At 48.8% G+C, this 108,598-nt stretch overlaps 4 protein-coding genes across 16 annotated transcripts; 3 read left to right on the forward strand and 1 right to left on the reverse strand.

The window, feature by feature from the left end:
• Nucleotides 1-663: 663 nt before the first annotated feature.
• Nucleotides 664-31,090, forward strand: CFAP65 (cilia and flagella associated protein 65). 6 transcript variants are annotated; one of them, XM_084778457.1, is made up of 33 exons: nucleotides 665-1,523; nucleotides 3,113-3,303; nucleotides 4,540-4,724; nucleotides 6,202-6,304; nucleotides 7,081-7,250; nucleotides 7,367-7,569; nucleotides 7,839-7,984; nucleotides 8,345-8,567; nucleotides 8,920-9,185; nucleotides 10,076-10,276; nucleotides 10,540-10,914; nucleotides 12,555-12,692; nucleotides 13,935-14,180; nucleotides 15,274-15,501; nucleotides 16,372-16,533; nucleotides 16,727-16,877; nucleotides 17,241-17,369; nucleotides 18,402-18,657; nucleotides 18,934-19,062; nucleotides 21,185-21,361; nucleotides 21,603-21,669; nucleotides 21,831-21,941; nucleotides 24,422-24,613; nucleotides 24,720-24,878; nucleotides 25,760-25,903; nucleotides 26,142-26,255; nucleotides 26,399-26,506; nucleotides 27,952-27,996; nucleotides 28,199-28,401; nucleotides 28,797-28,925; nucleotides 29,684-30,151; nucleotides 30,720-30,857; nucleotides 30,937-31,090. In XM_084778457.1, exons 2-33 carry the CDS (start codon nucleotides 3,244-3,246, stop codon nucleotides 31,037-31,039), a joined length of 5,529 nt encoding a protein of 1,842 aa, XP_084634583.1. In that variant the 5' UTR covers nucleotides 665-1,523; nucleotides 3,113-3,243; the 3' UTR covers nucleotides 31,040-31,090. The 6 variants fall into 6 exon arrangements, 5 of the variants coding, with proteins under 5 accessions (XP_084634583.1, XP_084634580.1, XP_084634582.1 ...); XM_084778454.1 differs by having other exon boundaries at nucleotides 666-1,523; nucleotides 17,238-17,369; XM_084778456.1 differs by having other exon boundaries at nucleotides 666-865; nucleotides 17,238-17,369.
• A 1,429-nt stretch (nucleotides 31,091-32,519) lies between these two features.
• On the forward strand, nucleotides 32,520-43,710 carry CRYBA2 (crystallin beta A2). 8 transcript variants are annotated; one of them, XM_084778550.1, is made up of 12 exons: nucleotides 32,520-34,483; nucleotides 35,127-35,441; nucleotides 35,726-35,814; nucleotides 36,375-36,524; nucleotides 36,829-36,928; nucleotides 38,011-38,256; nucleotides 39,864-40,121; nucleotides 40,262-40,454; nucleotides 40,644-40,808; nucleotides 41,439-41,580; nucleotides 42,997-43,139; nucleotides 43,526-43,710. In XM_084778550.1, the coding sequence occupies exons 9-12, from the start codon at nucleotides 40,648-40,650 to the stop codon at nucleotides 43,671-43,673; spliced, it is 594 nt and encodes a 197-aa protein (XP_084634676.1). In that variant the 5' UTR covers nucleotides 32,520-34,483; nucleotides 35,127-35,441; nucleotides 35,726-35,814; nucleotides 36,375-36,524; nucleotides 36,829-36,928; nucleotides 38,011-38,256; nucleotides 39,864-40,121; nucleotides 40,262-40,454; nucleotides 40,644-40,647; the 3' UTR covers nucleotides 43,674-43,710. The 8 variants fall into 8 exon arrangements, with proteins under 8 accessions (XP_084634676.1, XP_084634673.1, XP_084634674.1 ...); XM_084778547.1 differs by lacking the exon at nucleotides 32,520-34,483 and adding an exon at nucleotides 37,860-37,909 and having other exon boundaries at nucleotides 34,592-35,441; XM_084778548.1 differs by lacking the exon at nucleotides 32,520-34,483 and adding an exon at nucleotides 37,865-37,909 and having other exon boundaries at nucleotides 34,592-35,441.
• Nucleotides 43,711-47,695: 3,985 nt separating this feature from the next.
• Nucleotides 47,696-51,326, forward strand: FEV (FEV transcription factor, ETS family member). The gene is made up of 3 exons (XM_084778546.1): nucleotides 47,696-47,774; nucleotides 48,446-48,520; nucleotides 50,295-51,326. The coding sequence occupies exons 1-3, from the start codon at nucleotides 47,723-47,725 to the stop codon at nucleotides 50,873-50,875; spliced, it is 708 nt and encodes a 235-aa protein (XP_084634672.1). The 5' UTR covers nucleotides 47,696-47,722; the 3' UTR covers nucleotides 50,876-51,326.
• A 20,586-nt stretch (nucleotides 51,327-71,912) lies between these two features.
• On the reverse strand, nucleotides 71,913-73,266 carry CDK5R2 (cyclin dependent kinase 5 regulatory subunit 2). Its single transcript, XM_084778526.1, has one exon. It carries the CDS (start codon nucleotides 73,090-73,092, stop codon nucleotides 71,986-71,988), a length of 1,107 nt encoding a protein of 368 aa, XP_084634652.1. The 5' UTR covers nucleotides 73,093-73,266; the 3' UTR covers nucleotides 71,913-71,985.
• Between the last annotated feature and the right edge of the window lie 35,332 nt (nucleotides 73,267-108,598).

Below are 108,598 nucleotides of genomic sequence, written 5' to 3' on the forward strand. Positions count from 1 at the left end.
CAGACAATTGAGCTTCCCCCCCCCAAAAAATCCCTATTATATGTAAGAATTTCCTCATAGATTAACTTTTGTCTCTCTTCAAATGAGTTAATTTACCCTGGTCTTGGACCAGAAGACACCTGGAAGAAAATGCCAAAGATACCTTTCACCGGCAGAAGGAACTCATGTGTAAATCCTGTGCATTAAGAAATAGCCAGGGGCTGTTTTCAACGGGACCGCTGTGATCATTGAGAATGGGCCCTGAGGCCAGATCAGTGTCTACCCCAAGAGATCAGGAACGACTCCCAATCACATATTGAACCCAACAGTAGTCTATGAATATAGTTGTCAGCTAACGTAATGGCTGCCAGGACACCCTGAAAATTGGGGGAGCTGTGTTTATCTTGTCCGGATTGGAAGAAGACCACCGTTGCTACAGCAGCAGGGAAAGTCTTGGAGTCAAGACTGAACAGCAGGGAGATTAAACTTGGCCAGCACTGGCTGGGGGTGGGGTGGGGGGGAGGGGACGCGCGGGGGGCGGGGCGGGGCGTCTAACTTCCCGATGCTCAAAGCCTTAATTAATGTTCAGCACCAAAAAAACAGAAAAGAAAAGAAAAAAAAGAGGAGAAAAATAAAAGGAAAGAGGAGAGAAGAGAAAAGAGAAAATAAAGGAAAAGGAAAAATGAAATGAAAAGGAAAGAAAACAAAAGAAAAAAAAAAAAGGACTCATTTGCTTTCTCTGAACTTTGGCTCTTTGAGGTTGCCGTCGTCGTTGCCCTGGGACATCAAGAGACGCTGTGTCCCACGCGTCGTCCCGTATCTATGGAGACGTCTGCATGGCGGCTGTGTGGGCTCCAACGTTCGGAACTCACAACTGTTAAGGAAGGTATCTGAACTGCGACCCCTTCCCCCAGGAAGTCGCGGCGGGCCTTTCGTCCTGTGCAAGATTACTTAGACGCGGGAGCCGGGAGACACGGACAAGCCTCCTAAGTATATTTGTTCCCTTCGTTTTACCTGTTTCTTCCTCAACTCTACTTGGCAACAACCCAACCACCACCACAACCCCCGGTTTTCCACCTGTCATTTTGGAAAACTTTAAGATCGGAAGTTGGGCAAATAAAAGAAGCTGGTGAAATCTTCTCTTCCCCTTGAAACTAGAAAATTGGCTTAAACATAACCAAAAAGCAAACCAACAAAAACCCCACAACCGCACCGGCTTTTCACAGAGAAATGTTGGAAATGACCTCATTTGTCCCCGAATAGGCTGCGTGCTCACCACCGTAAGCCCAGGCTGGACCACTTTTCTGCCCTATTTCATTTCTTCTCTGGCCTTTCAGAGATAGATTGGTGTGTGGAGTGGGAACTTTTTCAGAGCGGTGCGGCAGGAACTGTCTGTTTAATACAGGAACTGTGTGTTCAATCCCCTGTATCAGGGATTGGGGGCCAGGACTGCAAAGCTATCCAACAAAAAAGTAGCAGCTCTCCTCTCCATCCCCAACTTGAATTCCTTGAGTTTCGTCTGATCGCTCACTTTACATTTGGAGGTAGGAACCTTACTCGTTTTGTCCCGTGTGTAGCTGTGTAACGCTCAATACACAGAGTGCCTGCGTGTAGTGGGTGTTCAGAAATGCTCTGTGAGTGAACGGATGAGATGGAGGCAGAAGTCCGAGCTGGTTCCCTCCAGTGGTTGGAGAGCCCTCTAGGAAGAAATGAGTCCACAGAGGATTGCTGGAGACTCTGGTTGCTGGAGAGACACTGAGACTCTCGGCAGGACAGTGTAAACGCTGGAAGGTGATCATGAGGTTGTTACATAGAACTTGAGGAGCTCAAACCACCAACTTGAAAAGGGACATTTTTAGGTTAAATAAAAGGCAAGTCACAGCCAGGCAGCGGTGGGCAGACCTTTAATCCCAGCACTAAGGAGACAGAGGCGGGTGGATCTCTGAGTCCTGGTATACAGAACTAGTTCCAGGACAGCCAGGGTTACACAGAGAAACCTTGAGTGAGGGGTGGGGGTGGGGAAGGTTGGGTGGTGGTGGGAGGCAAGTCACAGGTCATAAACAGTTGTAGGGATTAAAATACCTGTTGAACCCCTTTCAGTACTGTCTGGCACCTCAGTTCTCTGTAGATGGCCAGACCAAACAGATACTATTTTAGATATTGATAATGTCATTTAAAGAAGCGAAAAGGGTACTAAACACCATGAAATATAGAAAGATGTTCAAATTAAGTATTCCAGCTTTGCTGTCCAGTGTGGTAGCCGCTAGCTGAGTGTAACTACTGAGCAATTGAAATTTGGGCAGTCTGAATTGAGATAAACTGTGAGTCTGAGATGTGCTGGGCTGGAGAGATGGTTCAGTTGTTAAGAGTTCCGTTCTCAACACACGTAATGGCTCACAACTGCCTGTAGCACAAGACCCAAGAGATTAGATACCCGCTTCTGCCTTCTGGTTTCTACCAGTAAGTACCCACATGCATGTCACACACACACACACACACACACACACACACACACACACACACACACCTTACAAAATAAGATACACTGCTGGGTTGGTGGTGCCCTCTTTTAACCATAGCACTTGGAAGGCAGAGGCAGGTGGATCTCTTGAGAGTTCAAATCCAGCCTGGTCTACATAACAAATTCCTGGCTAGCCAGAGCTACATAGTGAGACTATGTATAAACAAACAAACAAACAAAATAGCAAGCTAAGCAAACCATGGAGAGCAAGCTAGTAAGTGTTCCTCTACTGTTCCTGCCTCCAGGTTCCTGCCTTGATTTCCTGCCCTGACTTTCCTGAGAGTTTTAAGATAAGAGGAACCCTTTGCTCTTCCAAGTTGCTTTTGGTCATGGTGTCTAATTGCAGCAATAGAAAGCAAACCAAAACACTGGGTTATGTCATGTGTGGCCATGGAAAAGCATGGCTGCACAAGCCTTGTTCTAAAACCGTTTCTCTTGTGGTTCCTTGAATGGTACTTTAGGATGCTGAGAAAAGCTCCAGACCTTGTATTCAGTCTCATTTTTAATGGTACCACCTCACAGCACTTGTCAAAATAAAGAGCGTACCTCCTCTCCACCTCAGCTACGGTAAGTCTCCTCCATCAACTCTCTCTCTCTCTCTCTCTTTTTCAGTCCTCCTCTGCTCCTCTCCCAGCTCAGATTCACATGTGCATCTGGTAGGAATTTCTGGCTAGATACTCACCCAAGCAAGCCCAGGCCACCCTCTGAGGGCCAGGGACAGTGGAAACTACGCTGTGAGTACCATGAATGATGGGTCATGCCCGAGTGCCAGCACACCAGCAAGTAGCAGCGTCACTACCCGGGTGAGCATCTGAGGGTCTGGCTTTCCTACATACACCCCAGCATTCACCCACCCCCCAAATGGAGACTTGGGAAGACTTGAGTGCAGGTGGGTTCTGGGGACTGACTCGGCCCTCTGCATGAGCAGCAAGGCCTATTAACTCTTGAGCTTTCTCTCCAATGCTGCTGAGCATTTCTTTTTTTGTTTTTTTGTTTTTGTTTTTGTTTTTGTTTTGTTTTGTTTTCTCTGCATCGCCTTGGCTGTCCTGGACTCACTTTGTAGACCAGGCTGTCCTCAATCTCACAGCAATCTACCTGCCTCTGCCTCCCGAGTGCTGGGATTAAAGGCATGCACCACCACCGCCCGACCTCTGACCATTTCTTAATGTTGATAACCTGTGGTTGTTTCACTGTCCTTGATGGTGTATTGTACTAGGTGTGTGTGTGTGTACTTGTCTATATGGGCATGTGTAGAAGCCAGCAGAGGTTGATGTTACGTGTCTTTCCCTCTCGGTCTCCACTTTATATTTTGAGAGACTCTCACTGAACCAGGGCTTGTCATTTATGCTAGCCTGGCTGTCTAGAAAGCCCCTGCATTCTGCCTGTCTCCAACTCCCCAGCCTGCCAGGGTTAGCTGCACATGCCTCTGCAACCAATGTTTACAGGGGTACTGGAGATGTGAACTCGAGTCCTCATGTTCACCCAGTAAGCACCCCACCTACTGAATTTGAACCCCCTGCCCCCTCCCAACTGAGCACTAGGATGCCTTTTTATTTCCTGTAGATCCTGACTGATGCACCAACTGATTTTGATAATTGATTAACTCCCCTATTTGTGCCACTTTTCATCCATGGGCAATCAGGGAAAGAAAATAGCATGTTGGCCACCCAATGCTCTTAGTAAATATTGAAACTGAGGGTGTAATCACCAGAGAGAAGGGATTTGTATGTCTTTTTCACCATGATAGCCCAAGCATCTCACATGGTGCCTGGCACATGGTAGTCAACAAATATTTGCTGAGTGGATGACTGCATCTTGTGTTATATAACAGACAAGCAATAATTGGTCAGAGATAAAACAGCAATGATTTGAGTGTTCATGGCAATAGCCATGGCAGGATGAAGTGTCCAGTTTATCCTTCCTTCACCATCCCTCAAGTGCTAGATGCGGATGGAGATGGCAGAGCACCATGTTTTCTGAGTCTCAGCCTCCTATTCCTGCCAACTGGTCTTCTTCCCTCTTTCCTGCTACCAAAACAGCCCATAGATCCCCTGAACAGGAAGATTTGCATCACGAGGAAGCAGAATGACATGAAGAAGAGGGTGATCTCGGGCATCGAGTTCACTGAGGAGTTGCAGTGGAAAGTCTGGGATCTGGGGAAGGAGACCACAAAGAACTTGGTTCTGAAAAATCTCTCCTTGAAAACCCAGAAGATAAAGTACAGGTACCAGAACGAGGGAGCAGGGACTTGATGCCTGAGCCCCTAAGCTCCCAAAGTGGGTTCTCCTCAAATAGAAAACAAAACGACCTTTGAAAGGTCACCAAGTCAGAGGAACATTCAAAACATGTGCATTATGAAGAATCCTAGAAATAATGACTGGCTGATGTCCACATTATGGGACCTGCCTACTTTGCTGCCTCTGGTTCTAAGGACTTCCTTGCTTTTCCCAAACGGATTTGCCATGTGTGTTGGCATCCTTTTTTTTAAATTAAGATTTATTTATTTACTTAGTGTATATGAGTGCTTTATCTGCAGAAGAGGGCATCAGATCACATCATAGGTGGTTGTGAGGCACCATGTGGTTGCTGGGAATTGAACTCAGGACCTCTGGAAGAGCAGGTGGTGCTCTTAACCACTGAGCCATCTCTCCAGCCTGTGTTGGCATCCTTAAATGATATAGTTTCATTTACATTATGAACTCTTAATCCTTAAAAAAAAATAAACAAACAAAACCTCAATTTGTCTTTCTGTATATACTCTGGGTCATGAAGGTGGCCCCCTGCTTTTTTGTTTGTTTGTTTTTGTTTTTTCGAGACAGGGTTTCTCTGTGTATCCTTGACTGTCCTGGACTCACTGTGTAGACCAGACTGTCCTCGAACTCACTGAGATTCGCCTGCCTCTGCCTTCCTGAGTGCTGGGATTGCAAGTGTGCACCACCTACTTTTCTAAAGAGATTTCTTAATTGTTCTCTTACGTATGTGGAGTTGCCTTTTGTGAACGGCTTGATGGTGTATTTCCTCAACTGAATGTACAGTTTTCTCAGTGCCCCCATTTATTGAAGCTGATGCACTCCAGCTGATGGTCTGCCAACCACTGACAAATTCTGGCTGTCAAACAGTGTAAATCTATGGATGGAGTCTGCTCTGTGCATCTGTTCTACTAGTGTAATCATGGGCTTGCTTAGTAGAATTTATAGTAACCTTGATATCTGGTCATGTAAACCCTCCATCTTCTCAGGATTACCTGATGTTCTTGTCCCTTTGAGCTTTCATAAAAACTTAAAATCAGCTCAATACACATATACCCGTGTGTGTGTGTGTGTGTGTGTGTGTGTGTGTGTGTGTGTGTGTGTGTGTACAGGAGTGGAGTATGTATGAGGAATAGCCTATTTGGTAGACTGCCTACCATGTACAAAGCCTGGATTTGATCTCTAACACTGCAGAAACTGGATATGGTGGAACATGCCTGTCACTCCAGCACTCAGGAGGTAGATACAGATCCGAAAACAAAGGTCACCTTTGGCTAAATATCAAGACCAGCCTGGGCTACATGAGACCAGGTCTCAATAAATAAATAAAATGAAGAGAAGCAGGAAGGGCATAGGTCCCCTTGCAGTCTGGCCTCTCATTGAGATTCCTTAGTCTTCCAGCTTCCTCTGAGCCCACCTCTGATATGTTCCTCACCCGGCTCTTCTCCACAGGCCTCCCAAGACCAAGTTCTTCTTCACTATCACCCCACAGCCCATCTTCCTGAGCCCAGGCATAATGTTCACACTCCCCATCACATTCCGACCCCTAGAGGAGGTAAGGTGTGTCAGAGAGCAATACGGTGTGGGGAAGGGCTGGAGGACAGAGACCTCGGGATAAGGGGATTGTCTGAGCAGCAGGGCTTTCTACACACACACCTGTACCTTCTGCATTTGGGGAGCAGAGGAGGTGGATCTCTCTGAGTTTAAGGCCATCCTGGTCTACGTAGTAAATTCAAGCCAGGCAGTGCTACAAAGTGAGATCCTGTCTATTAAAAAAAAAAAAAGTCAACCAACCAAATGAACAAACAAACAAATCTACAGCTTGAGAAGAGGCCAAAAGGGGCTCAGACCTTGATCTTGTTCAATAGAGAGGGTGTTCCCTATTGGGTATGAAGTCAGAAAGGCTGTAATTATCACCAGAAAATTCTAGATTTATTAGGCACTTACTCCCTGCAAGCTTCCTCAGAATGTTTTGTGAAACCTTTTGTCTTGAGGCTCATTATGTTGAGCCATAGTCTCACTATGTTGCCCAGATGATCCTGGAACCTCTAGGCTCAAGCAATCCTCCTGCCTCAGCTTCCTGAATAGCTGCAGTTACTGGGGTATGCTATTGCATCTGAATTCCTTGTTTCTCCAAAAAGGTGGCCCTCTTCTCAGAGGCCAAGAAAATATAAGTGTTGAGGAAGTGCTGACATGGTGGGCCACATCCCAACCCACCTGCCAGGGACTTATTCAAGGGATGGCTTGGCAGGGGTGGGGTGTATGCTCCCCGAGTATTATCTGGGTACCACTTGCTAGTAACTGCCTCTTCCTCTACCTCTTGTCCTGCAGAAGGAATACACGGACAAGCTGTGTTTTGAGAGTGAAGAGAAGGTGTTCCATGTGCCCTTGAAGGCCACTGTGCCTTGCCACAAGCTAGTCTGCCACCCATCATCCTTGCAAATGCCTATGTGTGCCATTGGGGACACAATGGAGACTTGGTTCTGTCTGAACAATGTTGGGTAAGAAGGCCCTCCAATGGAAATAGCAGCCCCTGGGAAGAGAGCTGTAGGGAGTAGGGGGAGACAGGTTTGTGCCAGCAGAACCCCAGGACCTGACCTTACCACCTCACTCTTAGGGACCTGCCCACCTTCTTCACCTGGGAAGTCTCAAACCCATTCCAGATACTTCCCACTACGGGGTTTCTGGAGCCAGGCATGGGTTGTAAGATCAAAGTGACCTTTGAGACCCTCACACCCCACGTCATCCATGAAGTGGAGGCACTGTGCTGGTACGGGAAGGGCAGCAAGCAGAAGAAGAGCATCCAGATACTGGCTATAGGTAGGCCCGCCTTCCTGCCTGCCCACCAGAGGCCCTTGGCAGCCCTCCCTCCGTTTTAAACCTCAGTGTGCCCCCACAGGTCCCAACCAGCCTCTTGGCCTTCTACCTGCCTTAGGCTTTATCTTCTATTAAGTCTCAGACTATCCCTCCGGGGCGGGGGGGGGGGGCGCAGTGGGGGACACATGACACATCATTTGTAGGGGCTGTTCAGCTGGGGCTATAGAGGCCCTGATAGGCTCTCCTCAAGACATCCCTTATTTCTGTCCCAGCTATAAGTGCAGAGCTGCAGGTCAGCATAAAGCACAAGCAGCCAGAGGATCAGGATCTGAAGAACTTCCAGAAGGTGTTACACTTCGGCTCCGTCTCCGTGGGCTGCACCGCAGAGCGGCAAATCAGGCTGTATAACCCATCTGTGGTGTGCAAGCACTGGGAAGGGATCGCGGCAAGAGGGAAGAGGCGGGGCTCAGGGACCCCCGAGACTAGCTATGCTTACAGCCTACCCTCCTTCCTCTCCACCCCCAGACCCAAAGCCTCGGCATGCTAGTGTCTCTTGATACAAGCACAGGGCACACATGTGTCAATAGCTGAGTGACAGGATCTGCCTTGAGATGGGACACACAGCTTGGGCCCTTTCCCCTAGTGTTACCTGACATTCACACTGGCCAGACTGGATACCCTGATCCTCACCATGTAGCTTCCTGGGTGTGATGCACAGACCACCCAAATCTAGCACCAAGACTAGCACCTTTCTTTCCCTGGATCCCTGGCCCTACAGGTTAACATCCCCTTTAAGATTGAATTGTCTGGACACATGCTGAACAAAGACCATGCCTTCTCGTGCTCCGTGAGCCAAGGTACCGTGTCCCCAGGAGAGAAGAAATGCCTCTCAGTGTTCTTCCACCCCAAGACCTTGGATAGCAGAGTCATAGACTACTTCTCCATCGTGTCTTCTGGTTGCACCTCCCAAACTCTGCTCCAAGTCATTGGCTTCTGTAGAGGTAATGGTCCTCCCGGGAGGCCGCACTCCACAGAACGCTAAGAGTCATTCCCTTGAGTTCTGGAGTCAGCTCCAGAGAAAACTTCCTGGTCCCTGGGCCTGGGTGTCTGCTGTCCCCTGGTGGCCGTGTGGGGAAGCATTGTAGATACCTAGCCATCCCATCTTTCCATACAGCAATGATAAAACTCTTGAGAACTTTGCAGGGTCCCTGGGCCTTATCCATCCTAGCCGTCTGCCTCTAGGGAGCACTCCATCCAAGCAGTGGGACCTCATATGAGATATTTTTTTGAAGCCGGCACCCAGCCCACCCACAGGGCAGGGCCCTCTCACAAGGACCCATCTCCTCTTCCTAGGTCCTGAGGTAGTCCTGCAGCACTCCTGCATCGACTTCAGCTGGGTCAAGCTCGGGGAACACCCAGAACAGACTCTGTGGATTGAGAACAAGTCGGACTGCATGGCTCACTTCCAGTTTGACATTGACTGCCAGGAGAGTGTCTTCAGCATCCAGCCTGCCTTTGGAACCCTGGCAGGCAAGGCCCGTATGACCCTGCACTGTGCCTACCAGCCCACTCACCCTATCATCTGCTTCCGGAGGGTGGCTTGTCTCGTCCATCACCAGGTGAGGGATGGAGAAGGGACCAGGGTTGAGGGGGGCGGGGCATGTTCTCATTCCGGTGAGAGGCCATGAGACTCAGAGATGAAGGTAAGACCTATTGGGCACTCCCCTCTTTTCAGAACACCTAAGGCTATCTGGTTGGGTCATCTCCCCCTTTAGAACCTCTACCATGGCTCTAGAGGCAGAGCATGACCAGGGGTGCATGAAAGCTCACTGGTCCAGGTGGGTGTGCCAAGTTCATTCACCTTGACTACTCTCGAGCCAGGCCATGGGCTCTACTGCTTCTGCTGTTGCTGCTGCCATTACTGTCCGTGGGCTGGGAAGGGGGAGCTTTAGGCATCACCTGACAAAGCGTGGGTGGGGGTGGGGTGGAGGGAAGACCTCTGAAGCTGGAACCCAAACCCAGCCCTGGACATGATGACAAAGTTGAGGCTGAAATGTACCCCTAGGATCCCTCATGCACTGGGCTCTGGGTTTAGCCCCTGTACCTGGATAAGGGGTTCCTTGCCCAATTCTCACAAGTGCGGCATGAGCTCTGGGAGGCCTTGGAGTGAAAGGACAGAACAAACGTGGTTTCTGCCTTTCCACCCGTGGGTAGAGCTAAATGCTGATAGGCTCCTGATTGGCACTGACCATCAGGACAATGCCCAGGAGCCATGGCAAGTGGGGGAAGGGCAGGTAATAGCTGAGCAGCCTATCTCCAAGCCTGGCCTGTTCTCCTCTTGACTTGCCCAGGAATCCCACTATCTCCTCAACTAGCAGGCAGCTCTCAGGATGCTCCCCCAACCTGCCACCCTTCAGCCTCTGTCCCCTGCTATCCTCTGCCCAACCCCCAAGTCCCCTTGCCCCACCACCTACCCCGTGATCTGTCTCGCAACGGACAAATGTCACAGGACCCACTGTTTCTGGACCTGATTGGGACTTGCCACTCAGACAACACCAAGCCAGCCATCCTGAGGCCTCAGCACCTTGCCTGGTACCGAACACACCTGGCTCGGGGCTTGACACTCTACCCTCCTGACATCCTGGCTGCCATGCTGGAGGAGAAAAAGCTAGAAAGGGATAAGGATGGGGCCCTAATGTTGCCCGTTGAGGTATGTGGGATGCCAGACATTCCAGCCCCCCCCCCCCGAAATCCCCATATCCCCCACCCCCCATCCCCCCACCCCCTGCCGACAGAGGCAGGTCTGCCCTCTCCAGGTTCCCAGTCCCTCCCCTAGCACTCATTGAATAGGCCTCTGTCCTACACCACTGGAGCTGGGGATGGCCCTACATGGAGCACTTGCTGTCTTTTTTGGAAAGGAGGGAGCAGGAGAAAGTCAGAAGCAAGAGGAATGACATTTGAACCCTGTCCCAGTCTCTCCCTCTGCAGAATCTGGAGAACTTGCCAGCCCCAAAGTACCCCTATGTCCCCCCCATGGCGGAGTACTTTTGTGATGGCACTAGGGACCTGGCCATCTTTCCCCCGCCCGTCAGTGTAGAGCCTATTGATGTGGACTTTGGTGCTTGTCCTGGGCCTGAGGCCCCCAACCCTCTTCCCTTGTGCCTGAGGAACCACACCAAGGGCAAGATCACCGTGATCTGGACTCGAAGATCTGGCTGCCCTTTCTGGGTGACCCCAGACACTAGTGACGTGCCCCCACTCAAGTCCATCGCCCTGCGCCTGCACTTCCAGCCACCCTCTCCCAATTGCCTCTATGCTGTGGAGCTCGAAGCCTTCGCGTCTTATAAGGTGTGTGCATACAACCCAAACAAGTGGGGGAACTAGGTCCCTCCCTGGAACCCGAAGGGTAGAGTCTGGTCACAAGGGAGACCTGTGGCTACAGGGCCCATGCGCTCCAGGCAGACGGCTCCTGTTTGTCCTTGGCTGGACAGTGCCCTCTACTGGTTTGATTCTCCCAGGGCCTGACTTGGCTTTCCTGAATCACTTCTGTGTGGGTCTCCCTTCCTTCCCCTCCCTCCAGGAAAGAACCCAGCTGATATCATGGATTTTGGAAGGACTTAGTGCCTAGGGAGGAGATCTCTTGGGGTCTCAGATGGGGTCCCTGGATTCTAGTCTTTGAAGGAGGTATTCCAAAGCAAAAAGCATTGCTTTTATTTTGTGGTTTTTACTTTATGTTGTTGTTTTTTTGTTTGTTTTTTGTTTTGGGGGTGTTTTTTTAAAGACAGGATTTCTGTATAACCAGGACAGGCCTCAACTCCTTGCAATCTTTCTGCCCCAGCCTCTCAATTTTGGGCTTACAGATGTAGACTCACAACTTGCTCAGAGCATGATTTTGGAGTGGTTTTGTTTTGTTTTCTTTTGTTTTGTTTGTAGAGAAGATCTTGTCTAGTGCAGGCTGGCCTTGAATTTGCTGTATAGCCAAGGACAACCTTGAATGCCTGGTCTTCATGCCTGAAATTGCAGATATGAGCTAGCTGCCACACTCAGTTAAATTGTTGTTTGGGACCAAACCTAGGCCTTGATACACGCTAGGCAAGCACTCTACCAACCAAACTACATCCTCAGCGTCTTTTCCTTTCTTGTTCCTTCCTTTCCTTTCCTTTCTGTCTGTCTCTTTTTCTGAGACAAGGTCTCACTGTGTAGGTTCAGCTGGTCTGGAACTCCCTGTGTTGATCAAGGCGTGTGCCGTTATGCCTGACCCTCAAAGCAGGGTCTTTACCTTTATGATAACGTTCCTACTATCATATATCAGCAGGGGTATGGGAGGCAGGAAGGACTATGATGCTAACTCCTGGCTGGCCAGTTCTGAGCACATCAGATTACAGGCTCTAAGACCTGTGATGTTCCGTTAGGCAGGCAGGCACCAGGCAGTCATCCGTGACCACCAAATTTCTGGAATAGGGTGGCCCAAGGAGAGAAAATGTTCTGCGACTATAAAATATGCCCAGATTTCAAAGATTGAATATGAAAAGCATGTAAAAACGTCTCATTAACAGCTTTTATAATGATTGCATGGCATAAATGATTGGAGTTTGGAACTATTGAGTTAAATAAAGTATATTATTGAAATTAACTCATATTTTTTTTAAATGTGCCAATCGAAACATTTAAAATCGCATTTTCAGTCAGAATCTGTAGCTTATGTTATATTTCCATTGGCCAGCATTGTCCCGAGCTCATTCCTATGGAATGAATGCTGTTTTCACATCTCACCCCATCCTCCTCCCTGCAGAGGGCGCAGGGTGAGTGCCAGGTAGAGGCTCCGGTGGGAGGGGCTGTGCGTGGCCGTCCTTGGCAGTCTCCCTCAAACCTTCCTTTCTTATGCCCAATATAGGACGCCTATAACACAGGACCAGGGAGGGGCAAGGGGACTGTCTTCTAGGGTCAGACTGTGAACTCTGACTTTTCTTGTGGGCTGGGCCCCTCAGGTCCTTCAGAGATACAGCAATATTGAAGAGGACTGCACAGTGGTCCCATCCTGGTGTCTGAGGGTTCGGGCTCGAGGTCACAGCTATCACCCTGCCTTAGAGCACCACATCCCCCAATATTCCCTGGATGCACCCGAGGTATGCATGGCCCCAACAACAGTGGGAGCAGGACAAGGGACCTGAGCCTGCACATCCCTGTTCCTCTTTCTAAGAGCCTCAACAATATGTCCCCATGTCCTTCCTGGCCACCCTAGGGATCTGGACCAGTGAATAGCTTGTCCTTAGACCATGGTCCCAGCATAAGAACAGTCTACAGATTGAACACCAGCCCCTTCCCACTACATCGGAAGTCTTTAGCTGGTCCTCCACACTCTCCCAACCCCTTCATTGCCCCACCCACTGAATGCCTGCTGGCTCCCAAGCCCTAGGTTTGACCCTAGGCCTGAGCCAGCCCAAAGCATAAGCCAAGTCACTTCTGAGGGCCAGAATTCCCGGATCTCTTACATAGGTCCTTGGAGGTCTTGTCTGTCCTGGGACGTAGGACGACAGAGCTGAAAAGTGTGTGGCCTGGGCCTAAGTCCCCAGAATCCAATTCTGCTTTTCCTTCCCAGCGTCTATCTTTACGGTCAATTTTTTACTAGTCATTTTGTTATTGGGAAGGTGCCACTTTGAGACAAAGGCTTGGGGCCATCCTGCCTTTTCCACCAGTGGCACTTGTGTTCTGCAAGCCTTTGCTGCCTTGACACACATCTCAAGGCTATCCCTTCCTGAAGGAAAGCTCTTCTGATGCTTAGGTGTCTGCATTGATGCCCTCAGCCCCTTGGCAGCTCCTCCCAGCATGACGCGATGCCTTTCTACAGCTTAGTGGCAGCCTGTGTTGCTTCTCTATTAACTCACATGAACTGCTGGTGCAACCGGGCGGGACCTCAGGCCAGTGATTACAGGCCTTGTGCTGTGTAGCCTGTTTAGCTTTTAGCTTACTTCTGGCCCTATCCAAGATGGCCATGAAGTGTTTAGGAGCTGGGACTATTGGGGCTGACTCCCTTCTGATACCTAAGTGAGAATCGTCCAGAACTAATGACCCTAGGCTTCTGAACCAAGACAACCAAAAGTAATTCTCTGAAGAGTAACTAAAAGACACGGCTAACAAACCAACTCCACGTCTGACCTTGAGAACAGGCCTTAGAGGTCTGACTTTCCCTGGGGCCTGGGATTGCCATAACCCTATGTCCAAGGAACTCTCGGCTGGCTGGGCTTTGTTCAGAGATCTTGGGTCTCCTTGGAGACAGCTTCGTCCAAACGTTAGTAGCCCCGAGTATAGGCCTAAGGATGAAGATCTGAGGAAGGGTCCCTTTCCTTCTTATTCTCCTCAACTCCCAGATGTTCCCAGCGGTGTCCTCTGGAAAGCCTACCTATGGGAGCCTACTTCTGGTCAACAAAGGCTCCATGCTGTTGATCTTCAGCCTGGCCCCCAACAGCAGCTCAGACATCACCCTGAAGCCCTCCTGTGGCCTCGTCGCTCCTGGGGCCCACCAGGTCCTCCTTATCAGCACATACCCCAAGGGCACCTCATGGAGGCAGCACATTTTCTACCTGCAATTCAACTTTTACCCTCAGTATCTCAAGGTAGGAGGCAGTGATAGAGGACCTGGCTCCTTAGGCCATAATCTGGCACTTGTTTCTTCAAAACCATTATTTTTAGGGTCCCTGCCAGAGTAGATGGTGAGATGGCGATGGGGACATTCCTCTAGAACAAGGAATGGTAGAGGGGAAGCTCTGGGCTTCACCATGGAGACAAAGTGGCAGAGTCATACCTACAGGCAGCAGCAGGGCATTTGTAGCCAGCCCAGGGTCATGGATGAATGGTAGACCCATATCTGCCCCCACGAAAAACTGACACATTCTCTTGGTTTGTTTGCATTTTAAAGACAATGTATCACAAGGCAGTGGGTCGGTAGTGGCACATTCAGAAGGCAGAGGCAGGAAGATCTCTGTGAGTTCAAGGCCAGCCTGGTCTTCAGAGCAAGTTTTGGGACAGTCAGAGCTACACAGAGAAACCCTGCATTGGAAAAACAACAACAACAAAAAGACGCTGCATCACTATATGTAGACCACACTGGTCTTAAACGCAAGGCATCCTCCTGTCTCACATACTTTAGTGCTGAGGTTTCCACCACACCTAGCTCTGGATTCTTGTTTGTTTGTTTTTTCATACAGGGTTTCTCTTGTAGTCCTGGCTGTCCTGGAACTCTCTTTGTAGACCAGGCTGGCCTCAAACTCACAGCGATCTTCTTGCCTCTGCCTCCTGAGTGCTGGGATTAAAGGCATGCACTACCATGCCCAGCTCCTGGGTTCTTTTTAAAGATTTATTTATTATTATGTATACAGTGTTCTGCCTGCATGCACACCCGCAGGCCAGAAGAGGGAATCACATCACATGACAGATGGTCGTAAACCACCATGTGGTTGCTGGGAGTTGAACTCAGGACCTCTGGAAGAGCAAGTGGTGCTCTTAAACCACTGAGCCATCTCTCCAGCCCCCTCTAGGTTCTTTTTAATCTGCTTTCGAGAGAGAAGCTGTAATGTCCAGCCTGGAAGACAGCATTGGCTGTCTTCCCCCAAACCCCAGGGGTGAAAATTTGCACAGCCCTGCTTCCTAGACATGTAGGGAAAGCCAAAGGACCACGGCTTTGTCCTTCCCTTCCTTCCTCTGGCTCAGGAAGTGAGCATTCAGAGCAGAGAGGAGCCATTGCAGCTGAAGTTGGACACCTTCAAAAGCATCTTCTTCAAGCCTACCTGTGTGGGATGTTCCAGCACCAGCAACTTTACCTTTCACAACCCCTCACGGCTACCCCTGGAGTTTGAGTGGAGAGTCTCCGAACAGCACCAAAAGATGCTAACTGTCTACCCCTCCAAGGGGGGCATCATTCATCCTAATGAGAACATTGTGAGTGTCTGAGCCCCATTGCCAAGGGTAGATCAGAGGGTACCTGACACTTTCGCTTTTTCAATCTCTTACCTGTGGTTCTCATGGCCTATGATGTACACCTACCTAAGCAATCTGTAGTCACCTCCTCTAGACTGTGAGTAGGTTTTGGTAACACCTTCCTCACCCTCAGTATACAGGAAATTGAGGCTTGGGGGAGGGGGAGTGTTTAAAAGACTGACAAGACTAAGAGTGCAGAATTGGGACTGAATACAGCATTAGTGATACCAGGGCCTGGGGCATGTCTAAACGTAAGCATTCGTGATACCCAAGCAGCAAGATTCCTGGCAGGTAGTTTGAATCAGCTGAGTAAGGGTCAAACGGCTAACTCTCTTAGGAAGGGGTGAGAAAGGAGACACCCAGAGGTTCCAGATCAATGCAAAAGGGGGACCCAAAATTATCACTTAAAACAACCAGCTTTGTCCCTATTCTGAGGTAGGTCAGACTCAGAGCAGCAACTACCAATGTGTGGTACCCATAAATACCCACGGATGGGAAATTCACACAGATGTAGAAACCCACTTGAGTTCCTGCCCCAGTGGCCTGTCACCAGGTTTCTGACCTTGGTCCAGTGACTCCACTTCTCTGAGGCTCCAGTTTCCACCAAAATGAGTCTGGAAAATATCACCACTGCCCTGTCATGGGGATATAGAATTGAGAAGCTTCTGGAGACAAGATAGTATGATGGGTGTGAAAGTGCTCAGCATGTGAAAAAACAGGCAGATGGGAAGTGGTGCCAAGCTTTGGTAATGGGACCTCCCCAAGCCAGGAGCACGGGAGGGGGTGTCCTGGACACATGCATGCAAGAATGAATCATCTCTGTGACCCCAGACGGTGACGTGGATCTTCAGCCCTTTGGAGGAGACCAAGTACCTGTTCCGAGTAGGGATGTGGGTCTGGGAAGCCAGAAAGGAGCCACAAAAGACCAAGCCCAAAGCCACCATACACTACAGGATCCGCCTGGTGGGCATGGGAGTTTCTGGATGCCTCTATGTGAGTCGAAGCCCTGTTGCGGGGTGGGGCCAAGACCCAGGTGGGAGGGAAAGGCCCAGGTACCCAGCCCTAAGAAGACAGAGGACAATGTATGGATCCTTGCACACAGCCTCAGATCCGCCTTTCCCTGGGGGATGTTCTGAAGACTAAGGGTTGGGGGCACCCCCCAGCAGCTAGCTGGCTGTGATCTCAGGCCAAGCCAAAGGAGATGGACTTTGGGAACATACTGGTGAACAGCCAGGAAGTCAAGTCTTTGGAACTCCTGAATGACGGCAACTGCACCCTCTATTATCGACTAGTCCTGGAGCAGCACAGGCCCACGGGCCTCAACAATGATCCCTGTGGTACTGAGGCCTGGGCTGGGTTTGGAGCAAGGGAGGGGTGTGTGTGTGTGTGTGTGTGTGTGTGTGTGTGTGTGTCTGTCTGTCTGTCTGTCTGTCTGTCTGTCTGTCTGTCTGTGTATGCTTAGGAGAGTTGACCCGTACATGGTATGGGTCTGGCAAGACAGCTGAAAACCTAGCATTTCCACTTTTTAACTGTGGCAAACGCCCATGGCCTCAAGATGCATGGTTCTTTTTGCCCTGGGCTTCTCTGCTATCAGGGAGTGTTGTGGTGACCCAGGGGAAGAGTATCTGGGGATGGACATGAGAGGCCGGGACACCTCTGTCCAGATGTCCACTGATGACCCCTGCACCATCCCACAGAAGCTCTAGAGCTCAGCTGCTCAGAGGGGACCATGCCGCCTCATTCCCAGGATACCATCTATCTGACTGCCTGTCCTAAAATCCATTCCGAGCATTCCTGGACCATTAGCTACTGTCTCCTATCCAACAAAGGTACCTTGGCACTTAGTAGAGACTCAGGGCCAGGGAGGGGAAAAAGGAAGAGGTAAATTGTGAGCTACAGAGCTGGAAGCATGCTAAGTTCAAGACAAGCTAGCACAGTGAGTTGAGGGCAGGGTAGACTGTGCCTTCGGGACCTGATGTGTGCAACTGTGTCTGTCCGCGTGGTATCTATACATGTGTCCCTGAGCTGTGGACACAGGAGAGTTAGCAAATGTGCTGCCTTGTGTTGGAATCCAAGGCAAGTCCTCAACCAAGCTTCAGGTCTCTCTTTCATGAGATGGAGATGTTGCTCTTCCCTGTGCCAGCTGAAAGTTCCTGGAGCAGGCATCAGAAGAGTATTCCCTCAGGGAGATTGGATTCTGACTCTCACACACTCAGTGGCAGTGGGGTGCTAGCTAGTTGTCTCACTTAAATATGCCTCAGCTTCCCCATCAGTAAAAAGGAGATGATCACAGACTATAGGCCACAAAAAAAAAAAAAAAAAAAAAGAATAAAGTATTAACATATGCCACCATATCGATGGGCATAGAAAGCATGACGCTAAGTAAAAGAAGCCAGAAAAGGCCAAGCACTGAATGATTCTATGCTTGAAACACTCAGAATAGATTTAAATACATACACACACACACACACACACACACACACACAAACACAAACACAAACACACAGAGTTGGAGAATAGACTAGTGGGGGAAGAGCAGGTAGGGAATGCTGACTGGTTGGTACTGAGTTCGGGGGTGGGGAACAATAGAAACGTTCTAAAATTAGTGGTGGTAGTTGCATTTCTCTGTGAATATATAAGACCTATTGTATTGTGTGTGTTAAAGAGTAGTTTTTATAGCCTATGAGCTATGCTGCATTGAAATGAGTTTGAAAATAAATAGTGGTGCATTTGTTTTAAAATGCCAGAATGTGTGTAAAAACAGGACCGTGGCCAGCACATAGAAAGTCTTAGACAAGGCCTGGCTGCCAAGACTGAAGTTCAGCCACTGTTTCTGACCAGAGTTCTGTGCCTACCCACAGGGGAGCTGAACGCTCAGCTCTCCCCCACACCCATGCTCCCAGAGAGCAGGGCTGGAGAGCCGAAGGAACTGTGCCGCGTCTCCCTGGTGGCTGTGTACCCTTTACTCTCCATCCTGGATGCCTGCTCCATGGGCAGTGCGGAAGGCATCACCCGCAAGCACCTGTGGCACCTCTTCTCCCTGGACACCCTCAACAGTTACTTGGCACGTGACCCAACCCTCAGAGAGCTCACCTACAAGGTGCCCACCCGGCACAGGTAAGCTAGACTTGGGGTAGGCAGGACATAGGGAACGTTCACAGACTGCCTACCAACACCCCCAACACGAAGCCTTTGCCGAGAAGCTGAGTGTGAGGGGACCCCAAATCTTTACCTCTTCCTAGAGGAAGGCAGTGATTGACTTGAGCGCTACAGAGCTATCTCACTGTTACTGGGTTCTCAATTGCTCACTTTGTCCCTGGGGACAGACACCCAAGGCGAGAGCCCTGAGTTGTCTCCGACTCCCTCACTGAGCCGTTTCTCCACTTCTCACAGCATGAGCCATACCCCTCCTGTCTTCACTCCTCTGAAGCTGGACTTCAATTTTGGAGCAGCGCCGCTCAATGCCCTACCCTCAGTGGTGGTCCTCATCCTGAGGAACAGTGGACTGGTGCCCTTGGACTGGTATGCCTGGGCAGAAAGGGGGATGCTGCAAGGGGTCTGGGGACAGAGCCCCAGAGGCCAGGAGTAGGAAATAGCCATTTCCTGAGCCTTCCTTGGATATGCACCTGAGGTCTGAGACTAGGTTTCCCACGGACAGGGTAAGGGGGAGACTGATTGCCACTGGCTGCAACTAGGCTCTGGGAAGTGTGCAATTCAAACCGGTCACGACTGTATCAGCAACTGAATTAATGCTGCAGACTAGGCACTGTGTTTCCCCCCCCCCCCCCCCCCCGCCTTCAATCCTTGATCTTTACAGTGGTCCTGTGAGAAAGACAGAAAATGAGGGTCAGGGGACTAAGGACTCAGTCAAATCCACACAGCTCTTAGAGGCAGAACCAAGTTCAAATCCAGATAAGTGCCTGCCCACACCAGTTAGTCAGTAAGAAGGCTTCAAGTTGTTTCCGTTCATGAGGACTGTCTAGGCACCACACTGCCTGGCCGATTGCGGTTTGGGGACCCGAGGCCAAACGGAAGCAAGTCTAGGTTACCATGGAGGCAGGCATCTGCTGCCACATAGAAGCTTACCACCGGAGGGCGCTATTGAGCAAAGCTGCTGCGCCGCACGGACCGGGAGAGGAAGCTGGCCACAAACCAGAGTCATCTCGCAGGCGCAGGCGGGCTTAAGGACCTGAGCCTGCCAAGCCTGTCCATTCTCCCGTTCTTCTGCCTTCTCATTAGGGCCTAGAACGCATGCCCAGCAAGCCACCTGTCTCCATGCCAGGCTTGTTCACGCTCCTGGTATGAATGTACTTAGATTTCTTAGTAAATGACTATAAACAGACTTTCAGTTCTGGTTGACTAATGAGAAGTGTAAAAGAAGGGTCCTTATCTGGGTCAGGCCGAGAGCGAGTCCGGGCCTAGCCTAGGGGTGGATTGTGGGAAGGTGCGTGAAGTGAGAGTGTGCAAGCGAGCAGGTGCATCTGTGGTCAGAACCTGCTGGCTGAGCAGAAGACATCTTGGGAGTGTAGCGTGAAAAAAGGGGCTCTGCACTGACGGACATACAATGGTCACCCCTATACTCTGACTGTCCCGAGCCTTCACGGTGGTAAGAGAGGCTGGCTCATTATGCAGCAACTGAGAGGAAAGGGTAAGACTTTGAGTAACTAGAAATCCTGACAGGGCTGCTGGCCTGGTTGGGGGAGCCCAGGGTCCACCACCTTGAGCTGGCCTAAGCTGGCTGGGGGCCAGTGTCTTTAGAACTCAGGGCATTGGCCTGTGTCCTATACATGGGGCATGCATGTATAGGAACAGCCCAGCCCACACTGGAGAGGGTCCGAGGGGTTGGTAGCCAGGGTAGAACAGACTGAAGTAGAGAGCTCACAGGACCGGATCCTGCCAGCAGGGATCACTTAAAAGTGCAGGAAGCCTGGCGATGCCTCCTCCAGAGCTCAAGTGGCCCGACTTTCCTGTGCTATGATTCATTTCAATTTCTTAGATGAATTTTTGCAAACCTAGCATTTCTTTGCTGAGCTCATGAAGAATAGAGGGGTGGGGCTTGGGGGGAGCAGATGGGCATGATGCTGGAGGAGCAGCTAAGAACTCACATCCTGACCTGCAGGCAGCAGGCAGGGAAAGAGTGACACTTGGCTTGGCACGGGCATTTGAAACCTCAAAGCCCACAGCCAGTGACACACCTCCTCCAAGCCACCAATGTGGCCATAACTCCTTCAATATGGCCACATCTCTTAATCCTTCCCAAACAGTTCCGTTACCTGGGGATCAATCACTCAACCATTTGAAGGGCCCGTTCTCCCTCAAATCACCACACACGCTCTCATTGTTTAATCCTAGGTTAGTCTGGAACTCACTATGCAGCCCAAGTTGACCTTGACTTTCAACAACCCTTCTGCCCAGTCACCCAGCTACTATGACAAGTGTGAGCCATCACGCTGGCTATTCCTAGGTTTGGAGGACATTTATGAAAAGAGACTCCACCCTGCTACAATTGCTCACCAGAGCATGGGTCAGCTTATGAAACAGGGATGCAAAGCACAAGCGGTGTGGTGAAAGCTCCTCTTTCTGCCTGTCTTTCCAACTGGCCTTTGCTTTGCCTGGCTTCACTCCTCCCATTTGCCGTCTCCAGGGCCTTCCTCTTTCCAAGCGACCAGCAGCTGGACCTGGATGTGTGGGTAGAGCAAGCCGAGCTTAACTGTACCGAGCTCCACCAAATGCGTGTAGAGGAAAACTGCCTCTTCACCATCAACCCAAAGACTGGAAGCCTGAGCCCTGGCCAGGAGCAGATGGTGGAGCTCAAATACAGGTGCTCCTGCACCCCCCTACCGTGCCCTTCCTTCCAAGAGATCTCTAGCCCTGCCTTTTCTCTGTATGACTCCAGGGGACCCGAGAAAATTCCCCCTGGGAGGCCATCCCCTGCAAGGGATGTCTATGTCATACCTGCCTCATCCCAGCCCAGAGGTGGTTGTCTGGCTCAAAGCTACATTTGTCTTCCCACTCAAAGAAGACCCCAGAATTCATGGTCCAACTTGTCTCCTCCCATCCAGCCACCTGTTTATCGGCACTGATCACCTCTCCGTGCTCTTCAAGGTGTCCCATGGTCGGGAGATCCTGGTGAGACCTCCCACCCTGGTCCTGCTGGGGACTGCCTGCAGGAGCTCTTTGAGAGGAGCTGGGAGTGGTGGCCCCTGGGGAACTGGGAACCGTATCTCTGCTGGGTACGCCCATTTTTTTTTTGCAGGGCAGCATGCCATCCACGGGCTCTTTCTTTCTAGCTACATTTCATAGGTGTGACGGTAAGGCCAGAGCAGAAGTACGTGCACTTCACGTCCACCACTCACCAGTTCATCCCTGTTCCCATCGGTGACACGCTGCCTCCACGCCAGGTCAGTGGTCTGTGCGATCCTGTCACTAAGAGGTCTGAGGATTGGTCTCTGTCTCTGTGTCTATATCAGTTCTTTCAGGATGATGGACACTGCCCCACATGAAACAGATGGCCAAAACCTTCTGGCACTAAAGCCAGGCTCCATTCCCATGCAGAAGTATTTTTTCCCCATTAGCTCAAGGATCTTCCATCTTCTTGATCATGGACTACACAAATGATATATTTTATCATCATACATGGCTCAAATAATGTCTTTTAAATTTTATCCTGTCTTATTTTATTTTAAATGCCAACTACCCCACTCAGTTTATCCAGACCTGTTGGCTAAGAGGCCTCAGCCACAGTTTGGAAACCATTGCACATCTTTCCAGAGAGCAGAGGATAGGACTATGAATCTTTAGAAGTTGCAAACCTAACTTTTGTGTATATGTCTATGTGTGTGTATATGTGTATGTACAGGTTTGTATGTGTCTATGTACATGTATAGTTACATGTATGTGCATGTGTGTATACATGTTAGTGTGTATGTGTGTGTGTGTGTGTGTGTGTGTGTGTGTGTGTGTGTGTGTGTGTGTAGTCCAGAGATGGACATCATTTTTTTTTCTTTTTCAAGACAGAGTTTCTCTGTGTAGCCTTGGCTGTCCTGGAATCTCTTTGTAGACTAGACTGGCCTTGAACTCACAGATATCTGCCTGCCTCTGCCTCCCTGAGTGCTGGGATTAAAGATGTGCACCACCACACCTAGCCTCTTTTTTTTTTTTAATAACCCACTAAGTCTAATATCTGTTGCATGTATTGTCATGGGTGTAGAGCCTTCCACTGGAGCTCAGCCAGCCATCAGTAGCTCCTCAGTTGGGTAGGGATGGGGCGCTACGAACCCCTCCTTCCCTTCATGATGGAAGGTCAACTGGCTTGGTCTTATGCAGGTAATCACAGGTGCTGTGAATTCCTCAGTGCATCCATCTTGTCCTGTCCAAAAGATGCTGTTTTACTTCAGTCCCAGTCCTACCCATCTCTGGCTCTTACAATCTTTCTGCCTGTCTTCTGCAACAGTCCCCAAGCCTTGAAAGAGGTTATGACACAGATGGCCCATTTGTAGCTGAGCACTACATCGACAACTTATTTCCTGCTTATTTTCTGCTCTCTGATCAGTTGTGAATTTCTGTGTGAACCATCCACTGCATAAAGAAAATTCTCTGATGAGGTTTAAGAACTGCACTAAGTAAGGGTGTATCAATACAAAGTTAAGGGGCAGTTTGATGTCATTTAGAAGAAATAATAGTAGCAAGTTTACCTCTGGGGCCTGTAAGAGATGTCCCACCATGGGTTCTAAACCATGCACAACATTTAAACCATGTCAATTGAAACCATACATTTCCTCCTGTAGAGAGGGGCCTTAAATCTAATCAGAAAGTCCCTGGTTTCCCCAGAATGCTCATGTCATTATTGCACCCCGGGCATATCTTTGCCATGCTGGTCATTATTGTAGTTTGCAGATTCACAATTAAGACTGTTGATGATTTTCCCTGCTGGCAGCCCACATTGCAACTCCCCATGCTATGAGAGCTAGCCAGCAACGAGGATGTGGGCTGTCAGTACCAACTTGAGTTTTGCAGTGAGGATTAGTTTTCAGCCTATGCACTTGGGTAAAGAGTGGACACAGACATCCAGCCTATAGCACCATAATTGGACATCAGTGAGATGTGCCAGGCTAAGAAAGAGAAGAAAAGTCCAGGGACAAACCTGGGTAAATTTTTTTTATTCCTCTCTGGCTTTAGTATTCTTAGCTCTAAAAAGAAGCATTGGACCAGAATAGCTCTGTTGTTGGGTTTTTTTCCCCCAAGACATCCTTTGAAGGCAGTCTTCAGTTTTTCAGAACCCTTCCCTACTCTCTTTAAACAAGACTTCCTCTAATAACAGGCACGGAAAGTGACAGTCTTCTCTTTTTAAAAACTATTTAATTTTAACTTATGTGGATTGGTGTGAGGGTGTTATATCTCCTGGAACTGGAGTTACAGACAGTTGTGAGCTGCCATGTGGGTGCTGGGAATTGAACCAGGTCCTTTGGAAGAGTAGGCAGTGCTCTTAACCACTGCACCATCTTTCCAGCCCCCGAAAGCGACAGTCTTCGTGGTGGACTAGATTGAAAGTCTTAGAAGATAAAGGGTCTGGATGAGGCATAAGTATGTGGACATTTTCCCCAAACCCAAATGCCAAGGACATACACACTAGGGTCTTTTATAAACTTGGCAAGTGTAAACTGAGGGCAAATGAAGGAAGTAAACTGCTGCTTTACAAGTATAATTTCTGATTATCCTATAGTGTTACAGACTAAATATCCAGGTATTGAGCCATAAGGGCTCTGAGACCTTCAGCGTCACTGTGGGGATACCCTGCCCTCCCCAGAGTGGAAAGTATCCTAGGCCATCTGTTCTACAGGCTAACTATCTCCCCTCCCCTCCCCCATTCCTGCCCTTGCAGATTTATGAGCTATATAATGGCGGCTCAGTACCTGTGACATACGATGTCCAGACCAGCGTTCTGACACAGGTTCAAGAAAAAAATTTTGATCATCCTATTTTTTGCTGCCTAAACCCCAAAGGGGAGATCCAGCCAGCAACTACTGCTCGGATCCTGTGGATCTTCTCACCCATCGAGGCCAAGACCTACACAGTGAGCAGTGGCCTGGCTAATATTGGGGTGGTTGTGGTTGGAGCTGTGACTTCCTCACTGTGTCTTGGTTTCACCAGCTGCCTTCCCCATCTCTGTAATCTCCCAGGTGGATGTACCCATACACATTCTTGGATGGAATTCAGCTGTCATCCGATTCCAAGGAGTGGGATACGACCCCCATGTCATGGGTGACACTGCTCCTTTCCACAACATCTCCTCGTGGGATAGTAGCTCCGTATACTCTAGGCTGATGGTTCCTGGGCAGGTGGGAGAAAGGGAGCTGGGAAAGCCTGAGGCAACAGAGGGCCTTCAAGTCAAGGGTGGCCAGTACTGAAGGCTAGAGAGGCTGGGGAGATAAAGGAGATAGGTTAAGGAGGGGTAGAGGGGCGAGACCTGGAGTTAGCCTGGCTCCAGCCTCAAAGACAGCACCAGCTGTGTAAGAGGCTTACACTGTTGGCCCATGTCTGGTATCCCTGCTTGGGACACTCCACCTGTTTCAGGACCCTGATCCCATCCTTTTCTGTGAGCACAGGGCTGAGGGGTACTGCAAGATTCATAAGGAAATCCTCTTAGTTTAGGTACCATCTTCAGATAGAACAGTCCCTTTCCTGGGTTCAGATGCTCAAGATGTCAGTGGTCACTAGTACTGCCTCTGGTCCACATGCTGCTTACGGTTGGGAGGCCTGACCCACCATCCAGCCACCCATCTATTCACTGCCCACAGATGTACTTTTCCATCTACCCATTGACTCGTATACCATTAACTCATCCATGTATCTATCTATATACAACCATCTATCCACGGATCCCCTACACTACACATTTTTCCATTAAGAGCTCCATTAGACCCCTAATTCAGGATCAACACTGGAGGTCCCACGACCCAATAGGCTTTGGGGTGAGGTTCTTGGGAGTTATCCTAGCTCTGCATGTGAGAAGAATTTGGAAAAGTTACCTGTGCCCCCTGGAGTTTAGCAACACACCCAACTCAAGAGAACAACTGTGCCTTCACCACACTGTGAGGGTCAGATGCACAGAAAACTCCTAACAGTAACCGGCCAGTTGGAAATGCTTAGGAACTGGTAATGTTTCTATGGGTTCTTCTTCACGCTCCCAAAGTTGACACGATGTTCTCTTCAACAACAGAATATCTTCCTGTCCCAGTCTCACATCTCCCTGGGAAACATCCCTGCGCAAAGCAAGTGTAGCCGCTTGCTCTTTCTCAACAACATCACCAATAATGAGACAATTGTCTTCACCTGGCAGCCAAGGACCTTAGACTTTGGAGAGGTGAGGCTCCATTTGCTCCTGGAGCCATCACTTAGGGCAAAGCTGCAGACTCATTCTGTACTGCCCCATCTCACCTCACCACATCCCACCTTGTCCTTGTCCTATCTCCATCCCATCCCGTCCTTCCTGTACCATCCCATCATCCTGTTCCGTCCCATCCTATCTTGTGCCACCTTGCCTCAACCTATCCTCTGCCATCCTTCCTCCAAACCCACAGCCTCTTTTCCTAAATCCACAGGTATCTGTGAGTCCCGCGGAAGGAGAGGTGGCCCCCGAAGAGGCAGCCCCGATCTTAGTGACCCTGAAGGCCTCGGTTCATGCCAGCTTCTACAGTGTGGACCTGATATGCAAGGTGGGGAAGCAGCAACAGAGAAACACATAGGGGTTGAGACACAGCTCCCAGGTATGGGATGCAGGAGGATGCTGAGGAGCCAAGGTAAGCTCTAGACGAGACCCTCCAGACCTAGGCCTTCTCTCGCCTTGTGCTGGGCCCAGGTGTACCGGCAAGAACTCATGAGGCAGTATCACAAGGAACTACAAGAGTGGAATGAAGAAAAGGCGCGGCAGGAGGTGGAGTTCACCATCACAGATAGGAAGGTCAAGGTGAGGAGGGTGGAGCGGGCCTCCCATCCCTGGATCCCACCAGGGGAGATAGCGGTGCTGGTGACCGGCTGAGGTAGGCCTCCGTGGGAAGCTGGCCAGCCTGCTTTAGGAGCTTACATTCTGCTCACTAGGCTGGGCTTAGCAGCTCCCCCAGCTGTCCTGACCTACCGAGTGTGAGGAAAGCTGGCAGGCAATTCCCTGCTCCACACAGAAGGATTTTTTTTTTTGTGCGTGCCTGTTGAGTGCTGGGAACACACAGGGCTCACCTTCTGATGGAGAACACTGTGGCCTAGTGGCTTCAGGTGCAGGCTCTAGAGAGAGCCTTAGGTTTGATTCTTGGCTTTAGCCTTTGCTAATTATGTGACCCTGACTAAGTTATGTAACCTCTCAGTCCCTCGACTATAAAATGAAAATAACATAAATTAGAGATTTCCTTCAAGGTAATCCATAGGTGAGAGACAGATGAGATAAGATTGGCCACAAGTTGCTAATAGTTAGAGCTGAGTGAACAATGAGATTCTTTGTAGCATTTGCTCCTCTTTCCTATACAAAATATGGGGCATTGGCATTCAATTTTGTTTGGTTTGGTTTGTTTGGTTGGTTTGGTTTGTTTGGTTGGTTTGGTTGGTTGGTTTGGTTTTCAAGACAGGGTTTCGTTGTATAACAGAGCTCTGGCTGTCCTGGACTCACTTCGTAGACCACGTTGGTCTTGAACTCACAGAGATCTGCCTGCCTCCGCCTCCCAAGTGCTGCGATTAAAGGCATCCAACACTTCCCGTCTCAGCCTCTTTAAGTGCCCAGGTTACAGGCATGAGGCACCACACCCAGTCAACAATAGATGTTCTTAGAATATGCTGTAATGCTAGTGAAATAGCCACTTAGGAGCCCCTGCTGTGAGTGTTAATCTGTAGCTATGCCCAGTAATCAGAGACCATTTCCAAAACACAAGCTACTATATAGCTGCGGGGAGACAAAGAGTAAATGTAAAACATCTTGGTTCCCCCTCGTTTTACTGCCTGCCTACACTCATGTCTTTACCCCTCGTTCTTCTCTGTAACCAGCACATAGAACTCTCAGAGAACTTCCCCTGGAAGCATGGGCCCTCCATGACTACACAGCATACATGGAAGTGGGGCTGCATTCTTCAGAACGCAGGCTGTTTCCTTGTCTCTCTGAGTTCCAAAGACCCAGGGTACCAAGGGCAAACACCTTTGGGGCCAGCCTCCCTACGTTTCAATCACATTTCCTTCTCTACCCTTCACTTGGCTGAGCAGCTCTTCCTTGTCCATCCCCAGGCAGGAGACACTTACCCAGAGGTGGCTCTACAAGAGGGTAGCACTGGGAGGTGGGCAAAAACCAAGCGGGGTGCAAGGTCTGGTTATCCAGAGAGGTGGAAGTGGACATGGCTGGCGCTGTCACATCCTAAGCTGGCTTCTCTCTTACAGAACACAGCATATTATAAAGCCCATGAACCTCCAAAGAAATACAAGGTGAGCCGGAAATCCCCAGGCCAATGTTGGGGTAACTAAAAAGAGTTCTTGCTTGTCTTCAGAGACAAGCCCTAAGCCAGCCTCCTAGACAGAAGGGAGGAAAGTAGCAGGCGGGTCCACAGCTCTAGGGAGCTATGCCAGGGGACCCCATTGACAGTGGGATTATAGTTGCCCTGTGGCCCATGCCTGCCTCTTCCCAAAGACGCTGCCTCCCATCACAAACCAACCATCTCCCAGCCGCCCTGCCAGCTGGAACCTGAAGGTGTCAAAGGAGAAGACAATATGGCCGTGTCCTCAACCACCTGTGCCAGGCCTGCTCTGTCTAGGCCTCACTGCGAGGGCCCATGCTACTGACTACTACCTGACCAACTTCTTCTCTGAGTTTCCCTGCTACTTCTTATACCGGTGAGCTCCTGGGGAAGCATGGGCCACCTGCCTTCCTCTAGTCTTAATCCTCTCCCGCACTGTAGAACAGTGATGTCCACACACAGCCTTTAGGAAGGGCTGAAGCTAGAACAGGGGGGATGACAGTCATCGGGCACTACGGGCCCAAACTATCACCACTGCTGCCTAGGTCCCTTTGAGGACAGTAACGAAGTCCCTGAGGAATCCACCAAGGCTCCCACTCTGTCCTTTTGCCAACTTGGAGCCTCCTCGATCCTGCTCTATCATAACGGCTGGGCGTGGCTCTACAAGTACACTAACTACATTTTGTTAAGACCGGGAGTGTGCCTGGCATATTTATAGCCTTATGACTGGACAGTTGCCAAGTCCACTCAGGATATCATGGTCTACTCCAGGGAGCTGCCAAAGAAGAAACCCTCCGGGGAAGAGCCAAAACCTTTTGAGGACAAGCCCCCTGACAAAGGGTACTCTATCTCAGGGCAGAAGAAGCAGATTGTGGTTGACTGCCTCGCCACCATCATCAGGTACTCACAGCTCTGTGCACCTTCATTCTCACCTTTACATCTCTCCAGCTGAGTCAGCCAAAGTTTCTGGAGCCAGGCTGGAGAGACGGCTCAGTGGTTAAGAGCACTGACTGCTCCTCCAGAGGTCATGAGTTCAATTCCCAGCAACCACATGGTGGCTCACAACCATCTATAATGTGATCTGATGCCCTCCTCTGGCCTGTAGATGTACATGCAGGCAGAGCACTGTATACATAATAAATAAATAAATAAATAAATAAACATAATAAATAAATAATCTTAAAAAAAAAAAAAAGATTCTGGAGCCCAGGAACTTCTCTCACCGAGAAAAAGAGAATTCCTTTGCAAGATCCCTCTACTGGGGGACCATTGGGATAGACCCGGTCTCATAGAGCTGGTTAGCTTGAGCTTCAGGGCTGAGTCCTGATTCTCTCCCTTTCTGTGGATAGTCTGATGATGTCTAGAGGCAGTTTCCTAGGACTTCAGGAGACCTGCCCTCTATCTGTGTAACTCTGACTTGCTAGCTCTGCCTACACACACCCTGTTCACCTCTAAGACACCACAGGGCTCAAAGATGCCTTGCTCCAAGGGCTCTCCTCCATGCCCTAGCATTTGATAGTAAAAACAAAACAAAGAAAAACAAAATAAATAAATAAATAAAAACCAGTAGCCAGAACTGTCCCTTGGGCAACAGAGAAGCCAAAATTGCCTTTCATTAGATTCCATCTCTCTCTCTCTCCCCCCTCCCCCCTGCCCAGAGGCCTGTTGGAAGACAAGAATTTCCATGAAGCTGTGGACCAAAGCCTGGTTGAGCAGGTGCCTTACTTCTGCCAGTTCTGGAATGAGCAGTCAGCCAAATTTCTGGCCCAAAAGAGCAGCTTGTACTTAATGCCAATCTTGTCCCTGCCCTCGAGCGGCTATGAGGGTGAGAAAGGCAAAGAGCAGGGGGAGAACATCTTTGAGAAGTTAGGAGAGGAAGAAGATGAGGAAGAAAAGGAAGAGGAAGAAGAGGAGGAGGCAAAGGAGGAGGAAGAAGAGGAGGAGGAGTTGAGCAAGAAAGAAATGGAAGAGGACATAGAGAAGGGTATAAAATTGACCTGGTCGGAGATTAAGGCCACCACACAGCCATCTGGGTCCCAGCAGTCCCTTCAGTGGCAATGGCATCAGAATCTGAGAGTCATCATGAAGGAGGAGCAAGAAAATGATGAGAAAGAAGGCATTAGAAGGTGAGCAGTGGGGACCAGGCGAGGACTGGGAAAACCTTACACTGAGGCTGGCCCCAACTTGCCTGTGACTCTCTTAACACAGGTTCTACTGACAACCTCTTGGTAAGCGTAAGATTTAGGTGTGAGGCAGTTCAAAAGAGCAGAGCCCAGCTTTGCGTACGGTGTGATACCTGATTGGTAGCATTTACCAGGCATGGGGCGGTCATCTTCAAAGTCTCTTCAATGCACAGTTAGGATCAGAGAGCGAGCACCACTTCTTCGGATACCACTTTCTCCTGGGGCCTTTTGTGGAGGCATATTCTGTCCCTTTGGGATTCCTTAGCCCCACACAGCCTCTTCTGCACCCTTTCATCACTACGGTGCTCCAAACCTGGCTCTGGGACAACAACGGCATTGCCTAGGTTTGAATCTTAGCCACACAGCTAGCATCTGTGAGACTGTAACAGGATGCCCCATGGTATTGCTGTTGGGGGTAGCGGGTCTCAGTGGGTGTCTGTGCAGACCCCACTGCACAGTCCACTCGTGCAGGCCTGTAACTGTAATAACAAGAGCGACACCCTCCTCCCAGGCTACCAGCTTTTGCCAACCTGCAGGAAGCAATACTAGAGAACATGATCCAGAACATACTGGTGGAGGCGAGCCGTGGAGAGGTGGTACTCACCTCGAGGCCCCGCATCATTGCCCTGCCACCCGCCAGCCTGCAGAGGTGAGGGCTTGGCTGGAGGGGTTCAGATGCCATTGAAAGCCTCACCCTCATTTCCCACCTGTGGCTTTCTCTTTTGCAGGACAGATACCCAGCAACAAAGGGAGGCGCTTAGCTCTGGGATGCAGCACTCTACTGATGGTTTCCTGGTGACAGCATCCAGCCCCTCTCATCTGCCTACCTAAACTGCCCCTGGTCCCTTCTTTACCATCCTACAAGTAAAGCACTTAGTGCCTCTCCCATCTACCTGGATTTTATTTCCTCCTGCCTAGAGAAAGAAATATGTTGAGATGTGTGGAACTTGAGAACTGTCGGTGTGGACTACAGACATCCACTCGGCCTTTAGAAATAGGAGGATGCAGTTCCCCTTGACTGGCAGGTGTTCCTGATACTCGCAGTGGGGTGCCGGACTTAGTCTGGCCAGTGGAGGGCGCTTTGGGAGGGGCATAGCTCATCTTGGCTACAGTGTATCCTGGTAGATAAGAATGGAGCACTAGGCTTGGTGGGCTAAACAGGTGGCCGTGGAGGCCAGATGCACACTCCTTTCCACATTTGTTCACCAGGACCTCCGGGGCCAACCTGGTTCCCTGAAATCCGTTAAGAGGTTAAGAAGAAACTGGGTGGTGGTGGCACATGCATGACTTTAATCCCAGCACTTGGGAGGCAGAGGCAGGTGGATCTCTGTGAGTCTGAGGCCAACCTGGTCTACAGAAATAGTTCTAGGACAGTCAGGGATACACAGAGAAACCTTGTCTAAAACAAACAAACAAACAAAAATCAAAAGAAACAAATTTAAGAAGGAGGGGAAACTGAAGTAGACAGTAGCCGACCAGAGTTAGGATCTTGGCAGCATTTAAAGCCATGGCTTAGCCGGCAACACACGTTTACTAAGCGACCTCCATTACAAACCAATCCTCACACCCTGAGATGTCCTGCCTTCACTAGGACGTCTGCCTCTGTTTTCTCCCTAAGACCCGCCAGGCAACCTCAGTCCTCTGCTCCTCCCTGAGCTTAGAGCCAGGTGAGTGGAAAAGTGACATCTGGTGTTGTTCCAGAGGCGCTCAGGTCGCCAGCACCCTCCCCTAAACCCCCGTTTCCCCGCTACCCCCTTACTTCCCCCCCCCCCTCGCCTGCCCCCTCGCCGCCGGTGCCGCTGCCGCTGCCAAGGCCTCTGCAGAGGCTCGGTCTCTGAGCTCCGCCTCCATGAGTCAATATTTGCCCCAAGCAAACGGCGCCCGGACAGGTGTGTGTGTGTGTGTGTGTGTGTGTGTGTAGGGGCGGGGACTGAACTGGCAGTATAAGAGTGCACTGAGCCCTAGCTCGGGCACAAGCTCCGGGGTGTGGGCTGGGGACGAAGCCAAGCCTGGCTGGTTTGGGCGGAGGGGCAGAAGAACTGGAGGGTGGCCCGGGAGGGAGGGGCGAGCCAGGTGTGCACCTGTTGCGTCCGCAGCAGCAGCCGACGTGTCAGCTACAGCGGCGCACAGGTGAGACCTGTAGGGCGGCTAGCGGAGCGCTGTAGGGCGCTGCACTCGAAGATCATCAACCAGACTCGCCGAGGATTGCCGCCTGGCCCCGGGTCCTCCGCTCCGGCCCCGCGACGAGCCCCTCGCACAAACCGGACCTGAGCGTTTTGTTCGTTCGGCTCGCGTGAGGCAGGGGCGGCTTCTCAGCTTCAGCCCCGGGGCCGGCCAGATCGCCACGCAAGCATCTACCTGCTGCCGCCACCATACGGGTCTCAGAGACTGCGCACCGTGCCCCGGGGACATCCGGCTCCCCCTAGGCCCCGCCTGCCCTGCCCGCAGACTCTAAGCTGTTAGGCACAGCTCGCTGCAGGGTAATGCGGGCTGAGCAGGTTCCAGAGGGGTGGCCGGATAGGCTGAGGTCCAGAACAGATCCCCTCTTGAAGGTGGAAATTGGGAGTCTAGCTTCGCTCTGCCCTGGCGAGTTCTGTGGCGTTGGGCAAGTGTTTTCCCAGCCTCTTGGATCTCCTGTTTGCAAAATGAGGCGGTCAGCCTTGTTTCTCACAAAAATGAGGCCTTCCACTAACCTCTTTATCCTGGTTCCTGGGCTCTTAGCCATTCTGTTGAGTCCGTTTAACCTGGCCCTCTAAGAGTCAGTGCCAGAACTGTGAGGTGTGGTAAACCTGCGTGTGGTGAGCCGAGGACTTCTGTGCAGACTTAAATCTCTTCCATGCTGATGCTGCCGCCCCAAAAATTCACTTCTGTCACTTCCCGAGTCTCTCTTTCAGTCTTTTCAGTTCGATCCTATCTGAGATCAGCAAACACCAGAAGGGGAGGAACACAGGGTCTTCAGAAACAGAAAGGAGCTCACCACCTTTCTCAAAACCCATAATTTTGTATTCTGTGCAGCCCAGTCAGACGGGCTAGACTGGGTCTAGGCAGCAGCGCACAGCTCAGCCAGAGTCCGGCCATGGATCATTAGCCACAACCCAGATCTGGAGCGGGCCACCCCCATTTCGGTTACTTAAAATGCTGTGACCTGGCCTGCAAGAAGGGGATTGTCTTACACTCTGGCAGAGAAGCCAAAACCCAAAAGCTCTGCACCAAGGCCTGGGGGGGGGGGGCGAGGAAGAGGCTAGGCCAGCCAGGAATGAGCGAGTCTGTCCTGTGATTCCAGGTGCCTTCCATTCCCCTCTGCCTCCTGAGAATGTATGGTGACAAAGACCAGCTGTAGGTTAAGGGGAGACAGAGGCTCCTCCTCATTCGGCCCAGCAAGGAGCCCCTGGCTGGTTTCCCACTAGGGTCAAGAGGCAATGGTGGAGAGTGGCAACCTAAACACTAAGGCAGAAAGTACCAGGAGGATGGGAAGGAGGATCCTAAATCAGTCTTTCCTAGAGCTGCTTTCTTGTTCCATCTGCCACCATGAACTCTAACTGCCCAAACCCTAGCTATCCAGAGGCCCCACAGGAACGGCTAAGTCCCCGAGGGAGGCTGTAGAGTGTCTCCGATGAGGAGAGGAAGGGCTCCTGACTGAAAGAGCCCCCAAGACCAAGCTAGATCCAGGTGTCCTCAGATGGGTATTTTAACCCCCAGGCTGGCATCCACGGCCAGGTTCTTCCCTTGGCACGGTCTTTCCTCCTTGTTCTTGCTGGCACTGAGCGATCTACCTGTTGGCAGCCTAGATCACCTTTCCCTGTGTCTTTGGTGGCACATCCCTCCCCTCCCCCAACCATGGCATGGAACAAACACTCCTTGGGGGATGGTGTCCAGATCCTGAGACTGCACAACTGAGGCCTGTCCTTGGAATGGTCCCAGAGCATACAAAAAACAGTCCTTGGAAGTAGGGTGGCAAAAGAGAGAGCATGCAGTGGGCTGAGGATCTGGCCTGGAGACAGATGCCACAGCCTCTTCCTTAAGCTTCCTTCCCCCATATGCCCCCCCACACCCATTTCCATGATTCACTTTTCCAGGCCATCACGGGGCATCTGGCCTCTCCTCTGGGTTCCTCCTCCCCCCTGTCAGACTGAGGTGGAGTCTGTAGGCGCCTGGCAAGCCTGCAGGTGCTAGGACAGAAAAGGGGGGGTACTCAGCAGCTGGTGTGCGGGCTGCCCCTCCCCCTTCCTGCTCCAAGCCAGAGCCTGCTTCCTGTCTTCCCTGTCAGCACTCCTGGTAAGGGGAGGGAACAGGTAGGGGGAAGAGGAAAGGGACTGATCAGCTGAATTGCTGCCCTCTGGGAGGCGGGGGAGATTGGGGAGTGGGGGTGGGGAGGCTGGGGAACCAGCAGTGGAGAAATGGCCAGGGGGAAGGCAGAGAGAGAGAGAAAAAGAGAGGAGAGAGTCCTGAGAACAAGAGCAAAAGGCAGATAAGAGAGTGCAGCTCAGAGCCAAGTCAGGTCCAACCAAAGGAGAGCCCGTTGGCAGGCCAGGGGAAAGGACTGAACCTTCTGACCTTAGAGGCAAGACCTAGGGGGATACAACCAGAGAGAAACCAGACTGGCGCGCGCGCGCGCGCACACGCGCACACAGAGAGAGAGAGAGAGAGAGAGAGAGAGAGAGAGAGAGAGAGAGAAAAGAAGAAGAAGAAGGAAAAGGAGGAGGAGGAGGAGAGAGGCAGACAGATAGAAACAGAGACAGAGAATCTTGTGAAAGACCTGAAAATGGGAACCTCAGGGAGTTAGAGGTCTAGGGAGTAAAGTGGGAAATCAGAGGTGTGGTGGAGGGGGAAGAAAGTGTGAGAAGAGGGTACAATACAGAGGTGGGTCCCAGATGGCAACCACCAGGGCTGGTGGGATGAACACTGTCCTCCCATTAAGGGCCAGAAGATGAAAAGGCATAGAGCTCACACCCACGGTCCCTGAACAGAGATGGCAGGACTCCACCCTTCCTCTTCCTGTCACTGCTGAGCAGCTGCCCCACCCTGACCCCTGCAGTGCATCTGGCTCAGCCTTGGAACCTCTGGGCTTAGAGGCCTCTCCCCGTCTCTGTGAGAACAGAGAGAGACAGGAGTGGGGGCTCACATCCAGGTGCTAATCCCTATGCAGCCAGGGTAGCACCGGAGCTGTGGTGACCTTCTTGGAGATTAGTCCCCATGGAGACCGCAGCTCGCCCCCTCACTCTGTCTAGGCCAGGTGGGTAGCTAGCTGGTAGGGCAGGTGGGGCAAGCCTGGGGCAGGATGGGGGAGGGAAGAGAGCCTTCCTCAGACGGGGAAGGATCAAGGCAGGCATGACGGAGAGGCCCCCTCCAGCAGCCATCTTAGTTTACAGGTTAAAAACTGACGTCTCAAGCAGGGGGTGGGGGTGGGGGTGGGGAGGAGGGCTGGCAAAGGCTGCTTATGGAGCAAAGAAAACCAGAGGGACTAGAAGCCACCATACCTTCAGCTCCACTCTCCCCATCTTTTTCTCCCCTCAACAGCATAGGCCTGAGCAAGAATAGGGGGATTTGGACCACCTGCCCTGACCCTGTCAAACTGAGTGAGCAGAAGGGTTCCTGGGAGGTCTGAGGTAAGTGAAAGGTGCACACTGAGTGCCCCGCTGGCTTCCCTAGAACCAGGATTTAGGTTGGAAAAGGAGGTTAATGATCCCAGGGCTATGCTTGCTGCCTTGACCCAATCCAACCCCACCCCATCCCAGAAGTGTGGGACAAAGACATCCCTAACCTGAAAACACACCAGCATTAACTGCTACCTGTTATTGAGTGTATATTGCAATGGGTGGTTCTGTGTTTTACATACATTTAAATCCTCACAGCAGTCAAGACAATGATTCCCATTTTATGGAGGAGAAAACAAACAGAAAGGTAATGTGGGGGCCACTTGATGTTTAAACAGTGGAGCCAGGATTTGATCTCAGGCAGCAGCATGGCTCCAGAGCCCACCCTAGCTTTCTGTGCCTTTGTGATCACAGCTAACAGTTAGCCTCTGGGTAACTGCAGAGGGGGCATGTGTGCGGCAGTGAGGCAGTGAGAGCTCTCCCCAGTGTGCTTGCCACTTGAGACTTCTGAATGTCTGGACAAATGTGTCTTTACAACAGACCTCAGAATAGACTCTGATGTGTCTATTGAGTCCTAGGACAGGGCAGTTCGCACATCAAGTTTGTGGGATTGTTCCCATGTACGTGTTACTGAGGAAGCCTCTGCCTCTACTTGACTGTGAACCTGTGTGCATGTGTCCTCTCCCTGCCATCACAGAAGAGCCTAGCGGCCTTGTGTCAAAGTGAGTGCACAGTGAAAGCTGCCTCTCACCTCTCTGGATGGGGATCTGGGTTCTCTAGCCTTACTGAGGAACAGAAAAGATAGCGTAGAATAATGGGCCTTCGTGGGCGGGGCTCCCATCTGCTTGGTGAACTGAGTTATCTCTGTCTCCTGGGAGACAAGGCTTGCACAGCCCCAGGGAAGGAGCACATCGGCCTGTTGGGGGGGGGGTTGGGGGGGGACAAGAGAAGCCAGGCAGCAAAGGAAAGGCTGCCAATGGGACTGGGGTGGACAGAGGGCACCAATCACAGAATTTGCATTTTCAGTCCCCAAGGCCCTAGATAATTTCCCTGTGAAATGAGAGAAAGAGGTGGGATCAGGCCACCAGTGCCTCGAAACTGTGAAACTGTCCAGCAGCACTGAGAAGTAAGGTTCTCCACAGAGTAGCCCTCTTCCCTAGGCATTCTCTGGACCTTTACTGAGATGGGGATGTGACGGGGAACTCAGGATTGGGTCTGGGCACTTATCTGCAGAGTCTACTGGTCCCCACATGGGTGGAGTGTGAGATCTGTACGGAAACAAGCTCAAGCCTGTTTCTTGTGGATCTAAGAGTCAACCTGGAATGAGTATTTTCTTAAAATCACAGGGTGGGGAGGACAGTAGAGTAAGGAGGGGATGCAGATAAGGTCTTAGGACTTCTGGAGTTTGTGTGCTAGAGGTTCCTATATGAGATGATTACCTCAGTGGGGTCAGAGCGGAAATTGCCATGACGAGAGGTCCTTGTGAGATCTCTAGGTGATTTGAGGTATAGATCTGAGGTTGCTGGGGTTTTTTGTGGGGGTTTTTGTGGGTTTTTTTCCTTTAATTGTTCCCTGAATGTCAAATCTGTGGCTATGGAGGAAGGGAAAGGGATGGTACCGGGCTGGCAAACAAAGCCACCTGGGCATCCATCCTTCAGGAAGCTCTAAGCTCAACGGATCTGGGAAAACAAACAGAAACAGCTGGTGGGGGTAGAGGGGGCGCGAGGGGGAGCCTAGGGGCTGGGCTTGGACCAGCCTGGTGGAGAAGGGAGGATACAGGAAGGGAAGGAGATTCTCCAGCACAGAAAAAGACTGTCTCATAGTCCTTTTCTGGTATACCACAGTGTAAGGGGGGGGGGCTGCTGGAGAGTTTCTTGGCCCCTGCCCTTTATTGGTGCCTTCCCTTTCTTGGTCTCTGAGGCTTAGGGGGACATGGGACCCCAGTTGCTGTAGGTGGTAGCAGCAGGTGTGGTGGTGACAGACAAGTCCTTTAGCTGACTGTAGATAGAACTAAAAGCCATGGATGGGTGGTGAGACCTACATATTTTCCTGATGAGGACAGGGAGAGGCTGGCTGCTGCCAAGAGGAGAGCTTCCAACTGGAAAGGGTAGGCTTCTCACAAAAATCACCACCACCCCCAAGACCCAGGCTACCCCCCAATTCTAAGGAGAATCTTATCTTCCCTCCGCTTCTTGACAAATCCTGGAGTGAAAACACATCTCTGAGGGATACTGACCAGCACGCGGACTGGAAGCTGCTCCTGCCTCAGGCCCAGCTCGTGATAAACACAAACACATCCCCACCATCACCAGCTGCACAGATGTGGTCACCACCAGAGACTCTGCTTTATCATCTCCCTCCCCTCTCCTCCCTAGTCTGGCTTTCTGGCCAGTACAGACTGGCTCTGCCCCCTAGTGACCACCTCTAGAACTGTCTGATGGAGGAAGAAAGAAGGTGAGATGATGTTGCGTTTGTTTTGGGTTTTTTTGGGGGGGGGGCATTTTTTGTTTTGTCTTGTGTTGTTGTTGTTTGCCTCAAACCTCACTTCTGCTGCAGCCAGGACTTATAAGGTAAAGCAGAAGCTAGAACACTAAGCATCTGGGATTAGCTCTTGCCCTGTATGGAGCCTGGGCTTTCCCCTAGGGTCTGGGAATAATCACAGCCCTTGTGTTTGTCTAGCCCCCTCTAGGGTACAGTCAGTTGGCTGGACAGTCATCTGGCTCCACCCTCAATCAAACCTACTCAGGCTTGTCCCATTTCCCACCCTCGTTCTCCTGGCATGGGTTATAGCCTCAATTCAAGATCCTGGATGTGACTCCCAACAGCCATTTCTCACTAGTGAATGGAGAGGCCTAAAGGGGGTGATGCTTTCCTCTCCCCCAGAAGGCCAGAACTTCAGAAATGAGATTAGTAAGATGGGGGAAACCATCACGCCCACCTCACTGGAGACTTTCTTGTACACTTCTTCCCCGTAGATAGACATTTGGCCCACAGTTGGCCATCTTGTTAATTCACCCCAGTTTTATTGAATTCCTACTCTATCCAGTACTGTGCCGGAGATAACTGGGGAACAAGGCAGACAGTGCCTACCCTTTAGTGTGGGGCTTACACACTAGTAAAGGAAGCAGCCGCGTGAATTTGTAAGCTAAGAGGAGGTTATCTTTAGAGTGACAAACACTAGAGAGAAAACATGCGATGGGTAGTGTTTTGTATCTAGCACCACTCACAAAGTGGCAGAGGAGCTAGCCAGGCCAAGAGCAAGAACGCGTGGTTAAAACATTCCTGGGACCACAAAGTGCAAGCAAATGTAAAGGCTTTGGGCTGTGGATGCACTTAGGTTGGGTGCTGTGGGTAAGCTTCCAGAGATTGGGGTTGGGGTGGGGACAACACAACAAAAAGGCTGGACTTTCTCTGAAACTGGTCAGTTATGAATGTGAATAAGGCCGTTTCAGTTTCTACATTTGTGTGTGCAAACTGAATCCACCAGGCTGTTGTTGAGTCCTTATTTGGGGGGGGTTGTTTGTTTGTTTGTTTGTTTGTTTGTTTTTCAAGGCAATGTTTCTGTGTAGCCTTGGCTGTCCTGGACTTGCATTGTAGACCAGGCTGGCCTCGAACTCATAGCAATCTACCTGCCTGTGCCTTCCCAGCGCTGGGATTAAAGGCAGACATGCACCACCACGCCCGGGTTGTTGAGTCCTTAAAGGAGGTACTTGGCAAACTAAAGTAGCAAAGTATTTGAGACAGCATCTCACTAATAAGCATCTGCAAGAAGCCGGTGTCTAGTTAACAGCTACAATGGCAGCTACCTCCTTGGGGCTCTGACCCTTTTCTGTCCCTCTGTCGTCCCATCCCACCCTTGCCTTAGCAGCCGCCTTTGTTAGGACCAGAGCTCCGGATTCTGGGGCCTCCGGGAAGGACAGGAGTGGGGGGGGGGGCGAGGCTGGCAGTCTCCTGGGTGGTGGTGAAGATTAAAATGCTCTTTGTACCTAGGACAGTTAAACCCTCCCTTGGCACTTGTATTCCTAAAATCCCCGCGCTCCCCGGTGCTTTTCTCTGCTTAGTGCCGCCTGGCGGCGAGGCCTGGCCTCGAGAAGACTCCTTGGGAAGCCCGGCCCAGGAAGAAAGGAATAGCAACGAAAGCAGGCCTGAGGGACTCCACGTAGGGTCGTTAGAAAAGGATCTTCTCCTCTTCCTCCCTATCGTCTCCCAAGAGAAAGATCTTCACCTCGAGAGTTTTGCCCTAAGGAGGAACCCTGCTGGGCCAGGCTCGCGTCATCTTAGGAAAGGCTAAACTTGAGGCTTAGCCTTCATGCCTGAAGGTTTGTGCCAGGGAGTGAGTGTTCTGTCCTTAGGCCAGGAGTGTCTGCCAGGCTTAGGCCGCGTTGAAAGGAAGCGCAGAGTCAGCCTGGGCTCCTGCGGACACGCGATGTGCGCCTCAGCACTTTCCGTTGTCATCCAGGCGGACTGGGACCAGATCGGTGGCTCCGCTGCCTATGCAGACCAGAGCTGACCAAAGCCTGCCAGCTGACTCAGCTCGCCCACCCCACCCGGATCCCAAAGGGGAGAGGCAGCCAGACGTGGGTATAAAGCGGTGAACACCAGGCTCGCGCGCAGTCTCTCCAATTTCCGTACGTGCGGTGCTCAACCATCCGGTGAGTATCCGGTACTGGGGAGAGGGAGAGAGAAACAAAGGAAGCCTCCCCAACTCCCGGAAGCCCGTGTCCAGAGCCAGACGGGATCCAACTCCTAGGTTCCTCACACCCTACCGGGAATGGGCAGACTTAGACTAAGTAGAGGGCTCTGGAGAGCTTAGCCGGTGATCCTGCCCCTCCCATCTGCAGCGACATGAGCAGTGCCCCCGCGCCGGGCCCCGCGCCTGCTTGCCTCACGCTCTGGGACGAAGAGGACTTCCAGGGTCGTCGCTGCCGACTGCTGAGCGACTGTGCCAACGTCTGTGAGCGAGGAGCTCTGCGCAGGGTGCGCTCAGTCAAGGTGGAAAACGGCGCGTGAGTGATCCTGCTGTGGCTGCTGAGCTAATTTAGGGGGCGTCTAATTTAGGGTCTCTTCCTAGCCAAAGTCAGAGCCTGAGACTTTAACCTACACTCCACTTATGCCCACAGACAGACTCATCAACGAGAGAAACTTTTTCTCCCAGCCCTCTCCAAAACAAAGACAAGAAGCAATCTCTGGGGCCCCACCCTGAAGCCTCCAAAGTGTTTTTTGTTAGGAGGCTTTGTGGAGACAGATCCTCTCTTCTGGCCCCACCTTGGTATCCTAGAAGCCAGCTTGGGGTCCTGGAGAGAGCTGAGGCTCCCTTGCCACTATAGCAGGATGGGGGGTTGGCTGCCTCCATATGCAGACACATAAAAATTTTTTTAAAAGTCCTTTGTCCAGTGATCTTTGTAACCGGGAACATTCCTTCTAACCTGTGGACCATGAATGGGAAGCCTAGGCCCTTCCAACCCCAGAAAGCACCGTTTGGGGTTTTCAGTTTGCAGAGGATCTGAGTGTCTCTGGGGAATGGTTTAGAGTTGGAGAAAGAGATTCGGTCCCTGGGTCTTTTTAACCAGCAGGTGATGATGGTGGGGAGGGACAGTGAACAGATGCCTCTCAGTTCCTTTTCTCCTTTTTTTCAGATGGGTGGCCTTCGAGTACCCTGACTTCCAGGGACAGCAGTTTATTCTAGAGAAGGGAGACTATCCTTGCTGGAATGCGTGGAGCGGCAGTAGTGGCCACCACAGCAACCAATTGCTGTCCTTCAGGCCAGTGCTCTGTGCGGTGAGCACAGCCCGCTCCTCCCCGCAACCCTCACCCTCTTCCCAGCCCCCTATACTCCCCCTCCATATCTCCAGCTTCCTAGCTCCAGGCCCCAGTCAAAGCGTAGTGCCTTGAAAAGCCTGCTTCCCACTCCCAGCAGGATGTATGAATAAACAGGTGGGTGGTAGTGGCATTACTCCGGAGCAACAACAACATCATCAACAACAAAAAGTCTGAAAATTGGGATTGCGTGCACAGGTCTGGATCAGCACCACGGACAGCACCAAGAGGCCCGCCTCTTCTCCTGCTGGGGTCCTTCTGCTTTCAACCCACTACAGGTGTAAGGGGCCTAAGGTGTAAGATGTCACACGGCCCTAGGAGGCTGAGGTGGCTGCTGTTAGCCCCATACACAGTCTTAGAAGTGGGCTCAGAGCCATAATGTGACTTAATACACTCAAAAGTGTTAATATGCAGATGATGCTAGAATTCAGTCAAGGGTATTATCAGCATGTCTCTGTGCGTTAGACACATCTCTCTCTCTCTCTCTCTCTCTCTCTCTCTCTCTCTCTCTCTCTCTCTCTCTCTCTCTCTCTCTCTCTCTCTCTCTCTCTCTCTCTCTCTGTGTGTGTGTGTGTGTGTAATAATGAGTCAACTGTCCCAGAGAGGAGGTCCTGGTTCTCCATTCATTCTCACTTAAGTATTTTTGAGTCCTGGGGCTGATGATGAAGGTCAGAGGACCAAGTCCAGTCCACTTTCTTGGTTTCAAGGAGCTGTGAGGGACCATAACCCTTCAGGAGGAAGACCCTTGTGCTAGGAAGGTCAGATGCAACCAACACTGCCATGCCCACCTGTTCTGACTGTCCCATCCAGCACTCCTTAGCTGAGAGGCAGTGATGGGGAAGCCAAGCAAGGGGTTGGGTAGTCAACACAACCCTTAAAAAATATCCTGGTCAATGGGCCAGGCATTTTCTTCAGAACCCATGATTTCCTCATAAAAATAGGCCTAGATGGGCAATACTGGCACATGCCTATTCCATCTACTTTGAAGGCTAAGGCAGGAGGAACACAAGTTGAAAGCCAGCTTAGCATACTCAAGGTCCTGAGTTTGATCCTCATTACCACAAATAAAACAGAGAGACTGCAACAACAAAAAGGCTACTGTCACAAGACTCCCTTTAGTGTTGACCTCAAGGAATGTCTGGGAATCCCCTAGGCCTCACACATAACTCTGTGTCTTGGTAGGACCCAGGTGGAGACTCGGATCATTCCATCTGGCCAGACCTACTGGGAGCTGATAGGGTGAACACCTGAAATGCCTGCATGGCTGCATGACATGTGCTGAGCAGGAAGTGGGTGGCTAGGGTTAAGGCTGTATCCAAGAACAGCACTTTGGAGGGCCTGACATAACTGTAACCCACCCCCATTTCTGTGCCTCAGAACCACAGTGACAGCCGTGTGACACTCTTTGAGGGGGAAAACTTCCAGGGCTGCAAGTTTGAACTCAGTGATGACTACCCATCACTGCCTTCCATGGGCTGGACCAGCAAAGATGTGGGGTCCCTCAAAGTCAGCTCTGGAGCGTGAGTCCCAGGGCTGGAACAAGGGGGGATGGGAAGTGTGGGAAGTCCGTGAGAACAAAACAGAAGGCTGAAGGGGACTGGGTGGGGGGGGGGGAGAGATGATGGAGGATGCTAGAGACTAACAAAGGGAGTGGAGGGTGGAGGGGGAGAAGTAAGAGAATGGAGGAGTTGGAAGAGGTAATATAGGCCAAGAGCCAGGAGGGTATAAGGGTATAGGAACCAGGCCAAGATAGATCACAGAGGACCCCAGAGCAAAAGGCAGAGCGGAAACAATGTTTTTAGGAGCTGGCTGTTGGTAGCCAGAAAGGGGCACTACTGATGGGACCACACAGGTAAGAGTGAGACACAGCCTACTCACTACCCATTTTTCTTACCCGACATCCTAGGTGGGTGGCCTACCAGTATCCAGGCTACCGAGGCTACCAGTATGTCTTAGAAAGAGACCGGCACAGTGGGGAGTTTCGTACCTACAGTGACTTTGGCACACAGGCGCATACTGGACAGCTGCAGTCCATTCGAAGAGTCCAGCACTAGGCTTCGTATTCTTGGTCATCTCTCCTAAGATTCTCAATAAAAGCTCTAGAATCTACCTGCCCCTCTTGCCTCTTTCTTGGTGTCTTGCACTCTCTCTGTCTACCTTTCTCTCTCTGTCTCTCTGTCTCTCTCCCTCCCCCTCTCTCTGTCTCTCTCTCTTCTCTCTCTCTCTCTCTCTCTCTCTCTCTCTCTCTCTCTCTCTCTCTGTGTGTGTGTGTGTGTGTGTGTGTGTATGGTTGATGGACTCTAGATCTCTGTGCATTCCAGGTAAGTAATCTCCATTGTTATCAGATTGTTCCCTTCAACCAACACCTCCCATAAGGCCCCAGATCATTTGCCTAACTGAGATGAGCCCTAAAATGCTCTAGGGGGGCTGGAGGAGAACAGCTAGCAAGAGTTGTGGGGTCCAGTAAGATGCAGCCTGTTCCCAATCTTGCCCTGGGTAAGGTCCACCAATGTAGGGCAAAGTATTGAAAGCCCAGATGGTGCCTTTGCCACTCTCTAGGTGGATCAACAACCCTACCCTGAAGTAGGGTCAACATCCGAACTTCAGCCACCACACACTCCCTGGACCAGGAGCCACCATGCAGGACCGAATATGATTAGTCAGATATAAAAAGCTCTGCTTGGTCCCACCCTGGACCGTCTTCAGTCTTCATCTTCACCCTGGTGTCCAGCCAGCCAGGAAAACCTGCCAGTGTCTTTCAATAGCCCCTCTTTCCCAGGAGAAGAATTGATGGGAGACCCCATTGTCCACTCAGAAGGCTTTACCCTTCTGAGCCCAGCACTGAGACTCTAACAGCAATCACTTGTATCTCCTATGATATTAAACATTGAAGCTATTGATCCATGACTGTGTGTGTGTGTGTGTGTGTGTGTGTGTGTGTGTGTGTGTGTGTATGAAGGGGTTTAGGATTTAATAAGAACCCCCTGAGAATGTGTGTGATGTTGTGGAAAAACGTTGGAGCAGTGGATGTAGGACCCTTCACCTGTCCTGCCACGGGTCTCAAAACCAAGGATTGGAGCTCTCATTGAGTATGAATTCTGCTTAAATTCTGAATGGGTTCTAGAGTTCATGGCTCCCTATTGCTTTTGTCCCTCCAAATATCCTCCATTCTTCATCAATCTCATTAACAAAGAAATTGGAGCTTAAAGAGGCCATCAGCCCAATCCGGGCTTGAAGACAGGGCCCCTGATGCCAAATCCAAGTTCAGTTAAGGGCAACTTGAGCTGTGGCTGAAAAACTCAGGCTTCAACGGAGCCTGAAACATATGTGGGGTTACTGACTGGTCATCTCTTGCAGGATGGTAGTATTATCAAAAGCTAAATCCATAGAACTTGGTCCCAAAGTATTTAGCATCTTACAAAAAGCTCACAATATGCAGATGTTTAAACTATCCGTTTTAAGACAATAAGACTTAGTACAGTACAAAAGTAGTTTAGCTCCCTCAGGGTCACATAGGTAGGAAATAGGCAAGAATGCAGAACCCAGGTGAACTTGGCCATCTCCTCACTACCTGTTACCAAAAATAGGAAATGAACAACAGAGAGGTCTCTGGCATCTTCTCTGGGATGATCAGTCCTCTGGGAAGCATCAAGAAGTTACCTCTAGGGGCCCAGCTTGATGGCACACACCTTTAATACCAGCACTCAGGAGGCAGAGGCAGGCAGATCTTTGTGAGTTCAAGGCCAACCTAGTCTACAAAGTGAGTTCCAGAACAGCCAGGACTGAGAAACACTGTCTCAGAAAAGAAAAGAAGTAGAAGTAGAAAAACACCTGTAGAACCTGGCGGAGAGACCCTAAACAGCCTGCTGGCCTTGGGTTTGTTCACTCCAGCTTCTGCCAGCATGGAGCTTTCTAGGTTTTCCTGGATCCAGGGTTCACGTTCAGTTTGTCATCCCTGGTAGCTTATAAACAGAGGTTGAGAGTTTCAACCTCTGGTTCTGCCATTCTGGACTGGCTGCATGTCTGTGGAGGAAAGTGTGGTGTCACACAGCTTGTCAGGGAGACAATGGAGGGGACACTCTCTCATTGGCCTTTAAGCCTGTCATCAGGAAGAGATAGAGGAAGCAGGGTAGGGAGACTTCTCTACACACTTTTTTTCCCTCCTCCTTTAGCACCTGAGTTCTCTGTTGGGCTGAGCACAATGCTAGGCTGTAGATGGGTAGACCCCCCCTCTGAACTCTTCCCCCTTCAGCCTCAGCCTCCTACCGAGAGAGAATTAAGCAGAAGAACCCCCTATGCCTCCCAGATCTTCCTGCTTTTACCTTCTTGCTGTTGACTTCTGGCAGCAGTGGTTGAAAAGATCAGTAAGAGAGCACGGGAAGGGGACTGAGATCTTGGCAGCACCTAAGGTTCCTTCCTGTGCTGTCCTTGTTTCCCACCCCTACCCCACCCCACCCCACCCCACCCCAAACATCCCAGCCTCTCTGCCTCTTCTCCCATCAGATTCCATAGCTGCATCCTGAAGTCTCCATCCCTGTCTCCTCAGGATTCTGTTGACTGCCTGTCATTCTCCTCTCCTTTTCCTTTGCACCTTTGACTGGCAAAGATGAACTCTACAGTGTTTTACAGCAAGTGAGGGCGCACAGTTCCTCATACAGGCACCCTAGGAACAATGGCCCTGAAGGAGGAGGCCTGCCCATTTTCAGCTCTCTTCGCCCCTGTATTTAAGCCCGTCATATGGAGTGTCACATGGTTGCCGAAAGGGCATTCCTGACCCAGGGTCCCAACTTCAGTCTCAGGGCTGGGAAATCTCACAGGTACCCAGAGACCATGGTCTACTTGGAAGCCACATCATGAATTAGGAAAGGTTCTTGTACATTATGATCCCTGTAACCTGTGATTCTGTCATAACCAGCATAAGAGTATTTGTGGGAGTGGGGGAAGGATGGAAAAGAAATAGTTGTATTAAGAAGTGGGAAAGTGAATAGGAACCTACAAGAAAAAAGGCAGCTTGTATTCCGTCTCAGATGAGACAGTAGGTCCAACTGGCAGCCAATTTATGGGAATTGAATAGATTTAAAAAAAAAAAAGAAATAAGAAAGAAAAAGGATGGGTGGAAGATTGGAGACAGGAGGAGAAGAACATAGCAGGCACAAAGCAGTAAGGAGACCTAGAAAGAAAGTGAGAAGAATACAGAAGAGGGCAACTCAGAAGTTACCAGGGGAGATGCCCCAGTGTCCTGCCTGAGGCCAAGGGCCAGTGAAGACAGGAAAACAGTGAAAGCTTAGGGGAGACCAAGGACGGGGCTGGGTCTCTAGGGACCAACAGAGAGTAGGAGAAAGGAGGGGGAAGGCACAGGAGTGGGCAAAGATAAAGGAAGCCAAGGCAGCGCAGCAGCACGGCCCGGAGCGCAGCGACAGGCGAGAGGGAGGGAAGCGGAAATTTAAAAGTGAAGATGCAGATAACGCAGCCTGGAGACGGGGACCCCGCTAGGGGGAGGAAAGGGGCGGAGAGTAAGCTGTGAGAAAGGGAGGGATAGGGCTAGAAAGAAGGCCCTGGGAAGGGACCTGAGGCTGTAGCCTCAGAGGTCCTAAGTGGGGCCAACATTCCGGCCCCCTCGCTGTTTGCAGAGAGTCAGGGTGGTGGAAAAGAAACGACACTCCTGGCCCCCCGTCTGAGCATCGAACTGGAGCCCATCCCCCGCGTGTCTCCCAGGCTGCGGGGCTCAGGGGGCTGCCGGGTGCGCTTGGCTGAGGCGCTGCGCGTTGGAGACTTTATTGCGATGGGAAGATAAGAGGGGCGGGGGCGGGGTCTGGGGGGCCGAGGCGGCCGCACTTTAATTAAAACGGAAATTGCGGCCCCTGCCCGCGCGGGGCCGGAGGGTTGCAAGCAGCCCCGTAGCTGGGAGCGTCGCTCCAGGACCCCCTCCCTCGTCGCCACACCCTAGGCGCCCGCTCCAGCCAGGCCTTGCCGGACCCGGCGGCGCCTACTCTTCCCTGTCACCCACAGTCGCTTCGGGCGGGGATCGGCACCTCAAGCGCAAAGCTGACGTGCCCCCCCCCGTGCTGCCCCCCCATCTCCCACCGCCCAGTCCCCGGCAGCGATGAGACAGAGCGGCGCCTCCCAGCCCCTGCTGATCAACATGTACCTACCAGGTACCAGGGACCAGCCGGGGGCTGGAGGCACCAAGACCCTGGGCGGGAAGTCTAGGCCGGGGCATGGGGCAAGTTCAGTGGACCAAAGGAAAGAGATGGTTCCAGAGAGTCGCTTTGTGGGTGTGTGAGAGGGACTGCTGATTGAAATTTGGCGCAATCAGGGAACCTGCAAGGTAGACAGCGAGCTTCGGGGTTTTAATGTGGGCCTAGAGGACTCACAGATTTAGGATCGTAGGAGGATGAAAACGGGGGTCTTTGGAGTGGTGGACTCCGGGCTCCAGCCCTGCGCTAAGGCTGTGATCCGCTGGGCGTCGCCCCTGCTCCCTCAAGGGTCCTCACCTTCGTCCTCCGAGCGTTCTCGCCGGCTGAGCCTTCCAAGCGCCCCTCTTCCTCTTTGCAAGGGGCTCCGCTGGCTCAGACTTGGCTGGCGCAATCCCCTCTGGGTTTTATAAGGCTCCAGCCGGCCCCTTCGGAAAGCGGATTTCCTTTTTCCTGGACGCGTTTCCTGACTTGGGCGCTACGAAGGGGCTCTGCGCTGCTCGCGTCTCAGCCTAGCTTGGGGAGGAGGAGCTGGGTGGCCCGGACCCCCAGAACACTGCAGTCCCAGGCCCTTTCGGTCAAACCCACAACTTCCGCCTAGGTCTGCCTGACTGTTTTCTTCTGCGTCGCAGATCCCGTCGGAGATGGTCTTTTTAAGGAAGGGAAGAGCCCGAGCTGGGGATCGCTGAGCCCCGCTGTACAGAAAGGTGAGCTGGCTGGTGTCCTGGGTTGGTGAAGGGTACAAGCCCCAATAGGACGGATACCACTGCCACTAGACACAGGAGCAAAGCAGTGTGCACTCCGCGTTATGGAAAATATAAGGTGGGCAGATTGTGCAGAGGACTTGGGAAGATTCTGTCTTTGACATTTTCTGAGTCCCGGGCTTGGTTGGCGGGACGGGTCAGGCGAAGAGGAGCTTGGCCTCCTGCCTGACCTTTTCCTGTCAAGTATGGTTTTCCAAGCGTTAATGAGACAGCTGTGGTGATTGGTATCCTTTTTGTGTTGGCTGTGTTTGGAGGAAAAATTGTAGCACTTCCTGACAAGGAGACCCTCTCCAGCCACCCTAGGCTACTAACTCCTAAACCGATGCTTTCCTGATACCCCTGCCGAAATCTGAAGCCTGCCAGCCAAGCGGCCCTGGCGCTGGGTTTTATACCTAAGGTTTGCTGCAGCAGATAACTGGCCTGACACTCAATCACCCTGTTGGTGGCTGGCATTTCAACTATTTGCCATAGGTCCTGCTGCAGCCAGTACCCTAACCTCACAAGAAGTCAGAAAAGATAAGGTTGACAACTGTCTTTCTCTCCCAGAAGAAAGGGTGGGAAACCAAGGCTCCGTTGTTGCTCCCACTTGGTCCCGGGTGCATTTTTTTGACCAAAGCTTCCCATCGACTGCTCCAAAACTAAATCCTGGCTTCCAGGAACCAACTAGCTCTTCATTGGTCTGGTTTAGAGGAATTGGGGTAGAAACTGTGAAAGGGGAAAAAAAAAGCTTTTTGGGTTCTGATTGAGTGGCACTACATAGAGAGGAGGCAACTATATTTTATTCTAGAACGTTATGGGGGGCAGTTTGTCAAGATTTTGTATCTGCTTAAGGCTTCAAAACAGGAAAGTGTGAGTTCTAGGTCACCCACCCCTTCACCACCTACATATGGAATCCCCTAGCCACTATCAGCAACCCCTGGGATCTGAGGGAAAACCAGCCAGAAATTTAGCACAATCCTTTTGCAATCCTACCTCTTTCCCCCCGGAATTGCCTTACCTAACCCCCACCACCACAGCAGCCGCCCCAGTTATAGTATCTCTAGCAGCACTGAGGTCAGTGCACCTGGGGGTGGTGAAGATGGAGAGCCTCTTGGGATTGGCATCTCTTCTCAGTATACAGGGGCCTCTGTTTTTCTTGTCTTCAAGCTGGGTGGTAGGGACTGTCTGCTGCTTGTACAGGCAGGCGGGGGGAGGGGGTAAAGAAATCATCATCTGCTCGCACACCTGCCCTGTCGGTCAGGATCTCTGGACAGGACCTCACCTCGTTGGGCAGTTCAACCTCCTGCACCGAGCTGTCTTGTACCACTGTGCAGCTCTGCCTTAAATAAGGGAGACTGGCCCAGGAGGGTAGGGGGGTCTTATGTTTGGTCCTTACCTAGGAAAGCCAGGGCTACGATACACCACTTCTTCTCCACGGAGGAGATAATGCTTCCCCATACCCAAACAACCACAAAACAATGTGCCCAGGTCCTCCGGAACGAAAGCCGTTTCCATTGTGCTCTGCTGGTCTACACTGGTTGACCAGCTGCCTCCTGCTACTCACAGTGCCTTTGAGACCGCCCTTTATTCTCTCTGGTGTGGATTGCTACTAGTTTAGGTTGGGGTTTTTGGTTTTTTGTTTTTATTTTTGTTTTGTTTTGTTTTGTTTTTTTCTTCACCTCTGTCCCCCTAGTTCCAACTTACCCCACCCCTGGCTGACCGCTCCCCTACCCCACAGGCAGCGGGCAGATCCAGTTGTGGCAGTTTCTACTGGAGCTGCTGGCAGACCGCGCGAACGTCGGCTGCATCGCGTGGGAGGGCGGCCATGGCGAGTTCAAGCTCACCGACCCCGACGAGGTGGCACGGCGCTGGGGCGAGCGCAAGAGCAAGCCCAACATGAACTACGACAAGCTAAGCCGGGCACTCCGCTACTACTACGATAAAAACATCATGAGCAAGGTGCACGGCAAGCGCTACGCCTATCGCTTTGACTTCCAAGGCCTGGCGCAGGCTTGCCAGCCACCGCCCGCGCACGCCCACGCTGCCGCCGCCGCCGCTGCAGCGGCCGCTGCTGCCCAGGACGGCGCACTCTACAAGCTCCCGGCTGGCCTGGCCCCGCTGCCCTTCCCCGGCCTCTCCAAACTCAACCTTATGGCTGCTTCGGCGGGCGTCGCGCCCGCTGGCTTCTCTTACTGGCCTGGCCCGAACGCCACCGCTGCCGCCACCGCTGCGCTGTACCCTACCCCGGGCTTGCAGCCCCCTCCCGGGCCCTTTGGCGCGGTAGCCGCCGCCTCGCACTTGGGGGGTCATTATCACTAGACGGGGGCAGCGGCCTGGTGAAACGGGGCCTCTCCCACGCTCCCAATGGCCTGGCGGTAGCCCGAAGCTTTCCCCGACGTTCCTTTAACACAGGTTTCATTACAGCAGCCGCGCCCAGTCCAGGAAAGAAAAGGCTGGAAGCCTCCGAGGTCTTCCTTGAACACTAGGCTTCCAGCCCCCAATTCTCTTCACCCCAGGAAGGACGATCGTGCTCTCACTTCAAGTTTTCTCTTCTAAGTCTCCAGATTCTAGAACTCTCATGTCTGTTTTTTCCTTGTCACGTGTACCCTGGTTCCCTTTATAACCCCCATTTTTCTGGTTTATTTCCTCATTTCCCCCGCCCCCTCTCTCCCACGACCTTGCGACTTCTCACGCTCCTCTTTCCGGACCTGGAGAAGGCTTGACTAACACCTCTGCCGTCCCCCATCCCCACCCCAATACTCTTGGCTCCCCTCCCTTCCATCCCCACACTCTGGTCCAAGGACCCAGCGAGTATATATCCCTTTCAGCCCCATTAAAGCTCCCAAGCCCCCTATTGCCTCCTCTCTCTGTTAATTGCCGCACCAGGGCCCCTTTCAGAGAGGCCAAGGAGATAAAGGCTGAACTGCAGACAGGGCAAAAGGCCTCCAAAGAGTAAGGGCTAGCAGGCCCTGGGTGTGGGTGACCCGGGAGGGTGGAGGTTCCAGTGGGTGGGATTCTAAGAGGATGTGTCTCTCACCCTCACCCCCATCCCATCCCATCCCATCGAACCATCCATTCCACTTTCCTCCGTCTCACCCGTCTTTCTGCTATGCTCTCATCATGTCTCAAGCAAGAAAATATCCCTTTTCTTCGTTCCATCCTGACCTTCAGTCAGCCACTACGTTTTATCCTAATTTAATAGCTTTCCCTGCCTCCACTCTCTACTTCGTTCAAATCTCGCAATTCCATCTCTCACTTCCCTTCACAAACCTCCCGCGGCTCCCAGGAGCTTTGGATTCCCTCCCAGGTGCCACTGTTCTTTAAAGGCTTTCGCCCGCGGTGCTTTGGCCGGCCTCTGGTCCACTCTTTTTCCGCTAGTGGTGCGCGCCCTCTGCTGGTCGGAGAGAGGATAGTCCGGGCGACGGATAAGTCTAGGGAAGATTTGGTGGACCATCAAGTGCTCCACCTTCTAAGGACAACAGGACCAGGTTGCTCCACATTTCCTTTAGCCTTAAGAGTGAGAGGCAAAAGGAGGAGCCCAGACACGTCACCCTGGATCCGGCTAAGAGAAGTCTGGGAAGTGGATCTTTCTGAGGCCTCCTGGCTCACCATCCAGAGGCACTTGAAATCATTTTCTCTGTTCTCTCCCTTTCCAAAAACCTACTGTCTGGGAAGTGACCTCAGAAGAAAACAGCCCTATCCGGGTTTCCAAGCTAGGCCCCTGCCGTCCCATTCCCTGGTCCAGGCAGTAGTTCACAAGGGCAGTAGTATCTCTTTCCAGAGCATTTGTGAGACAGTGCCTTGGGTGTCCTGGGTGCCTTGGGCTTCTATCGGGGAAGCAGGCAGGCAGGAGATTTCCCTGTGGGCAGAAAGGGGAAATGAAGGTGGGAGACTGGGTAGTTAGAGTTTGGGGTGAATATGAGTGAGCGGTCCCTTCCCAGGTTGCCTATGAACATCCAGGCCCACCTTGGGAGGAGTCATTATTCACTTACTTACTCCCCACCCCCGTTTCTGTATAATACATACTTACTGTAGGGAGCTCAGTCGCACATGGTGGCACATGCCTGTGCTCCCAGCACCGAGGAGCAAGAAGCAGGAGGAGTCAGAGTTTGGGTTTAGCCCAGGCTAACAGCAAGACCCTGTCTCAAGAAACAAAACAAAGAAAAACTTTGAAAGAACACATAAAATGTCTCCATTAAATACTGGTTGGTTAAGAAGTGTTGTGAGCTGGGGCTGGAAAGGTAGCTCAGTGGTGAAAAGCACTGGCTGTCCCTCCGGAGGGCCTGACTCCAACCCCCAGCACTCACATGGTGGCTGTAAGCATGCTGGTTTTCCAGTGCCCTATGCACACATCTTGAGCCCCTGGGAGGATAGACTCTCCATGGCTCATGTGCTCTCTGAACTACGTATCTCCATCTCAGGAGATATATAGGACATGACTTGGAACATACCAATGCCAGGATGTTAGGCAGCAAAAACAGAGCATCCTGAGGCTTTAAGTGCCATAGAGCAGGGCTGGGGAGATGGACCAGCAGTTAAGAGCCTTTGTTGCTCTTAATGAGAACCAGGCTTCCGTTCCCAGCACCCTCATGGTGGCTCATAAGCACTCGTAACTCTACTTCCAGGAGGATCCCGCACCCTCTTCTGACTTTGGCAGGCACCAGGCACTAGTGTGTTGCATGTGCACGCACGAAGGTAAATCCCTTATGCACATAAAATAAAGTGAATAAATCTTTCTTCAAAATAGTATGGAGAACCCCAGCCCTTGGGAAGCAGAGACAAGCAGGTCTCTGGGAGTTTGAGGCCAGCCTGGTCTCCAGAGATAGTTCTAGAACAGTCAGAGCTTCACAGAGAAACCCTCTCTGGAAAAGCAAAACAAAACAAAAATAACAAAAACAAACAAAAAGGCATAGAGAAAAAGAAGGCGATTAGACAGAGGGACCACGAATGGCCTCTGAATGAGGATGTAGACGATTTCTCTCCTGCCCCATGCCTCGTTACATTTTTTTTTTTAAATATAACTGCTCTATCTGCGTGTACACCTGTATCCCTACACAGGAATGGAGCTCACCAGAGGAGACCAAGGCAGGATCAAGAAATCTGAGCTTCCAAGAATTTTCTGGCAAGGATTGAGAGGTCCTGATTTTTTTAAATGCAGTTAAAAAATATTTATTTATTTTATGTGCATTGGTGTTTTGTCTGCATGTCTGTGTGAGAGTGGGTGCTGGGAATTGAACCCAGGTCCTCTGGAATAGCAGCAAGTGCTCTTAACTCTTGAGCCACCTCTCTAGTGCCCTGTTATGAGGTCTCCATATGAAACAACAGGAGACAGAATAAAATCCACATCAAGGTTGGAGCTAGCAGAGGCTGTGTACAAAATAGCAGTGTCTTATGAAACACGGTGACATGCAGAAAAAGCATTGGTCCCTACCTCCATCCCTGGAATGTAATGCTCACTGTCAGCACTTTTAGGAGAAGGACAAAGGAAAGACACACAGTGTAGGGGGATCAGGAAGTGAAGAGGAAGAACCCTGGAGAGACAATGGTAGCAACACTATAGTCTGAGAAATTGACTGGGGCAAAGGGGCCTGAAAATTCTCCTCACTTAGGCAGACAACAGTCCTGCCCTTACTTATCCAGAGGACAATCCTGAGGGAAAGGAGCTGTGTGAGGATGACTGAGGGCAGTGTTTGGCATATGCTTGGAAACTGCAGTAAAACAGATAGTACTTTGAACTAAGAAAGAACCCCAGGTGTGGCATGTGTCAGATCCTTTTGGGAACAGTTGAAAGTGGGGATGGGTGGACCCGTTGTCCTCTCCAACCTTGAGCTCCTTGAGGTTCAGTTAATTGATCTCATTTGTGAAATCCCATTCTTCTGTCCACCCAACTCTGTTCTTTTCTGTTCCTGTAGCTTGTCTCTAGGAGGCTCATGCAGGAGTGGGAACAGAAAACCCAGGTCACAGGCATGGCTTGTCAATGAACCTGCTATGTGATCCTCAGATAATCTCTCTCTTTTTTTTTTCCCTGCACTTCCATTCTCTCCTCATGAAAATTCTGAGGCTAGGGCTGGAGAGATGGCTCAGAGGTTAAGAGCGCTGGCTGCTCTTCCAGAGGGCCTGAGCAACCCACATGGTAGCTCCCAACTGTCTGTAATGAGATCTGGTGCCCTCTTCTGCTCTGCAGGTTCCTGGGCAGGCAGAACATTGTATACATAATAAATAAATCTGAGAGGTGGGGGGTGAGGAAGGAAGGAAAAAGAAAACTCTGAGGCTAAACCATGGGTTTGCACACTGTTCTGTGGGCCCTCAGGGGTCACATGCATTCTCTCTACAAAGCATCTGCTCAAGGTGATCATAGGATTAAGTCCAACCTCAGCATCTTAGAGGTGGGCATCATTGTCCCTACTTCATCTCAGCTCCAGTAGTTCCCCTGCTGCGGTGATATGTCTGAGTCTTGAGGCTACTGTCCTATCCAGGCTTCAAATAAGACATAGTCTTGCAGTACTGGAAGTTGGATGCTTCCAGAATGCTGGGAATTCTCTACCACATTCTCAGCCCCAAGGCGCCACACTCTAACGACATCCAGCTTCCTGATAATCAAGGTCTTTCTCAACTGACCCGTAGCCCCATGGTTCTTGGCCCTACAAGGTATTGATCCCATTACTATTTCCAGTCTAACCTAGAGGACAGCCCCTTTTTCAGTCTTTAAAGTTCTGAACCCGTCTTCGGTCATCTCATCCACTTCACTGGTGACAAGGCGGCTTGCTTCCAGCTCCTGTGCCTTTCTTTCATTCATCCTGGGCTTTGCAGTGCAGGGCTTACAGAATGTTTTCATGACACCCCTCCACTAAGGCCAGGGAAGGGGGAAGTGGACAAGTGTAACTTCAACTGCTTGGAGAATAATAATAAACCAAGCCCCACCATGTTGAACAACGTGGCCAAAGTCTAGGCCTTTGTTCTGGGACCTTTGTTATCTGGCTCCCCTGACAGGACCGTGTCTCATTCCTCCAATGACATCTTCCTTAGTCCTAAACACAACGGCCTTGCTTGGGATCACCCCCCCCCCCAAGCAGTCACCCACGTCTTCTCTGATGCCCTGTGTGCTTTCAAAGATGGCGTCCAAAGTCCGGATAATATGCCATGTGAAGATCTGTGCCCTGCTGTCTGAGACTTGAGTGGCTGTACAGGGCCTGGGCCACTCAGAGCACATAGGCTGGCAGAGCATTTTCCCACCCATTATTTCATGTGACATAGATACTTCCACACTGGGATCCACTTTCCTCAGAGACTCTGCTCTTCCAGTTTCATTTTTTTTTCCTCCAAGTTTTCTTCAAGATTCATTAGGCTCTTTTTATTTTTTTATTTTTATATTTTATTTAATTTTAATTTATGTGTGCTGGCGGGAGGGTGTCAGATCTTGGAATCACAGACAGTTGTGAGCTGCCATGTGGGTGCTGGGAATTGAACCCAGGTCCTTTGGAAGAGCAGGCAGTGCTCTTAAACCACTGAGCCATCTCTCCAGCTCCCATTAGGCTCTTTTTAGCTTGATTGTTTGAGCTGTTTAGAATCCAAGTGGTTGGGCCTGCTGATAACGAAAATATGCTCTGCTTTCTGCTAATGTCGTATAAGCAGTCTGCTCTCCAATCTGATCACGCCTTGTAAAGTTACCTCAGTTGTGAAGTGAGGAAGCTGAGGCTTGGAGAGTGATGTGAATGGCCCAACCTCTGGTGCCAGAGCCGAATTCCTCACCATTCTCCAAGTTCCTCTCATGCTGGTCCTGTCTGGATTGCTTCTTCATGTGAGTGTGACCTGCATTTGCCCATTGCGGGAGTACGCTAATTGTCCCACCACAGCATGAGACACGTAGTTAGAAAGGATAAGCCAACAGCTTGTCTCCTCAGCATCCAGGCTTTGACTATTAGGCTTTTGACTAACAGGGAAGAGCCGTGAGCAGTTGGGCAGCGCACTGCCTCCTGCTAGCCTTCAGTTTCCACCTGCAGCCTGTAAGCTTGGAGTAGATTGCTCTCGATAGCCTGTTCTGCCTTGTTTTGGCCAGCATGATCTCTCCATGACTTTCCTCCATGCCAGGACAGTACATCTCATTTAGAAGAAAGCGGCTCAATGCCCAAAGTCTTTTGTGACTTTTTCTTTTGATAAGCATTCCCTCTGGCTGGAGCCAGTTTCCTGTTTCCTCTTTTCCTGTCTTACAATTCCTGCAATTAAAAAGTGGCATAAGGGGCTGGAGAGATGGCTCAGAGGTTAAGGGCAACCACATGTTGGCTCACAACCATCTATAATATGATCTGATGCCCTCTTCTGGCCTGTAGGTGTATGTGCAGCCAGAGCACTGTATATGTAATAATAGATAAATAGATTTATTTATTTATTTATTTATTATGTATACAATGCTCTGCCTGCATGTGTACCTGCCTGCCAGAAGAGGGCACCAGATCTCATTATAGATGGTTGTGAGCCACCATGTGGTTGCTGGGAATTGAACTCAGGACCTCTGAAGAGAAGTCAGTGCTCTTAACCTCTGAGCCATCTCTCCAGCCCAATAAATCTTTTTTTTTTTTTAAGTGGCATAATATTGCAGCTGAGATCAAGGACTATGGGTTAGAGTTCTGGCTTTCACAGTTACAAGCTATGACTTCAGGCCTCTCAAGCCTGTGCGCCTCGATGACCTCATCCTAAAAATGGACATAACGATAACAGTATCTACCACACCGGTCACTATAAAGGCTAAACGACCACAGGAGTACCTCAGCATGTCTATTAATGCTCCTCATTATTTAAACAAACAAACAAAAACAACCCAAGAATCAGTAAGATGGCTCAGGCACCTGTCGCCAAGCCTGAGCTGAATTCAATCCCCAAGATCCACATGGTGGGAAGACGCAACTGACTTTCTCACACTGTTCTGACTTCCGCACATGCTTAGTGGCGAGCATGTGCCACTTTCATATATACACCCACACAAATAAGCAAACAGGAATATAATTAAAGCTAGCGCTTGCCTCCCCCCCCCCACCTTCTAGTCTCAATCAGATGCCCTGAGAAGGAACTGGAGGGGCCACACTTAGTTCTCCACGGTGGTCTAGACCTAGTCCTAGGTCCAAATGGTGAGCCCTCTTGACTGGTAATGGAGCACTGTAGTTGGCTTCCTATCCTCTGGGCATCTTCCATGTCTTTGTGAGCTAAGCAGAGAAACACAATATTTAGAGTTACAAGATTTCAGCAGAGCTAAAGCTGTGCGACTTCGGGGAGATGTCTCGCCACTCTGAGATGTTCTCCATCCGACAGGGTGGATAACTCCACGGCTTGCTTCCCGTTTTTCTTGGGTGGACTATTACATGGCAGTCACAGGCAAGTAGCTTTCATAGCAACAGCAACTCAGTGCCATAACCAATATACAAAAATCATGCTTGATTTTTTTTTATTTGTTGCATATGAGTGCTTTGCAGAAGAGGGCTGCAGATCTTATTATAGATGGTTGTGAGCCACTATGTGGGAATTGAACCCAGAACCTCTTGAAGAGCAGATGGCACTCTTAACCGCTGAACCATCTCTCCAGCCCCATGCTTGATTAAAAAAAACAAAAAAAAACAAAAAACCTCTGTTTCCCCCACTTTTGGATGAAAATGCTGAGGTACATAAGGGACAAGCAACTTGTCTCATGATGAGGAAAGGCAGGGAAGCAACCGAGGTCAGTCTGAAATCAAGCCATGATCTCTGCATGTGTGTGTTTCCACTATTTGTTTTTTTTTTTTTAATATTTGGGTTTTAAAATTTTATGTGTATGGGTGCTTTGTCTGCACGTATATCTAAACTGTACACAGCATGCATGCTGGGTACCGTCAGAGTTACAAACAATTGCTAGCTGTCATGTGGATGCTGGGAATTGAACTCCAGTCCTCCAGAAGAACAGCCAGTGCTGTTAGAGGTTGAGCCGTCTCTCCAGCACCCCTTGCTTTCTTGAGGCTGGAGGAGGAGGAAGAGGAGGCTGGAAGGCCAGGGAGCATGGGTTCCTCTTTCTGGATCAGGGTATCACGTTGCTTAGCAACACAGCAGGAATTGTCAAGGAGGCTCCAGGCAGTGTTATCTTTTTTTTTTTTTTCCTTCATACCTCAACATGGACTGATCTGGGAGGTGTGGGAAGATAAATGGAGAACACGGAGAAGGGTCTCAGGCTTGGATGGTAAGGTCTGGGGTGCATGTTCATCTCCTGTGAGTATTTCCCCAGGACCTCTATTATTTCCCCGTGGTTCCTTGCGTAGTCCCTTGACCTGTCCTGCATGCGTCATCTGTACAACAGCCACATCTGTGACTATGGACGTAAGGACTAGAGTCAGGACCACGTCTTGTGATTTACAGTGTATAAAGCATAACCATCCACATATTTCACACAACATTTGCACAGTACATTTTTATTACTCTATTTTCCTTAACATCGATGTGTGTGTGTGCCTGTTTGTATGTGAGTTTATGTGCGTGTGTGTAGACACGTATGCACTCTAGTTCACGTGGTCAGAGGCCAACCTCTAGTATCCGTCCTCACCTTCTACCTTATTTGGCACGGACCTTTCTCGTCTGTTTTTAAAAATGTATTTATTTCATTCTCTGTGTGTGAGTGTGTTACGGCACGGTCTGGTGCTTTGTACTCAGACGTTAGTCGCCTGCCCACTGAGATTCTTACTGTTCTATGAGCAGTTCCTCCCGTATACCAAAAGGATGGTGTGTGATCTCGCCTCCAATTAATCCCTGTTTGACCAATTAAATGCCTATACACCTGGGCAGGGCCGATGTGAAGTGGGCGTGGCCAAGGTTCGAGGGTTTGGAGGACAGAAGGATCATGGGAAGGAGAGAGAGAGAGGGATGAGCGGAGAAGGGAGCCGTCCAAGATGGGCTAGCATGGAGAGACCCACAAGGCCGGGAGAAATTGACTCTGGGTTAGCACGGAGAGGACCACGTGCCGGGGAGGAGGAACTCTGAGGGTTCGCATAAAGAGAAGCGGCCCAGATGGAAAGAATAAGCAAGTATTTATGGAATTATGGATGGGAAGTAGCCCAGATAGGAATTATTAGAGCGGTTAGCATGGTATGTGGGGCTGGAAGGTGAGGAGGTAGTTTAAGGGTTAATATCTGTCTAGGCCCAGGTGAAACAAGGCCTATTTAAAAATCTATCAGGTGTCTGTGACTTTCATTGATTGATACCGGGGTAGATAACACCATCCTGATTATAGGCTTTAATAATGAACATTATTAGCCATTTTTACTTTCTGTGACATGAGTGTTATGCTTGCATGTATGTATACACACCATGCATGTCCTTGGTGCCCATGGAGATCTTAAGAGGGCATCAGATCCCCTGAGGCTGGATTTATGAATAATTATGAAGCACTGTGTGGAAGTCGGGGACTGAATCCAGGTCCTCTGCAAGAGCTGCCATGACTCCAAGCCCCCGCTGCAGCCTCTGACAGAGTTTCTTGTCCACCACTGTGTTCCTCCAGTTAGCTGGCCCTCAAGCTTCCAAGGATTATCGTGGCTCCATTTCCCATCTCACTGTAGGAGCAATGGGATAGCACGCATGTGCGTGTGCACACCGACACACACACATATGGACAGACACACATGCATGCACACACACAGACACACGCAAACACATGCACGCACACATGCATACACACATGTGTATGCGCACACACACAGGCACACACATACTAGTGTGTTCAGCTTTTTGGGGGGGGTTCTATGGATCTGACCTTAAGCTTAAACACTCACACAGCAAGCACTTTACTCACTTAGCCGTCTCCCCAGCTGCACAGCAAGCAGCCTTTTCCTAGAGGGACTGTTACTACAGTTAGCCCATAGGCCGGTTTTCCACCTGCAGAGTCTACTAATCAGGGGTCATAGACATATGAGGGCATGGGGAAGTGACTCGGTGGGTAAAGCGCTGGCCACATAAGCAAGGGGACCTGAGTCTGATCCTCAACATCAGGTAAAAACAAAATGAAGCAACCATGGTACAAACCTCTAACCCCAGCGTGACGATGGAGACCAGCAGCTCCTGGGAGCTTGCTGGCCAGAGCAAACACCAAGCTCCAGGTTTAGTGGGAGACCTTGGAGAGAGAGAGAGGGAGGGAGGGAGAAATAGGGAGAATGACACAGAAACACATCCCAACCTCTGGCCTCCACATGTACCTGCCTAGGGAGTCATACCTGCACACACATGTAGACATGTATACATCACACACACACACACAGACAAACTGGGCAAAAATCACATTTGTGCTGAACACACAGGTGTTTTTTCCTTATCACTAGTCTCCCCCCTCAAATTAAGCTCAGCTTCCTTACGTAGTACTTGCATTGCGTTAGGCATTAGAAGCCATCTAGAGATGATTTAAGAGCACGTGAAAGGATGTGCATGGGTTCTGTGCAAACACTGCACCGTTTTTTGTAAGGGACTCAAGTATCTGTATATTTTGCTATTGAGGGGAGGCCATCCTGGAGCACATCTTCACGACACTAATGACAGCTTAGGTGTGGGGAGAGCCCCAGGGTTTTACAGTGAGGGAATAGTAGAGCCCAGGTTCCCTGCAAATCTCAGATCGTCTTACCATTCCTTATAGCACGGGCATTCGTTCAGGCAATAGTACACAGGCATGAGTGCCACGTTTAGGGTCTCAAATTCACCTCTCTTCAGCGCTGATCACAAAGTAGGTGAGTAGGCCAGGCCGTGGTGCACTGCTTTAGTCCCAGAATTTAGGAGGCAGACGAAGGAGGGCTCCTGTGAATTTCAGAGCAGCCTGCTCTACATATCAAGTTCCTGGCTAGCCAGGGTTACATAATGAGACCCTCTCTTTAAAAAGTAGGTGAATTAGCCGGACAGTGGTGGCACATGCCTTTAATCCCAGCACTCGGGAGGCAGAGGCTGGTGGATTGCTGTGAGTTCAAGGCCAGCCTGGTCTACAAGAGTGAGTCCAAGATAACCAGGACTGTTACATAGAGAAATCCTGCCTGTCTCAAAAAGCCTAAAAATAAAATAAAATAAAAATTTAAAAAGTAGGTGAATTGTGTGGAAGTGGGAGCTCAGCTGTCCATTCCTTTGTTCTAAAGCAGCCTGGGAGGGGGCATTCCTGCAGGGAGGAGACCCAGGACAGGATAAGGCCATTGCCCAAAGGCCTCCATCCAGGAATGCTGCCTTGCTGGACTAGGCTGACAGGATCCCTCCCTACTAGCAGTCACTGAAGCAAGTCCCTGCCCCCCCCCCCGGCTGGCTGGCATGCCAGAGAGAGGCACACAGGTCCCACTGGGCTTCAGGCTCAGCAGCAAGAAGTAAACACATGTTACCCAGGTCACAGGAAAGCTCACGGGAGAGCCAGGTCTCCAGGGTCTACACTGCCTCGAGGGCCAGCAGAGTTGATGAGAACGTCCCGGGACACCATTCTTAACCCTGTCTCCATCCCTTAGGCCCCTGACAATATTTATTAATAGCTCAACTACGACAGCAATAGTCATCTCTTCTACAACAGCCATGTTCCTGTCCCCAGCATGTGATTGACACACGGAGCATGAGAGGCTCGCTTCTGCTGAATGGATTTAAAAGAAAAAGCCAAGAAACCTGAAATCCACAGGTGCTGACTAAACTGCCTGGAATCAACAGCTAGAGAGATCCAGCCTCTGCTTCTCATTTTGCTCAGGGCAGGACAGCACACTGCCTTCAAACGTCATGGGAGATAAAGGAACCGCAAAGACATCCACCCAGCCCCTCTTATATGGCCAATTTGTCCATCTCCAGAATCATACTATCAGAGGCGTGAGTCAGTGGGAGCTTGCCACAAATTGAGTAACCTGAGAGATTATGCTGATGAAAATCTCCATGGGCTTCTAAGACACGACCTGAGATGATGTGTTGCTCACAGATGTACACAAAGCCAAATATTCAAATTTAAAAGGCAAATAAGAAGGCAGTTATTGAAGTCTGAGAAACATTGCCCAAGTTATAGGTAACGAGCATGCGGAGTATAGTGGCACATGGCTTTGACCTCAGCACTTAAGAGGCGGAGGCAGGAGAATAAGAGTTTGAGGTCGGCCTGAGCTACAAAGAAAATTCTAGGCTATCTTGAAGCACATAACAGAACTGTCTAACAACAAACAAACAAGGACAAAAACAAGAGGGTAGAGCAACAGCCCAGTAGGTAAGAGCACACATCGCTATTGCAAAGGACAGTGGTTAGGTTTCCGGGTCCCTCAGGGGTCACTTCACAGCATCTGTAGCTCCAGTTCCAGGGGATCTGATGCCCCCTTCTGGTCTCCTCAGATACTGTGCACAAGGTGCCCATACATGCAGGCAACCAAGAATAAGCATAAAAAGAAGTATATATTTTGTTTTGTTTTGATTTTTTTGAGACAGGGTTTTCCCATGTACTCACAGAAGCAGGTAGATCTCTGAGTTTGAGGCCAGTCTGGTCTACAGAGTGAGTTCCAGAACAGCCAGGACTACACAGTGAAACCCTGTCTTGAAAAACAAAACAAAACAATAAGTCTTTTTTTTTTTTTTAGACAGTGGACTCTCTGCCTATAAAACTTAAGAAATTAAATTAGAAAGCAAAACTAACAAAATTCCAGTAGGATATAAGATCAACACTGTTAAATTTATTCTTTTCCTATAACTTTGCATGAAGAAGAAGAAGAATTGGGGAATCAGAGTTTTGTTTTGTTTTTTAAGATTTATTTATTTATTATGTATAGTGTTCTGCCTGCATGCCAGAAGAGGGCACCAAATCACATTACAGATGGCTGTGAGTCACCATGTGGTTGCTGGGAATTGAACTCAGGACCTCTAGAAGAGCAGCCAGCCAGTGACCTTAACCTCTGAGCCATCTCTCCAGCCCAGGAATCAGATTTATAAAGGCAACAAAAGTTATGCTCTCAAATCAACCTAATGACAAGCACAAGAAACATCTACCTGAAGTTGTCAATCTTCACCAAAGCGCAGCAAAGATCTCAGGAAATGGAAACCTGCATGTGCTTCTAGGAAGATGACTAAACGCTGTACAGTTCTCAGATCTTCCCAAACTGATCTATGAAAGGGATAAAGTTTCAATCCAACTCTCAAAGACATTTTATAAAACTTAACAGGATCTGTCTTACAACTCTGTTATCAAGATAATAGTAAAGGCCAGTGAGATAGCTTAGTGTGTGGCCTGAGGACTAGGGTTCTAGCTCTGGTACCCAGAGGCCCCCACAAGCTGTCTTCTGATCTCCATGTGTGCAACATGACACTCATGGCCTTTCTCTCCCAGAGATATATAAGTGTAAAAAAGAACAATAAGTATAATGCAAAACTAATTTGTCTTTTTTTTTTTCAGTGCTGGGGTCAACCTCAGGCTTTGTACATTTTAGGCAACTGCTCTACCCCTGAAGTACATGCATAGACAAACAAAACAAAACAAAATAAAATCCCTCCGAAAAACTAGTTATTAAAAGTATAACTCGGTCCAGCAGTAGCCAAGGAGAACAATGGAGTGCAGCAGAGCTTTGAAATGTGAATGTGAGTGTGAGAACTTAAGGAGTGATAATATTTGATCATGGTGACATACAACTGTAATCCCAGCATCCAAGAGATGGAGGAAGGATGTTTGCGAATTTGAGACCAGCTTGGATAACATAGTTAGATTCTGCTTCAAATTAATTACAACAACAACAACAGCTATAATATAGCCATTATAATACATTCATTAGGGGGAAAAAAACTTCAAAGTTGGAAAAAAATAGTATATTTCAACTCCCCACCATATAAAGTCCCTGGGGCTGGAGACATGGCTCAACAGTTAAGAGTACTGGTTGCTCTTCCAGAGGTCCCAAGTTCAATTCCCAGCAACCACATAGTGGCTCACAGCCATCTATAATGGGATGTAATGCCCTCTTCTGGCTTGCAGATATGCATGACCACAGAGCACTCATATACATAAAATACATAAATAAATAATTCTTTAAAATAAATTCCAAAAGCTGGAGAGATAGCTCTGCAGTGAAGAGCACTTGCTACTCTTACAGAGGACCTGGGTTCAGTTCTTAGCACCCACACATTGGTTTAAACTATCTCTAACTCCAGTTTCAGGGGGTCTGGTGCCCTCTTCTGGTCTCTGTGGGCACTAGGTGCACATACAGTAAACATACAGTAAGCAAACATAAACATACAGTAAACAAAACACTTATATACATAAAATAAATTTTAAAATTTATTAAAATCACCCCCTCCAAATAAAGCAATTAAAGAAACAAATATACTATAAGGGAAACAGAAAAAATTCTCAAAGCAAACGCAAAAATTCAGTGCTCAGCTGGGCGGTGGTATTGCACATCTTTAATCCCAGCACTCCAGAGGCAGAAGCAGGCAGAGCTCTTAGTTCAAGGCCAGCCCCTGGTCTACAGAGTAAGTTCCAGGATAGCCAGAGCTACACAGAGAAATCCTATCTCAAAAACAGAGAGAGAGAGAGAGAGAGAGAGAGAGAGAGAGAGAGAGAGACAGACAGACAGACAGACAGACAGACAGACAGAGACAGAGAGAGAGACAGAGACAGACACAGAGACAGGCACAGAGACACAGAGACAGAGACTCAAGTATAAGACAAGAAGAGGAGATAAATCTGGACACTAAGGAATGGGTACCCACAGTTATGGTCTAAAGGTGTATTTAGTCATGGCTTACTGACAACAGAAGACAAACACAAAGACTCTTGCTTTTTAAAAATTATTTGCCAATTGTTCTAAGGAAGTAAATGGGAAAAGATGCAACCCACTAGTGTTTATCACAGCCAGGCTGGATAAAAGTTGCATATCAGCTCTCATTTATTTATTTAGAGCCTATTACATGGCAGGTGCTAGGCTACTTCTCTGCTTTTTTTTTTTTTTTTTTTTTAAGGACAGGATCTCACTGTATTGTCCTGGCTGATCTGGAACTTTTTGGCCTTGAACTCATAGAGCTCTGCCTCTGCCTCTGCCTCTGTCTCTGGGATGTTGGCATTAAAGGTGTATGCCACCAAGTTCAGACTATATTCACTTTCTTATTTTAATATTTTCTATTATGTCTTAATTACTGTTTTCTAACCACACAGAATACTACTACTATTTATTAGTATTTTAATTTCATTTTATTATTTTGTGTCTATGGATGTTTTGGCCTGCATGTATGTCTGTGCATCACTGTGCATTCAGTGCCCTTGAAACAAGAAGAGGGCATCAGATCCCCTGGGACTGGAGTTACAAGACTGTTGTAAACTGCCATGTGAGCACTGGGCATCCAACCCCAGGCATGTAGATAAGCAGCCAGTGATTTTAACTGGTGTGTCATTGCTCTAGTTCCTGTCATCTGTCTGTTTGTCCACTTATCTGTCTACCTATCTGTCTGTCTATCTACCTACCTACCTATTTGAGACATGGTTTTACTCTGTAGCCTAGGTTGACTTCAAATTTATGATCCTCCTGTCTCAGTTTCATGAGCACAGATATCACAGTTGTGTACAGCCATGTCCAGATCATGTGTTTTAACGATAGTGTGGAATTCAGTAAGTGGGATATGTCACAGTTTACTTAGCCCTGTTTAACTACTGGTGAGTATTTAAATTGAGCCCAGCTTTTCTCTTTCCAAGCCATAATAAAGTTTTTTTTTTAAGTTAAAAATCCCTGTCATGTCTCTATTTCTTCAAGTATTTCTCTAAAACCAATTCTGGAGAGATGGCTCAAAGGTTAAGAGCACCGACTGCTCTTCCTGAGGTCCTTGAGTTGAACTCCCAGCAACCACCTGGTAACTCACAGCCATCTATAATGAGATCTGATGCCCTCTTCTGGCCTGCAGGTGTGCATGCAGGTAAAGCACTGTATACATAATAAATAAATAAATAAATCTTTACAAAGAGAAGAAAAAAGAATGAGGAACGGAGCCAGGCCGTGGTGATGTACGCCTTTAATCCCAGAACTCAGGAGGCAGAGGCGGGCAGATTGATGAGTTCGAGGCCAGCCTGGTCTACCGTGTGAGTTCCAGGACAGCCAGGGCTACACAGAGAAATCCTGTTCTGAAAAACCAAAATTTTAAAAAGGAGATAGGGTTGACTCTTTTTCACCTTTATCTAAATGGCTATCCAGTTGTAAATGAACCATTCACTGGCTCTGCTGGTTTTTCCCAATGAGTCTGGAATAGATGGTACTTTCACCCTCCACTAGATTCCCATCACGCATAGTTTATCTTTGAACTATCTTTTTTTTCCTCTACAGTACTGTATATTCATGTACCAGTGCCATTTCTTTTTAATTTTTGTTTTATTGAGACAGGGTTTCTCTACGAAGCCTTGGCCATCCTGGGCTCACTTTTTATACCAGGCTGGCCTCGAACTCACAGAGATCCGCCTGCCTCTGCCTCCCAGAGTGCTGGGATTACATGCGTGCGCCACCATGCCCCACTTAGTGTCACACATTTTAGTAAGCCCCCTATGCTCTCCTCTCCTTATCCTTGACAGGATTTCCCTACGACATCCAGGCTGTCCTTGAACTAATGTGCTCCTGTCATGGCCTCTGAAGAGCTGAGGTCACAGGCATGCCGTGGATGGTGTCATTCACTCTTCTTGGGGTTTCCTTGGTATTGTGTGGTTTCTCTGGGATAATATATGAATGTATTTGATTGTTTTTGAGTTAAGGGCATCTCTATATTTTGCAGACTGCTCTGATCCTATAGACCAGCCATTCTCAACTTGTGGCTGAGACCACAGGTGTCCCATATCAGATATCAGTTATTTATATTATGTTTCATAACAGAAGCAAAATTACAGTTATGAAGCAGCAATGAAATAATTTTATGATTGGGGGTCACCACAACCTGAGGGGCTGCATTAAAGGGTCGCAACATTAGGAAGGTTGAGAACACTGCTGTAGGCTCAAGGAATCTTACCATGTCAGTCTCCCAAAGAGCTTTGACCCTCCATACTGTTCTGACCACTTTCCCCGCCCCCCCTTGGTGGAATACCATGCCAGAAGTTTATTTTGTAAAGAGATAATTATTTCTTCCCTATTTATATTTTCATCATTATTCTTCCTGACTTTAAGTTGCCATATATAGAATATATAAAAAATCTTAAAGCTAAATACTAAACACAGATAGCTGACTAAGGGGTGTGAAGAAATGGGGGGGTGCTCTTAAGAGAAGCTGATTTAAGAGAGGGGGGAGGGGAATGAATTATTATGGCCAAGCAGAAAGAGATCTTAAGAGCAGCTCACTGCTTAAGAGACGAGCTGGGAGTTGGGGGGCGGGGTGGAGAGTTGAAAAGATCAGTCAGTGGCTAAGTGCACTTACTGTACTAGAGACCACTCACAGCAGTTATGGACAACCATACATAAGGGAGGGAAGAGTACTAATTGAAACTGGTACCTGCCTGAAACTCATCACTCTGGAGGCAAGAACAAGACAACCAGAGGATTACCAAGTTCCAGACTAGCCTGGTTTACACAGAGTTCCTGGCCAGCCCTGGCTACATAGCGAGACCCTGAAGGGTAGGGAAAGAGAACACCATTTAAAAGGAGGTATTTGAAGAAAGGGTACACGTTATGGTCAGATCCCTACACATGGCTTCCAGTCACCCCTCATCTTCTGCTAGCTTGACTGGGTGGGGTGGGGGCGTTGTTTGGGGAGGCTCCCTGGCAGAAACCTTTCAGAAGTACCCATCTGCAAAGGCCATAGGATATCGTTCTGGATATTGCCAGATGCTCTGGTTGCTGGGCACCCCGGCTGGCAGGCAAAGAGGTTTCCATGACAACTCCCCTCCCGTATCTGGGAGGTTTTTTTTTTTTTTTTCCATTTCTCTTTTTCCAATAAGTACTAAGTAAGGTATTCTGGGGACAGGCAAGCATGGCTCTCAGGACAGAATGTCCTTTGCAATGTTCAGCGGAGAGTGGGGCACATGTAAGGGGAGAGCACATACATGTATATAATATAATTGAATGTACCTTCATCAGTATCAACACGTTCATGTCTGCTTGGGTTAAAATAAACGCCTTTGGCCGTGTACTGATGTATGCATCGTGCAAAGGGTGCATCTCTTGTTAGCTACCTATTTGCTTTCCCACAGCCCTCCACTCTTCCTAGGCCCTGTGCGTTGGTCCTTTGCAGGGGGAAGTGCTGAGTCATGGCTCCAGCTAAGATTCTGTCTCCCAACCTCCATTTCCGTTAGTCTGCTCATGGCCCTTCTGGGCTCTCCAGAGAGTTCTAGGCTCTCTTCACCAAACCTGGATGCATTTACCACCCCCCCCCCCAGGTTCAAACCTCTGTCAGAAAAGAGAGGTGCTTTAATCTCTCACATTTGCATTCCTCTCTCGTTTACATTTCTCCGTTTGGTTTCTCAGAAGACTGTTCTGGACTCTTCTTCCTATTGCCCTCCACTCAGAGAAAACAGGACTCTTAGCAAACGCAATCTATACGGCTAATTGTTCCATGCAGTCCTGATGATCATTTTCCAGAACCCCACCCCCAACTCTAATCGGATTATGGCAGTGTCTCCGGCTTTGGGGATGTAACAGAGCAAGTTGACACCACTTACTGATGATTTTCCCCCCTCCTCAGCTCAGTTCTTCAGTGCCAGACCATAGGTTTCAGGGGGCACACTTGGGAGTCTACATGTGTGCGCACGCGCGCGCCCCATGTGCGTAGAAAGAAGACGCTGTGTTCATAAGTTCGGGGACAGTAGCTATATCCTCCCAAGGGCAATATCTTTAAAGATCTCTACTGGCTTTCGAGTCTCTCCCTCGTCTCCTTTAGGCTGCTCTACCTCTGAATTTCCAATCAAGTAGCCAGTCTCATTAATTAGTTTCAAATTAGGAAAGCCAGGATGCTTTCCCCACCTAAAGGTAAGATAGTGGAAAGGGGGCCCCGCCCGTTCAGTCTGGTTACCATAGCAACAGCCGCGAAGTGACCCAAGTGATCCTCCGCCTCCCCTCCTCCCAAATCCAGAGAGATGACGGCACCGCGTTGACTGCGCCAAAATCCAGCCAATGGGCGGCTGCTCCCGCCTTCCCTTCCGCTAGCCTTCCCCCTCCCCCGGGAACTCAATTCACAAATCTGGACCGAGGATTTCCGCCTCCAGGCGGGGTGTTAGGGCTATGGGTACAGGGTAGGTGAAAGCCAAGACTTGTCCTCCAAGGAGCGCAGGAGGAGGAGATATCTCTGGGTTCTCGGGCAAGACTTCTGTAATTTGCCACCAGAATAGCTTACACCCTACTCTTAAATTATTCAGAGGATTTATCTGAGGCCGAATGCCCCTCTGTTGCCGCTAGTGCAAGCCCCCACCCTGCACGAACGTTCTCTTCAGCACCACGGACAGCGAGCCGGAGGCCTTTTTTTTTTTTTTTTTTTCGGCCCCTCCCGGAACTCTTTCTGGATCTTCGCGGCCACAGTGGCGATCAGGCTTGCAACCGCAAACATTAAGCCTGCAGTCAGTCCTCCTTGAGCGGACGCAACACTAAATGTGCTCTTTCGCTGTGTAACTAAGAAGGCAATGGGATTTGGAGCCAACTGGCTTATTTCCTCCCTCCTTTCAATTCGAAAAGACTTTCATTTCCCCTTTTGTTTCTGCCCATATCTGCACTTTTCTGGTGGTCAGGGGTCAAGGTCTGGGTCTCAAGCACTAATGGGCCTCCAAAGACTGCTCTGTGTAGGTATGGAACTAAAACAGCCTCAATGGGATCTGGTAGTGTTTGGGTTCATGGGGAAGGGGGTTACTCAGATCCCAACTGAGAGAGGTAAGAACAGGCTTACTCAGGCCTGACAAGACTCTTGACCCAATATATGGTGGGAAGCACAGAAAGCAATAAAAACAGTTATCGTGGCTAGCCACTTCTGTCTCAAGGCTCGTCTCACAGAAGGCGAATGACTTCCGCCGTCCTTACCGTTTGTCCTTAAGTAGCCTTGGTATTAATAAGGAGCTAGGGCAGACAAGATGGAGGCCAGGATGGGGAGGTGGATTCAACCTCAACCCTTTGCTTATCGCGCTTTACTCTAAAATGAAAGCTAGAGAGAGCAGGTAGCAGGTGGCCGCTCTCAGGCATTTGCTTCTCCCCACACTAAATCCCTGTTTCTCACCCTCCTGCCCTACCCTTGACAGTTTCATTCCTACTACCGTTCCTTCCCACCCTCCCTCCGGGGACCCAAAGAAAGGCCGGCGCAAAACCATCTGTAGGCGCTTCCAGCGCTTTATAGTTCTCTCCAGGACAGACGGACAGACAGATAGTGCGGCCTGCGCCGTCGGCCCGCATCATTGGCACCTTGGACACGGCCCCAGGCCCAACCCAGTCCCTGGTACTCTCCTAGGAGGATTCCGGTCCCGCCCAGATCAGCACCTCGGACAATTCCCGGCCCAGCCCCCTCCCCACCCACCCTCCCTCCTGAAACATCGAAATAAATTAAAGTGTGGGGAAGGGATATAAGAAAAAATCTAAAGAAAAGGAAGAGAACGCCCCCCCCCCCGAATAAGAAGCGTTTTCTTTCTCTTTCTACCCATTCACGGGGAAGACACTACCGCTGCAAGCGGGGTCGTCTACCCGGTTGGACCTTGCCCTCAAATCTCAGCCTCCAGAACGAAGGCAGCAGCCCCTTTCCTCTCAACTCCCAGCATGCAACACGTTGGAAAGGTGGGGAGAGGCAGTGGGGGTGAGGGAAAGGATCACCCTGATCTTTGCCTGGGCACCTGGGACTGCAGTCTCCTGTCCACTTTAGTCTATCCAAATAAAAAAACTAAGGGTCTTTTTTTTTATCTGGGGAAAGGAGTGTAGAGTCTTGGGGGAGGGGGTCGGGTGCAGGATGACACAAGCAGAGAGTGAAGGCAAATAGGAGGGGAGGTGGTGACATATGACCAGAGGAAGGAAAAAGAACAAGAAGGGTACATGGAAACACAGGTTCGGGCGAAAGGGGGAGGGCCATGGGGTAGCATCAGGCTCGGGGTAAGGTGGAGAAGGGTAAAGCCAGGGAATGCCAATGGAAAGGCAACGAGAAGGAGCTGCAGACAGGAAGAAAGATGAATACACACAGAAAGGTGAGGAACTGGACAAACCCAGGGTAGCGGACTTTGAGATACCCACAGCAAGGAAGAGGGAGACCCGGGCAGAAATGGAAAGATGGAGGCGCAAACAGACGGAAAGGGTGAACGAAGTTGGGGGTGCCCTTCCCGCGATCATCCCCCACGCCCACCCCACGCCCAGCAAATCCAGACACCGCGGCCTCAGGCATCCTAGCCTCCACCTTCCCCTGCGGGGCAGGGGCGGCTCCTCCTCGGCCCAGCCTGGGCATAGAGCAGCGGTAATAGCGGCGGTGGCTTGATGGTCCCGGGGGTTCCGGGTGTGTGTGAGGGGCAGGGGCAGGGGGGCGGGTACGGCCCCAGGGAATCCCTAGCGGTCCAAGTTCATAGTCCAATGCTTGGCTCCGGTCGCGCAGCTGTCCCTGGCGGTCGAGGAGGAGGTGGAGGAAGCGCTTCCGCTCGGTGGACCCCCGGTGCCTGCCGCGGCCTCTCCCTCGTTCTTGAGGTCTTGAAAGACTTGCGTGAAGAAGTGGGGGTCGGCGTTGAGCCGCAGCATCTGCGGGCTGAGCCGCTGGATGAGGCGCAGGCAGCGCTGCCAGAAGCGCTCCTTGTCGGGCTCCACGAGGAAGGGCTTGAGCGGGTAAGAGATCTCGTTGCCCATGTAAGAGTAGGCGAGGTAGAGGCAGGTGAGGAAGGCGGCCTGCAGTTCGGCTGCCGACGCCAGCTCGTCCCCGCGCAGCGACTCGCGGCACAGCAGGTACACGAACACCAGGTTGGCGGGCGTAATGAAGGCCTGGTCTTGCCAGCCCTGCAGCAGCAGCGAGCGGTCCACGCCGCGGAACCAGCCCACCAGCTCGCCGGGGCTCAGCTCCTTGAGGCGGTAGCAGCGTCGGCACACGAAGTCGCCGAGGCAGCGTAGCAGCTCGCCGGTGGACGCCTGCACGATGACCCGCCGCGGCGAGCCTCCGGGCGCCGGTGGTGCCGCCTGTGGAACTGGGGGTGGCGGCGGCGGCGGCTTTCCCCCGCCTGAGCCTGGTGGCGGGGCGGCCGCGCTGCCTCCCGACGGGGGCTCGCAGGTGGCAGCAGTCGCGGGCACTGTGGGCACCGGCACGGCCAGGGGCTTGGTTGCTCCGCCACCGTCGGAGCCGTCGCGGCCCTTGCGGAGAAGGTTCTCCCGATTGCGCTGCTGGACCAAAGGGTCGGGACCAGTGGACGCTGGCTTGGGCGTCACCTTTTTGCTGCCTTTCTTCTTCTTGGCTGAGGCTGCCACCAGGCGCTTCCAGGTGAGCGCAGAGATGAGCACGGACGGCCGTTTGAGCCGGCTCTCGCCTTTGCCGCCCTTGCCCGCCGGCAGCGCGCCGTAGCCCCCCAGCGCCTCGTCCCCCGCAGGCGGCGCCTTCTTTTTCTCCTCCGGCAGCCCTCCCGGCCTCCGGCCCTTGGCCGAGGAAGCAGGGGAAAGAGACAGCACCGTGCCCATCCTGCAGAGCGGGGCCGGCGCCCGGGCCCCAGCGGGAACCGCGGGCGGCGCCGCTGCTGCTGCAGCCCCGGGGGACCCGGCGGTGGGGGGCCTAGCCCCGGCCCGGGCGCGGGGACGGGCGGGGTAAAGAGCCGCTCTGCTGCGCCGCGGCGGCTGCTCTGAGCCGAAGCTGCGCCAGCTGCAGCGTCAGCCCCACCCCTTGAGCCCCTTCTTTCGCCACGCCGCGCCCCGCCTCACGCAGCCAATCCTGACTCTTCCGTTTTTGATCGGCATATCTTCTGGCCAATAGAATGTTGCATACTAATCTAAAGCCCCCCCCCCATCCACAGCCCTGAGTCTTCAGCCCCCTCACCTTTACCCGAAAGGGGAAAGGGGGAAACGGAGGTGTGTGTGTGTGTGTGTGTGTGTGTGTGTGTGTGTGTGTGTGTGTGTGTGTGTGTGTGTGTGTGTGTGTGTGTGTGTGTGTGTGTGTGTGTGTGTGTGTGTGTGTGTGTGTGTGTGTGTGTGTGTGTGTGTGTGTGTGTGTGTGTGTGTGTGTGTGTGTGTGTGTGTGTGTGTGTGTGTGTGTTTTCTGGGGTCTCTGTCTCTAGCTGAGCAGGGGGTTGCCGTGAGATGAAAATGGCTGTTCCCATCAATTTCTCCAGGTCCTAAGACCACGGGTCTGAATGTTTTGATATAATGGGTCCAAGCCGCAGTCTAGAAGCCATGGGAACAGCCTTTGATTAGCTCACCTTTGAATTTGTTTAGTGGGCAATATGACAGTGAGTACCCTCATGGAGACATCCTAGTTGCACTTTCTGGCTTCTCCAATCTGGACATCAAGTTGCTTTCCTCTTCTTCGCCCCCCACCCTGGATGGGTGGGGGGTGGAACTCCTGCAGGCAGATTCCTGCTCTGAGAAGAATGCTAGTTGATGAGACTTCGAGAACAATCGAGCAATTGCACCCTTCTTCCTGGGGCAAGGAGTCTTTGCTTCATGAGGTGGAAGCAGGGAGGAATCTAAAGATAACCTAATGCCTCCGGATGCGATTCTCTGCTTCTGACTCTGGCCCCTGAACATCTCCTTTTTGATTGGCTGTCCCTACAACACATTGATCTCACCCTTGGGTGGGTGATGGATGGTTGGTCCCTAGGGAACTCTGGAAATTGGATCAGTTGATGACTCCAGTCTGGGACAGCGAATGGGGGCTTCTGTGTGAAAATAGGCCCAGGGAGGTTGGCCCAACTTCCAGTCACTGCGTGGGTCCAAGTTGAGGCGGATTTTTGTCATTTAAGCAACTTCCTAACGCTCAGGTCCCAGCTTTTCCCATTCTCAGGCACTAGCTGCTAGACTAGGTGCTCTGGGTTCTCTCCGTTGTCCGTGCCCCATAGGCCTTTGTCCTAGAATTTGAGCCTTACCTGCAAGTTGTGAGCCCCACTTCTCCAGGGCCTGTTCAGTGTGTAGGACCCTTCTCTCCCAGCCTTCTATCTGTGGCGTCTATGTGGGGAGTCTTCCAGTGAACCTTGGGCACTGGCATGAGGGTAGGCTTGGTGGACAGAGAAGTGCCTTTCCATTCAGTCACAATTCTTAGAATTATACTTAGCTCCTCCCACCACCCCCACCCCACGCCCATCACACTCCAGCTGCCTTTGAACTCACCACCTTTTCCAGATTCTGGGATTGTGGGCACCATCAAGCCTGCCTTCATTTCCATCAGACCCAGCATAGCACCAAAGACCCACTGTTGTCAGGACCAGGGTGTGCCCGCATTCCTCTCTGTGTACATGTTTCATTGTAGAGAGGCCGTTCTGGAACCCCCTTGGGCTTCATCTCTCAGCAGCAGAGGCCCTAGCTTTCCTCTGCAATCTCACAGCCATTGCTCGCCCACCCCCTCCTGCAAGCTGAGGTACGGCCTCCTCAAATCTCCCTTCACTGTAACCATGGTCACATATAGACTTTTTTTTTTTAAATCTTATTTATTATGGGGGAGATGCCCATGCTGGTGACAGCGTGTTTGGGGGTTAGAGGACAACATTGTAAAGTCAGTTCTGTCCTCCCACCGTATGGATTATGGGGACCAGACTCAGATCCTTAGGCTTAGCTGCACGTGACTTTACCCACTGAGCCATCTCACCAGTCCCAATGTGCTCTTTTTCAGCAGGGTCTCTCTTGTGCCCTTGTTTATTCTCTTATGGCCTTGGTTGTTATGCTCAACCTCCCATTTCCACCATAACTATGGGAAATTGTTTGCTCTTTGCAGCTCCTATAACCGGCCCCACTTACTCCTACATGGCCTTCTGAGTCAGCCTTTATTTGATACCCAAGGAACAGTTGGCTCACTGGTAGTTAAGGACAGGTCCCACAGAGACTGAGCTGTGCTAGCAGAAACTGGGCACGTGGCTCTGAATGGCACGTGGGTCCTCCTAGCTCCCAAGAGTCTCTCGTTGACGTAAGGACTATTGCTGGTACCATTTAGGACACGAACAATCTCTGCACGCTCATAGATATCACATTGGTGCCTGTACTCCAGGCCCAGTTGTGACCCTCTGTTATCCTGTTTGTCAGCTTACCCAACCTGAGGCTCTTTCTGGCTTACAAGGACCCCTCTCGCCTGCTCTGATTATCTCTGAGTACCTACTGTGGGCCACAACCTTCTCTCAGAATACCATATTGTCTTCTATCAAGCCCTTGAGATCCCACCTTCCCCAGGAAGCTTTTCTGAACTGACTAGAAGGATAAGCCAGAGGCACTAAGGAGTAAGAGAGAAGTGCATTATATTCTACAGTGTAGAGATAAAGGTGGTAGAACCAGGAAGACTTCATGGAGGAGGTAGGCTTTATAGAGGGTTGATGCCTTTCTTGCCACATCTGTAACTGTGTTTCTCTGATTGGATTATGCTTGTAGTCTGTGTATGATTCATTAATTATGTAAGTTTTGGATGTTGTTTCTTGTCTGACCACTTCCTATAACTGGCCTCTGGAACAAAGCTGAGAGCAGGCTCCCCTGGCTATCCATAACTCTTCAGGTTATCCAGAACAAACCACTATCTTCAAGGCTAAGGTCCAGACCAAGAGCTACAAGCAGCACAGGACTTAGTGATGAAGGTCCCTATCAACTTACCTTAGAAGAAGCCCTCACTCCCCTCCCTGGGCAGATGAACTGGGAATGTCTCCAAGCCATGCAAGGCAAACTCTTCATCCATTTAGCCATCCTTCCCTTCCTCCTCTCTGACAGGAGCTGGGAGATATAGCCCAGGGCTTGCCAGTTACATGACCTTGGGGAAACCATTTTGTCTCTAGGAACCTCTGTTTCTTCATGATAAAGCTCTGGGACTTGACACATCTTACTTTTATTATCAGATTTTTTTTAAAAAATGGCTGTTAGAAGAATAAGATAGCAAGACTTCCTAAGACCTCTTCCAACTCCACAGCTCTGATTCGGCATCAAATCTCCCCTACAAATCTGTTCCTCACTAACTCCAGCCCCGTCTGCCTCTCCCTAATCTGTTTCTGTCTACTGGGCTCAGTCTCTGTGTGCACAGCATCTGTGTGAGGCCTGTGCTTCTGCACTTCAGCCTGGGAGACAAGAGGAGGAGTGGATCTGAAGCTTTTAGCAATGCAAATTATTTCTCTGTCCTTAGGAGCTCTACTGGAGCCTGTGGAAGGGAGGGGAGCACAAGAGAGAAGGCCCAGGCAGGTTGAAGTCCAGGGTCTCCCCAGTAAAGATCAGACTTGGAATTCCCAGACCCTACATGTTGCATCCACATGTCTTTGAGGCTAATGGCAGCACAGGTTCTTAAAGCAGCCAGGATGGAAAATGCAGTATAGGCTTTGCAATGCTTGGAGCCTGCTGCCTGCACCGGGCTCCCTTGAAAATCCAAGAGCTCCATCCACCCCAGGCTCTCTGGCCCTGAGGTTTACAAAACAGAAGGTGCACCAGCCCAGCTCTCCCCCTTCCTCTCCTTTCCTCCTTCTCTTCCTCCCTCCCTCTCTTCCTCCCTTCTCTCTCTCTCAAGCACTTACCTCAGGAGACCTGAGTTGGCAGAGGCACAAAGCCTTGGGGAGGAGATGGAGGGGAGTAGAACCCCCTCCTAAGATAACAAAGAAGGGTGAGAATGGAATATGTATGGGGAAGATATGAAACTGATGGCGGAGGTGTGTTAGCTGCCAGGAAGAACTCTTCATTTTCACCTCTTTTTTTTTCTTTCTTTCTTTTTTTTTTTTTTTTTAAATAGAAGGCTCTGTACTAGAAGGACTTGATTAAGGAGCCCACATGCAGATTCTTTAGAACAGGGATTAGAACTGGGAACATGGAAAAGGAACGTGCTGCTCTAGGGTAGAGAAGGGACCAATGCTGAGCTAGTGGAGGATGCAGAAAGAAGGAACGGAAAAGGGTAGAGCTTAAGTTGGAAGCTCCTTTGCCCTGCTGTGAACCCTGGTCCTTACATGATTGAAAGGGTGAGCCATGTCCTCCTCCTCAGTATCCACACTGGACTCTCTCATCCTCACCCCCCCCCCCAACGCTAACCCCAACTGCCTGGGTTCTGTCTTGACCCTTCCTTTGGCTTCCTAGGCCTCAGAGCCCTTCCCAGCAGCTCATTCTTAGTTCACCTCCTGCCTCCAACCCAGCCCCTTCTTAGGCTCCCCTCCTCTGCCTTGCACCCCAAGCATCCCGCCTCCCACCTCAGTCTCCTCAGTGCTCCCAGGATAGCACTACAGATGCATGAACAGACCAAGAAGGGCGGGGGTGGCGGCTGTTGCTCGGCTGAGATATTCTTAGCCTGTCTGGGGGCTGGAGCTGGAATGAGTGTTTCCATCTCAACCAGGCAGGTGGCTGCTCGAAGCTGCCGCTGTGACTGGATCTTCCCTTACCTTGTCCACTCACTGAGACCAGCCTCTCATAGAAGCTTACCTTCCCATCCCCGTGTCCTAGGCTAGGAGGTCTCCTGGCAAGACCCACAAACCCCACTTCTAAGGACTCTTGGGGTGGGGGGAGAAACCTTGAGAATTCCGGTTTATATGCATCTCAGAGCTACCCGTAGACTTTCTGGAAGCTCTGAGGCCCACTTCCGCTCTCCAACAGTCCCTGCAGGGTATTTGGTCTCTTTCTTGTCTTAGTTTGTAGGAACTCCTCCTGACAAGGGCTGAGCTCTGAGATCCAGTCTACCTATGGTACTGAATAAGAGGCTCACTGGCCCAGACTTCTCCTTTAGCTAAGTGAGCAGCCAGGAAGAAATCTGACTAATTCCTTCACAAATAACACAGAAAATGTCTGTCCTCTTAAAGGAGACAAAGACACCTATATGAGTTCCAGTTGGGTCTGGGGTTCCAACGCAGCTCTCCACTTAGGAGCTGCAAACCTATATAGAAATTGTCTGAATTCCCTTGAGAGCTACAAAACAGCATCGATATTGCAAATTTTCATTCTTTTTGTTTGTTTTGGGGTTTTTTGTTTTGTTTTGTTTTGTTTATTTTTGTTTTTAAAGACAGGGTTTCACTTTGTAGCTCTGGCAGGCCTGGAATTTAGTATATAGATCAAGTAGGCCTCAAACTCAGAGATCCACCTGTGTCTGCCCCACGAGTGCTGGGATTAAAAGCATGCACCGCCACATCGGGCTCTGCTATCTTATAAAGTTCAACAGTGCATGTTTACATACTCGCTTGGTGCTCACAAGTGTTAAATGCCACCAGTTATACGACCTCTATTTTATAGAGCAGGAAAGGTTTGCCTGACTCACCCCATTGACACACATGTTTCTTGCCGTTATTTTTCTCTGATTAGGTCATTCTCCGTTAAAATGGTGGGAGTGGATGCACTATTGTGTCTGTGTTTTTTGTTTGTTCGTTTCTTTCTGAAGTCAATACCTACAGCTGCTATTTCTTCTTTAGCTAGTGCTGTGACAGGCACAACGACTCAGACTTTTCTTGGGGGGGGGTTGTTTGATTCGAGTTGTGGGGTGGTCGACTGCTGACAGTTTGTCAGACACTGGTAGCCCTGGTCTGGTCCCACGGTGGCACTTTAACTTTACGAAGCTGTCCCATACCAGGCATCATGCTTACCCTGCCTTCTAGCTAGCCGGTGTTCTCCAGCTCCTGGTTCCACACCTCACAGCCTCTCCAAAGATCTATATACTCTGTGGAGAGTCTGTTCTGCTTTTTTCAAGGGCTGGGAGCAGAATGTTCTGCAAACGTAGAAAATAAAAGACCACTTGAGATCCTTGAGTCTATAAAGTATTGAGCATGTAATATAAACACACAAAAAAGATAGGAAGTCAGCTGAGCTCTACAAAGGAGGTACAGCACGGGCAACAGAGATTTGAGGGAAAAAAAAAGGCAATAAATAGCAGTTAAAAAGGCCAGCGCCCTGGGATCAGTTAGAGAGGCCAGGATTTAAGGCCCAGCTAATCCTGCCCATCCCCCTCCTCCTTCAACGTTACAGCTAATCTAACTCCTGCTTGCCCTACATTCTCATATGCAGGAGTTTAAATCAACTTCCAAGTAATGCCTACTTCCCACCTGATGCTGAGTCCCCTCCAATCCATGGCCTTTCTTGTCCAGTCCCAAGCACGACAGTAATTTCTAAGGTCAAATGGAAGCTCGGCAACCTCCTGCCCAAGGTAACAAAGAACCTACTCCCTGAAGGTGCTCTTGGTTAGTGAGTAAATCACATGAAGGGCCCTGATGGGCCTGTCTATTGCTTCAACACCTTGTGTGGATAAAAGTCATCTCTGTTTACCTCTTATTTGCTCAGCATTAGAGGCAGGTGGGGGATGGGCTTTGAAACATACTTGTTATTTTGCACTTGCTTCTTCCAGGTTCCAAAACAGGACACTTCTTCCCCCAACCCGCCTCCCAAGATAAGGCCTTATGCAGCCCAAAATTACAGGCATGCCACCTGTCTTAGAGTACCAATTGCTGTGATGAACCGCCATGACAACGCAACTTGAGGAGGAAAGGGTTTATTTGGTTTACACTTCCATATCACAGTTCATTATCAAAGGAAGTCAGTACTTAAACTCAAGTTCGGGGTGGGGCATGGGGTCAGGAGCCTAGAGGCAGGAGCTGATGCAGAGGCCATGGAGGAGTGCTGCTTACAGGCTTGTTCAGAACCACCAGCCCAGAGAGGGAGGCACCACCCACAATGAGCTGGGCCCTTCTCCATTGATCATTAATTTAGAAAATGCCCTATAAGATTGTTTACACCTGATCTTATGGAATCTTTCCCCCACCCCCAGTTAGGTTTTCCTCCTCTCAGATGACTCTGGTCTGTGTCAAGATGACATAAAGCCAGTCAGCACAGCACCTCACTTTGCTAAGAACTATTTATTCTTTATTTATGTTTATTTTGATGTATGAGGATCAAATCCAGGGTCTCGTGGAATCTTATATACTTTTTAAAAATTATTTATTTTATGTGCATTTGTGTCTTGCCTGCCTGCAAGTATGTCTGTGTGAAGGTGTTGGATCTTGAAGTTACAGACAGTTGTGAGCTGTCATGTAAGTGCTGGGAATTGAACCCAGGTCCTTTGGAAAAGCAATCATTGCTCTTAACTGCTAAGCCATCTCTCCATCACTTTTGATGTTGAGTAGGGAGCTGAGAGGACAGAGAACACTGTCTGGGTCAGTGGTTCTCAACCTTCCTAACACTGCAGCCCTTTAATACAGCTCCTCATGCTGTGGTGACCCCCAACCATGAAATTATTTTTGTTGCTACTTTATAACTCTAATTTTACTACTGTTAAGAATCATAATGTAAGTTGTTATTGGGGTTTTTGTTTTGTTTTTAGATAAAGGTTTGTCAAAGGGATCTTGACCCACAGGTTGAGAACCAGTGGTATTGAGTTAAGACTCTTAAAGTACTTTGCCCAGCAAACCCACTGAGGTTTGTAAACCTATGATCTTTCAGCTTTACCTCCATTCTGGAGAAGTATCATTGTTTAGGTGGGCTCAAAATGGAACCACTGTAAGAAAGAGTTGGGAGAGAGATGGTTATATTCCATTTGTCTCTCTGGAGGGAACCACTGTTGCCCCTGCCACTCACCACATGGTCAGCCCATCCTAAATTGCCTTCAGGAAGCCACTTTTTCCCCACCCTCAACCCATGTGATGTACTTGAGATTAACCCCATCAAAGCCCCAAAGGTTGAGTCCCACCAAGGACTAGGCCACCTCCTATGCCCACCTTAATAAGTCAGAGTCCTGTCCAGCATCGTATCTGTTGTTTGGGGTCTTCGTTGGGTCCCAGTGACCCTTCTTTACAGTAAAAGCTTTAGCACTGAAAAGGCATGCCCGAGTGTCAACTCTTCCTTCTGGGCTGTTGCCAGGTCGCATGGCAGAGGTGTCTGCTTCCTGTTCAAGTAAGTAGTTTGATGCCTCCCCTTGCGTTATGCTTCTGAATCCCATGTACCTGCCTGCCAGCATAAGAGCCAACTGTGATCACAAAGAACCATTTGCTGTCCCCAGGGCTATTAGCACAGGGCCGCCGGGGACAGGATATGGGGGTAGACTTGAGCTATCTCAGAGTCCTTACCCAAGACAGGACTGCTTGTCTAGTTTGCATCTTGGGCGTATCTTGGGGGTTCCATCAACCCACAGCTACCTGGTTTCGATGTGGATCATCTCTGTTTTTTTTTTTTAATTTTGTTTTAAACTCCGCAGTTGTTTGCTTTGATGTTGTGTGTGAAGTAGTGTACAAGAGGCCAACAATTTCCTGTCCGGATCTCTGGGAGTCTGTGCGTAGTTAGGCATTGCTGTGGTTTGAATGTTAAATGCTCCCCTAAGTCTAACATGTTAAAAGGTTCATCTACCGAATAGTGATGTTAGAAAGTGGTGGGAACATTAATTAGTGGGAACTAGCAGAATAAGTTAACTCACTGGGGACATACTCCCAAAGGCAATATGAACCCCACTCTTTCTTTCCACTTTTTTTGGTTCCCCACCATAAGGTGAGATAAGTAGTTTTTCTGTAGCCAGGGCTTGTTACCACAAGTGAAACAACTCGAAACCAGGCCAAACCTATCATGGATGAGTGCCTTAAAACTCTGACCCAAAGGAATGCGTTATATCTTAGCATTCCTTTGCATTAGTAGAAAGTTGGTTAATACCGGCATCCATTCATATTTTTTTCATTTTTCTACCCAGTCAATACAATTTGAGTGTTGAAAAAAAATGCCAGGTGTGGTGGCACACCCCTTTAATACCAGCACTCAGGAGGCAGAGGCAGGTGGAGTGCAAGGCCAGCCTGGTCTACAAAGTGAGCCCAGAACAACCAAGGCTACACAGAGAAACCCTGTCTCGAAAAACAAAACAAAACAAAACAAAATGTTCATTTAGTAAATTAAAACTGAGTTATAAACTGATCCTAATGATATAGAGAAACTCTTTCTCATGTCTTTTTTATCTCTCCCACTCTGTCTCTCTTTCGTTCCCACATGTGTGTGTGTGTGTGTGTGTGTGTGTGTGTGTGTGTGTGTGTGCACGCGCGTGCACTAGGCCAGAAATCGACCTTGGGTGTCCTTCATCAGGAGGTATTCAGCTTGTTTTTGAGACCCAGTCTCTCAGGCTTGGCTGACCAGTCAGAGAGCCTCATGAACGCACCTGTCTGCAGCTTCCCAGCATGGGAGTTCAGTGTTCACCACCATGCCTAGCTTTTTAAATATGGGTTTTGGGGACAGAACTCAGGTCCTAAACTTGCATGGCTAGCACTTTAGCAAACAAGCTATCTCCACAGCCCCAAAACTCATCACTCTAAAGATTTGTTTTTATTTCACTTATGTGTATGAGTGTATATCACATGTGTGAAGGTAACGCTGGAGGCCAGAAGAGGGCACCCAATGCCGTGGAGCTGAAGTTATGGCTGGTTATAAACCGCCTGACATGAGTGTTGGCAGCTGAACTTGGCTCCTCTGGAAGAGCAACAACCACTCTTAACTGCTAAACCACCTTTCCAGCCCCCAACTCAACATCTCAGCGCTGATCAGATTCCCCTACCAGCCCTCTGTGAACTGAACTATGCCTTCTAGAATTCATGTGCTGAGGCCTGATTCCCAAAGTGACAGTGCTTGGATGTGGGGACTTTGGAAGAGAGTTAGAGGAGGTTGGGGGTGGTCCTTGTGCTGGAATTAGTGTCCTTCTCAGGTGAGAACCAAGAGTCCCCACCACCATGTGGGAGCACAGTGAGAAGAGACCTCACTAGAACATGCACGCTCCTATCCTGCCCTCAGCTTCCCAGCGGGCAGCTTCACTCACTGAGCCGTTTTTGTTGCCCTCCACCTTATTTTTGGGGACAGAGTCTCTCACTGAACCTGAGACTCGCTGATTGTCTGGACAATGCCACCTGGTCATGTACATAGCTGGGGACTCTACTCTTTGTTTCCTTGGTTGGTTGGTTGATTGGGTTTTGTTTTGTTTTGTTTTGTTTCAAAACAGGCTTTCTCTGTATAGCCCTGGCTGTTCTAGAACTTGCTCTGTAGACCAGGCTGGCCTCAAACTCAGAGATCTGCAGGACTTTGCCTCCCCAACGCTGGGATTAAAGGCGTGCACCACCACACTCAGTGAACTCTTTACTCTTACACTGGCCTATTTAATCAGTATAAAAATCTAAGGCTCCTGCTAAGGTCTTTTGTGTTGTCTTCTTCTCAGGGTAAAGCTACTGTCTGGATGCCTCATTAGGACTAGGCCTTCATCCACTCCTAAGTTTGCTGGCACTCCACTACTACCACCACAGGCCTCTGCCTGTCTGTCCTCAAACTCTGCAGTTTTGGGTGGTGGTGCATGCCTGTAATCCCAGCACTCAGGGAGGCAGAGGCAAGCAGATCACTGTGAGTTCGAGGCCAGCCTGGTCTACAAAGTGAGTCCAGGACAGCCAAGGCTACACAGAGAAACCCTGTGGAAGATTTGTCTGTGCTGGATAGAGCACTCATAGACTAATTAATTAATTATTTAAAACCTCTGCAGCTTTTCCTTGACAGTCTTCCCCCCTGAAGTTAAGCTTCACAAAAGACAGGCCAAGAGCCAGGCGTGGTGGTGCACGCCTTTAATTCCAGCACTCAGGGAGGCAGAGGCAGGTAGATTGCTGTGAGTTGGAGGGCAGTCTGGTCTACAAAGTGAGTCCAGGATAGCCAAGGCTAACACAGAGAGACCCTGTATTGGAAAGAAGAAGGAGGAGGAGGAGGAGGAGGAAGAGGAGGAGGACGAGAGAAGGAGAAGGAAAGAAAAAGACAGGCCAAGAGGAAGCCTGGAGCAGACATCTGGAACACCAACTGTCCCCAAGGTCAGGATTGCCACAGGGAAGGTAAAGCATAGAAGGTTGGAGGTCCCACTCTTCCCTAAGGAACAATTGGAAATTGTCGGGGGAAGAAGAGTCATTTTAATCAGTGCTGTAGCCTCTTGTAAGTTGCCCATGCTCCAGTAAATATCACCCACCTAGGTGACATTTGCTGAAAAGGGAAGGGGTCTGAGAGAGTGGGAGAGGAATTGGGGTGAAGGTGATGAAAATACACTATGTGTGTGAATATATATATACATATATATGTATATATATGAGTATATATATATGTCAAAAAATAAAACAAATTTGAATGGTTAATTTTTCCTGGTTTATGACATTTGTAGTATTTATTTGCTTTATAGAATTTATCATTTATTACTGTTTCTTTCCTCATCCCAAATACTTTTTTGCCTAATCTTAGACTCACAATTTTACAGTCTTTCTTTAAAAATATTTTTACTTATGCTTTCACAATTTTGCACACATATCTAATGTGTCTTGATCACATCCACCCCCAATTCTCTCCTCCCGCGTTCATGGCCTCTTTTTCTTTTTCTTTTTCTTTTTATAACCCACTGAGCCCAATTAGTTCTGCCTGCAAAAGCACAGGCAGCCCACCAGTAGCCATCCCCCTGAAGAAAAAAAAAATGACTGTTTTTCCTGCAGCAGCCATCTAGTACCTCAGTTAAGGGTGGGGCCTTATGAGACCCTCTCCCATGCATGCCAGAATTAATGACTACAGCTGCTGTGAGCCCATGGGTGAAATGGCCATGTCATGTCTCAAAGATGGCATTTTACAGCACGCCTCCCTGTCCTCTGGCTCTTCTTTTTTCCCTCACCATGGTGTCAGTAGTTAGTCTCAGCACTTTATCTGACCTTGAGTCTGTGATTTAACTGTTACCCACTTCAAAAAGAAGTCTCTCTTACTAAGTTGAGGGGCACACTAATCTATTTAAATATTTAAATGCAGTCTGGCAATGTGTCAGTTTAGCAGAACAATAGTGGTGGTAGGTTCCCCCGACTAGGTCCTCTCTGTCTTCCCCAGCCATGGGCTTTTGACCAGGCTTACAGTGCAAGGCATGAGTTCCTTGCTGTGGAGCAGGCATCAAATCCAACCAGAAAACAGTTGGCTATCCCCAGAAGGTTCATACCATTACTGCACCATGGACACATCTTTCCTGGCATCAGTCTTCCTCCAAATGACACAAAACTTGGATTTTCTTTAGGGCTGAAATTTTTCTATTGTGTACGCATGCCACATTTCCCTTATCCATTCCTCTGCTAGAGTGGTTCCATAACTCAGTTATTGTCACTAGTGCCACAGGGCAACCACTAAAAGTCAGGAGATTAATGTTGACACAGTAACTTACAAAATATCTTTAAATCTTTCCGATTTCACCAGTTATTCTATTAATGCCCCTCTCTACACCTGGAAAACCAATATGAAACCCACACTGCATTTAGTTGTGTGTCTCCCCGCCCCCCCCCCCGCCACCCCTCCCCCACCCCAGATGATTTTAACCATATTATTTGATGAAGATGCTCTCGGCTAGCCTCTCAGTTGTATCAGTTGTACAATTACTTTTCTCTCTCTCCTTTTCCTCTTTGAGACTGTATTCCGTTCCTCATAAAATGTTTGAATTCATTAATATATTTATGTCACTGAATTTATAGATTCCTGATTTTATGCAGTGTGTTTTAATCTGTTGCTATCTTTACTTCTATGTTCAAATTGTCCCAGATTTAGCCAATGAGAGCTCCTTCGAGCTAGGTTCTATGCTCCTTTAATAGAATAGAAATAATTCTTGGAACATTTTAAGATATTCTGGGTTTCAGAGGGGACAGAAGCGCCACAAGGAGACCAACAAAGGCAACAATTCTGGGCCCAGGGGCCCCTGCAGAGACTAATGCAGCAGCCAAGGACCAGGCATGGAGAGGACCTAAACCCCTGCTCAGATGTGGTCGCTAGGCAGCACAGTCTCCTCCAGATGCAGGCTCCTACACCCAGGGCAGGCCACCTTGCTATGCTGATGCTCTCCTCACCCACGCGCAGGCTCAGACTCCATGTACAGCCATCCCCGCATTAAATATTATAACAACAGTGAAACTCTGCTAGCTTTCCCCACAGTAATTAGGACCAAGAAAATAGCGTTGCTATCCTTATTTCTAATCGACATTACACTGAGATCAGAGCTAAAAATAAAAGACATGAAGACGGAATAGAGGCAGTAAAATGTGTTCATTTATTCAGACACCACATGATTTTGTTTAAAGAAAGTTTAAAAAAAAAAAAGACTGGAGAAAAATCAATAATTGAGAGCTTCAAGATAACTAAATACAAGGTCAATCATTTTTATGTTGTATTTACATATACTGCAATAAAATGCTTTAACATTTCAATGGTATCATTTATATAGCATCAAAATTATGCAATGCCAGCTACCACTGACATTGTATATCCTATAATCCTAGCTATTCAGGAAGCTAAGGTGGGAGGCCAGAAGGTCAAAAGCTCAAGGCCATCCAGAGTAACTTAGTGAGAGGGGTAAGATGGGATGCATGTTCGTGGTAGAGTGCTTCTCCAGCAAGTGAGGTTCTAGGTCAGTTCTCTTATCCCCACAAAAAAGACAGACCTAGAAATAAATCTAGCAAAATGTATAGAAACACTGCCCCCCCAAAACAAAAAAAGCCTAAATAGGTAACTAGACAGAAAGGAAAAACATGTTAATACACAATAAGACACATTAATAGGCAATAAGATAAAAAAATTTCCCAACATTGATCAACAGATTAAATGCAATGCCAAATAAAAATCACAAGTGTTGTTTCGAGAGAAATTGGCTAACTCTAAAATGTTCCTGGAAATGAGGACCAAATTTTGAACATGATATTGAAGAATAAGAGGTTGGATATAACAATGCATGCTTGCAAGCTCAGCCCAGGATACATAGCAAGATCCACCAAGAACAAAAGGAAGGAAGGGAGGGAGGGAGGGAGAGAAGGAGGGAGGGAGGAAAGAAGGGAGGGAGGGAGGATAGGGAAGATGAGAAAATGAGAGGGGAAAGAGAAAGAAGAATGGTTTACTACCAAATATCAAGACTAATAAAACATTATGGCCGGGCGTGGTGGCGCACGCCTTTAATCCCAGCACTCAGGGAGGCAGAGGCAGGTGGATTGCTATGAGTTCGAGGCCAGCCTAGTCTACAAAGTGAGTCCAGGACAGCCAAGGCTACACAGAGAAACCCTGTCTTGAAAAGCCAAACCAAACAAACAGACAAAAACATGATATTAGTACAAGGGATATTAGTGCACTAGAGAATGGAGAGTCCAGAAAAAGCTCCTCAAATTTATAGATATTTGTTTTCTTACCTGGTGTGTGGTAAACACCCGTGGCACTTGGGAGACTAAGGCAGAAGGGTGACAAGTAAAGTCAACTTAGTCTGTTGACTTTAGTGAGAACCTAGTGAGACTTAGTGAGAACTTTCTCAGATAAAACAAAGAGCCAGGGAAATGGCTCAGCTGGTAAAAGCACTTGCCACCAAGCCTGATGGCCTGGGTTTTGTCACCAGCACCCACACAGTGGAAGAAGAGAACTGACTCCTACTAGGTGATCTTTGACTTGCAGACACATGTGCCGTAGTATCTCCTTCAGATAAATACATTCATGTAACCACAAAAAAAAATTTTTTTAATATGCTATTCCAGAATTCCAGGAATTATTGTTTAATTTAGTTTAATCATTTTTGCAGTGAATGTTGGTGGAGCAATCACAAATTTCATCTCTACCTCATACCACAGGCCACAGTCTATTATAGAGAGACCATGGGCTAAAGCTCCCGGCCCTTCCAAGACTGAACCCAGGCGCTCACACTTGCTAAGCATGGGTTCTACCACTGAGCTCCACCCTCAGCCTTGAGTGAAACTTCTGTAAAACAACACAGGGAACTATTCTTATGACTCAGAGGAGACAAGGACTCCCTAAGTGATACAAACTATCTCTATGTAAGTAGGTCTACACACACTGTAACAAGTTCCATACCCCACAAGTCACAGCAGAGGGTTGGGGACACAGTCAAATAGAAGAGTGCCTGCCTAACCCGAGGGGCCCCAAGTTCAATTCTCAGGACTCCTGGAATGAGTCTTATTTTGGAATTATAAAAAGAATACACAGAGGCTGGAGAGATGGCCTGTCAGTATAGTTCTTACCACACACGCATGGACCTGAGTTCAGATCCCGGTACCCAAGTAGAGATCAGGGTGTGGTGGTGTATCTGTAATCCTAGCAGAGGGGAGGCTGAGACAGTAGGATCCCTGAAACTTGATGTTTAGCTAGGTTAGCCAATCAGTGAGACCCTGCCTCAAAAAGTAAAGTAGTGGGGCCAGGTGCCATAGCACACACCTGTAATCCCAGCACTCGGAGAGACAGAGGCAAGTGGATCTCTGTAAGTTTGAGACCAGCTTGGCCTACAAAGCAAGTCCAGGACAGTTAAGGCTGCACAGAGAAACCCTGTCATGTAAAAACCAGAGGAAAAATAATAAGAGAGAGCTTAGTGGTTTAGAGCACCTGTTTTTGCAGAGGACCCAGGTTCAACTCCTAGCACCCATATGGTGGCTCACAACCATCTGTAACTCCTGTTCCAGGGGATCCAGGTTCCTCTTCTGAATAGGAATGCACAAGAAGGCAGGCAGGCAAAGCATTCATACACATAAATCAAAATAAAAATTTAAAAATAAGGTGGAAAACAATAGACATCCAACATCCCCTTTGTCCTTCACACACTTACATGTGTGCTCACATGGACCTGTATATGTGCATTCATCACACACACTCACACACACATATACACACACACACCAAGATAAATCAATCAACCAACCAATCAATCAATCACAAAGGCTGGGCATAGTAGCACATACCTTTTGTCCCAGCACTCAGGAGGCAGAAGCAGATGGATCTCTGTGAGTTCAAGGCCAGCCTGTTCTATAGAGTGTGTTCCAGGGCAGCCAGAGCTACAAAGTGAGGCCCTGTCATTTAAAAACAGAAACAAAAATAAAAATAAATAAATAAATAAGGGAAACCCAACCCAACTTTTATAATGGGATAAAAGACTTAACTAAATTCAGTATTTTACAAATTGCTCTATCTAAATGGCCATAAAGCTTTTGAAAAGGCACTAAACTCCACTAAACATTAAAAAAATTCTAAAATTAAACCATGATGAGATTCCATCATTATTATCAAAATGGGTAGGATAAAAGTGGTAGAAAACAGCGGCAGTGAGCATGCCTTTGCGCTGCCAGAGAGGGTGTGAACTGACACTGTGGACTCTCCTGAAGTATTCACTAAAGAGGCTCATATGCATATCTTGTGACCAGCATTGTTTTATTAATTAATTTATTTATTCATTTTACATCTGGTCATAGCCCCTCCCTCCTCTCCTCCTGGTCCCATCCTCCCTCCCCTATTCCTCAGAAAAGGGGAGCCCCTCTAACTTCCCACCCCAGCTCATCAAGTTGAGTCAGAGCTGAGCAAGTCCTCTTCCCCTGTGACATGGCAAGGCAGCTCTGCCAGGGGGGAAGTGATCAAAAATTAGGCAATGGAGTCCATGACAGAGACAGCCCCCACCCCCACCCCTTCTGCCTCCCCCACACCCCATCCCTCACCCCCTCTCTCCTTACTAGGGACAATTCATGAAGACCAAACTGCTCATCTATGTAGGAAGCCTAGATCCGGTCCGTGCAAAGTCCTTGGTTGGTGTTTCGGTCTCCACAAGCCCCTCTGGGCCCTGGTTAGCTGGCTCTGTTGGTCTTCTTGTGGAGTTCCTGTCACCTCTAGGTCTTTTATCCTTCCCCTCACTTTTCTACTAGACTCCCTATGCTTAGCTCAATGTCTGGCTGTGAGCCTCAGCATCTGTTTCTAACTATTGCTGGGTGGAGCCTCTCAGAGGACAGCTCGGCTAGGCTCCTGTCTGTAAGCACAGCAGAGTATTGTTAATGGTGTTGGTGGTTGGCACTCGTCCATGGGGGTGGTGACCCAGCATTTTCACTCCCAAGTTTACCACCCACAGAAATGCATGCATATTCACCCCAACACACCCCAACAGATGTCGAGATGCGCTTAGCAAGATATTCTAAGTAGCTCCCCATGAGAAAATACTATGATGCCAATTATCTTATTTATTGCTACACAGGACAAAAATCGGTTCAAACCTTATTGGCTTTAGATGATAACCCTTTTAATTTTGTTTTTCGTTTTTTGAGACAGGGTCTCTCTGTGTAGCCTTGGCTGTCCTGGACTCGCTTTGTAGACCAGGCTGGCCTTGAACTCACAGTGATCTGCCTGCCTCTGCCTCCCGAGTGCTCGGATTAAAGGCGTGCACCACCACGTCCGGCCTGATAGCCCTTTTAATTTTATTTTACTTTATTTTGTGTGTATGAGTGTACATACATGCATGTAGGCATGTGAGCCTTATGCATACCTGGTGTTCCTGGATGATCTACGCTCCCTTCCACGCCAAGGCTTTTTCACACAAATAGTTTCTTCTGCCTGGAATGCTACGTTCCCTGTCTCGCCTAGTTAACTCCTCCTCACCCTTCACGGGGTTCTTTTCTCTGGTCCCCACTCTAACACAGATAGTGGCCTTGTCAGAGGAGGCCCGTCACTGGGGGAAGGTCTCAAAAGCTTCCTACAACCTCCAGTGCACACTTTCTGCCTCCTGCTTGTAGATCAAGATGTGAGCTCTCAGCTGCTGCTCCAGCCGCCTGCTGCCCGTTGCCCGCTGCCCGCTGCCCGCTGCCACGCCTTTGCTACACCATCATGAACTCTATCCTTCTGAAACCAGAAAGCCAACTGAACTTTTTCTCATGCAAGTTGTCTTGATCGTGGTGTTGTTTTATCACAATAGTAGAAAAGTAACTAAGACAGATACTCAGTTGTAAGCAGCTGTAAGTGTAATCTACTTAGCATCTTAGAAGAGTACAGGTGGCAAGCATGTGCTTTTACTGAACTGATGGAAGTTAAGTCCTAACCCTGCCTGGAGACACTGACAGGGGAATTTTGGCCCTGTGGATGAGGTGTGTGATGATTTGAATGAGAGTGGCCCACCACAGGCTCATGTACTTTGAACACTTGGTTCCCAGTTGGTGGAACTGTTTGAAAAGGATTAGGCAGTGTGGCCCTGTTGGGGGAGGTGTGTGGCTGGAAGGTAGGCCTTGAGGTTTCGAAAGCCCATGCCTTTCCCAGTTGACTCTCTCTGCCTCATGCTTGTGGGTCAGGATGCAATCTCTCAACTACTGCTCCAGAGCCATAGCTGCCTACCTATGGCCATGCTCCCCACCAAGACAGCCATGGACTCAAACCCTCTGGAACTGTGAGCCCCGTAAATGCTTACTTTTAATAAGTTGCTTTAGTCATGGTGCTTTGCCACAGCGATTGAAAAGTAACTAAGACGAGATGTGAGGCCACGTGGGTTGGTACAGAGAGCTCTCAGCTTTGAAGTCACTGTAGGCAGTCTGGATTATCCGGGCCCTCCTATGTGTACAGAGTGGGCTGGATGAATTCTATATTACAAGGCTTGAGTCTAGCAAATGGTAGCATTGCTCTCTTGCTCTCTGACTACAAGTAGATCTGTAGACTTTTAGCTTGCTCTCTGATTAGCGTGCACAGAGGAGGAAGAGGAGGAGGAGGCGGCGGAGGAGGAAGAAGAAAAAGAGGCAGACAGGTTGCATCTTGCCAAATTGCATCTCTGCACATATACCCACATATCTGCGTCATTGAATGGCTGAATGCTCTGTGGACAGAGAGCCCACTAGACATCATATGAGGAGGACAGGAGAATGTCTGCAGGTCAAAGGCTTATTCTGGATCCAGAGGCCTCTTCAGACCTTAGACCTATGGTGAATCAATGGGATCCTTGTCACATATCATAAGGAGTCTTAGAGGTCAGAAAAACCCTGGATTCTAAAATGAGACATTTCAACTCTCTACAAAGGACAAAGTTCTTTCTAGCCTTAATTCTTTCTTCTTTTTTTTTTCTTTCTTCCTTTTTTTTCCTTTCTTTTCCCCTTCCTATTTAAATCTGTTTTATTTATTTTATACATTTGGGGCAGTGGTACTCAGGGAAAAGTCAGAGGACAAGTTTTGAAGAGTTGGTTCTTTCTGTCCACCTTGTTTTTGAGGCAGAATGTTTTGTTATTTCTGCTACTGAGCTGCATATGCAAGCTCTGAGGCCAGCTCTCCTGTCTCTGCTTCCCGTCTCCCCATAGGAGCTCATTTTTTAAATAAAATAAATAGTCTCCACCCCGTATTTACTTCATTGATAATTTATCCTGGAAAAAAGTTAAGAGAGAATATCCAGCTCAGGATGACTTCAGACTCCCTGTGTAACCCAGGATAAACTTGAATTTCCTATCCTATCCCCTCTACCTACAGAATGTCGAGATTGGAGGCAAGTCTCAGCGTGTCCAGTGTATGTGGTCCTGCGGCTGAAGCCCAGGGTTTTGGACATGCTAAACAAACGCTCTGCTGCTGAGCTCCATGCCAGCTCCTGAAAACCAATCCCAACGGAGGGTTTATGTTAATCCTCATTGTTTTCTATACTAGATAATATTCCATTTTAAAAGAGATAATGTAATGTATTCAACTGGTCCTTCCTTAACGATGGATATTTACACATAAGTCATTTCATATAAGGGCATATACCTGATGGTCAATATCTAGAAGCCAAATTGCTGGTCTACAGTTATATGCAATATGTCTTCTATAGAGGTTGTACCAATTTGCAGTCCCAGTCTCCGAATGTGCCTCACTCTTCCTTAATACATTAAACACACAGAGAAACTATGGTGGGTGTCTGGGTGGTTTCTGCAACAGGAAGCAAAGATGAAGGGCTGGAGAGGTTGCTCAGTGGTTAGGAGCACATAACACAGTTGCAGGAGATCCACGTCAGGCAAGTGCCTATAACTTCAGCTCCAAGGGATATGGTGGCCTCTTCTGGCCCCTATTGGCACTACACTCAAATGCACAAACACACACACACACACACACCTTATATAAACTGAGCAGTAGTGGCACATGCCTTTAATACCAGCACTCAGGAGGCAGACACAGGCAAATCTCTGTGAGTTCAAGGCCAGCTTGGTCTACAGAGTGAGTTCCAGGACAGACAGGGCTACACAAAGAAACCTTCTCTCAGAAAACAAAAACAAAAACGAAACAAAAAACTTAAATAAAATCTACAATAAAAATAGAATAAAAGATATATGTGTTGGGGGCTAGAGAGAAGGCTCAGAGGTTAAGGGCACTGACTGCTCCTCCAGAGGTCCTGAGTTCAATTCCCAGCAACCACATGGTGGCTCACAACCATCTATAATGTGATGCAGCCAGAGCACTGTATACATAATAAATAAATAAATAAATAAATAAATAAAAATAAGAAGCTAGGAGTGGTGGCAAATGCCTTTAAAAATATATATGTGTGTGTATGTATATATGTATGCATGCATGCATGCATGCATGCATATGTCTTTTAAGACAGGGTCTCACTATAGAGCCCTGGCTGTGCTGAAACTCACTATGAAGACAAGGCTGGCCTTTAACCCACAGAGATGCTCCTGCCTTTGCTGTCTAAGTGCTGGGATTAAAGGCATATACCACCATGTTAAGAAGTTTTGTTAATCTTTAAAAAGAAGAAAGAAAACAGAGCAGTAGTCTATTAACCCAATCATTTGAACTGGTCCAACATGAGCCTCTTTTACAGCAAATCCTGAATCCCAGCAGACACTGTCTAAGGCTTCGAGGTTTTCCATCTACAGCCTCAGCTTCAGAACTTCCGCACCTCTCCTGCCCACAAGCTATTCCTCTCTGTGTGTCTTTCCTCCCTATCTCCACCTGTCAATCTCCTAGTCCCACCACAGACCTGAATGAAATGCCCCCTCCTCCATTTGACAGTGTCATGAGTGGGAGAATTCACACCTCAACCATAGTGCCAGCTGCTAGGCGCACAGTCACCCACTGTGACGGTTAACCTTAATTGCCAGTTTGATAGGCTATGGAATTAACCAAGAGACACACTTCTGGGCTGGTCTGTGAAGGTATTTGCAAAAAGAATTAATTGAGCGGGGAGGTGGGGGGAACCCTCCCTCATGGCCAGTGCCACCTTCTGAGGAATGGCCCTTGGATATAGTGAGACCTGTGGAATCACCTGTGGACCTTTGCTTCTTGCTGATGTGGGGGGCTGTTACCGACAGCCACACCCCAGCTTCTTAGGCCCCTCTAATGTAGACTGAAGTCCAGCAACAATCAGGAATCTTCCACACCGGGACTGCTGTGGCACCTGACTCACACACTAGGCACATGCACGCTCCCAGGCGCTCCAGGGTGCGGATGGCTACCCTTGACCTACTCGGTCCCTGTTGTGAGAGGCATTCTAAGTGCATCCACTTTAATAGCACATATCAGTCCTGTCTGTTCTGTTCCTCTACAGAGCCCTGGCTCATTCTCCCACAGTGTGCTTAGGGATGGATGCCTCTTCTTCCTCTTCCGGCCAGTGCCTCTGCGCACTGTGCCTGGCACATCACCTTCAGAGGAAGCTTACTGAAGAGTGTAGGAAGAGCGCAGTTGTGTGGTGCCAGCCGGTAGTCAGTTCCCTTTTCCCTTTCTAGTGAACCAAAAATATGACACTTTCAGATGTCGATTACTTTCTGCATTTGTGAGACGTCCTCTCCCAAAATCTTCTCTGGTAAAAGATGTCCTCAGTACCTATCGTGGTGTGGGGGACTGCAGGTGATTCCTAAACATACTCTGAAAAAAACAGGGGGGCGGAATATCTGATCAAAAGAGTCTCTATGATTAAAAGTAACACACACACACACACACACAAGTAAAAACTTATATAAGCTGGGCAGTGGTGACACACACCTTTAATCCCAGCACTTGGGAGACAGAGACAGGTGCAGCTCTGAGTTTGAGGCCAGCCTGGTCTAAAGAATGAGTTCTAGGATAGCCAGGGCTACACAGAAAAACAAACAAAACAAAAAAGTGGTCAAGTATCTTTCTAAAAGGCCAAGCTTTGGATTCTCAAGTGACAATTCTATGTATTTTGTTTACTTATGTGGGGGGGGGGGGAGGGGGGACCTAAGCACTTCTGTGAAGGATTATCTAGATTAGGTTAATTGCCCGACATGCCATGGGCTAGCATCCTAGGTAGAATAAAAGGACATAGAAAGCTGAGCAGCAGTGTTCATTGCTCTCTGCATCTCAACTGCAAATATAATGTAACTAGTGGCCTTACACTCCTGCCACCACGGCCACACCAGCATGATAGACTTACGCTCAAACTGTGAGCCAAAATAAACCCTTTCTCCTTTCAGTTGTTTCTGTTGAGTTTTTTTTTTTTCCACAGTCATAGAAAAGTAAGTAATACAGAAGGTATGGTGGTACAACAATAATCTCGGCATTTAGGGGGCTGAGGCAGAGGAACTGTGGTGAGTCTGAGGCAGGGCAAGACATTGCTGCTACATAATGAGATATTTGTCAAAAGCAAGCAAGCAAACACCACTCGCCCCACAAAAAAAAAAAAAAGTATACCTAATTAGCCAGAGATGGAAATAAAAAGAAGAAAGGGGAACAGAGACAGATAGGATAAATAGAAACATAGCAGTGTTAGATAAAGCTAACCATATTTATAAGATCATATTAAATGTAATTAATTTTTCAACGCACAGAGATTATCAGTTTGGACCCAAGACTCAACTATATGTTACCTAAAAGAAACACATTTAATTTAATTAATTTATTTTTTTATGCTTTTGAATTATAAAAAACAATTTTATTGATTTTTAACTATATTTTTAAAATCATGGGTTTTTCCAAGAGTCGCAGGTATCACTCTTTTGATAAAAATGCTTGTCTTTCTTACGTTCCCCTACATGATTACATTAGTAAAGGGAGTGGAATATATTTGCTTACTACAAATGCCAAGTGTTTCAAACTTTTCAGAACATGTACATTCATTCCTTACAACAATATACTCTACTTCACTAGTTACTAATGACAGAGTATTGAGATTTGCTCATCTGATTTTTCCTAAATCGCTTTTTTCCCCCCAACACATCCTGACCACAGTTTGCCTTCCCTCCCATCTCCCCACCCACTTCCCCCTTCCTCTCCCCAGATCCACCCATCTTCTATTTCCCTTCAGAACAGGGCAGGCCTCCCGGGGAGATCCAATGAATGCAAATAATAAGATGCAGTAAGACTAGGCACACACTCATTATTAAGGCTGCTGGTTGAGGCAACCCAGGTCCCAAGAGCAGACAAGAGTCAGAGGAACCCCACTACCACTGTCAGAGGAACCCCACTACCACTGTCAGAGGAACCCCACTACCACTGTCAGGAGTCCCACAAGAACACCAAGCTAACAACCATAACATACATGACCCGGGAACCTACGTCAGACCATGCAGGCTTGGTGATTTCAGCTTCAGTCTCTGTAAACCTCTATGAATCTTGCTTAGTTGATGTCTGTGAGTCAGAAACATATTTTATATGTTAAAAAAAAAAAAAAGGCCAGTAAGATGACTCGGTGGTTAAAGGCATTTGCCACCAAGCCTGACAGCCTGAGTTCAATCCCTAGGGCCCACGTGGTCAAAGGAGAGAACAGACCCCCAAAAGTTGTTCTCTGGTGCACACACGTAATTTAAGGATTTAAAAAAAGACAAAAGAAACCAGTTAAGACTAAAAGGATACCTTACTAACACAAAGAGGAAACCACTGTGGCTATATTAACATCAGACTAAATAGACTCGGGGGAGATGGGGTGTAACCAAGGACAAAGAAGTTCATTTCAGAGTGATACAAAGGGGACAACTCATCAAATGGACATAATGGCCCAGCTGTTTATGCATCTAACACCGGTGTTAAAATACATGATCCCAAAAGCAGTGGAACTGCAAGGAAAAGTAGACACATGTACAGCTATACTCAGATACATCAGTTTCCATCTCTCAGTTGTTGATCAAACAAGCAAGCAGAGACTCACAAAACTATAGAACACTACTACCAACCAGCTCAACCTGATTGACATTTATAGAACAAGCAAAAACTGTAACACACGCATCCTTTCTAAGAGCACATAGACTCATTACCAAACCAGATAGCAATTGAGCATAAAGCAATTTTAAAATGTATTAAAATTATTCAAGCCATACAATGCATAGTCTCTAATCACACTGAAATCACATTAAACCCCATTAACAAAAAGCTTTCTAGAAAGCTTCCAAATATTTGGAAATTAATTAGCAGTAGTGTATTTATAAGTAGCTTATAAAACTTGAAAGGGAAATTAGAAAGTATTTCAAGTTGGATAAAAATGGAAACATGAACTAGGCATTTGGCACACAGTGTAACCACAGCACTCAGGCTTATGATGTGGGAGGATTGTGAGTTCAAGACTAGCCGAGGGTATAAAGTTTCAGAAACAAACAAAATACAAAGAAAACAAGAAACATTAAAATATGTGGGATGTTGCTAGATGCCTAATACTCAGGACCTTTTTGCTATTGTTGCTTACCTGTTTGGTTTTCCTTGAGACAGAGTTTCATGTAGCTCAGGCTATCTTTTAACTCACTATGTAGCCAAGGACACCTTGAGCTTCTTATCCTTTTGCCTCTACTTCCTATGTGCTGGTACAGGCTTGTGCCACCACAGCTGGTTTCATATGGTGCCAAGAACTGACACCAGAGCTTCATGACGGTCAGGCAAGCACTCTACCAAGCCAGCTACAACTCAGTTCTAACAGCTACCTTAGAAACTGTAAAAGGTTTCAAATCAATTCTACCTTCCATCACAAGATGAGGAGCAAGTAAAACTGGAAATATAAGACAAGGAAGCCAGGTGTGGTGGTGCGTGCCTGTAATCCCAGCACTCGGGAGGCAGATGCAGGCGGATCACTGTGAGTTCAAGGCCAGCCTGGTCTACAAAGTGAGTCCAGAACAGCCCCAGGCTACACAGAGAAACTTTGTTTTGAGGGAAAAAAGAAAAGAAAAGGAAGTGAGGAATAGACAGGAGCATCAATAAAATAAAAATTTTAAAGTACAGGTCATAGAAACATGAGCTTTTAATCCCAGAACTCAGGAGGCAGAGGCAAGTGAATCTCTGTAAACTTAAGGCCAGCCTGGTCTATATAGTAAGTTCCAGGACAGCCATGGCTACATAGTGAGACCCTTGTGGGGTGGGGGGAAGAAGAAGAAGAAGAAGAAAAAGAAGAAGAAGAAGAAGAAGAAGAAGAAGAAGAAGAAGAAGAAGAAGAAGATTATGATGATGATGATGATAGAAAAAGAAAAAGAAGAAGAAGAAGAAAAGGTTAAAAACCTCTATTTAGATGTAACAGACTTAAAAAAAACAGGTTCAATCAATTCTAAATTCAACAGGAAGAAATTTAAAATAATAATTGAAAGTCATCTGGGCACTGGTGGCGCACGCCTTTAATCTCAGCACTCAGGGGGCAGAGGCAGGCAGATCACTGTGAGTTCAAGGCCAGCCTAGTCTATAAGTGAGTCCAGGACAGCCAAGGCTAACACAGAGAAACCTTGTCTGGGGTGGGGGTGGGGGGGAGTTAAAAATCAATTAACTGAAAGGTTTATTTTCTTTTGAGAAGTATCAATAAACTGATAACCTTCTTGGCAAAACATCTTGGCTTGCTTTTTATTGCTGTGATAAAGCACCATGATCAAAAGCAACTTGGAGAGGAAAGGGTTTGTTTGGTTTACAAGTCTGGATCACAGCGCATCATGAATGGAACTCTTGAGGCAGGAAGCATAGCACTCTGTGGAGGAGTACTGCTTACTGGCTTACTCCCCACGGCTTGCTCAGCTTACTGCCTTATACCTCCCAGGCCCACCTGCTCAGGGGTCACACCATCCACAACAGGCTCGTTCTTTTCTATCTGTATGGATCATCAATCAAGAAAATGCCAGGAAAATGGTATAAAGATATATTCTCAATTGGAGTTTTCTCTTTCCAGATGATCCTGCTTTGTGCCAAGTTGACAAAAACAAAAAACAAAAACAAAAACAACAACAACAAAAACAAATCCAAGGCGCACGCCTTTAATCCCAGCACTTGGGAGGCAGAGGCAGGCAGATCACTGTGAGTTCGAGGCCAGCCTGGACAGCCAAGATAACATGGAAAACCATGTCTCGAAATACTAAAAACAAAACAAGCAAACAAAAAACCCTAACCAGCACACCAAACTAGCCAGGAAGAGTGGACAAGAGACACACTTACTGATATTAGAAATAAAAGATGAGTTACTCCAACAGATTCTAAAAATCACCAACACTCTCTCAGCAACAGAAGCCAGAATTGTTCAACAGCTTTTAAGGAAATTGACTGTGTAGCTAAAACCTTCCCATAACAAAAACCTCAGATGGCCTCTGCCAACATTCAAAGGAAGAAATAGAAAGGGGGGGGGGATGTTTACAGAAATAAAAGGGAAGAAAACCAAACACTATAGATAGAAAATGTCGACGTGATAAGGATTTTGCCTGGTTTTTTTTTTTCTTTTATTCATTTCTTCACTTGCGTGTGAGAATGAGACAGTCAGCTCCCTCCTTCCACCCTGTGGGTCTTGGGGATGCACGTCCAGTTATCAGACTTGGTTGCAAATGTTTTTACCCAGAGTCTTACCAGGCCTTGACTCTACTGTTTTAATTCCATATACCAAAACAACGTGTGACGAACGGTGAATATAAATCAAACAGTGCTGGAAGAAATGCATGCAAACGCCCCTGTGGCAGGAAAGAGCATGGTTCATCGGTTCACCAGAGGAAAGAAAGCTCGCTGTGTGGACTGGATGACACTGGGAGTCTGCATTCAATTGTTTCAGTCTGGCTGTAAAATCAGCGAGGAGCCACAGAAGGGTTTTAAAAGAAGGTGGATCACATTTACATTTGAAAAGAACACTGACAGCAGGAGAAAGCTGGTAAAGATGGGGGCTTAAAAAGTTGGACTCGTCAACAAAGAAGTTAGTGACCTTGGAAAAAGCGGGTCCAGGTGGAGCCTGGGACTGACTTGGGGAGGGCTGGAAAGCAAGTGTCACCGACGAAACTATACTACCCTTACCAAGGCCTTTCCTTCTGCCCCACGTCTCCAGGGAAACAGGCCCAAAATACACTTGGCTTTAAAAGTAGCAAAGACGTGTTCCTATGCATATTCACGCACAGCCGGCTCACCGGTCCATTCTGAGTCTGTTCAAGAACCGCTCGCCCTCACAGAGGGAGGCTTCATAGTTCTAGGCTCCCACCAGATGCCTTCCTTCCCTGGGGGAGAAAGGAAGACAAGAAAAGCCGTCAGGCCGGGCGTGGTGGCGCAAGCCTTTAATCCCAGCACTCGGGAGGCAGAGGCAGGCGGATCGCTGTGAGTTCGAGGCCAGCCTGGTCTACAAAGTGAGTCCAGGATGGCCAACGCTACACAGAGAAACCCTGTCACGAAAAACAAAACAAAACAAAACAAAAAAAAAAAAAAAAAAAAAAAAAGAAAGAAAGAAAGAAAGAAAAAAGAAAAAAGAAAAGCCGTCGGGACATGAGTGACGTGACAGAAACACACGTGTTGTGTTCCCTTGTAGCTTTACTAAGCCTCTTATTCGGAAGGACAGGCCACCTAGAACCCAACACAGTACACGTAGACAGTGGGGGAAGGTTCTAGAGAAAGGTGCTTGCCACGGTGTTACTACAAGTCTGAACTGAGAATTGAAACGACTGGTTTCTAGTTGAGGTTTTTTTTGTTTTTGTTTTTGTTTTTCAGCCACAGGCAAAACCACGGGCAAACAGGGTAACTTCCCTGGGTTGCTCTGGGAGAGCTATCTGGAGGGGACCGCCATGCAAGGAGAGATCTAGATTTTGTGAGGCCAGAATGCACAGGATTTCAATGAGTTCCTTAAGGAAAACAGAATATAAACACAGCCAGGTGGTAGTGGCTTTCCTGGCAAGTTACAGAGAAACCCTGTCTTGAACTCTCCACCTAAAAAAAAAAGAAAGTAAAAGAGAGAAAAAAGAAAAGGAATACAAACACATGTGCGGGCATGGTGGCGCACACCTGTATAGACCAAGTTCTAGGAGAGCCAGGCCTGCACAGAGAAACTGCCTCAAGGGCGGTGGGGGAGGACATGGAATATAAGCACAAAAATATGAAAGTAGATACAAATGTGAAAGTTAACCTTTTTTTTTTTTAAAGACAGGGTTTCTCCGTGTAACCCCTGGCTGGCCTGGAACTCACCCTGTAGACCAGGCTGGCCTCGAACTCACAGAGATCCACCTGCCACTCTGAATACTTGCCTTGAGGAAGCTGCTTGGCAGCCACATCGGCTCGCTGCTGACAAGACAAAGCCAGCTCTAGGAGGCGCTGTAAACTGTCTGTGGCCGTTTCAAAGCCGCTTGCCCCAGACTTGTTGCCATCACAAACCTTGGCGAACTCTCAATGACCCTACAGCCATATCCACTCGGGTCTGAAGAAGGCGTTTGCCCTGGTGGAATAACAAAAGGACGAAGGCTGGCACAAAATAGTCCTCTATTTTATTAGGGGTTGCTGTGACAGATGCAAATGCGGCCAGGTTTGGATGAAGGACCGCCATGACAGGCACAGACAGTGTGGTCTGAATCTGAAATGTCCCCCAGAGGTTCATTTTTTTTTTTAACATCTGGTCCCAGCTGCTGGCACTATTGTGTTAGGTTCTAGAATCTTTAAGAGTTAGGGCTGACTGGTTGAAGTGGGTTGCAGATGGGTGGTGGGTCTTTGGGAGTTCCAGGCCGGCCTGACTTCCGGGATCACTCGCTGCTTTCTGGTTGGTAGCCACGTGAACAAGCCTACACCATAACCTGTCACGGGAGAGCCACTGTGCCGTGCCTTCCTGCTTGTGATAAAGCCAAACTAAACCTCTGTTTCTACTAGGTATTTAGCTAAGAAGGAGGAAAGTAACTAACCAGCAGGCCTTTTTCTAGCTACATAAGCAGGCCCTTAGACTAACTGTGTGAATCCCTCGGTAGATTCTGCTGCCTATGCCACTAGGCCCAACAATAGGCTTCCCTCCAGTGGCCTTTCCTTGCCTACTTTTGATCTTTAATAAGCTGATGTCATAACACAAAGAAAGGAGGACGGAAGTGGCAGCAGAGAGGTATTAATGGCCACAGCAGTGGCAGCAGCCGCAGCAGCAGTAGCCATGAGGAGGCAGCTAGAGGTCTAGATAGCGGCCAGGCCAGAAACTACAGGAAGTGGAGGTGCTGAGGGCTGGCAAAAGCGTCACGGCAAGAAGTTGCAGGCCCTAGTCACTAGAGAGCAGCCAAGTTTTAAGGGCCAAGGGTCTCAACACCCTCGTTCCAGGGGTGTGACACTCATGACTGTGGAACTTAAGGGTCGCAGCACCTAAGGCCTGTTCAGAAAACAGCAGCCACTGCCTTCGACGGCTCACGGCTGCCCATCCCTGACTCTCGTGGCTGCTAAAGTCAACAGTTTACAATGGCTGCCAAATGCCAGGGCTTAAAAGCCAGAACATTAAGCCTTCAAGACGTGCCCGGAGCCATAAATCTCTGGATTCTAATTCTGAAACAGGCCCCTAGCTCTCAGGGCTTAGAGCTCTTTGGAGTCCAGGCCCTAGACCTTGAGTGCTTAAAGGCCAGTGATTGCCAGCATGGAAATGATGTTCCTTCTTCACTAGCCCTCAATTTATTCATGCATTTATTTTCCTTTCTCTTCCTCCTCCTCCTCTTCTTCTTAAGGCAGGTTCCATGTAGCCCAGACTGGCTTCAAATTCACTTTGTAGATAAAGCTGGCCTTAATCCTCCTGCCTCTACTTCCCAAATACTGGAATTATAAGCATTTGCCACCACACACTTCTAACCATAATTTCTATCTGGGTGGAATAAAAAGACCCCAGCCAACAGATTAGTAGCACCAAAAAGATACTAACAGCTAATAATAGAACTATTAAGAGTTATTTGAAGCTGTAGGTTTCTCCATCAAACAACAGTGGTGCCTCCGAGCACTTGGGAGGCAGAGGCAGGTAAATCTCTGTGACTTTGAGGCGAGCCTGAACGAGTTGTAGGACAGCCAGGGACACACAGGGAAAGCCTGTCTCAAAAAAAGAAAAAAGAAAAAAAGAAAGAAAAAGAAAAAAGAATAAGCAAACAAAAAACTGTGCATTTCTCACTAGTGAAATCATGGTATGAACATATGAGACAATCAGCTTCTGTCCAATTAGATTTGAGGTTCCCTCCACAGGGGGAAAATTTATGTTTGATACCTTTAACCTAATCAAGACCATGGCTAGGAAGTCATAGCCCCTAGGAGGGAAACTACTATTGTTGCTTTGTGAAGAGGACATGTCAAACGACCTTCTAAATGTTTGTTTATATCTGCTTATATCCTTATGGCTTAGTTAGGAATAACATTGTTGTAATGAAACACCATGACCAAAGCACAGGAGGAAAGGGTTTTTTAATTTGGCTTATACTTCCCTATCACTGTACATCACTGAAGGAAGTCAGTGTTACAGGAAGGGTTTTTCCTCCCAGCCCCAAGATCCCAGAATGATGACCCATGAGACTCAAAATATTATTTACAAATACCTAGGCCATATAGCTAGGCTCTTCTCTGACTCGCTCTGACTAACTTAAAATAACCCATTATACTAATCTACATTTTGCCACTTGGCTGGTTCCCTGTGGTCAGGTATGGTGTGTCTGTCCTCTTCACACCTTCTCAGCTGAATCTCCTGAGCCTTGCTCTACCCTAGAATCCTTTCTACCTGCCAGGTGTCCCACTTCCTATTTCCTGCTTAAGCTATAGGCCATCAGATTTTTATTGACAGGTGATGCTTTCTTACATAACACAAGATATTCTCTCAACAAGGCAGGACAAGGTAGGAGCTAATGCAGAAGCTGTAAAGTGATGCTACTTACTGGTTTTCTTATGGAACCCAGGACCACCAGCCCAGGGGTGTGCCTGCCCACAATGGGCTGGGCCCTCCTGTAGAAGATATTTTATTCAGAACATGGCTGCTCTGGCAAGAGATCACATCCAAAGACTATCTAGGTCTGTGTGATCCAGCTGGAATATAAACATAGCTTTAATCCAGGAGACAGAGGCAAGCAGATCTGAGTTCGAGGCTAAGAAGCTTCAGGTAAAGCAAAGCTTAGTTCCAGGCAGGGTGGTACATGCCTTTAATCCCAAACAATGAAGGTAAAGTTAGTTTGTAGACGGAACCACACATGTTTGAAAGTGATGTCTAATTGAGTGTCAGAAAAAGAAAGTGACAAGGCAGAGAATAGTAGACAGAATAGGGTACACCCAACTCACAGGAGGGAAGGGAAAGGAAGCTACTTAATGGCAATGCAGAGAGAGAGAGCCAGGAGGCAGTTTTGCGGGGACAGTAAGAGAAATAGAACAAACTAGACTCAGGTGAAGATCGAATGAACCAGAGAATGAGAAGGAACCAGATTGTGAGCTCAGAGAAATTCAAGGGTTGAGAGAGAAGCCGGATTGAATAAGTCAGTTGGGAGAGGAGTTTGAGCCAGAACAGCTGAATTGAACCAGCCAACTATGAGCTCAGAAAGAACAAGTAAAGGTGAGCTTGTTAAGCAGTAAGTCTCAGAGGCCGAAAACATTCTAAGCCTAGGATAGAGTGTACAGAGGCTAGAAGCTTCCAGAACTAGCCTAGGTTAGCAGTGCCTGCAAGACAACAATTATCTGAGGAGAATAAAAGTTCCTTTTACCCCCCCTCCACCTCTATCAATCATGAATTAAGAAAATGCTTTACATCTGGATCTTATGGAGGCATTTTCTCAATTGAGGCTCCCTCCTCTCTGGCGGCTCTAGCTTGTGTCAGGTTGATATAAAACTATCCAGCACACCGCAGGTTAGAACTGCTTATAGCCTCGGTCACAGAAGCTTCTTTCTATGGTGTGCAGTTAATGCCAAGACTCATAACTGGTCACCAGTGCCAGAATAAGGGATTGCTAAGTGCTCATGCCTAAAGGAGACATCTACATTACTACCCCCACCTCCACCCCCAAAGGCTTAGGGCACACTGCAGAAGAGGAAGCTGGAAAAATGTTCTTGAGGGATGCTGTGAGATGCTATCTTCTAGACATGACATAGCTGTTTCATTCATGAACTCATACCTGCACAAAATGGGGCCCATCAACATTACAGCTCCTGAGGAGCTGCTGGCAGTTGGTGGCTTCTAGGAGGGGTGGTGGTGTCATTTTTCTTAGGGTAGAAGTATATAGTGATGAACCAGCCTGCCTCTGTCTTAGGCTTGAAAGCCATCTTAAAGCAAAGGCCACGTGAGCTCATTCTTGTTTGACTAAATCTGTTTCTCAAGGATTGGGCTATGCCTCACTTGTAACTTCAGCCACAAACGGTTCTGTATTGCCTTTTACAGGAAACAGCAACCATTCCTTTGTTTTTAAAAAGTTGATATGACTTGTCTTAGTTAGTGTCTATTGTTGTAAAGAGACACTATGACTGCAGCAACTCTTGTAAGGAAACATTTAATTGGGCTGACCTACAGTTCAGAAGTCTATTCCATTACTGGCATGGCGGGAAGTATGGCTGAACGCAGGCAGATGTGGAGCAGAGAGTTTTACATCCGCATCTACAGGCAGCAAGGGGAGACACTGGGTCAGGCTTAAGCATCTAAGAACTCAAACCCCACCCCTAGTGACATACTCACTCCAACAAAGCCACACCCGCTCCAACAAGGCCACACTTTGGGCTTTTTTTACTCAAAGCACAACCATCTTACAACCGTATCGTTTCAAAAGGTTGTTTTATGCACCTTTTGTTCTTATGAATTGCTTCTGTAACCCCACTTATTTTCCTGATAAATCCCCCATTTGGAAGCCCCTACCCCTGAGCTATAAAAACTTTATCTTCCCCATGTCCAATGCTGACCTCTTGAGCCCCACCTTAGGGGGGAAGACAACCTATGTATAGAAATAATAAAAACTTGCCTTAATAAATAAATGGCTTCCTTTAATTAATTTGGCCATGATGATTTGGGTTGGTGTTCTTTCTCGTCGAATCTTTGGGATTAACAGTAGCCAGTGGTAAACTGACCATAATCCAGTATGTAACCCTTACCACACACATGAAGATAACCCTAATTAAAATCATTGGGGTTTTTGTTTTGTTTTGTTTTTAAGATATGAAAGCGGGAGAGAGATTTGTGGAAAGTTCCAGAAAGAGGGATATGAGAGGGGGATGGGGTGTGGGTGACAAAAATACATTATATTTGCCGGGCGTGGTGGGGCACGCCTTTAATCCAAGCACTTGGGAGGCAGAGGCAGGCTGATCCCTGTGAGTTCGAGGCCAGCCTGGTCTACAAGGCGAGTCCAAGACAGTGAAGGCTACACAGAGCCTTCTCAAAAACAAAACAAAACAAAACAACAAAAAGCAACCAAAACCAAAACAAAAACCAAAAACAAAAAAAACCCATTCTATTCATGATTCTTAGTATTTCTATTGCTGTGATTAAAAAAAAAAAGAGACAAAGGCATCTTGGGGAGGAAAGAGTTTATTTCATCTTACAGCTTGTAGTCAGTCCATCATCAGGGAAAGTCAAGGCAGGAACCGGAAGACAGGAACTGAAGCAGAGGCAATGAAGGGGTGCTACTTAAATTTCTATCTTATGGCTTGCTCAACCTACTTTCTTTTTGTTTGTTTTGTCGTTCTTTTGTTTTGTTCTGAAGACAGGGTTTCTCTGTATAGCCTTGGCTGTCGTGGACGCACTTTGTAGACTAGGCTGGCCTCCGACTCATAGCCATCCGCCTGCCTCTTCCTCCCAGTGTGTTGGGATTACAGGCATGAGCCACAGCCTGCTTTTTTACAGCACCCAGAACCACAAAGCCCAAGTGAACCCCCACCCCCAACCCCCATCAATCAACAATCAAGAAAATATCCTCATCTGGTGGGGACATTTTCTCAGCTGAGGTTCCCTCTTCTAAAATGTTTCTAGCTTGTGTGACACACACGCGAAACAGCCAGAACATGTAAAAAGTTGTCAAAGACTTTTTAACCATTTTAAACGATAAATTATTTCTTGAGTTTCCTAAGTTTTGGACCACAATCTCCCACGGTAACCAAAACAGTAAAGATGAGGTGGGAATTTATGGAATTGCCAGTTTGGATTATTATTTCAGAACAGTTGTTACTTTGGGGGTAAGTCCTTTTCAAACTTCTTTTTTTTTTTTTTAATGATATGAGGTCAGGAATTTCGTATTATTTTGTGCAGTAGATTACCTTTTATATTTCCCATTTCTTCTGATGTTGGGCGTCCCAGAAGGACCTCTGGCATATTCAAATCAAGTTCATAATTCAGTGCAGTGTGAATTAGAGTCTGTCCCTCTAGGCCATTTCTATCCTGGCCACTAGTAAAACTACATATGCAAACGAGCTACATAAATACATCCCACTAAACTCAAATTTAGAGTGGTACCCCCTCAACCGCCCATAAAGCCGCTCCAATGCCCACAGATCTGGAACTCAGGAGTGGCAATAGATTTAGACTATCTACATTTTACTAATTGTATACAAATATGAACGCCCGGGCCTCTGCAGATCCAGCTCCACTCCAGCGGCGATCCAGATTCCTGCCGACGCACGCCCGGCTCCCGCCAACTTTCAAACGGAGCTCGCTCGTGGGGCCTGCCTCTCACTTCCGCACCCGGAGCCGGAGCTCTCGCTAGATCTCGCGATAGCGAGTGTTCTCGCCCGTCAGAGTCAACCCGGGTCAGCGCCCTCCCCTGCTGTTTGTGCTGGTTCCTGGGGTCGCAGCCTTTCCTTGGACCGTTTCGTATTAGCGCGGACAAGGTTACTAAAGCCTTTGGTTCATTTCAAAGTACAATTTGCCCTAAAGATTCGCATCAGAAGGCAAGGGACAAGGACGAGGTGCCTTGTTTGGCGGTGACCTGAAAACAAAGGTCACACTTGCGCTTTGGGTACATCACGCTGGTCTCTATCCTCTGTAACTCCTGGGTAAATGCATGATTTTTTTTCCCCCTACTCTTGTTATGGAACTGGGCAAATTAAGACTCCCAGAGGCCAACTGCTGCCAAAAGTTAAACTTTGTCCCACCTCATTTCTACAGTACAGCAATTGTCAACATCTCTCTCTGTCTTTTGGGTTTCTAGGCAATGCTGTTGCCCAGATTTGGGTCCCCACGGCCTCGGGAACACATGAAAATCCCTGTGCGTTTTGCTGTGCA

The sequence above is a fragment of the Acomys minous genome (genome assembly GCF_964271855.1).
Source record: "Acomys minous genome assembly, chromosome: 4".
NCBI classification, from domain to species: Eukaryota; Metazoa; Chordata; class Mammalia; order Rodentia; family Muridae; genus Acomys; species Acomys minous.

Excerpts from the sequence above, each read along its gene's own strand:
- CRYBA2 (XM_084778550.1), top strand. The coding sequence starts at position 40,648 with ATGAGCAGTGCCCCCGCGCCGGGCCCCGCGCCTGCTTGCCTCACGCTC. Across the intron at positions 41,581-42,996 it reads TCAGGCCAGTGCTCTGTGCG|AACCACAGTGACAGCCGTGT; the intron begins GTGAGCACAGCC and ends TCTGTGCCTCAG. Across the intron at positions 43,140-43,525 it reads CTCAAAGTCAGCTCTGGAGC|GTGGGTGGCCTACCAGTATC; the intron begins GTGAGTCCCAGG and ends CCGACATCCTAG.
- FEV (XM_084778546.1), top strand. The coding sequence starts at position 47,723 with ATGAGACAGAGCGGCGCCTCCCAGCCCCTGCTGATCAACATGTACCTA. Across the intron at positions 47,775-48,445 it reads GATCAACATGTACCTACCAG|ATCCCGTCGGAGATGGTCTT; the intron begins GTACCAGGGACC and ends TCTGCGTCGCAG. Across the intron at positions 48,521-50,294 it reads GAGCCCCGCTGTACAGAAAG|GCAGCGGGCAGATCCAGTTG; the intron begins GTGAGCTGGCTG and ends CCTACCCCACAG.
- CFAP65 (XM_084778454.1), top strand. The coding sequence starts at position 3,244 with ATGAATGATGGGTCATGCCCGAGTGCCAGCACACCAGCAAGTAGCAGC. Across the intron at positions 16,534-16,726 it reads GAGTTTCTGGATGCCTCTAT|GCCAAGCCAAAGGAGATGGA; the intron begins GTGAGTCGAAGC and ends CTGTGATCTCAG. Across the intron at positions 19,063-21,184 it reads GGACTGGTGCCCTTGGACTG|GGCCTTCCTCTTTCCAAGCG; the intron begins GTATGCCTGGGC and ends TGCCGTCTCCAG.
- CDK5R2 (XM_084778526.1), bottom strand. The coding sequence starts at position 73,092 with ATGGGCACGGTGCTGTCTCTTTCCCCTGCTTCCTCGGCCAAGGGCCGG.